We start from the raw sequence: 130,672 nt of genomic DNA on the forward strand, positions 1-130,672 counted from the left end.
GCACCACTGATGCAGGATAGGCATGCCCCAAAATTGGAGCTTAGCCCAGGAGAGTTGTTGGCTTTACCTAGGAAAGAATTCAATAGGAGCCAATGGTGGTAAATAGCAACTTTTATTGAAGTAGCAGTGTACAGCAGCAGCAGAGGTATGGCTCCTTGTATGGCAGGGCAGTGCCCAGAGTAGCAGCTCAGAATATGTTCTTCAGTCATATTTTTAACCCACTTTTAATTATATGCAAATTAAGGGGTGGTTTATGCAGAAATTTCTAGGATGAGCATGGTAACTTCTGAGTCGTCAGGTCATTGCCATGGAAAGGGGTGGTAATGTTCAGGTGTTGCCATGACAACGGTAAACTGACATGGTACACCGGTGGGCTTGTCTTATGGAAAGCTGCTTCCATACAGGGACCTGTGTTAACAAGTCCTCAGTTTGGTCTGGTGTCCAAGCCCCGCCTCTGGAGTCAAGTTTGCCTCCTACCTTACCACCACACCCAGCTATAATTTTTTAAATTTTTTTATTTTGTAGAGACAGGGTCTCACTACATTGCCCAGGCTGCCCAGTGATTCCCAACCTAGGCCTCCCAAAGTGCTGGGATTATTGGTGTGAACCACTGCGCCTGACCACTCCATCACTTTTGAAGGACAGTTTCACAGGGTACAGGATTCTAGGTTAGTAGGTTTTCTTTTTGTCTCAACACTACACATTTTCCTACACTTGCTTCTTGCCTGCATGGTTTCTAAGGAGTTGAGTGTAATTCTTATCTTTACTCCTCTATAGGTAAGGTGTTTTTTTCTGTCTGACTTCTCTTAAGATTTTTTCTTTATTTTTGATTTCCTGAAGTTTGAATATGTCTAGGTATAGTCTGAATATGTCTAGGTGTCATTTTGTGGGGGTTTTGGCATTTATCCTGTTTGGCGTTCTCTGAGTTTCCTGGCTCTGTGGTTTGGTGTCTGACATTAATTTGGGGAAATTCGACTGAGCATGGTGGCTCATACCTGTAATCCTAGCACTTTGGGAGGCCAAGGCAGGCAAATTGCTTGAGCTCAGGAGTTCAAGACTACCCTGGACAACATGGCAAAACCCCATCTCTACAAAAAATACAAAAATGAGCAGGCGCCTGTAGTCCCAGCTACTAGGGAGGCTGAGGCAGGAGGGTGGCTTGAGCCCAGGAGGCAGAGGTTGCAGTTAGCCGAGATTGCACCATTGCACTACAGTCTGGGTGACAGAACCAGATCCTGTCTCAAAAAAAAAAAAAAAAAAAAAAAATTGGGGGAGATTCTCAGTCATTATTACCTCAACTATTGCTTCTGTTCCTTTCTCTTTTTTCTCCCTGTGATAGTCCCATTACATGTAGGTTATACCTTTTATAGTTGGCCGACAATTATTTGATATTCTGTTCTTTAAAAAAATTTTTTTAAGACTTTTTCTCTTTGCTTTTCAGTTTTGGAAGTTTGTCTTGTCATATGTTCAAGCTCAGAAATTCTTTCCTCAGCCATGTCCAGTCTACTAATGAGCCCATCAAAAGCATCTTCATGTCTATTATGGAGTTATTCATCTCTAGCATCTTTTTGATCCTTAGAATTTCCATCTCTCTGCTTACGTTATCCATCTGTTTGTGCGCATTGTTTACTTTTTCCATTGAAGTCCTTAGCATATTAATCACAATTAAAAAAAAAAAAATCCCTGGCCCGATAGTTCCAGGATTCTTGCCATATCTGACTCAGATTCTGATGATTGTTCAGACTTTTCAGATTGTGATTTTTGCTTTTTAGTATGCCTTGTACTTTTTTGTGAAAGGTGGACGTAATGTACTGGCTAAAAGGAACTGCCATAGATAGGCTTTTAGTAACGCAGTAACCTGTAGGAATGGCGGGTGTTCTATAATCCTATGATTTGGTCGTGGGCTTTTCATAGGTGAGCCTGTGCCCTTGGACTGTGAACTTCACCAGTGCTTCTCTTGGTGAAGTTCCCTTAGGTGGTCAGAATGGCTAGAGGGGGCTGGAATTGGGTATTTCCCTTCCCTCAGATAGGTTAGCCTCTGCTGATAAAACCACAACACTAGTGTGTGTTGGGGGGGAGGGGAGCCCTTGTGATTGGTCCCCCTGGACTTTTTAACTCTCAGAGTTGTCCACACTGAGCAATTCATCAATTACAGTTTAGGTTTTCCTACCCCTGCACCTTTTCCACACTAGTAAATTGTGATATTCTGTATCCACCAGTGCATCTCTCCAATTATGGGGGCAGCAGTTTGCCCTGTGACCTCACTGCTCTGACATATCTAAGAAGAATTGTTGATTTTTCCATGTGTTCAGCTTTTTAATTGTTGTTAGGATGGAGTGGTGACTTCTAAGCTCCTTTTGTGCCAAACCAGAAATGGGAAGTGCTAATTTTTTTTTTTTTTTTTCTTTTTGAGTTGGGGTTTTGCTTTGTCATCCAGGCTGGAGTGCAGTGGTGCGATCTCGGCTCACTGCAGTCTCTAACTCCTGGGCTCAAGTGCTCCTCCCGCCTCAGCCTCCTGAGTAGCTGGGACTACAGGCATGTGCCACCACACCAGAACCCCCAGCTAATTTTTTTTTCCCCAGTAAAATGAGGTCTCACTATGTTGCCCAGGTTGGTCTTGAACTTCTAGGCTTAAGCAATCCTCTTGCCTTGGCCTCCCGAAGTGCTAGGATCACAGGCACGAGCCACTGCACCTGGCCCCTTTCTAATATTTTTAATTGGCTGGCAGACATTTTGAATTTTATATTGTTGAGAAGTGGAATTTTTGGACTCAAGTATTTTTGAGCTTTGTTCTAGCACATCATGTTACTTAGAAAAAAATGTATTTTGTTAAATAAAATGTATAGGAGACCATTATTTTGGACTAGCCTCGTACACTAGGCACTAGCAGACCAGGCCAAATCGGAATGGAGTCACTCATGCTGGGTGCCACATAATTAAACTGAACTCTGAAACAGGCCAGTCTACCCCCGACCCCGCTACCAAAAAAAATACCCCCAGGAGATTCATAGCAACCAATCAAAAGGGGCCCAGTTTATCTGAGCTGGCATGAAAATGAAGTTCCCTCTGTTTTTGTTGTTGTTGTTGGTTTTTTTAATTTTTAAATTTTAATCTTTTTATGTATTTAGAGACTGGTTAATTTTTGTTAAATTGCTTGTCTTTCTGAGTTTCATGGCAGAGTTTTTGGTTTGTTTAAATTCATTCTAAATAGACATTTAGGATGTCAGCTTCTGACTTCATGGACTCTGAGCTTATGACTCCCCTGGTCTATCACAGGCCATGCGTATGAGGAATGAAAAAATAAAAACATTTAAAATAAGTAATTTTGTTATAAAGAAATATAGTTATGCACCCCAAACACAGAAACAATTTCATTAAAAATTGGTCTTAGTTCTGGTGGGTGTGCCAGTGATTCTTTTAGGTTTGGACCTTGACTGAGAGAATTTCCAGTAGCTCTCTCCTCTCTGAACAGAAGTTCCAGATGATGTGATGGGCAGGGACTTAGGCGGTGTCCCCTGGGGGCTCTGGTCAACTAGTTGTTGGGACTGTCTGGGAGGGCGCAGCAACCTACTATGCCTGTGCCTGTTTTAACCCTATGAGGAAAGTAACTTTGAAACAACCAAACAATTTTTTGTTCTCTATTTCTGCTTTTCTCAGCCCTTTTCTGTCTATAAAACCAAACTCTTCCACTTGGCTTATCAGAACACTCACTGTATTTTATAGAATAAGGTGTTGCCTTTTTCTAGAATCACAAAGAAAAGCCAATATAGATCTTTAAATCAAATTTGCTGTAATTTTGTCTGAGTACCTTTCAAAACTTACTTTTAAGCTTTGATAGACAGGTCCAGAATAGCTGTTAGCCTTGGCCTCACTACTGAGACGATACTCTTCTGTGATGCTCTGTGTATTGGAAGATCTTTCTGTTCTGGCTGGTAGAAATATCAGTTATTCTTGGTCCTGTGTGAGCTCCAGGATTGTTCTGCCTAATCCTTTCAGGTGATCTTTCCTGCATTCAGGTCCGATAGTTTCTTCATAAGCATGACTGATTAGTACTTAGCTGATACCGTGTGTGTGTGTGTGAATGTGTGAATGTGTGTGTGTGTGAATATGTATGTGTGTGTGTGTGTTTTCTTTAAGGCAGGTCTTGCTCTGATGCCCAGGGTGGAGTGCAGTGGGGCAATCGCAGCTCACTGCAGCCTTGACTTTCCCGGGCTCAGGTGATTCTCCCACCTCAGCCTCCGAGTAGCTGGGACTATAGGCATACACCACCCCATCTGGCTAACTGTATTTTTTTTGTAGAGATGGGGTTTCACCATGTTGCCCAGGCTGGTCTCCAACTCCTGGGCTCAAGTCATCCTCCTGGCTTGGCTTCTTAAAGTACTGGGATTACAGGTGTGAGCCACCTGGCCCTGCCCCAGCTGATGTCTTGAAGAAAACTTTCTGCAAAGGTCTGGAACTCTCACTGACAAATAAAAAACAAAACAAAAAAGAAAAGAAAAAAATAAACAAGGTCTAGAATTCTTTGTTTCTCTCTCTCTCTGTTTCTCTCTCTCTCTCTTTCTCTCTCATACTCCCATGAATCCTAGCTGGCTTGTGCTGCCTGAACCCTGAACTCTGTCTCCTCAACTCAGGGAGACTGTTGAACTCTGTTTAGGTACTTATTCCCTGTACAGCAGTCTAAAGATTCCCTCCAAGTTGGGGCAACCACAGGGCTCACCCCATTTGATCGTTTTCTCCCGGGAATCGCTGTCCTGCACTGTTAGTTTCCCAGTGTCTGACATTTGAGTTGTTTATGGCAGGAATAGAACCCTGTTACTCCATAATGGCCAGAAGCAGAAGTCATCAGGATTTTTGCTTGCTTTTGCCCTCCTCAGGTTAAAATTATAACATGCAGCCAGAGTTGAGAACCATTGAGTCTACTGTAATTCCAACTTCCAAGTTCTAGACATCGCTGCCCTGCTCAACGCCCCTCTCGCAGCTGTGCTTCTACTGTTGCTTCTCAAATCACATCGGTAAACGCTCCCTGCCTTCTACCTAAAGTCAGGAGAAATGGCATGTCATTCTAGTATTTGGTACTTATTACTGCTTTCCTAATTTCCACGCGTGGTAGTCTATCTGAAAGAGACAGTAAACATTCTGTATTACTATCAATCATGTTATCAGCAGGTAGAAGGAGGAAAGAAAACTGGACTAAGGGGATTTTTATTGAACTATCCTTGTTCTTAAATACGGCTGCAGGGCAAAGAGACACGCGGGACATTATCATAACTGAATGTATTTCTCTAATAATTGTGGTAAGAATGTAAGCTAAACAAACCAATCAACGTGCTCCCTATCAGCAGTACAAATTAGCAGTAAAGGTAGCTCAGAGTCATTTCCTATGAGTCCTTATGGGTGAACGGGAAGCACTGACATTTCCTGAGCATGCCACACATTTCTACATGCATCGGCTCCTTTTATCTTCATAGTGCTCTGAGTCAGGTACTGTCTCTGCTTAAACATGTGGGAAACTGAATTTGAGGGGCTAGAGAACTCATGAAAGTCATACAGCTAGTAACGGAAAGGTAAAGAGTCTATTTTCAAAGTCTGTGTCCTTTCCTTCTGCCTGACAACAGCTGTCACCAGTAGCCCTAATGCACATTTTTTAAAAATAAAATTTTTCTTGAAGTATAACATACCTAGAGAAAAATGTAAACATTTTAAGTGCAGCTTGATGAATTTTCTTTTCTTTTCTTTTTTTCTTTTTTTGAGACGGAGTTTCGCTCATTGCCCAGGCTGGAGTGCAATGGCATGATCTCGGCTCACTGCAACCCTCGGCTTCCTGGGTTCAAACGATTCTCCTGCCTCAGCCTCCCAAGTAGCTGGGATTACAGGCACCTGCCACCACACCCAGCTAATTTTTGTATTTTTAAAAATATAGATGGGGTTTCACCATGTTGGCCAGGCTGGTTGCGAACTCCTGACCTCAGGTGATCCACCCACCTCGGCCTCCCAGAGTGCTGGGATTACAGGCTACCATGCAACATCTGCTACTCTAAAGCCTGGGCTTTTTCTGCTAGACCAGGATGCCTTTGGTAATACCAAGTTGCCCAACTTCTGCTCAGAACAAGCTGAGCTTGAAATACCGGGCTGAACAGGAAATAAAAGAGTAAAGTCAAAAGCCCAGGCTTTTTTTTTTCTTCTTCTTCTCAATTTCCTTCTAACCAATGAAAAATGATTTCAAAGGTGAAAGTACTGCCTTTAAAGACGCACTTGGCCTTCAAGAGGTGTGGCAGCCTTGTAGGTTTTCTCAAGTGGGAGTTATTATCTAACCACAAACCAACCGTCTGTCATTACACTGCACTTTAGAGGATGTCTATGATTGGTTGGCAAAGAGAGCAACATTTGAATTTAAAGAAAAAACCAAAACAACTAAGTGTCATTACTTCAGTGAGAAAGATAAAGTTTCCTTGTCAGAGAAAACTCCAACTGGAGTCAGAGATTAGGCACTAAAACCCTGCCTTAAGGTAAAACCTTTTGTCATCATCTCAGTAACTGGTGTTATTACTGTTAATTTCGTCAGGAAATCAGCCCCTATTTTAAGTAAAACTCAGTGAAAAAGATACGTAAAAACCATGTGAAGGTGCTTTGTAAACTGCAAATGATTACAAAATGCTAGTAAATACCAATATTTAAAGCTTCAATTAAAAACAATCTCTAGAAAGCAAAATTTGTCTGTCTATAAAGGGAAAGCAGAAGAGTCAGAAGCTACAAGTCTTTTTTTTCCCCCATTTTTTGGGTTTTATTTTTGAAGCCACAATTCTTGATGCCTGCTTTCACTAGGTCACATATAGAGTTGTTTTGTGTCTTCCATATTTCCCTCTGCTGTTCCACTAGACCACTAAATAGACTGTATCTTCAGGCATAAATGATAAACATAAAAAAGTAGGCCCGACTTCTTAATAGAAAATTAAACCATGGTCTCAAGTTATAGATTGAAAAATTGCATCCCCTCATTTATTTAATATATACTATGCTTAGTCTGAGCTGCATTTAATATATACTATGCTTCGTCTCAGCTTAATGAAACAGAAGGATAAATGAATAAAAAATTTCATCTCTGGCAATACGAGTTCTTCTTGTACGCAAAGCAAATACAGCAAGACAGTATTAAAATTTTAGAGAACTTGAAATGCTGAAACTCCTATAATTCAATGATCTTTTCCTTGGCAATCAATTCTATTTCAGAAAGAATCATTTAATAGGTTAAGTCTGAAAAATACATTGCTTCAGATTTTATACCTTCTATTTTGTGCTCATGAAGTAAAGTACTACAGAACTACTCACAGAGCCACTAAAGCAGCAATGTAGAATTTTCATGTTTTTTTTTTGTTGAAACTCACTTTATTTAAAAAAAAAAGTCATGAACAATAAATTACAATCATTTCCCCCTTTTATAAATTCTTCATAAAATATATTTGACAATTTTAACAGAAAATTTCAAAAGTTGCTTTCATTTCTTAAGTGCTGATGACTTATTTTTTGACCATTTTGTCATGCTGGTGAATTATTTTGTAGCTGCTACAATAGTTTGATTGATAACAATTTACAATTAAAAACAACAACAACGAAGAGAAAAAACAGACCAGCAGAAATAACTATTTTGTGTGCTATTTATGTGACACTTAACACTTACTTCATCATAATGACAAAGTATCCCTTAGCACCAAAAAATCTACAGGAACCCCATCTTTCTAAGTGACAACTAGTGCAAAATAACATTCTAGGAACTAACTGTACAACCCCATATTTTAACTGGCCACAGTTGCCTATAAGCTCATTTGAAATATTTGGTCTTTTTTCAATTAAGACAAATTTCAAAAAACACCATAAACCATGGCAAGAGACTCTATGAGGAACAATTGCTTATTGAGTACCTATTATGGGCAAGGCACTGTGCACAAAGTTTTGCTTTCATTTTTCCTCTAGCAAATATCCAGGTATTTCCAAATATCACTAATCATCTTTTCTTACTCCTGGCTCGAAAAGGCCTTTGGCTAAATGCCATTTTTTAATTGTCATTTTATCAACAAACCTTTAGTGCTGAGCACACAGTAGGTACTTAATAAATACCTCTGACTGAAAGAACAAAGACAAAGAATTTACTATCATTTTGCTTGGCTATTTTAGAATACAAGGACTTGAGAAAATTCCAGAAGAAACTTCCTGATTACCTCATACCCTTACCCCCAATCAAAGAATTACACTTCACAGGTAAAATCTTTCCAAGTAAATGATAATCATTAACTATTTTACATGAGGCAGGACCAAAAACTATGCGCTTAGGAAACTGTGGCTCCAAGCACATAGATATTTGAAAAGCAAATGATGCATGGGCATACCATAATCTATGAATCTCTGCTGAAGTGCCATGTTATTGATGAGACATTATCATGATGCTTTTTCTTACTGTCTATAGCTCAACTTCCTTGGACATATCTGTTAAATTAAACTAATCTGGTGATCCAGAGGGTCAATTATCATGAGGTTCCAGGGTGTTTCCACTTCTAATTTCCAAAAGAATTCTTATACTTATTAGCTTGAAAGTGATGTTAAAAGTATATGACTTTTCATTTTAAGAGGCTTTATTTCAATAAAACCTTTTAGTCCAAATTTTAAACTTCCAGATCAAGTAACACATAGTCCAGAAATTTTATGTACTGCAATTTTTTGGTGGTGTTTTATATTGTTTCCTCTGAACACATTTGAAACAGGGAAAAATTATGACATATTCTAAAAGTTGTGGAAGTTCAAAAAAGCTGAGATTATGCAAGCTATCAATAATTTCAGTATTCTAGGCCGGGCGCGGTGGCTCACGCCTGTAATCCCAGCACTTTGGGAGACCGAGGCGGGTGAATCATGAGGTCAGGAGATTGAGACCATTCTGGCTAACACGGTGAAACCCCCGTCTCTACTAGAAATAAAAAAAAAATTAGCCGGGCACGGTGGCGGCCGCCTGTAGTCCCAGCTACTCGGGAGGCTGAGGCAGGAGAATGGCATGAACCTGGGAGGTGGAGCTTGCAGTGAGCCGAGATCGTGCCACTGCACTGCAGCCTGGGCAACAGAGTGAGACTCCGTCTCATTAAAAAAATAATAATAATAATTTCAATATTCTAATACTATTTTGTTCGACTTTTGACCAAAAATTCTAGTGCTTTATAAAGATTAACTTAGATACAATGTAAAGTCTATTTAACCTTAAAGGCTAATGTTCTGTTTTAGGGAAGCATTCTATCCTTTAGATTTTAACTATCTGCATTTACAGGAAAACAAATCGTAGACAATCATACAAAGTTAAAATCAAACTAACTTCAAGAGGAATAATGGTCTGTTGGTTTTTGACATAGACTATATCAGTGATTGTATAAAATGGATAGCTTTTCTACTTTAAAAGTAGTGGTTGCCACAATATTTTATCCATTTGCCATACTGTATACGTATCTTCTCCTATGTTAGATAAAGGTGATCAACATTTTCAACAACCATATTACTATCATTACTGTCTCAAATCAGACAAGAGAAAACAGCATCAGTGCCAAAATGAAAGAACTCCAGTGACTCAACAAGTGACCATATCAGGGCAGGCAAAGTGAGGGTAGAGCTCATTTGGTTTCTTCAACTTCAGTATAATGAGGCTTAGACAAAGTCTTCAAACCAAAAATATATCAAGTATTACAGTTCATACATAGCAAAGTTTTCAGAAACAGAATCCTGTATTCAGATTTATATCAGATTGTAGAAGCTCAAGTGCAGACGTCCCAATGCAGTGGTTTAGTTGGTTAAATAAATGCTCGGTTACCTAAAGAAGGTCGGACTGAATCACCAACCTGCTACCATATGACTGCGTGACTAATTCAACTCTTGCAGCTACAGGGCACTGGAGAGTTCAAACATACTTCAGCAGCTTTGGATCACTTAATTTCATTTATGTTTTACCAGATAATTTTAGACCCTCCAAAATGATGCCTTTAAAAAAAAAAGCTGTATATTACAAAAATAAAAAAAACCCTAATATGATTTCATTAGGGGAAGGGGCAGAGTAGGAAGATAAGGGAAGGTTTGTTTATTTTTCATCACTGATTTCACCAGCAAATCTCAAAAACCCAAACCTACATCAAATAATTTAAACAGACATGGCATTTTTTTCATATGGAATGCAAAATGCGTACATTCACATACTTACATATACATAAATATATACATATATGTTTCCTTTACAAAGTTTCAAAGGTTGCATTACCAGCATGCAAACCTCTTCTCCCATGGAAATTCCTAATACTGACAAGGAATGTCTAAAATACTTAGAGACATATTTCCAGAAAACTGGACGCTCTTCTCTTCTTAGCTCTTAGAGAATTTTCCTGCCAAACTTCTATCAATAATCATTTTTTAAAAATTTACACCCACATTGGTAATACACATTTGAAACATACTAATATAATAAAATGGCCAACTTGGATTTAAGAAAAATGAGGAAAAAAAAATCCCACAAAAAATCTAAACCCTTAGAGGGTGGAGTCTAGCTTTTTATATTCTTTTTCAGCCACATAATGTTGCATCACTGTTAAACAGAAGCAGCATATCATCCATGGTATTTGCAAATAATATGTGTCACGTTTCCCAGCTGCTATCTTTAAATGCAATTTGTACTAATCTGAGTTCTAGTTCAAAAGCATCTGGGCGATCCTGAGGGTTTGCAGCCAGCATTTCCTTAATCAGTTGTTTCATTCGCCCATTCATAGATTTTTTCTTCACAGGAATGAGAAGTTCCATTTTGGGATTTTCCAGAAGTGCCTCCCCAACAGGCACAATCTCAGTTCCTTGTTTTACGTAACTCCCCAAGAGTTCCTTCTTTGTCTCTGTGTCTATGAATGTGATCCTTTCCAGCATTGCCCAGATGATAATCCCCAGAGCAAAGATGTCAGCTTTTGCTGTGTAATGTCCTTCCCAAACTTCAGGAGCCATGTAAAAATCTGTTCCACATGCTGTGGAAAGGAAACACTTGTTTACACTGACAGGTTCTTCTGGGTTCTGCCCAGAGGCTGAACAAACTTTACTTAGACCAAAATCAGCCACCTTGAGTGTAGGTTCCAAGTCACTGGTATCCAACCTGGTTTGAGAAATCAGGATGTTATCAGGCTTAAGATCTCGGTGGATGATCTGGTTTTTATGCAAGAAAGCCAGGGCACTGCTCAGCTGAAGCATGAAGCTGGTGTTAGTTTTACGATTGGGTTTCCTGGACAACAGATACTCATTCATATCTCCTCCGTCACAAAAATCCATCACAAACCACAAATAATAGGCGCTTCTGGGATCAAAGGCAATTTCTCCTTTTAATGAAGTTTCTACAAGCTACAAGAAGGAAAAAAAAAGGTTACAATCATTTGCATAGGTTATACATTCAGTTATAGGAAAAGAATAATTTAAAGGTTAAGTCAGTCTCCATCTTTAAGTGGAAACTCTATTAATATTTAATCAGTGCTTTAAAATATACATTTTATTTTAAACTTTAAAAAATGCTTCAAACTGTCATTTTGTCCCTGATAAATATACACCAAAGCTCTAAACCAAGGGGTAAAAATTTTAAAATAGTTTTATTTTGAAAAGCGTCCAAGTGGCCACACATTTTCTCCATGTGTCAGTGGAGCTGAATTCTACCCACCTAGCTCATAGCTTCATGAAAAGACCAAAGTTTCAGCAGATAGACCTAGGAAGTTGCCAGCTGGGGTATAAACCTCAATTAGGAAACTCTATTCAATGAAATCGCCTGAAATACACTTCTTACTCATTGCACATACACTGTCAACATAACCTGTGAAATCGAGAGAAAAATGATCAAGGAACAACCAGTTGTTGCAGAAATAGCTGTTCCTGTAGTCACTAATAAAGACTGACATCGTTACTTCATAAACTTCTATAGGCAGAATGCAAATATGTTGGCTCTTTCACTGGATGACTTTTAAAAACCAATTTATAAAAATCAAATATGCATTTTAAAAATTTTTAAATATTTTATTATTTTTTCAAATATGCATTTTGATATAAAAAATCAACTCAATTTGTATATTTCTTCTTTCATACAAGCTGAAAACCTAGACTAAATCACAGTTTGATTTGTTATTATTATCTAGTTACAACTCTCCTTTACTTGAAATTCAATAGAATTACTTCACTGGACATGAACTATCACTCTAAAACACAGTATATAGTCTTTTTTTTTGAGACAGAGTCTTGCTCTGTCACCAGGCTGGAGTGCAACAGCGCAATCTCAGCTCACTGCAACCTCCGCCTCCTGGGTTCAAGAGATTCTCCTGCCTCGGCCTCCCAAGTAGCTAGGACTACAGGTGTGTGCCACCATGCCCAGCTAACTTTTGTATTTTTAGTAGAGACAGGGTTTCACCATGTTGGCCAGGATTGTCTCAATCTCTTGACCTCATGATCCACCCACTTCGGCCTCCCCAAGTGCTGGGATTATAGGTGCGAGCCATGGTGCCCGGCCCCGTATATTGTCTTTTAAAAGCATTTGTTGTATGGTGTCCTTTTCAGACCCATGAGTTGAACAGAAAAGACCAAAGAGTTGCTGAAGAGTGAATGAATTGTTAATTTCACATTTAAATCTACTGGTACTTCCTCTACCATTTGGCCAAGCATAAGCAAAGAACATCCCTTCACGCCATCTCTCCACACAGCAGACAATAGTAATTGCAATGATCTGCAGTTATCTCTTTGGCATGAGTTTTCCTTGTTGCATGTGTTTGCCAGTGAGACAGAAAATAAAAGAATAGAAAGGTACAGATCACATAATTATTTACCAGGTGCACTGATACTAAACATGCTTTTCTTCTTCTATCTTTACTCTCAAAAGCAAACCTCCTCAATAGCTTTGAGCAATGCCGAGTCCCAGCGTTCAAAGAATGTTTTAGAGTAAGGCCAGATAGTAAATATTTCAGGCCTGACAGCCACATAAGGTCTCTGTACCATATACTTTTTCCTTTCCTTTTTTCCCCCACAAGTCTTAAAAAAAAATCTAAAAACTATTTTTAGCATCGAAAACCATATGAAAACAGGCCACAGGGCCTCTGGTTGAGAGCTATGGAAATGCAGCACCCAATCTGCTTATTTTAACATGTAGAGGATGTTAGCCATTGGTTTCTCTTGACTAAGGCCCTTCAATGGCTTCCCTGTTCTCTTAGGATATAGTCTAAGCTCTTTAACATGGGTTATGAGACCTTGTGCGCTCTGACTCCTGCTGTCCCCTTCTAACCCCATCTAAAACAACTCTATCTTCTTTCAATTTTTTTTTTTTTTTTTTTTTTAAGACAGAGTCTCACTCTGTCACCAGGCTGGAGTGCAGTGGCATGATCTCAGCTCACCACAACCTCTGCTTCCCAGGTTCAAGAGACTCTCCTGCCTCAGCCTCCCAAGAAGCTGGGACTACAGGCATGCACCACTATGCCCAACTAATTTTTGAATTTTTTGTAGAGATGGGGTTTCACCATTGTGGCCAGGATGGTCTCGATCTCTTGACCTTGTGATCTGCCCCTAGGCTTCCCAAAGTGCTGGGATTACAGGTGTGAGCCACTGTGCCCAGCCTCTTCTTTCAATTTTTAAACACTTCATGCGTTTTGCTTCAAGACCTTTGTATGTACGGTTTTTTTCTGCCTAGGAAATTTTTCTCACTTATCTAGCTGACTCCTCTTCACACTACAAGTTTTAGACAATTATATATATATATTTTGTGTGTGTGCGTGCAAGACAAGGTCTTGTTCTATTACACAGGTTGGAGTGCAGTGTCACAATCATGGCTCACTGCAGCCTCTGTCTCCCTGGCTCAAGTGATCCTCCTGCCTGAACCTCCCAAGTAGCTGACACTACAGGCACGCACCACCACACCCAGCTAATTTTTAAACTTTTTGTAGAGATAGGGTTTCACCATGTTGCCCAGGCTAATCTTGAACTTCTGGGCTCAAGTGATTCACCCGCCTCAGCCTCTTAAAAGTGCTGGGATTACAGGCGTAAGCCACTGCGCCCATCCAGCGATTCATAACTTTTGAGCCACAGGATTATGTAGGTTTCCCTATTGTATGCATCCTGTACTTGTCATTCATGATATTTATCACAAGTACACAGACTGGCCACTAGGTTCGCATGAGATTGTAACCTCTGTTAATTGTTTTACATTTTCTTCTAGGTGAGGCTTTTGGCTATCAGGAACTGATTTAATGATTCTAACTGAGAACAAGGAAGAAGACATCTGGAAAAACATGGAGAAAAATGAAAATCTGTATGGAGAATACCATACATAGGGACTCTGTAGTCACAGTACAGATTTGTTTGTCTTTACTAAATGTAAATATTGGTTGTCTTTACTAGATGTAAATTTAGAGAAGGCACTTGCTAAATGTGTTGATGAATGTCTGGACAACTAAATAAATCCATAGAAAAGACAATTTTAATAGAGGTACCAATTACTGAGTACTTATATGTACCAAGTATTGTTTTTGCAACATCTCTAATTTTGACAACTCCTATACAAAGTAGATATTATTACCCCTTATCTTAAATATGAAGAAATAGATGCTAGGAAGAGTTGGGTTATTTATCCAAGGTCATTCAGCTAGGAAAATGTACCATAAGTGAAACACAAGTCTATTAGGCTTTAAAAGATGAATGAGATTTACTAAGCAAAAAGGTGCTTTAGATATAAAAATCACTGAATCAAGTCTGGTAGGCCTTTACATCTTAAAACTTTATGAGCTAATGCCTAGCTACTATAACAATTGCTGGATCTGGACTCAGCACTAAATAATATGTTTGTTTGTTTGTTTATTTATTTATTGAGACAGGGTCCCACTCTGTGACAACAGCTAGAGTGCAGTGGTGCAATCATGGCTCGCTGCAGTCTTGAACTTCTGGACTCTAGCAATCCTCCTGCCTCAGCTTCCTGAGTAGCTGGGACTAAAGGTGCGTGCCACCACGCTCAGCTAATAAATCTTTTGTTTAAATATCTTTGCTTTTCTGGTTCAAAATAGATCATGCCTCTCAGTCTCTAAAACTCAATGTAAAGTTCAGCAAGGTTCTATCCACCTTTTTTTTTTCTTTTTTTTTGAGACAGGGTGTCTGGCTGTCGCTGAGGCTAGAGTGCAGTGGCCCAATCTTGGCTCACTGTAACCTCTGCCTCCAAGGCTCAAGTGATCCGCCCACCTCAGCCTCCCAAGGAGATAGGACCACAGGCGTGTGCTACCACACCCGGCTAACTTTTTGTATTTTTCGTAGAAATGGGGTTTTACCATGTTGCCCAGGCTGGTCTTGAACTCCTGGCCTCAAGTGATCTGCCTGCCTCAGCCTCCCAAAATGCTGGGATTACAGGTGTGAGCCACCATGTTTGGCTTTCTATCCACTTTTTTTTTGTTTTTGTTTTGGAGATGGAGTCTCGCTCTGTCACACAGGCTGAAGTGCAGTGGCATGATCTTGGCTCACTGCAGTCTCCGCCTCCCGGGTTCAAGCAATTCTCCTGCCTCAGTCTCCTGAATAGCTGGGACTACAGGCACACGCTGCCACGCCCCGGCTAATTTTTTGCATTTTAGTTTCACCGTATTGCCGAGGCTGGTCTCAGACTCCTGAGCTCAGGCAATCTGCCCGCCTCAGCCTCCCAAAGTGCTAGGATTATAAGTGTGAGCCACTATGCCTGGCCTCTATCCACTTTTCAGAGAATATAGTAAGAATGTTTCCAATATTTTCTATCAATTCAACTTACATAATAAGCACTTTTAGAAAAGCAATAAAATGAACAGAGGCTAAATAGTTATTTTTACTGTCATAAAACGGAAAACTGCAGGGCATTGGCTGGGCGAGGTGGCTCACACCTGTAATCCCACCACTTTGGGAGGCTGAATCGGATGGATCACTTGAGGTCTGGAGTTCAAGACCAGCCTAGCCAACATGGTGAAACCTCGTCTATACTAAACACACAAAAATTAGCCGGACATGGTGACAGGCGCCTGGAGTCCCAACTAGTCAGGAGGTTGAGGCAGGAGAATCACTTGAACCTGGGAGGCGGAGGTTGCAATGAGCCGAGATCGCACCACTGCAATCCAGCTTGAGCGACAGAGCAAGACTCTGTCTAAAAAAAAAAAAGAAAACTTCAGGGCACAGAGTGCTAAACTGCAATATAAATTCTCAAGACTAATATTGCTCATCATACAAGGAAACTTGCAAGTTTCTTAATACATGCATTCATGTATTTGTTTTCTTTGTTGTTCCTAGTCCAAAACTTTTGTTTTAAAAACAGAGGTTTTGTTTTGTTTTGAGACAGAATCTCGCTCTGTCACCCAGGCTGCAGTGCAGTGGCATGATGTCAGCTCACTGCAACCTCTGCCTCCTGGGTTCAAGTGATCCTCCCACCTCAGCCTCCCAAGTAGCTGGGACTATAAGGTGCATGCCACCATGCCTGGTTAATTTTTGTACTCTTATTTTGTACAGATGGGGTTTTGCTATGTTATCCAGGCTGGTCTTGAACTCCTGGGTTGAAGATATCCTCCCCCTTCACCCTCCTAAAATGTTGGAATTAGAGGCGTAAGCCACCACACCTGGCCAAAAACAGACTTTTTCTTTTTTTTTTTTTTTTTTTGAGATGGAGTCTTGCTCTGTTGCCCAGGCTGGAGTGCAATGGTGAGATCTTGGTCCACTGCAACCTCTGCCTCCTGGATTCAAGAGATTCTCCTGCCTCAGCCTGCTGAGTAGTTAGGACTACAGTTGCATGTTATCATGCCAGGCTAATTTTTGTTGTTTTTTAGTAGAGACAGACTTTTAAGTGGTAAAAGTCTGATGGTAAATTCTGAATTTAGACACACTCAAAGAAAGTTGTTTTCCAATAATGACTAGCTTTTTTTTTTTTTTTTTTTTTTTGAGACAGTCTCACTCTGTCGCCCAGGCTGGAGTACAGTGGCATGATCTCGGCTCACTGCAAGCTCTGCCTCCTGGGTTCACGCCATTCTCCTGCCTCAGCCTCCAGAGTAGCTGGGACTACAGGCACCCACCACCATGCCCGGCTAATTTTTTGTAATTTTTTTTTTTAGTAGAGACGGGGTTTCACTGTGTTAGCCAGGATGGTCTCGATCTGCTGACCTCATGATCCACCTGCCTCGGCCTCCCAAAGTGCTGGGATTACAGGTGTGAGTCACCACGCCCGGCCAAGAATGACTAGCTTTAAGAAATTCTGCCGGCCGGGCACGGTGGCTCACGCCTGTAATCCCAGCACTTTGGGAGGCCGAGGCGGGCGGATCACAAGGTCAGGAGATCGAGACCACGGTGAAACCCCGTCTCTACTAAAAATACAAAAAATTAGCCGGGCGCGGTTGTGGGCGCCTGTAGTCCCAGCTACTCGGGAGGCTGAGGCAGGAGAATGGCGTGAACCCGGGAGGCGGAGCTTGCAGTGAGCCGAGATCGCGCCACTGCCCTCCAGCCTGGGCGACAGAGCGAGACTCCGTCTCAAAAAAAATAAATAAAATAAAATAAATAAATAAATAAATAAATAAAGAAGCTATGTCTTAATATATTTTCTATTCTTTGAGTATAGAGCTACTAGAGATTTCAATTGCTGGCAGAAGCCAACAAAAGAAAAACACAAAAGCTTTTCCATTTCCTCAGGTTTACAGAAGAGTAATTTGGGAGTTAAGAAAGCATAAGTTTTAGCTGTCAGTCTTAGCTCCTGCTCCCAGTTCTACCACTTACTATGTATGTGACTTTGGATAAATTCATTATCTATACTAAGCCTCAGTTTCTTCATTTGTAATGAAGATAATAATAGTCCTTTCCTCACAGGATTTTTTTTTTTTTGAGGCAGAGTCTCGCTGTGTCGCCCAGGCTGGAGTGCGGTGGCGCAATCTTGGCTCACTGCAAGCTCCGCCTCCCAGGTTCACACCATTCTCCTGCCTCAGCCTCCCAAGAAGCTGGGACAACAGGAGCCTGCCACCATGCCCTAATTTTTTGTATTTTTAGTAGAGACGGGGTTTCACCGTGTTAGCCACAATGGTCTCGATCTCCTGACCTCGTGATCCGGCCACCTCGGCCTCCCAAAGTGTTGGGATTACAGGCATAAGCCACCACGTCCGGTCCTCATTGGATTGTTTTGAGCAGTTGCTTTTAAAGCACTCAGCACAGAGCATGGAACTGAGGGCAAATTCAAATGTTAGCTGTGAGCACTGTTAATAACATTCAGGTGTTAAACCATGTACTTCACGAAAATTAACCGGAATTGCATGGTGAAGAAACCAAATATCCCTCTAAAACAGCAGAGGCTTACATTCAAACCAGTGATTTATAAAAGAGATGCCCAATTACCTAGGGGTGTTGCTACTGGTTGTGGAATTTTTCCTTTTCTTCTGTCCTCAAGTCCAAAATTATTGATTTCAAAGAAATGAAGTTATTAGACTGTAGTCTCAAGCACTTCTCTAGCTCCTATCTTGCCCCATTCCTATGCAGACTGGCAAGTACCATTGCATAACAGGTGGCTTATGTTATTTTTAGGTATGTGCATCACAGGTTTAAATAAAACCTTGTTTTAAGCAAACATCTACTCAATTCTTGGCAGACACTTATCTATTTCTAACTACAAAACACCTGCATTTAAAGGGAAAAGTTCTTCTGACCCTTTCATTCCTCTTCTTGCTGACCAATGCCATGTTCAAATCATTTCTATTTCCCAATCAACAACACATACCTGTAAATAAAGGGAAGAATTAGAGCCGTGGGACATCTTTTGCACCATCCCATCCTTTTGTAGGATGCATTCCTCCAAGTGAATCACATTTGGATGTTGGCTCTTGATACTGCTTAGTGCCCAGAACTCACGAAGGGCTAGTTCAACATTTTCAGGTGCGTGACATCGAATTTTCTTCACTGCCACCCGTGCAGAGGTCTTTCTGATGACTGCTTCATACACAACACCGTAACTACCTCGGCCTACCTCCCGTATTAGATCGTACTTTGGCTGGCTACTCACCATCTTCAAGGTCGAGGTTTCTGGAAAAATCAACAAAGTGCTCTGTTGAAATTATGTGTACCTACTGGCTTGTATTTCTTCTTATGTATGATTTACTTGTCATCTGTCTGTCTGCAGTGCTTGAAGGATATTTGCTATACCTAGGGGAAATCTAATTTTAGGAATAGTAACCATAAAGCTAACAGGTAGTATTTACCATATATCAGGAACTGTTTTAAGTTCTTTAGAATATTAAATTCAGTTAATCCTCATAATAATCTTATGAGGTGGATACTATTATGGTCTTTTTATAGATGAAACTATATAATGGAAAGGTTAAATGAAATGCCTAAGGTCAATAGCTAGTAACTGGTGGACCTGGGATTTGAAACCCGGCCATCTGCCTCAGACGACCAAGATATGAAGCACTACAGTATACTGTCTCTTATATGAACTGCTTGAAAATGTCACTGTTAAAAATACATCCCCAAAATTCAGCATTCTTATTTACCGATCAGGAAAAAACAGGCAAGCAAGCAAAATCCCAGCTTCTCCTTCAGGCTACCACACACATAATGGTCATAAAACAGCAAAAACAAAACCCCCTCACAGTTAGAAATACAAACACCTGGCTTATGCTTAAGGCCTGAAAGTGAACCAAATCATTTATAGAACTGAAAATGTTTGTTTTCATTCGTAAAAGTGGCCAAACTCTATTTATATTTTAATTTTGTCTTTTATGTCATCTCTTTATTTCTTACAAAATAAATGAAAATAAAGTTTGTGGAAAAGAAACGTTTCTTTAAATTTTTTTTTTATTATACTTTAAGTTCTAGGGTACATGTGCACAACGTGCAGGTTTGTTACATATGTATACATGTGCCATGTTAGTGTGCTGCACCCATTAACTCGTCATTTACATTAGGTATATCTCCTAACGCTATCCCTCCCCCTCCCCCTCTTTTTTTTTTTTTTTTTTTTTTTTTTGAGATGAGTCTCGCTCTGTCGCCCAGGCTGGAGTGCGTGGTCCAATGTGGGCTCACTCCAAGCCCCACCTACCGGGTTCACGCCATTCTCCTGCCTCAGCCTCCCGGGTAGCTGGGACCACAAGCACCCGCCACCACGCTCGGCTACTTTTTTTGTATTTTTTAGTAGAAACGGGGTTTCACGGTGTTAGCCAGGATGGTCTCGATCTCCTGACCTCGTGATCTACCGGCCTCGGCCTCCCAAAGTGCTGGGATTACAGGCATGAGCCACCACACCCGGCCATTAACGTTTATTTAAAAATAAAATAAGCTACTTAGAATACAGTTACCTTTTTGTAGTCATTTAACAAGAGCTATTTTAAAATTTTTATGTTTCCTTTTTACTAATCATAAGAGAGCTGGAGTAAACAATATCTATTTAGTTCTAGGTCATTTTTGCCAACAAAGATCCTGGATATCAAGGGGCTCTCTGACAGAGTTCTCGGGAATTCAACTTAATGAACGGTTTAAAGGCGAGAGCAAAGGCCCTGCACAGAAACGCTGTGTTGAATGCAGAAAGTCTAAAGTGTGCTTCCTCACTCCCCAAACAATGTCTAGATTCTAACGAACTTCACGAACGAATTCTCGTTTGTAGATTGTGACCACGGGCAAGAAAAGTAACCTGAGATTGTACAATATTTATTCTGTACAGCTGGGGAAGCAAAAGGCTACTACTGACCCTAGAGCCTGAGAAGTTGGGATCCACTACTTTAAGTCCGTAGGATAGATTTAATAAAAAGAAATGACTTCTGAGATTGCTTTCAGTCCCACTTCCTCTAATTGGACACCCACCCTTCAAATCGCTACTGAATTTCCTAGTGTCTAATTTCCTGCCACAGAATCCTCTGCCCCGGCTGCACAGCAGACGAGCTTTCCTGCTCTACGGGGATCGCCAATCACATCCACTCAAGGTGGCTCGTGTCTCTGAAGCAGTCCCATGTCCTCTCCAGCCTGGTACGGTCCCCATGGGGAAGAGCACCCTCCTGAATAGGGAGGAGAGGGGTGTTTATGAAACCCGTGGGATCCCGGATCAAATGATGCATTCGGTGCGAACCTAAGTGACTTTCGACCGAAAGTGGCGGGCCCTCGCTCCCACTGCTCTAACCAGGCGCTGGGACGCGGGCCGGCCAGGCCAGACACCTGCTGGCACCCGGGAAGGGCTAGTCCCGGCCAGAGGTGTTGCCCGACGCGGCCACTCAGGCCGCGCTCATTGGCCAAGTGTCAGACCCTCCCCCTCCTCGGCCGTGCTCAGATGAAGCCCGGAGGGGAGCCTCCCGAGCCCCTTTGCTCACAGGAGCCAGCCCAACAGTTGCCTCAACTCCTCGGGGCTGGGGGCTGAGGGCTGGGGGGAGGTGGCCCCAGTGTGAGAGGAGGCCGCGGCTGGGGCCGGTGGCCTGAGGAGCGCGGGGCCTTCCCCGGGATGACTCCGCTGACAGGTCTGTGACAGGCGTCCCAGGGAGGGAGACACATGCAGGGCCGTCGGCTCTGCAGCAGGGCCTCTCCGCCACGCCGAAGGGCCAGATTTACCTCAGGGTAGACGCCGCCGCTTCTCCCTCTCATGGGCTCTGCAGGCCGCCATTATCGGGCAGCTCGCGCCTCCGCTGCCGCCGCCTCCAGTCAGCAGCCGGCGCGCGCCCCCGTGGTGCGCGCGGACACACCCCCTTACGCCGACGGCCCCGCCCCCCTCCGGCTTTCCGTAGCGCGAGCCGGGACGTTCCGCGCCACCGACGAAGCGCGCGGCCGGCGGTCCGCTAGCCTCCTCCCTCTCCAGAGGATTTGCAGAGCCCGGAGTCGTCGGAGGTGTGCGCGCTCCGGAGCGCACCACTGCTGCTGCTCCCCACAGGGGTGGCCGGGCCCTGGAACCGCGAGGCCACGCCACGCCGGGGCTCGGCCACCCTCCAGCTGCAGCGGGCGCTCAGGGCCCGCGGCCCCAGGGACGGTCTGCAGCGGCAGGTCCCGGCCTGGGGCTGCGCGCGCCCGGCCGCGGCCTCCCCTCCCCCTACCCGCCCCTCTTCCGACCTACCGAGCTGCGGGCTGGGGTGCGGGGCTCGCTGGGGTGGAACGCCCGGTGCATCTTCCGCGCGGGTCTCGGGTGCTTGCGGGGCGCTGTGCTCTTTGGCGGGCCCGCCGGGAGGTGCGGCCCGACCAAAGAGGCCTGGCGTCCGCCCCGCCGGGAGGGAGACTGCAGCTTTTGTTCGAGTCACTGAGCCATGTTTGCGGGCAGTGCAGTTACCGAGACGGCGGCGGCGGCGGCAACGCGGGGCTGGGTGCGATCATCTGGGAGGACGCCGTCCCCTGCCCCGCCGGCGCGGTGGTATCTCCCTTAAAGAAGCCGGCGCCTCATTGTTCCCCGGCCGCGGCCGCAGGGAGCCAGGGCCACCTCGGCGTGGGGAGTGAGGGGACGGCGGCGCCTGCACCTGGCTGCGGTGCTCGTGGCGCCCCCCGGAGGCTCCTGGTGGAGGGTTGGCCTGCAGTCGGCGCGCAGGAGAAGCCTCGGTATGAGCCAGGATCCACCGCGCTCCGGCCGCTCTCGGGGCGGGACAGTCAATGGGGGCCCCGCCGCTGCCGCAGTCGCTCGGCTGCCACACGCTGTCAGTCAGATCCCTCACGCTGTCGGCCCCACAGCCAGCCCGGGGTCACTCAGGCCCGCATCTCTCAGTCATCCAGTTGTTAGATCAGTAAGCATCTGCCAGAAACGTCCATTCCTTCTTCCCCGATTTTTTCTGCACCCATTACTTCTCAGCAGGGTGATGATTCCTCCTCCTTATATAGCGCTCGCTCTATAAGGCACGATGTACAAAGAATCCCTGTCGCTGTGCTCAAAGATCAACCCATTTTATTTTCTGCCCTCCATTTATTCCCCTTCTCCCGAGAGTCTGGCACTGGGTTAGGTCTTTATATAAATGATCTTGCTTAATCCTAACCAGACCCCACAAGGCGAGGTTTTATTATCCTGTTTTTACAGGTGAGGAAACACCTGCCTCTTTTCACTGAAGTGTCTATTTTGGGATGTGTCTACCTTGAATACCCACTCCTAGTGTAACACCCCCTCCCCTTAAAAAAAAAACAAACTAAAAAACCCATAACGATTCTGTAATCTGTTAAGATTTTTGTCCTGAGTGCCATCCAAGTGTCAAGTCTTCAGCTGTTTGCTGGAAACACTGGTGTCAGCCAAGACTTATTTCGTGCCCTCAAAAGTAGAGGGAATATATAGAAGGCTCTGCGAAGACAGCTAACTACCTATGTGGGTTATTGATCCGAATCAGGGGAGGGACCTCTCTTTCTCAATCAAAGTAGCGTTTTCATTTTGTCTCAATCATTAAGTATCATAGGAACCCTTGCTCTCAAGTTGGCTGCAGATGAGATTTGAAATCCACTCTCACCCCCAATTTAGGCTCACAGTTAAGTCTGTGAGGTGGGTTTAGATCTTGTGGGGCCTGAAGCTTAAATAATTTGGGGTGTCCTCCTGAGAAGAAAGGTTATAAAATGGCCCTGGGAACACATACCTGGAACATTGGAAAGGGTCCCTATAAGTAAAGGACTCTGAAGCTTAAGATTCATTAGCTTCAGGGTAAATGCTCCCTGTGCTTATTATGTTATGTAATTTTTTTTTTTTTTTTTTTGCCTGTAGGCCTCCTGGAGGACTGAGAATTCCTGGGGGTAGGAACCTTGTCTGTGATTGATCTCTGCAGCCTCCTCAATCTGATACGGTATCAAAATACACCTAAGGCTAGCATTCTCATGGCTGGTGGGAAGGCAAAGTGATACTGTTAACAAGGAAATTTGGCAATATATAGCCATATTATTTGATCCAGTAGCCCTAGATCAAATACTAGATTTCGAGGAATCTAACCTAGTAATATACTGGCAAACACACACACAAAAAACCAACAAACCTGTATGTACAGGACTATTCATTATGGCATTAATGAATAGCAAAAGATTGGAAACTGCTCACATGTCTAATGATAAAGAACTGGTTGAATAAATTATAGTACATACACAGGATGAAGTACTATGCAGCCATGAAAAAGTATGTGGAAGAGGCCTGGCGTGGCTCGCACCTGTAATCCTAGCACTTTGGGAGGCCGAGGTGGGCAGATCACTTGAGGTCAGGAGTTCGAGACCAGCCTGGCCAACATGGTGAAACCCTGTCTCTACTCAAAATACAAAAATTAGGCGGGCATGGTGGCACTGGCCTATAGTCCCAGCTACTTGGGAGGCTGAAGCAGGAGAATCTCTTGAACCTGGGAGGTGGAGGTTGCAGGGAGCCAAGGTCACGCCACTGCACTCCAGCTTGGGTGACAGAGCAAGACTGTCTCAAAAAAAAAAAAAAAAAAACAGAGCAAGACTCTGTCTCAAAAAAAAAACAAAAAACAAAAGATGTGGAAGATTTCTTATATATACTAATAAACATATACTAATATCAAGTGATCTCTATTAAGTGAAATAAGCAAAGTGCATACAGTGTTTATAGTATGCTATTACATGTGAGTAATGGAGAGATAAATACGCATTAAGTACTTATATTTAAAAGGTAGACAATGGAAGAATAAATCCCAAACTTCTACAAAAATAGTTGCTTATATGGGATGGAGGGCATAGGGATGGGAATGAGACTTCTATGAATATACCTTTTATATAGTACAATTTTGGAACCTTATAAACATTTCACATGTTTATAAGACAGTTCAATAAAATAAAGCACTCCATAAAAATTAAAAACAAATGGAAACAAATGAACTATCTAATGTCAGATTGGTGGTGTAACACAGAGAAAATAATTTCAAACGGCTTCTTAAGTATTTTGATTTTTTTTTTTTTAAGAGTTGAGTTCAGGCTGGGTGAGGTGGCTCACGCCTGTAATCCCAGCACTTTGGGAGGACTAGGCGGGCAGATCATGAGGTCAGGAGATTGAGACCATCCTGGCTAACATGGTGAAACCCGTCTCTACTAAAAATACAAAAAATTAGCCGGGCGTGGCGGCGGGCGCCTGTAGTTCCAGCTGCTGGGGAGGCTGAGGCAGGAGAATGGTGTGAACCCAGGAGGCGGTGCTTGCAGTGAAGCTGAGATCCCGCCACTGCACTCCAGCCTGGGCCACAGAGCGACACTCTCCATCTCAAAAAAATAAAGAGATGAGTTCTCATTCTGGCACCCAGGCTTGAGTGCAGTGGTGATTATAGTTCACTAACTTCCAACTCCTGGGCTCAAGGGATCTTCCCACCTTATCCTCCTGAGAAGCTGGGACTATAGGTATAGCTAATTTTAAAAATTTTCTTGTAGAGACAGGGTCTCACTGTGTTGCCCAGGCTGCTTGTAAACTCCTGACCTCAAGTGATCTTCCTTTGTCTCTCAAGGTGTTGGGATTACAGTCATGAGCCATCACACCCGTCCTTGATTGTACCTTTCTAATGGGGTATAGTCTAAGGACAAATAAAACTGCATAGAAATACGATTGCATTCATTCGTCTTATTGCTAGTAGTAATATTGATGTTGCTATTTTGAAACTGATATAAGAACAGACAAATAAGTAATTATGTCAATAGCATTAGGAACCAAGATTTTTCAGTGTATGAGAAAGTGTTTTAAGGAGAAAAGAAGCTTAGGATAAACTTAGATCTGAATTAGATAGCAGTATGTATTTTTTCTTTTCAAAAATGTATTTTCAGCCTGGCGTGGTGGCTCACGCCTGTAATCCCAGCACTTTAGGGAGGCTGAGGCTGGTGGATCACCTGAAGTCATGAGTTCCAGACCAGCCTGACCAACGTGGCAAAACCCCGTCTCTACCAAAAATAGAAAGATTAGCCAGGCATGGTGGCGGGCACCTGTAGTCTCAGCTACTCAGGAGGCTGAGGCAGGAGAATTGCTTGAACCCAGGAGGTGGAGATTGCAGTGAGCTGAGATTGCGCCACTGCACTCCAGCATGGGCAACAGAGCAAGACTCCATCTCAAAAAAAAAAAAAAAAAAAAGTATTTTTTAGCTCTGTCTGCCGAAAAGGCCTAGAAGCAATGACCAACTCAGTGCACAGATTTCGTCTCTAAATACCATTTAGAGGAACCATGTTGGCCAGGCTGGTCACCCAGCCCTGGAACACCCCTAGTGCACAGATTTAGTCTCTAAATACCATTTAATTTAAAAAAATTAAAAATAATTTAAAAGTCATTGACCAACCTTAAAATCACTAAAATGTTTTAAGGTTAGTGTCTATTTCTCAAACAACAGTCTTGGAATTGAGTCTTGTTGGACTTGACTGGCTAAGGGATAGAGGATTGGAGATAGGGTCCTTGGGCCCTTCCTCGACAAGCTCTCTGTGTCTTGAAGGATGGGACTTACTAATGGCCTTAAATCCAGAGGCTGTGGGGGCCACTAACAAATGTCTTGACATATACCTTCCCTAAAGAGTCAACTAGTGCCTGGCATGTGGTGGCACTTTGTTCATTAAGTCAACAGTGCTCTCCACGAAATATTCTTGCTGTTAAAAAAAAAAAAAATGTCTGGGTTTAGTGGCTCACACCTGTAATCCCAAAAGTTTGGGAGGCCGAGGCAGTCAGATTACCTGAGGTCAGGAGTTCGAGACCAGCCTGGCCAACATGGTGAAACCCCATCTCTAATTAAAAAAAAAAAAAATTAGCCAGGTGTGGTGGTGCACGCCTGTAGCCCAGCTACTAGGGAGGCTGAGGCAGGAGGATTGCTTGAACCTGGGAGGTAGAGCTTGCAGCGAGCCGAGATCTTGCCTCTGCACTCCAGCCTGGGTGACAGAGTGAGACCCTGTCTCAAAAAAAAGAAAAACAACAACAAAAGAAAGAAAAAGAGCATAAGCCTTATGAAGCCAAAATCTAATTACCAGTTTACCAGAAATATGAGGGATATACAAAGACCATAATCAGTCAAACTCCAAATGTGGAGCATTCTACAGGACAAGTGTCCTGGATTCTCCAGTAGATTCATGATACAGAAGTAAAACTGGACAGTAGAATGTGAAAGTGACTTACCAAATGCAGTAACCTCATTTGGATCGAGATTCAAATGAGTTAGCTGTCAAAAGACGTCTTCAGAAATTTAAATGTAGGTTAGGCACTGTGGCTCACACCTGAAATCCCAACACTTTGGGAGGCTGAGGCGGGCAGATCACTTGAGGCCAGGGGTTTGAGACCAGCCTGGCCGACACAGTGAACGACACAGTCTCCACCAAAAAATGCAAAAATTAGCCAGGCGTGGTGGCACACACCTGTAGTCCCAGCTACTTGGGAGGCTGAGGCAGGAGAATCACTTGAACCCAGGAGGCAGAGGTTGCAGTGAGTGGAGATTAGGCCACTGCACTCCAGCCTGGGCTAGAGACAGTGAGACCCTCAAAAAAAAAAGAAAAAGAAAGAAAAGAAAAAATAAATGTAAATATGAACTTAGATCAAATTAAGGAATTATTGTTCTTTTTTGTTAAGTGACACAGTGCTTGTGAAAGTAAGTCTTTTTCTTTCTTCTTTTTTTTGGAGATGGAGTTTCACTCTTGTTGCCCAGGCTGGAGTGCAATAGCGCGATCTTGGTTCACCACAACCTCTGCCTCCTGGTTTCAAGTGATTCTCCTGCCTCAGCCTCCCAAGTGGCACGGATTATAGGCATGTGCCATCGCACTTGACTAAGTTTGTATTTTCAGTAGAGACAGGGTTTCTCCACGGTTGTCAGGCTGGTCTCGAATTCCTGACCTCAGGTGATTCGCCCACCTCAGCCTCCCAAAGTGCTCGGATTACAGGTGTGAGCCACCATGCCCGGCAGAAAATAAATCTTTTTCAATTGGAGCAGCACATGTGCATTAGGGATAAAACAAAATGAGGTCTGGAATATGCTTTAAAATACTCCACTAGCAGCAGAGCAAACAAAAAGAGAGGAGAAGATTGGCAAAATGTTGATAGTTGTTGAAACTTAGTGCTGGGTACATGAGGCTTATTATACCATTCTACTTTTGTGTATGTTGGACTCTTTCCATATTAAAAAAGTTAGACAATCACGCTCAAAAAAGGAAATGAGTATTTTGGTCAAATGGGAACTTGGATGTAGCAAGCCTGCCCCCTGGTGGCAGATTCCATTGGTGAAGCTGATGCTCCAGTCTGACTAAAGCAGGTCTGAATTCCCAGACCTGTCGAGATCCAAGTCCTTTATCCCACAAGAACCCTACGAAGTGGAGAATATGAGCCTAGTCTTTTACATCTGGAGAAACTGAGACTCAAAGGGACTCAGTAACTTAAGTTCCTAATAAGTCACTGGTGGAGCCAAGACTCCTGGAGTCTTTGGACTCCAGGTCCCCAGCCCCATAAATCAATATGAATCTGAGCCTTACGTTTCCTATCTGAACAGAGGTCACATGGGAAGAGGCAAATGGGCTGTCCCTACTTAGAATGGGTCCACCAGAAGCAGATTATCATGGAGCAATTTTACCTATAAACTATAGATAAATACAAATCGGTAGTATAAATAAATAATAGGTAATATTCATACTACCGTCTGTGCGAGGCACTGTGCAAAGTACTGTTTATAGAGTGATCTCATCTAATCTGCACAGCGACCCTGTAAAGCACGTACTATTATTGTCCTCCCTTTTACAACTGAGGAAACAGAGGTTCTAAGAGGTGAAAGTCACACTGGCACTTCAATTGGGGTCTAACTACAATGTGTGTGTGTGTGTTTGAGATACAGTCTCGCTCTGTCCCCCAGGCTGGAGTGCAGTGGCACAATCTTGGCTTACGGCAACCTCCGCCTCCTGGGTTCAAGCGATTCTCTCACCTCGGCCCCACTAATAGCTGGAATTACAGGTGCCCGAGTAGCTGGAATACAGGCGCATGCCACCCCACCTGGCTCATTTTTGCGTTTTTTTTTTTTTTTTTTTTTTTTGAGACGGGAGTCTCGCTCTGTAGCCCAGGCTGGAGTGCAGTGGCCGGATCTCAGCTCACTGCAAGCTCCGCCTCCCGGGTTCACGCCATTCTCCGGCCTCAGCCTCCCGAGTAGCTGGGACTACAGGCGCCCGCCACCTCGCCCGGCTAGTTTTTTGTATTTCTTAGTAGAGACGGGGTTTCACCGTGTTATCCAGGATGGTCTCGATCTCCTGACCTCGTGATCCACTCGTCTCGGCCTCCCAAAGTGCTGGGATTACAGGCTTGAGCCACCGCGCCCGGCCCATTTTTGCGTTTTTTAGTAGAGATGGGGTTTCACCATGTTGGCCAGGCTAGTCTTGAACCCCTGGCTTCAAGTGATCTGCCCGCCTTGGCTTCCCAAAATGCTGGGATTACAGGCATGAGACACCATTCCCGGTTGTGTGTGTGTGTTTGAAAAGACTTTATTTTTAGAGAAATTTTAGGTTCACAGTGAAGTTGAGTGGAAATTACAGAGTTCCCATATATACCCTGTCCCCAAGGCACATCTAGGAGTCTTCCTTCCTACCAGATTGCTGACCCTGAATTTCTCTTCTGGAGAAATTATAAGAGGCCTCATTGATGCATTGTTAGAGACCTAGTACCCACTGAGCCAACCACAAGTTGTTATCAAAATGCCACAATAAGGTCATTAAGGGCAACTGGCTAGGCCTGTCAGTGAATGTTTTGGGAGCAGCTCCTAACTGCTGTAGCAGGGAGAATCCCCGTCAGTGTCCCCTCCCTTCTCCTTCCCAAGCTTAGGGAGCTCCAGCCCCATTTCTTTCTTTCTCTCTCTTTTTTTTTTTCTGAGATGGAGTCTTGCTCTCTTGCCCAGGCTGTAGTGCAGTGGCGCAATCTTGGCCCACTGCTACCTCCACCACCTGTGTTCAAGCAAATCTTCTGCCTCAGCCTTCTGTGTAGCTGGGATTACAGGCATGCGCCACCACGCCCCCACACCCGGCTAATTTTTGTATTTTTTTTTCCTTTTAGTTTTCACATTTAGTTTTTTTCCTTTTAGTTTTCACATTTAGTTTTATTGTAACAAAGCAACTTGTACACTTTTAACATTTGAAACTGAGCATCATCTTTCCAGTGAAACAAAAAGAAAATTTAAAAATTAACAGGAACAAAATTTACAATAGAGAATGTCAATTCCAAATAAGATCCTACAAGTTCTGCTGATTCTCCCATTGAGTGGCAGGGCTCAAGTCATCATTAGGAGAGAATTTATTTTTAAAAGTGTCATCTTAAACTGCAAGGATGTCTGTCAAATATCACAATTAAACATGCCAAAGGAGAAGCCATGTTGTCAAAATGCCCACTTAACCCACCCAAACATCTCAAACCCACCCTTTGCTGACCTTCTATAACCCCATTTTTTAAATTTTTTTTTTCTTTTTTTAAACAAGAGAAAGTAGACACATACATGTTGGTAAATGCTAACTGTCCATATTCACATAGAGACACAGTGTACTCTGAGCCCAACATACAGAGAAAGGAGGAAACAAGCTAGAATTCTACGCACTGCTACACAGGGGCCCAGCACCCTCCAGCTTCCAGCAGAGCGAAGGGAGCAGGGCTTTCTTTCTTCCCACAGAGCTCGGTGGTGTTGATTCCATACAGTTTTTGTTGAGACAGGAAGGGATAAAAATGAACTTTGAACAGAAAGAGGTAGAGACTCTTTTCCCATTGTATTCTGCTCAAGGTATTTCCCCCCAGATAAGTTGAGAACCATGGAGTAGAGAAAAGAGACCTCAAGAACAGGGCGACTGAGCACAAGAGGAAAAAAAAAAAAGACTGCAACTTGCTCCCAGGGACTGGAAAAAATTTTAAAAAACGAAGGTTGGAATCCATCAGTGTTCTATTAGTCATCTTCTCCTTCATCCTCCTCTCCTTCCTCCCCTTCATCATCTTCACCTTCATCCTCATCCCCTTCATCAGTATCTTCTAATCCTTCCTCCTCTTCATCATCATCATCATCATCTTCTCCTTCTTCATCATCCATATCAGGAACCAAGTAGTTCTGTAATGGGTTTGGCCAAATATCATCTTTGATGACCTCTCCTAACTCATTAGCACCTGCATCAGAATGGTCAGTAAACCAGGTAAAGAAGCTCTCTGGTTCCTCATGCTGCGTCTTCCTGCTGGCTTTATTCTGCGTTTGACTTGAACGTTTCGTCAAATCCTTTCCAGATTTCCATTTGATTTTGGTGGACTTTGAAGATGGATCACCACTCTCCTTCAGATGAAATTCTTTGGAGAGAACTTTATTTTCAAAGTAAGGATTTCCATCAAAATAAAAATCTGTTCTGTAACCTGATTTAATATCTTCAAATTCTGTCACTTCAACTCTGGTCAAATAATGCAGTGCCTCTTCGTCTTCCTCCCCAAGCAGTGCAGACACTTGTGGATGGTTGACAAATGTTGTTACCCAAAAATTTGGGATTTTGGTGATCAATTCTGACCTCTTCTGAAAAAATGGTTGGTGGTGTTTGGTATATTTCTGTTCTACTTTCAAAATCTCCTCACTAGCTCATTCATTAAGTCTGTCTATTTCATTTTGTACTTCCTTAATGTGTTCAATTGCTTCTTGCTGTTCTTTTTCTCCCTTCTTCAGCAAGCCTGCAGAGGCCAATGTCTCCTCCGGTCCCAGAGCAGGCGGTGGTCTTGGTTTCTTCTTTTGAGGCAGGAGTGGAGACTGGCATTTAGGGGCCATGCTGTTAGGGAAGTCCAAGAACCAGACCACGAGTCTCTTGCCCATCTGGAAGCAGATTGAACACTCTAATTTTTGTATTTTTGTTAGCGATGGGGTTTCCCATGTTGGCCAGGCAGGTCTCGAACTCCTGACCTCAGGTGATCCACCCGCCTCGGCCTCCCAAAGTGCTGGGATTATAGGCATGAGCCACTGCGCCCAGTCTCCTTAGCCCCATTTCTGCAGGGGGAGGCTGAGGGAGAAACTCCTTTAGGGAGGGTACTAGCTTTGGCACTAACACGCTGTGTGATCTTGAGCAAGAAAGACTCCTCCCTGCTGTGGGCCTCAGTCTCCCCATCTGCAAAATGAGGGGGTCTGACCAGCTCATCTCTAAGGATCCTTCCAGCTCCAACACTCTGATTCTTCAATCCTACACCTCCACTATGCTTATAATAAGAAAACCAAAATGTTTATTTCTGATCCAGCCTCCGAGAAAAGTGATCTGGGGGCCCACAAAGGTCTTGTGCCAGGTATAACTTTGGCTGTTTTTGTCTTTGGATGGGTCCTAGTTGTCTTCTTGGTGAGGACTGAGAACAGCTAGAGCAGGTGATGGTTAAGACCCAGGTTCACATCTCCTTCTCCTGTGTCCAAGAGCTGCTGGGGTGCCACCATCTGAAAACCATGCTGGATGTGAGAGTTGAGAGTGTCCTAAACTGAGGATTCACCCATCTCCTCAGCAGGTCCTGAGGTGTTAAAGCTTGGGTTTCGTGTGATTCTCTGGCCTCTTCTGGACGCTTCATGTTGCAAGAGCAGAAACAAAGTGACTGAAAGGAATGATTGGTACATTACCTAAGAGAAATGGAGACGGGAGGGCTAGCTTCGGGAAGGAAGTTTGATTCAGCAGCTCACATGTCACCAAAGACACCAGTTTCCTCTGTTCTGCCTCCCATGATGCTGCATTCGTCTTAAGGCTGGCTTCCCTTGTGGGCCTGGGGGTCACCAGTGGGAATGCAGCCTTATGAGTTCACATCCTGCAGGAATGAGAAAGTCAGCTTCTCTATTCCTCAAACAAGATTCCTAAAATTTAAGTCTTGTTGGACCTGATTGGCTAGGGGCTAGGGAGTAGGGAGTAGGGGATAGGGTTGTGGGCCCCTTCTTGACCAAGCTCTGTGTCCTGAAGGATGGGGCTTACTGGCAGGCTTAAATTCAGAGGCTGGTGGGTGGCTAACAAATGTCTTGACATATACCCCTTCTCAGAAGTCAACTAGTGCCTGGCACATGGTGGCACTTTGTTCATTAAGTCGACAGGTATTTGGTGAATATCTACCACATGCAAGAAATTGTGCTTGATGCTAAGAAAAAGCAGTGAACGAAAAGATAAAGTCCCTGCCCTCATGGACTTCCTCTGGGAGGAGAGACAGACATATAAATATGCAGACAGTACAGTTCAACTAGTGCCAGCTGAGGTTACACAGCCCAGGGGAGGAAATCCAAACTGTGCTTCTGTGGAGGGGAATGGCGGGTAGGAAAGCTTTAGAGAGGAGGTAGCATTTACACTGGGCCTTAAATTTAGCCATTCCACAATGTATTCATATTTCAAAGTATTATGTTGTACACATGTGTAATATATACAATTTTTGTCAATTTAAAAATAAATTGAGATTTGAGGGTCAGAGCGAGACACTCCTTTAAGCTGACATTCTTCAAATATTTGCTCTATGGTTATTTAGAGCAGCGGCTGGGAAGGAGGCACAGATAACCAACCACACTTAGCTTCTCGATGGTGCTGACATCTTGGGCCCTGGACAAACTGTAGACCCCACAAGGCCCGCTAATCCATGTACCTGCGAATGTTACTTAGGCTGGCCCCTGACCTCCCGGCCCCAAGCCTTATCCACATTTGTCGTCCAAGAGTATACAGACCTCTCCTGGAGAGGAGTGCTAGTGAATGGAATATTCTCCAATGTGTATGGGAGCCAAAGTGCCAGGCACCATGCTAGGCACTGGGGATGTGGCCATGAAGGAAACATACAGCATACACAGTGCGTCTTCATCTGTTCATGCTGCTATAACAAAATACCTTAGACTGAGTAATTTATAAACAACAGAAATTTACTTCTCCCAATCCTAGAGACTGCAAAGACCAAGATCAAGGTACCAGCAGATTCCGTCTGTGGTGAGAGCTGCTCTCTCTGCTTCCAAGATGGTGGCTTGGTGCTGCATCCTTACAAGGCAGAAGTGGGAGGGCAAAAAGGGATGAATAGCTCCTTTGCACCCCTTTTACCTTTTTTTTTTTTTTTTTGAGACGGATTTGCGCTCTGTTGCCAAGCTGGAATGCGGTGGCATGATCTCGGCTCACTGCAACCTCCGCCTCCTGGGTTCAAGTGATTCTCCTGCCTCTGCCTCCTGAGTATCTGGGACTACAGGCACATGCCATCACACCTGGCTAATTTTTTTTTTTTTTTTTTTTTTTTTTTTTTTTTTTTTTTTTTTTTTGAGACGGAGTCTCACGCTGTCGCCCAGGCTGGAGTGCAGTGGCGCGATCTCGGCTCACTGCAAGCTCCGCCTCCTGGGTTCACGCCATTCTCCTGCCTCAGCCTCCTGAGTAGCTGGGACTACAGGCGCCCGCCACCGCGCCCGGCTAATTTTTTTTTTTGTATTTTTAGTAGAGACGGGGTTTCACTGTGGTCTCGATCTCCTGACCTTGTGATCCGCCCGCCTCGGCCTCCCAAAGTGCTGGGATTACAGGCTTGAGCCACCGCGCCCGGCCTTTTTTTTTTTTTTTTTTTTTAGTAGAGACAGAGTTTCACTATGTTGACCAGGATAGTCTCCATCTCTTGACCTCGTGATCCGCCTGCCTCGGCCTCCCAAAGTGCTGGGATTACAGGCGTGAGCCACCGCGCCCGGCCTCTTGCACCCCTTTTATAAGGTCACTAATCCTACCCATGACGGCTCCACCCTCATGACTTAATCACATCCTAAAGGCCATACCTCTTAATACTATCACACTAGCAGTTCAGTTTTAACATGAATTTTAGGGGGACACATGGAGACCATAGCGCAGTGCCTGTTCTCATGAAACTTGCCTTCTTATTTACACCCACAATGATCATGGAAAGAGACACAGACACAGTTCTGGAAAGTGCTATGCAGGAGAAGCTCTAGGGGGCATGAGACTTATTAGGAGGCAGGGAGGAGGTAGTATGGGCCACGGAAGGCCTCTGAGCATATGAGCATATGACAGAGACCTTTTTTTTTTTTTTTGAGACAGTCCCACTGTGTTGCTCAGGCTGGGGCGCAATGGTGTGATCTCAGTTCACTGTAACCTCTGCCTCCCGGGTCAAGCGATTCTCCTTCCTCAGCCTCACAGACAGCTTGGGACTACAGGCACACACCACCACACCTGGCTAGATTTTTGTATTTTTAGTAGAGACGGGGTTTCGCCATGTTGGACAGGCTGGTCTTGAACTCCTGGCCTCAAGTGATCTGCCCACCTCAGCCTCCCAAAGTGCTGGGATAACAGGTGTGAGCCACCATGCCCAGCCACATGTGACACTTATGCTAAGAAATGACCGAGAGGCAGAAATGAGCTAAGTGAGCAGCAGAGGGAGGAGCATGCTTGGCATTCAGGACGACCTGTCCAGCTGCTCTATGCAGGCCTTAGCTGGAAGTTTAAATCAAGAGCTGGGGGGAGATGATGGGGAGAGGAAGACACTAGGAACCTCCATTGTGGCTATAAATACAAGCGTTTGCTTCCAAAGCCCAACTTTATCAGTAATAAGTCCCATATTTTTATCTCTCCATTGCCTTGATAGCCATTTGGATTTCCTAATAGGTCTAGATCCCAACTGGAGGGGGAAGAAGTTATAAAGTTTAGCCTTAAAACCCCTACACAAGCAGGGGTGAGATCCTATCGGGTCTCGTAGATCATGTTATGGATTTGGGGATAAAAGCAACAGGTCAGCAAGGGTCTTTTTTTTTTTTTTTTTTAATTGTGGTAAAATAGAGATAACAAAATTTGCTGATTTAATCATTTTAACTGTATAGTTCAACAGCATTAAGTAATTTATATTGTTGTGCAACCATTACCACCATCCAGAACTATTATTATTATTATTATTATTTGAGATGAAGTCTTGTTCTGTCTCCCAGGCTGGAGGGCAGTGGTGTGATCTTGGCTCACTGCAACCCCCACCTCCTGGTTCAAGCAATCCTCCCGCCTCAGCCTCCCAAGTGGCTGGGACTATGTGCTACTATGTCCGGCTAATTTTTGTATTTTCAGTAGAGACAGGGTCTCATCATGTTGGCCAGGCTGGTCTCGAACTCCTGACCTCAAGTGATCCACCTGCCTCGGCCTCCCAGAATACTGGGATTACAGGTGTGAGCCACCCAGCGAGGACATTCAGGGTTTTTTTTAATCATCCCGAACTGCAACTCTGTATCCATTAAACAATAGTTCCCCATTCCCTCTCTCCCTGGCCCCTGGTAATGTGATAACCACTATTTTACTTGTTTTTTTAAAGACAGAGTTTCACTCTTTTCTCCTAGGCTGGAGTGAAATGGTGCAATCTCAGCTCACTGCAACCTCCACCTCCCAGGTTCAAGTGACTCTCCTGCTTCAGCCTCCCAAGTAGCTGGGATTATATGTGCCTGCCACCATGCCTGGCTAATTTTTTGTATTTTTAGTAGAGACAGGGTTTTACCATGTTGGCCAGACTGGTCTCAAACTCCTGGTCTCAAACCCCAGGTGATCTGCCCGCCTCAGCCTCCCAAAGTGCTGGAATTACAGGCGTGAGCCACTGTGCGCGGCCTCTACTTTCTGTATCTATGATTTGACTATTCTAGGTACCTCACATGAATGGAATAATTCAGTACTTTTTTTGTGTGTCTGGCTTATTTCACTTAGTGTAAGGTCTCCAAGGTTCACCCATGTTGTAGCATGTGTCAGAATTTCCTTCCTCTTTAAGACTGAATAACATTCCGTTTTATGTATATACTGTGTTTTGTTCATCTGTTAACCTGTCAATCACCAGAGAGTTTTAAGTAGAGATTTTATTTATTTTATTTTTATTGTTTTTGAGGTAGGGTCTTGCTCTTTGCCCAGGCTATAGTACAGTGACATGATCGTGGTTCACTGCAGCCTTGACTTCCTGGGCTCAAGCAATCCTCCCATCTCAGCCTTCCAAGTAGCTGAGACCACAGGTGCGTGCAACCACACCCAGCTAATTATTTGTTTGTTTATTTATGTGGAGACATAGTCTTGCTATGTTGCCCAGGCTGGTCTTGAACTCCTGGCCTCAAGTGATCCTCCTGCCTCGGCCTCCCAAAGTGTTGGGATTATAGTTGTGAGCCAACACATTCAACTAGGTAGAGACTTTAAACACACTCATATGTCCAGTTTAAAAGATCACTCGACCAGCTGAGGTGGCTCACACCTGTAATTCCAGCACTTTAGGAGGCCAAGGTGGGCAGATCATTTGAAGTCAAGAGTTTGAGACCAGCCTGGTCAACATGGTGAAACTTTGTCTCTACTAAAAATACAAAAATTAGTCAGGTGTGGTGGCACCTGCCTGTAATCCCAGCTACTTGGGAGGCTGAGGCATGAGAATTGCTTGAACCCAGGAGCCAGAGATTGCAGTGAGCCAAGATTGTGCCACTGCACTTCAGCCTGGGCAATAGAGTGAAACTCAGTCTCAAAAACCAAAAGATCACTCTGGCTGGCAGATGGAGACTGGATCAAGAGTGAGCAAGAGGGCAAGGAGAGATGAGTTGCAAAAGTTTAGGCAAGAGATGATAGTGGTCTGGACCAGGCTGTGAATGAGGCGATGGAAAGAAGTCGATTTAAGGGCAGGTGGGAGATTGCACAGGATCTGGTGTTTGAAGTTTGGGATGGGAAGGAGGAATAGCCAAGGAACTGCTGGACGTAGGGAAAACTCACTGCTCCTTATCGGCTCAGAGCTGAGGGGGTCTTTTGAGCTGAAGATAAGGGTGCCTCTCTACACATCTCAGGGCTTCCTTCTCTGCTTTCTGACTCAGACTGAGACACCAAGATATTTTCTGTTGATCATTTGGCTTCCCCTGTGGCTTTCTAACAAGGGAGGACACGCCAGTCTTTTGATATACACACATTCTTGCATACTTGACTGATAAATTTATCTTTGTAAACTCACAGATTGTTATCTGCTTTATGATTGAGTCAGAGTCTGTTGCTTCATTGTTGTTAGCCCAAGGGTGAATCCTCTCTTAATGTAAGCAAAAAGTTAGAGTTTTGACATTGTAAAGTTGAGGCCCAAGCTCCCTATTATGGCAACTTCACCAAGAGAGTCTTGTGGATCTTTCTCATGGTGTTCAGACTTCTCGTGGAGACACCCTTCCGGACCACTGTATTATATGCTGAGTATTCAAGCTCAAACAGGGATAGGGAAGTAGACAATTGAGTTGAGGTGGACACTGTAGTGAAGCTATGCACCCATAGCTTGCCCCTCCAGTTACATTCACTGTTGGTGCCACACACTCTTTCAGGAAAGCAGTCTGTCAGTATTTACCAAGATGTTTTCAATATCAGTCCTGCTTCTGAGAGTCTGTAGCTTAAGGAAATGATTTAAAATGTGACATTCAATGTAGCATTATTATTATTATTATTATTATTATCGAGACGGAGTCCTGCTTTGTCGCCCAAGCTGGAGCACAGCGGCGTGATCTCAGCTCGCTGCAACCTCCGCCTCCCAGATTTAAGCAATTCTCCTGCCTTAGCCTCCTGAATAGCTAGAATTACAGGTGCGCACTACCATGCCCAGCTCATTTTTTTTTTCTTTGTATTTTTAGTAGAAACGGGGTTTCACCATGTGAGCGAGGCTGGTCTCGAACTCCCGACCTCAGGTGATTCACCTGCCTTGGCCTCCCAAAGTGCTGGGATTACAGGTGTGAGCCATTGCACCTGGTCCAAGGTAACATTATTGATAATGGTGAGAAACTAAAAGCAAAACGTGTCCAAAAACATATCCATAGGATAGAATATTCTGCAGCCGTTAGAAAGTGGACATTCTCAAAAGAGTGGATCTTGTTCTTAAACAGGTGAAACTAATCTATGTCGATAGAAGCCAGAAGGTTATGTGAGGGGAAGAAAGGTAGTTATTGACTGGGAAGGTGAGGGAATCTTCTGGAGCACTGGAAATGTTCTGTTTCTTGAGATGGGTGGTGGTTACATGGGTGACTACACACATGAACATTCACTGAACTTCACATTTTATATGTGTGCACTCTACTGTGTGAAATTAGACCTCAATTTAAAAGAATGAGCTCTAAGACAATGTAGCAATCAATGCCCAGTGGGAAATGTCACCAAGTCCTTGAGAGACGGGCTTTGTCTGTTCCGTTCCTGGAGAAGAAGGGCTTTGTTCTGTTGGCTGCTGTATACTCAGAGTTTAGAACAATGCTTGGTGCGTAGTAGACCCTCAACAAAAACCTACTGAATTATTATAGTAAATGCTTAGAATAAAATGTTAAATGAAAAAAAAAGTCCCAAAGTTACACAACTCTTTTTATTTATTTACTTTTTTCTTTGGATGCAGAATCTCACTCTGTCACCCAGACTGGAGTGCAGTGGTATGATCTCGGCTCAATGCAACCTCCGCCTCATGGGTTCAAGCGATTCTCCTGCCTCAGCCTCCCGAGTAGCTGGGATTACAGGCGTGTACCGCCACACCCAGCTAACTTTTGTAGTGGAGAGGGGGTTTTGTCATGTTAGCCAGGCTGTTCTCAAACTCCTGGTTTCAAGTAATCCGCCCACCTCAGCCTCCCAAAGTGCTGGGATTACAGGCGTAGCCACTATGCCCAGCCAAAGTTTTACAACTTTTAAGCACATGATGGTTACGATGTTATAAAAATGATGAACAGGAAAAAATCTAAAGAAAATAGAGTGAAATGGGGTTGGTGGTTGTGCTGAGTGGTGTGGTTATAGGAGACTGTATTTTATTTTATTTATTTATTTATTTATTTATTTTATTTTATTTATTTTATTTTATTTTTTGAGACGGACTGTTGCTCTGTCGTCCAGGCTGGAGTGCAGTGACGCGATCTTGGCTCAATGCAACCTCCGCCTCCGGGGTTCAAGCGATTCTCCTGCCTCAGCCTCCCGAGTAGCTGGGATTACAGGCATGTGCCACTGCTCCCAGCTATTTTTTTTTTGTATTTTTAGTAGAGACGGGGTTTCACTGTGTTAGCCAGGATGGTCTCAATCTCCTGACTTCGTGATCCACCTGCCTCGGCCTCCCATGCTGGGATTACAGGCATGAACCACCGCGTCCGGCCAGGGGACTGTTTTTGAAAATTTCCTTGATGGATGCCTTCTCTCCATTCTATTCATGATTCTGTATGTAACTTCATTTGGAAACAGCAACTAACGCTGAGAGAGTGCTTATTCTGTGCCAGGCTTCACACTTATAGAAATGTCTACTTTACATTTATCAACTCACTGCATTTTTGCAAAAATCTTATGAAGTATTTATCCCTATCTTACAGACAGAGAAACTGAGGCACAGAGAGGTTAAGGAACCTGCCTGAGGTTAGGCCGCATTAAGGGGCAGCCCTGGGAGGGTGGCCCAGCAGGAATCTGGCTCCAGGGGCTGCAGGCTTAAGCAGTATGCCTCACTGCCACTCAGAAGCCAAGATCAAAAGGCTAAATTTGCAGCCTCTGTGACTGAGAGGCTCGAACAAATGGGCTGCTCTGCTCTCCTCCCCCTGTGATTTTCCCTTTTTCCTGGGAGACTCCAAATATGAAGCACCTGAAAGGGGTGAAGGGAGGAGCGATGGATGGAGAACCAGGGACCAGAGGAGAAGAGGTGGGCAGATGCGGAAAGGCCCCGCCTGCTCCAAGCACAACCTCACCTTCCCTGGGCAGGAACAGATGTTCCTGTTACCCGATTCCTCACTCTAGAAGCCTGGGGAGGGCCCCTCTCCCAGGCTGGCCCTGCCCCTGGCCCCTGGCCCCTGGGGCCATCACGAGGCCTGGGCCAACAGCCCTGATCCTGCTGTTCATCCACTGGAAAGGTGGCTTCCTGGAAGCTCGTCCCCTCCCTCTGTGTCCCATCCTAGTTCACTCTGTTCCTGGAAGTTGAAGAAACCAGGCACAGAGCTTCCGTTGCACACCAGCCAGCCAGAGCAGCGTGCCTCCCTCTGGCTCTCACCACCCACTAGAGGGGAGAAGACGAGGGCTTGGTGCTGCTGGAGGATAGGATTTGAGTTTCTCTCTGCAGCTCACTTGCTGTGTGGCCTAGGGCAAGTTCTTGACCTCTCACAAGCCTCAGTTGTTTCATATCTGAAATGGAGATACTAAAAGTACCTGAAGGGGTGGCTGTAGGATTGAATGCAACAATGTGGGTGACGCATTTGGCACAGTGGCCTGGCACTGTGCAGCACTCAAAACAGGGTAACTATGGTTACTATTATTATCCTGCCACCCTCATTCTCTTCAGGGTCACGGAGGGGTTGGAGAGATGGCTGAGAAGTTGCCTTGGCTCCAGTAGGAAACGCCTTTCTTATCAGTGTAGATGTCAGAGTCTGTCAGAGTCGAGTTACTAATACCCAGCCAGCCCACCAGCTTTGCATTTAGCATTCCAAGATGGAGAGGTGGGAAGGGGAGGGCTGGGAAACAGGTGGCCAGGGCAGGAGAAGGAGCCGCTGGCCTCGCTCGCCATGGGAGCAGTCCTTCCCAGCCTCAGCAGGCAGTACTTGGCGCCTTCTCTGCCAGACACTCTCCACCTGCACTCTAAGGTCTGGGAAGGTGTGAAATTCCTGCATGAAGTCAAACGCCAGGCTGTCATCTCCTCAGTCCCCTATGGGCACAGCACTGTCCTTCCAGGGATCCAAAGCCCAAGAGAGCAGCGCTTCCAGAAGGAGGAGATCCAGGCATGGAACAGAGGACTCTCAAAGCTGGAAGGGGGCTTAAAGGACCCCCATCTGCCTTAGGGGTTTAGACACAACCCCTGCCTTGGACTCAGGCAGACCTGTGTGATCGGGAAAATCTACATCCTTCAGCCTCAGTTTCCTCAGCGGTTAACTGGGAATAATACTAAGTTTGAGCCCTTTGTTTGAAATGTTTGTTCCTCGGTGTTAAATAGTACTTGGACATAAATTTAATTTATTTACTAAGGCCATTTTTACTTCCTGCCAGAAAGGGTACACTCACCAGCAGTTTTGCCGCAAGAGGACACCGAACAAAGGAGACAGGGTCGTTTATAACCTGACGCGTCCACCCCACTGCTGTGTCTGGTTTCCGTTGGCTGGAACGGGACCTCACATTCTGTATCTGTCCCGATTGGCTAGCGACTTAGAACTTTTTAAAAGAGGCAAAGGTAGAGGGGAACAAAGGAAGGAGGAAGTAATTTGTAGAATGCTGAAAAAGGTAAAAACACTTTTAAATAAGGAAGAAGAACAGGCTATGGCCTAATGCTTGCTTGGACCAGTATAAGCATGCCAGGACAAATATTGGAAGCTAAGAACATAAAGTATATTGATTTCTTTATTACAGCTCGCAGATATTTAAGAATGTTAGCACAGGTCTTTGAATAAATTTTGCTTCTAAGAGAAGTTACTATTTATTCCTAATTAGACGGGGAGGAAAGTCTTTGAAGAGGAACCTCTACTTTACTTTTTACACCTTCCATGTATGAAAGGAAAATAAAATCTTGGGACCCCCAACTCACTGTGCCAAAAGGGAACGTTAAGTTTGGAAACTGAGTCACACATAAACAATTGCCTTTCCTTCTCTTCTTAAACAGGTATCTCCCCAGCTGGCCTCCCTCACCCTGAAAATGTAAGTGAGCAGCTTATCTTGACGGGTATGGGACAAGAGGAGACTAGAAATAGTCCCACCGCCCACCCCAGAGGAATGCGTATTTGACTTCTCCCTCTGCTGTGTGTTTGTCTTATGTAAGGTGTAGATTTACTGAGCACATTGAGCATGAGAGGAATATATAATTTTTTGTTTGTTTGTTTTTGAGATGGAGTCTCACTCTGTTGCCCAGACTGGAGTGCAGTGGTGCGATCTCGGCTCACTGCAACCTCCACCTCCCAGATTCAAGTGATTCTCCTGCCTCAGCCTTCCGAGTAGCTGGGATTACAGGCATGCGCCACCATGTCCCGCTAATTTTTGTATTTTCAGTAGAGACAGGGTTTCACCATATTGGCCAGGCTGATCCTGAACCCCTGATCTCAGGTGATCCGCCCATCTTGCCTTTCCAAAGTGCTAGGATTACAGGCATGAGCCACTGCAACAGCCAGAATACAGACTGTTCCTCTACCCCCTCCTTTCCATGTGCAACGTGTGGATTCAGTGAGGGCTCAGCAAAGCCTCAAAACAATGTAACCACTTGTCTCAGTTTTTCTGTCCTCCTTTTTTTTTTTTCTTTCCTCCTTCCTCTCCAGCTCAGCCTTGGCAAAATATACCTCTAAACTGACCAAGACCTGTCTTAGACACTCTTCTTGGTTGACACATGCAATAGAAACATTTTCATTTGGCTGTTGAAAGGACAAATGAAATAATTCCTAAAAGCACGGGGATTAGTGTACAGCAAGTGTCTGGTAATAGTGGGTGTTGTTGGTAGCCCAACTCCTCATTTTTACACACAACTTCCCATTTTGTTCTTCCCCAGGGGAGCCGTGGCAGATCTTAAGAAACAAAGATCTTCCAGGAATTTTTCATTCCTCCACTTGAGCTAACAAATTATACCAGACAATGCTTCTTTGTTTTCTTAAAACAAAAAAAAAATTTTTTAATTGATTTAAAAAAGGTAATACCCTTTATTTTTTACAGCAGTTTTTAGGTTCACAGCAAAATTGAGAGGAAGGTACAGACATACCCCATAGAGCCCTGGCCCCTACACATGCACAGCCTCCCCGACTATCAACATCTCCCACCAGAGCGGTACCTTGGTTTTTTTGTTTTTCTGTTTTTTTGAGACAGTCTCACTCTGTTGCCCAGGCTGGAGTGCAGTGGCCCAATCTCAGCTCACTGCCACCTCCGCCTCCTGGGTTCAAGCGATTCTCCTGTCTCAGCCTCCCAAGTAGCTGGGATTACAGACGCCCATCACCATGCCCAGCTAAATGTTATATTTTTAATAGAGACAAGGTTTTGCCACGGTGGCCAGGGTGGTCTCAAACTTCTGACCTTAGGTGATCAGAGCAGTACCTTTATTACAATTGATAAACCTATGTGGACACACTGTCACCCCAACCCGGAGTTTACATTAGTGTTCACTCGGTGTTGTACATTCTAGGAGTTTGGACAAATGTATGGTGACATGTATTTACCACTGTAGTACCATATAGAATAATTTCACTCATGTAAAAATCCTCTGTGCTCTGCCAATTCATCCCTTCCTCCCTGCTTACCGCTGACAACCACTAATTTTGTTTTTTTTCTTTTTTTGAGATAGAGTCTCACTCACTCTGTCACCCAGGCTGGAGTGCAGTGGCATGATTTTGGCTCACTGCAACCTCTGCCTCCTGGGTTCAAACAACTCTCCTGCATCAGCCTCCTGAGTAGCTGGGATTACAGGCGTGCACCATCATGCCCGGCTAATTTTTGTAAGTTTTAGTAGAGATGGGGTTTCACATGTTGGCCAAGCTGGTCTTAAACTCCTGAGCTCAAGTGATCCACCTGCCTCAGCCTCCCGAAGTGCTGGGATTACAGGTGTGAGCTACTGCGCCTGGCCAATCACTAATTTTTTGATTGTCTCCATAGTTTTACCTTTTCCAGAATGTCATATAGTTGGAATCATATAGCATGTCAGCCTTTTCAGATCATCTTCTTTCACTTAATTATATGCATTTAAGGTTCCTCTATGTCTTTCCATCACTTGTTAGCTCATTTCTTTCTTTTTAGTGCAGAATACTATTCCACTGTCTCGATGTACTACAGTTTATTTATCCATTCACCTGCTGAAGAACACCTTGGTTGCTTCCAAGTTTTGGCAGTTATGAATAAAGCTGCTATAAACATTCATGTGTAAGTTTTTGTGTGAACATAAGTTTTCAACTCTTTTGAGTAAATACCAAGCAGTGTGATCGCTGGCTAGTATGGTAAGAGTATGTTTAGTTTTGTAAGAAACTGTCAAACTGTCTTCCAAGTGGCTGTACCATTTTGCATTCCCACCAGCAATGAATGAGAGTTCCTGTTGCTCCACAGCCTTGCTAGCATTTGGTGTTGTCAGTGTTCTGGATTCTGGCCAATCTAGTAGGTGTTTCATTCTAGTAGTGGCATTTCGTTGTTGTGTTAATTTGCAATTCCCTAATGACACATGATGTTGAGCATATTTTCATGTGTTTATTTGCCATTTGTTTATCTTCTTTGGTGAAGTGTCTGTTCAGATCTTTTGTCTATTTTTTTTTTTTTTGTCTTGTTTTGTTGAGACGGAGTCTTTTTCTGTTGCCCAGGTTGGGGTACAATGGCGTGATGTCGGCTCACTGCAAACTCCGCCTCCCAGATTCAAACGATTCTACTGTCTCAGCCTCCTGAGTAGCTGGGATTATGGGCGCCCACCATCACACCCAGCTAATTCTTTTATTTTTAGTAGAGATGGAGGAGTTTCACTATGTTGGCCAGGCTGGTCTCAAACTCCTGACCTTGTGATCAGTCCACCTTGGCCTCCCAGAGTGCTGGGATTACAGGCGTGAGCCACCAAGTCCAGCCTTGTCCATGTTTTAATTAAGTCATTTGTTTTCTTTTTTTTTTTTTTTGAGACAGAGTCTCGCTCTGTCGCCCAGGCAAGAGTGCAGTGGTGCAATCTCGGTTCACTGCAAGTGCTACCTCCCGGGTTCATGCCGTTCTCCTGCCTCAGCCTCCCAAGTAGCTGGGACTACAGGCGCCTGCCACCACGCCCAGCTAATTTTTTGTATTTTTGGTAGAGACGGGGTTTCACCATGTTAGCCAGGATGGTCTCGATCTCCTGACCTCATGATCTGCCCGCCTCGGCCTCCTAAAGTGCTGGGATCACAGGCCTGAGCCACTGTGCCCGGCCCATTTGTTTTCTTCTTGTTGAGTTTCAAGGGTTCTTGGTATATGTTGAATAATAGTCCTTGTCTTTTGCAAATATTTTCTCCCAGTCTGTTGACTTGGCTTGTCATTATACTGACTGATTTTTATTAATGACTCAGGATTTCTTTTCCTCTGTTACTAAAAAATAAGTGTTCTGACCAGGCACAGTGGCTCACACCTGTAGTCCCAGCACTTTGGGAGGCCGAGGCGGGTGGATCACTTGAGGTCAGGAGTTAGAGACCAGCCTGGGCAACATGGTGAGACCCCTGTCTCTACTAAAAATAAAAAAATTAGCTGTGTGTGGTGTTGTGTGCCTGTCATTCCAGCTACTTGGGAGGCTGAGGCACGTGAATCCCTTGAATTTGGGAGGTGGATGTTGCAGTGAGCCAAGATTGCACCACTGCACTGCAGGCTGGGCAACAGAGTGAGACTCCCTCTCAAAAATAAATAAATAAATAAAAATTTAAAAATAGGTGTTCTTAAAAGTTTGTATCATATGAAGAGCAGAAAGGCTTGACTTTGCCAGTGCTCTTGCCTATGGAGGACCCCACATTTGGCAGGTATAGCAGGTGACATCCCGCATGTTCAGGATTGTGGCCCAGAGAGGGAGTGTGACTCACTTGAGATTGCACAGCATGTTCACTAAGCTAATATATTCTTCTCACACACATAGCCTTCATAGTAATCACAGAACTCTTATTTGGTTTGAATGAGACTCCTGGAATGTGTCTTCTTTCTTCTGTACTTTAAAAAAGTTGCAAAAAGAAAAATGTAACAACAGCAGATTTTTTTTGAAAAGGACAAAACCAAAACACCCATAATCGTAGCACCTCAATAACTGACTGTTTCACTTTTCTGAGGATGTTATCTATCTGGCAAAGGTTGGGATGAGGTGAGCCCACATATTGTAATAGTTATCATCTTAGTGTATCTTACGCTTTTTTGTTTTACTTTTTTTTTTTTTTTGAGATGAAGTTTTGCTCTTGTTGCTCAGGCTGGAGTGCAATGGTGCATCTCGGCTCACTGCAACCTCCACCTCCCACATTCAAGTGATTCTCCTGCCTCAGCCTCCTGAGTAGCTGGGATTACAGCCATCCGCCACCACACCCGGCTAATTTTGTATTTTTAGTAGAGACGGGGTTTCTCCCTGTTGTTCAGGCTGGTCTCAAACTCCCGACCTCAGGTGATCCGCCCACCTCGGTCTCCCAAAGTGCTGGGGTTATAGGCATGAGACATCACCCCCAGCCTTGTTTTACTTTTTTCCAGGTTTCAATACAATGTATTAGAATGGCTGCATAACCCTTGGGGCTGTCTCTGGAGTGTCCTTCCCCAAAGTTGTCACTCAGTCAGCTCTTCCACATCATCCAAGTCTCAGATCAACTGTCTGCTCCTCAGGGGTCCTTCCTTGAACATCGTATCTAAAGCATCCAAGGCAATCTCTCTGATTGAAAGTCTCTCTCCATATTACTCTCTATATTTATATTTATATACACACACACACACATAATATATATATATTTTTTTTGGGGGGGGGTTTGGTACAGTTGGGGCCTTGCTATGTTGCCAAGCTGGTCTTGAATTCATGGACTCAAGCGATACCCCCATCTCAGCCTCCCAAAGCCCGTCCTTCCTTCCTTCCTTCCTTCTTTCCTTCCTTCTTTCCTTCTTTCCTTCCCTCCTCTCTCTCTTTCTTTCTTTCTTACTCTCTCTCTCTCTCTTTCTTTTTTTAGAATACTTTATTATTGTTATTTTTTATAGAGACAGGATCTGGCTATGTCGCACAGGCTGGAGTGCTGCAGAACCATCATAGCTCACTTTAGCCTCGAACTCCTGAACTCCTCCTCCCTCAGCTTCCTGAGTAGCTGGGACTACAAGTGTGTGCCACCATGCCCAGCTAAGTTTTAAAATTTTTGTAGAGACAGGATGTCTCTATGTTGTCCAAGCTGGTCTCTAACTCCTGGGCCCAAGTGATCCTCCCACCTCGGCCTCCTACAGTGCTGGGATTGCAGGCATGAGCCATTGCTCCCAGTCAATTCTGGTTTCTTTTGTCTTTTTTTTTTTTTGGAGAGAGAGAGTCTCACTCTGTTACCCAGGTTGGAGTGCAGTGGCGTGATCTCGACTCACTGCAACCTCTGCCCCCTGGGTTCAAGGGATTCTCCTGAATCAGTCTCCTAAGTACTACAGGCACACACCACCACACCCAGCTAATTTTTTGTATTTTTAGTAGAGACAGGATTTTGCCATGTTGCCCGGGCTGGTCACGAACTCCTGACCTCAGGCAATCCGCCCACCTCGGCCTCCCAAAGTGATGGGATTACAGGCATGAGCCACTGTGCCCGGCCTGGTTTATTTTCTTGATAGCATTTGTTACATCAGAAATCATCTTTATTTTTAAAAATCTGTCTTCTCCTGCCAGAATATAAGCTCCCTGGGGAGAAAAGGGAACTTTTCTCTCTTGCTTTCTCTGTATCTCCAGTGCCTAGAACAGTGCCTGGCATGTAGTAGGTGCTCAACAGATATTTATTTTATCAACTCGAGAATTCAGCTGACTGACCGGGCTCAGTGGCTCACACCTGTAATCCCAGCACTTTGGGAGGCCAAGGCAGGCGGATCATCTGAGGTCAGGAGTTTGAGACCAGCCTGGCCAACATGGTGAAACCCCATCTCTACTAAAGATACAAAAATTAGCCGGATGTAGTGGTGGGTGCCTGTAATCCCAGCTACTTGGGAGGCTAAGGCAGGAGAATTGCTTGAACCTGGGAGGTGGAGGCTGCAGTGAGCCGAGATCGAGCCATTGCACTCCAGCCTGGGTGACAGAGTGAGACTCCGTCTCAAAAAAAAAAAAAAAAGAACAGAATTCAGCAGACCACAGTTTACCTAGTTGGTCATTGAATATCCTTTTTAAAAATAGCTTCTTAACTGATGCTGCAATAGATGTCTTGGGGAGCCAGTATATCAAGGAGTTTTGGAAGAAGGTTTTGGCAAAAGACATGGGTTCCTCTGTCACCTCTGTCATTTACTAACTTTGTGATGTTGGGCAGTATATTTAACTTCTCTGAATCTCAGTTTCCTTATTTGAAATGAGGGTAATATTAGTGCCTATCTCATAGGGTTATTGTGAGGTAAATAAAAGGAAAAAAATTAAATAAAAATAATGCATGTAAAGAGAGTGCTTAGCAAAATGCCCATGAAACAGGAGCAACCCATTCCAGCATGTTCTCTGTGCTGGGCACTGCTCTAAGTATTTCCCAGGTGTTGTCTCATGTAATCATCAGAATCATCTTTTTTTGTTGGTTACACAACAATGGTTATTTTGTGAACATTTATTCAGCTACACACTTAGTCATGTACTTTTTGGTATTTGGATTACAGTCAGTAAAAGGTTTACTTAACAACAATAACAACAACAATAAAAGCTCTATGAGGAAGGAAACTTTATCATTCCCATTTTATAGATGAGGAAACTGAATCTCAAAGAAGTTAAATCATTGGCTCAAGATACAGCACAGCCAGGTGCAGTGGCTCATGCCTGTACTCCCAACTACCCAGAAGGCTAAGGTGGGAGAATTGCTTGAGCCCAGGAGGCAGAGGTTTGCATGAGTTGAGATCGTGCCATTTCACTCCAGTTTGGGTGACAGAGCAAGGGAAAAAAAAAAAAAAGATCAGGGCTAGGCGTGGTGGCTCACGCCTGTAATCCCAGCACTTTGGGAGGCTGAGGCAGGTGGATCACCTGAGGTCAGAGGTTCAAGACCAGCCTGGCCAACATGGTGAAACCCTGTCTCTACTAAAAATACAAAATTAGCTGGGTGTGGTGGTACAGGCCTATAAATAATCCCAGCTACTTGGGAGGCTGAAGCAACAGAGTCATTTGAACCTGGGAGGTGGAGGTTGCAGTGAACTGAGATTGTGCCATTGCACTCCACCCTGGGCAACAGAGTGAGACTCCGTCTCAAGCAAACAAACAAAAAGATCATACAGTAAGTGGGTGGGGCTGTGGGTCCACAGCTGCTCACTGCCAGACCCATTTAAGCACTCATTAAACAGTAGCCTTTTATTATTATTAACATTTAACATTTTTGTTGTTTTAAAAACTTTTTTCTATTTTAAATAATACTTCAGGGTGTATCTTTGGCCATTTCTGGCTTTTCTCTGGTTTTGAATGACTTCCTTTGGATACAATCCCGAAGATAGAATTAACTGGGGAAAATAGGGTCCAGAGAGTTGATGTGACTTACTCAAGGTAAGTAGTGGTGCTTGGAGCAGGGCCACCACGTACAGTTGTATAGATTATTCACTTCACTTGATCTGGGGGTGAGTGGGCTTCCCAGGGGAGTTCAGCCTTGGGCAGGGTTTGAATAGGCAGAGGAGGGGGTGTTCCAAGTAGGGGCCCTTAGAAGGGGAGAACGAGGAGGGTGTGATGGAGAAATAGTGGGAAATCAGTTCCAACGGAGCAGACAGTCGGAGACAGGATTTTAGGAGACAGGTGGGACTGGATCATTCATTCATTCCATAAATATGCTAAGCTGCATTGTATGCCAGGCGCTATTCCAGGAGCTGTAGATAGCAGTGAACAAGCTCATCCAATCCCTGCACTCATGGAACAGATACTGTCTTAGGCGGAGGGTGGGGACAAACAACTGACACAGACATTGAGTAAAATATAGATTGTGATAAATATTGAGAAAGAACCAAGCAGGTGCTCGGTCCAGGAGTAGTAGGACGGGGCCTGTTTAAATAGAGTGGTTAAAGAAGGCTTCTGTGAAGAGGTGACATCTTAGCTGAGGAGGAAAAGACTATTCTAGGCAGATCACATAGCAGGTGCAAAGGCCCGGAGGCAGGATGCTGCAGAGATGGCGTTCAAAGTCATGCAGAAGAGAGTCTTGAGGGGTTGTAAGTTTAGAAGTCATTTCAGACAGCCTTGAGCAAAGGATTCTTTTTCCCCAACCCCATTCCAGCTTTTTCTTTCTCTCTCTTTCTTTTGGAGACTGGGTCTCACTCTGTTGCCCAGGCTGGAGTGCAGTGGCGTGATCTCAGATCACTGCAATCCCCACCTCCTGGGCTCAACCAATCCTCTCACCTCAGCCCCTGCAAAGTAGCTGGGACCACAGGTGTGCACCACCATGCCCGGCTACTTTTTGCATTTTTCTGTAGAGACGAGGTTTCTCCATGTTGCCCAGGCTGGTCTCAAACTCCTGAACTCAAATGATCCTCCTGCCTCAGCCTCCCAAAGGGCTGAGATTACAGATGTGAACCACTGCACCCAGCCCCTAGTCTGATCTTTGTTCTGAGTTCAGCTGTACTTTTCCATCTGCCTGCTGGTTGACCCACAGAGCAGTCACCTCAAAGTCATGTGTTCTTCCCAAACAGCTCCCCACCTCCCATCTCCTTCTAAATCTCTACACTCTCCCTTGACTATTGCTGAGCATCTTGAGTCTTCCTTCCTCATTCTCTCACTTCTGTCTCTTCCTTGGCCACTTTTCTAGACCAGGGAGTCAACCAAGTACCATAGTGTGATAGGACCACACACAAGCACTGTGAAAGTACTCAGACCTGGGCTCAAATCGCAGCTCTGCCATTCAGTTCATTTCACAGGGTCTCGGTTCGTTGGTTGGTGTAGGGAAGTTGTACCTTGGTGGCTGGAGAGTAAATGAGATGATGTTGGAGGTGACAGCAGCTGGCACACAGTAGGTATCTGATGAGTGACAGTGCCTTGCCCTTTCCCTACCAACCTTGGGGAACTGTCTTGTTTTCTTCATAGCTTGGCTTTTTCTATTTAGGAAGCAGAGAGGTGGTTGAAGTTCTTGGGTAATCATTGACTCTCAAAATATCTCTCTGGGGAACCAAGATCTCCAATATTTCTTTTCAAAGTATTTAAAACAGTTAGCTTAATTTGCAGTCATAATACTATCATTAACTGAGTGTTTATTACCTGTCAGTTACTGTGCTAAGTACCTTATATATTTTCTCTTCTTTCATCCTTATGACAACTCTATGAAGAAAGTTCCATTATTGTCACCATTTTATAGTTCAGGAAACTGAGGCTCAGAAAAATGAATTGACTGGCTTAAAGTCACATAGCTAGTTAAGGGATGAAATTGGGACTTGAACCTACATTTATCTGGCAACAAAAACCTGAGTGCCTGATCACTAGACCATCCTGCCTCACAGCCTATCTGGCCAAAGTAGAGAGAGAGTCAACGTTTCATTTCCTGCATGGCTGGAAGCTCAGAGAAGTGAGAGGCTTGTTCAGAGTCCCATAACGGACTGGACACTAAGCCAGCGTATGGTGGGTCTGGCCCCAGGTCCCAAACCTGCCCCAGCAGAGAAAACTGGGAGGTGTGAGACTTCAGGGCATCCTGGACCTTCCTCCTAGAGCTGGACTGCCTCTCCAGAGCAACCGAGCCATAAACACAAGCGGCTCTTTCAACACGACACTGAGCCTGAGTCACTGCGTATTTATAGATGGGCCTCTTCTCCTTGCCTCAGCTTTGCCAGGATTTATCAGGTTCACTTAGGGTTCAGAGGGTGACAACCTGTTTATCATCCAAGGTGCCCAAGCTGGATGTTGGGACATTCTCCGAGAACAAGATCTGGAGTTCTGCCTGTGTTTAGACCTTGCCTGACCCCCAACACCCAGACTGATGCAATTCTCCCTATCCAAGTTGTGCCCCCTTCTACCAGATACTCCCCATGCTTACCCCATCACAACCTTATATACCTAGAGAATTCATGGTCTCGGGTTAAAATGGGACAGAAATGCTGCTTCTTTCAGGAAGACATCCTGGATTGATCTAGGAAGGTTAAAAACTTTCCCTAACCCCACTGCTCTGAGGGAGTAAACTCTCTCATTGGTCAGATAATTAAATTAATCATAATAACATTTGCTAAGACTTTGGGAGGACAAAGTGGGAGGATTGCTTGAGGGCAAGAGTTCGAGACCAGCCTGGCTACATAGCAAGACCCTGTTTCTACAAAAAAAAAAAAAAAAAAATTACCCAGGTGTCGTGGCGCATGCCTGTAGCCCCAGCTACTTGGAGGCTGAGGCAGGAGGATCACGTGAGCCCAGGAGGTTGAGGCTGCAGTGAGCTGTGATTGTATCACTACACTCCAGCCTGGACAACAGAGAGAGAGAGAGAGAGATACCTTGTTTCAAAAAAAAAGTAAAACAAACATTTTCTAAGGACCTTCTGTGTACCAGATACCATGCTAAGAGTTTTAACATTACCTTTTTTTTTTTTAAGATGGGGTTGCCCAGGCTGGAGTGCAGTGGTGCAATGACAGCTCACTGCAGCCTTGAACTCCTGGGCTCAAGTGATCCTCCCGCTTCAACCTCCTGAGCAGCTCGAATTACAGGTGTGTGCCACAGCACTCAGATTAACATTACCTTTTTGAATCTTCACAATTTTGTAAGTTAAATATTAATTTATATCATCTTTATAGATGAGGAAACTGAGGCTTACAGAGGTAAAGTAACTTGCCCAAGCCACACGACTTTCCTCCTAGTAAGTAGCAGGACTGTGCTCGAAATCTACATTTTCCTTGGTTCAGTGGTCCAAGCTGTAGGTGACCTTGGACAAGTTACTTCACTTCTGAGCCTCAGTTTCTTTATCTGTAAAATGGAGACACTAATACCAACAGTTATACAGACTGAATAAACCTGGTATACAGTAGACTCCCAACTGCTGACTCCTGTCCCACACCTGCTAAATTTGTTCATTCTAAGTTGCTTAGGATAATCAACCAGGCCACATCTGGCTCAGACTCTGGGGACTTGAACCTGGGACCCAGGCTCTTCCAGCCACCCCTGCTCCTCTGCCCCTACTCTTTCTATCTCCTTAATAGTAATCATGTCCTGAGTGACTCAGAACACAGGGGCGGGGTGGGTGAAGCGGGCAGGGGAGAGTAGGATGGCGAGTGAGTAGGGGCATTGGGGGTGGTTGTGTACAGAGGCACAGTAGACAGACCTGGCTCTCGCTCCTGGGGTCTATTTTGGATGGGGCCAGCCTCCAGGCTGCTGGAAGCTGGAGCTGGAGGTATCAGTGCTGAGTTAACGGAGCGGTCCTTGGGGCCAGATTTAGCAGTTGAGTTCTGACCCCAGAGGGTGGCTTAGCTGCAGGCCCTGGGCCAAAGCCACTTCTGTGATTCCTGCCATGGGGTTCTGGTCTCTGTACAGGGCACCCTGCTCCTTTCTGCTGTCTTCACCACGCCCTCCCCAGCCCAGTGCAGAGCCTTTAACTTGAGATTCACACAGATTTGGGATCAAGGCCTGGCTGTTCCACCTACTAACGGTATGACCTTGGTGTCCTAAGGGTTGTGATGATTAATTGGTGTGTCCAGATAGGGTTGTCTTCCTCCCACCTCCCCTAACACCACTGGGCCCATGAGGTCAGGGCTAGTTCTCCTGTCTTCATCCTACGTCTCAGGGTCCATTCCCCCAGGCCTTGACCTGGCTGTTCCAGGGCCCCCAGGGCTCGCCTTGCATGGTGCTTCCAGAAACTCTGATCCGAAGTGGCCCCTGGCCTACCCAGGGTTGTGCCAGGGCCCAGCTCTGACAGAGGTGAGGGCCCAGTTCTGATGAGCTGTAGTTCAAGTTTCCTGCTGGGCCTCGTTAAATGGGCTTATTAAGGAGCCTTTAGAGGGCCTCATTAAGGAACCCTGGCTCCTAGTTTTTAACAGTTTGGAGATTTCTTTCCATCTGTTTCTATGCCTGTACCACATATCTGATATATAACATTTATTTACATACCCATGTATAATTTTTTTAAAAGAATAGGATCAGATTATATGTAATAGGCATGTGTTTTTCTGTTTGTGCCTAACAATATATTGCTGACATCTTTTGATATTGGTATTCAATATGGAAAGCTCAATGTCCATTTTTTTGAATTGGAGGAATATTTATGTATATATGTAAGTATTTATTTTTCTGCATGGACATTTGGAATGCTTATTGGGGTATGCTTTTTGTTGTTATTGTTGTTTAGTAAACTTTTTCTTCAAGTATAACATATATTCAGAAAAGTACACAATTCCAGTCCCAGCACTTTGGGAGGCTGAGGTGGGTGGATCACTTGAGGTCAGGAGTTTGATACCAGCCTGGCCAACATGGTGAAACCCCATCTCTACCAAGAAATACAAAAATTAGCCTGTAGTTCCAGCTACTCGGGAGGCTGAGGCAGGAGGCTGCTTGAACCTGGGAGGTGGAGGTTGCAGTGAGCCGAGATCGTGTCACTGCATTCCAGCCTGGGTGACAAGAGTTAAACTCTGTCTCAAAAAAACAAAAAAAAGTACACAGTTCCTAAGTGTACAATACAAGGCATTTTCACAGAGTGAGTATATCTGCATCACCTGCACCCAGGTCAAGAAACAGGCCATCACCAGCAGTCGCAGAGGCCCCATGCTTCCTTCTGGCCTCCTCAAGGATAACCACCATCCTGAATGCTGACAGCTCAGATTCGTTCTGCCTTTTTCGAAGTTTACATAAACGGAATTATACAGGATGTCCTCTTTTGCTTGACATTCTATTTATGAGCTTCCTCCATGTTGTTACATGTGGCAAGATTTGTTTATTCTAATTCTGTATAGCATTCCACTAGGTGACCACACGGCAATTTATTTTTTTGTCCCACTGATGGACATTTGGGCTGTTTCCAAGGTTTTGCTATGGAAAACAAAATTGCAAAAATGTCCTGGTGTGTAAATAGAGCTATATATCTGCATATCTGTATCTACCTATCTAATTATATCTTTCTGTTATCTTTCTAGTTTTTTGATAATATAGAGTCCTCAGAATATAATTGCTGAGTCACATGTATGCATAGTTAACATTTTTCTTTGTCAAATTGCACTCTCCTGCTCCCCCAGAGCCAAGAGCAGTGCCAGTCCCCATGTCCCTACCCCTCACCAAGCTTGAATATTATTTATCTTTAATACTTTTGTCTATTGGATCCAAGAAAAATCAGATTTTATTGTGGTTTTAATGTGATATGTTTAAATTATTGAGGATAAGCACTTTTTTGTTTTGGTTTTTGGGGACATTGACATTTATTCTCATGTGAATTGCCTTTTTATATCTTTTGCTTATTCTTAAAATTTGAACGTATTGTGGATTTTGACATTTGGTCTTTTCATGTTTCTAGTGTTTTCCCCCCCACCAGCTTTGTTTGTGAAGCAACTGCCGGTTTAAATATAGTTTGTTTTCCTCCTGCTCACTGTTTATAATCTGGATAGTCCCTGAGGGTGTGTATGGCAAACCCCAGGTTCAAGCTGTGGGGGTGGGGAGCGGAAGGCCAGGTGGGGTGGGCAGCTGAGCCCCCAAGACTGTCTCCCAGGGGTATAAACAAAGGAACATCTGGGTCAGCACTGAACCCTTGGACTTGCAGTTTGCCCCAGAGGCTTCCCCCAATCCTGTTTCCAAGTCTTCCCAGTGGCACGTCGGGCCTCACTGTCAGTGAAGGGAGCCTCTCACCCAGCCAAGGGGCCAGGTGGGAATCAGGGGGCGCCAGGGCCTGTGTTAGTCCTGGAAAAAGAGGGAAAGGTTAAGAACAAGGGCTAAACAGTCAGCGCTCTGAAGTCGAATCCTGAACCCTCTGAGTGCAATGTCAGATGAGTCTGCTAAAATCCCACAGCTTGGGTGGCTTAAACAACAGAAATTTACTTCTCACAGTTCTGGAGGCTGGCAAGTCCAAGATCAAGGTGATTTTATTCTGAGTTATCTTCTCTTGACTTGTAGGTAGCTACCCTCTTGCTATGTGCTCACATGGTCTTACCTTGGCGTGCATGCATAGAGAAAGGGAGAGAGATGCAACTGCCCAACAGGTTCACCTTGCCTGCTGCCTAGACAGAGCCGATTTATCAAGACAGGGGAATTGCAATGGAGAAAGAATAATTCACGCAGTCGGCTGTGTGGGAGACTGGAGTTTGATTATTACTCATATCAGTCTGCCCAAGCATTCGGGGATCGGAGTTTTTTTTTTTTTTTTTTTTTTTTTTTTTTTTTTTTTTGAGACGGAGTCTCGCTCTACCGCCCAGGCTGGAGTGCAGTGGCCGGATCTCAGCTCACTGCAAGCTCCGCCTCCCGGGTTTACGCCATTCTCCTGCCTCAGCCTCCCGAGCAGTTGGGACTACAGGCGCCTGCCACCGCGCCCGGCTAGTTTTTTGTATTTTTTTAGTAGAGACGGGGTTTCACCGTGTTAGCCAGGATGGTCTCGATCTCCTGACCTCGTGATCCGCCCGTCTCGGCCTCCCAAAGTGCTGGGACTACAGGCTTGAGCCACCGCGCCCGGCCTCGGAGTTTTTAAAGATAATTTGGTGGGTAGGGGCTCAGTGGGGAGTACTGATTGGTCAGGTTGGAGATGGAATCATAGAGGGGATCAAAGTTAAGTTTTCTTGCAGTCTTCTGTTCCTGGATGAGATGGCAGAACTGGTTGAGTCAGATTACTGGTCTGGGTGGTGTCAGCTGATCCATCAAGTACAGGATCTGCAAAATATCTTAAGCACTGATCTCAGGTTTTACAATAGTGATGTCCCCAGGAGCAATTTGGGGGAGGTTCAGACTCTTGGAGTCAGAGGCTGCATAATATCTAATCTTGTAGCTAATTTGTTAGTCCTACAAAAGCAAACTGGTCCCAACAGAAGAAGGGGGTCTTTTCAGGAAAGGGCTATTATCAATTTTGTTTCAAACTAAATGCCTCCCTAGATTAGTTTGACTTAAGCCCAAGAATGAACAAGGACTGCTTAAAGGTTAGAAGCAAGACGGAGTTGGTTAAATCTGAAATCTGTCACTGTCATAGTTTCCTCAGTTATAATTTTTGCAAAGGCGGTTTCAGAGAGACATAGAGACAGCAAGAGAAACAGAGAGGAAAGGAGAGCAAGCTTTCTTGTGTCTCTCTTGTTCTTTTTTTTAAAGACGGGTCTCTCTCTGTGGCCCAGGCTGGAGAGCAGTGGCGTAATCATAGCTCACTGCAGCAGCCTCCAGCTCCTGGGCTCAAGAAATTCTCCCACCTCTGCCTCCCAAGTAGCTGGGACTACAGTATGTGGCATTACACCCAGCTAATTTTTTTTTTTTTTTTTTTTTTTTTTTTTTTTTTTGGTAGAGACAAGGTCTGTTCTATTGCCCAGGCTGGTCTCGAACTCCTGGGCTCAAGTGATCCTTCCACCTTGACCTCCCAAAGTGCTGGAATTATAGGCGTGAGCCACCATGCCCATTCTGCCCAGCTGCCCAGCCTTGTGTCTCTTCTTATAAGGGCACGAATGCCATTGGACCTACTTTCATGAACTCATCTAACCCTAATTACCTCCCAAAGGCCCCATCTTCAAATACCTTCACATTTGGGGTTAGGGCTTCCATATGTGAATTTTGGGGGAACACAAGCATTCAGTCCACGACAACACCCCAGTCCATTTCCTAGAAGTGCAACCTTAAGCAAGTTACTTAATCTCTGTGTGACTCAGTTTTCTCATCTGTAAAATGGGGATTATACTGGTATCAGTGTCATGAATTAACAAATGAATTAATACCTATTAAACACTTAGAACAGACTGTGATAGCCTCCAAGATAGAGCTCAATAATTCTTGCCTCCTGGTAATCAGGTCCTTGTGCAGTTGCCTCCCGTACTGTATCAGGGTTGGTCTGTGTGTCCAATAGAATACAGTGGAAATGATAGTGTGTGACTTCTGGGGCTAGGTCATAAAATATAGTACCACTTTTGTCTTGCTCTTTTGGATCACTGGCCCTGGGGGAAGCCAGTGCCATGTTATAAGGATGCTCAAGCAGCCCTATGGAGAGGTATTATGTACTGAGGAACTGAGGCCTCTCACCAAGTTGCCAACTATGAGTGTGCCATCTTGTTAGTGGATCCTTCAGCTCCAGTCAAGCATTCTGCTAAACTCAACTGCAGCCCCAGCCTATATATATATATATATATTTTTTTTTTTAGACTCAGTGAGACTCAAAAAAAAAAAAAAAATACAGTGAGAGTCTCACTGTGCTGCCCGGCCTGGAGTACAGTGGCACTATCACAGCTCGCTGCAGTCTTGACCTCCTGGGCTCAAGTGATCCTCCTACCTTAGCCTCCTGAGTAGCTAGGACTGCAGGCACGCATCACCATGCCCAGCTAAAATTTTTTTTTTTTGTAGAGACAAGGTCTTCCTTTGTTGCCCACACTAGTCTCAAACTCCTGGATCAAGCTTCCTGCCTCAGTCTCCCAAAGTGTTGGGGTTACAGGCATGCGCCACCGTGCCCAGCCCAAGCCAACTTCTTGACTACAACCTCCTTAGAGACCAGATCCAGAACCACCCAACTTAGCTGCTCTTGAATTCCTGACCCATAGAAACTGTGTGAGATAATAAATGTTTATTATTGTCTTAAGCTGCTACATTTTGGGATAATTTGTTATGCAACAACAGATGGTATGCAAGCCATGGGGTTACCCATACTCACTGCTCAGTAAATGCTAACTCGTGTTACTCCTAGCTGTGATAATGTTAACAACGTTTGTTAAGTGTCTACCATGTGTCAGACGTGTGCTATGTGCCTGTGCAAATGGACTCCCACTTCTGTGCCATTAGTTTTCAGCAAGGGATAGAATGCTAGGGGAGGATAGTCACCAGGAACCCTTGACTCTCAGGACTAGAAATGCCCACAGACATCATTACTCTACCCATTTGTCGTTTCATAGATGAGGAAACTCACACACACAGGTCACGTAACCTGCCCAAGATAAAAGAGCTGATATGTGGAGAAGTCAAAACTTGAACTCAGATCCATTTGTCCTGGGGCAGCCTCTTTGTTGCTCTACACTCTTAGGGTCTTATAGTAAGGATGTATTGCATTTCACAGTTTATATGTTGCACAGTTTATAAAGCACTTTCAATACTTCATTTCAGGATAATTAATGCAGAGCCCCCTCCTGACCCTACTTGCCTCCATTCGCCCTGGGACAGTCCCTTTCTCTAAAGACCACCCACTCCCCAGAGCCCTTGTAGCTGTCCACAAGCATTATCTGGCCCTGGGGACAGTAGGAGGAGGCCTGTGTGGCTCCCAGCCCGGGCCATGAGTGAGGAGGTCCTGGGACACTCTGCTCCCCTTCTGTGGCATGCAGGCCAGGCCCAGTGGACTTTGCCCTGGCACTGAGGGCACTGCTTCATGTCCCAGACCCCATGGACCTGCCTCTGCCAACTGCTCCAGCTTTAGCCACTAGATCAAATGACCCATCGGTTTGATCCTGTGATTTGAGATGATTCTTCAATGAGGATGACATCAAAGCATGTGATGAGGATCTTAAACCATAAGAAAAAAACAGTGCCTGTGCCACACCTGCTCCACTTCCCGAGGGTGCTCCAAGCAGAGGCTTGAGGGGAAATCCAGAGCAAGGCGGGGCAGACCTCACGCTCCTAGGGAGGACATGAGGGAGAACAGGTACACACACGAGAAAAAGATCTGCTCTATGATGTACAGGGAAGCATTTCCACAAGCCTGAACTATGGGGACATGAAAGGGGAGACGGACGGTGGTTTCCTCTCCAGCATCACCACCCCTTGGGCCTGTGTCATCACTGGAGCACTCCTCTGAGAATCTGGCCACTGGGGATGTGGAAGGACCGTCCAGGATCATCTGTGGATGCTCCATTTGGCAGATGAAGAAACTGAGGGTGGGTGTGGTTTGCTGGGCATCACATTTCAGTTCTCCAACGGAGATGGAGATGGAGCCCAGGTGTCTGGGCCCTAGGCCGGGGTTTTCTCCTCTGAATCAAGAGGCGTTAAAAAACTCTCAGATTTCTCGCCAGGCGCGGTGGCTCATGCCTGTAATCCCAGCACTTTGGGAGGCCAAGGTGGGTGGATCACGAGGTCAGGAGATCGAGACCATCCTGGCTAACATGGTGAAACCCCATCTCTACTAAAAATACAAAATATTAGCTGGGCGTGATGGCGGGCGCCCATAGTCCCAGCTACTCGGGAGGCTGAGGCAGGAGAATGGCGTGAACCCAGGAGGCAGAGCTTGCAGTGAGCAGAGATTTCAGATCTCTGAAAAGTCCCCTTTCTAGAGACAATTAAAAAAAAAAAAAAAAGCATAGGCTGGGAACGATGGCTCATGCCTGTAATCCTAGCACTTTGGGAGGCTGAGGCAGGCAGATCACCTGAGGTCAGGAGTTTGAGACCAGCCTGGCCAACATGGTGAAAACCCATCTCTACTAAAAATACAACAGATTAGCCAGGCATGGTGGCAGGCACCTGTAATCTCATCTACTTGGGAGGCTGAGGCATGAGAATCGCTTGAACCCAGGAGGTGGAGGGTGCAGTGAGCTGAGATAGCACCACTACACTCTAGCCTGGGTGACAGAGAGCAAGACTTTGTCTAAAAAAAAGAAAAAGAAAAAGCTAGACCTTGAGAGTTAAACAGGCCTGTTGCAGCTTTGCCTGCATGAGCTGTGGGTCCTGGGGCAACTCCATACCTTGATCTGTGCCTCATCTGTAAAACAAGGACAGTAAGTATGACCTGTATACTTGAAAATTGCTAAGAGAGTAGATTTTAAGTGTTCCCACCACGAAACAGTAAGTATGTGAGGTCATGCATGTTAAATAGCTTGATTTAGCCATTCCACAATATAGACATATATCAAAACATCATGTTGTACACCATAAATATGTGCAATTTTTACCTGTCGATTAAAATTTAAGTATAACCTATTTATGATTGTTGTGAGGACTAAATAAAATAGTGCCTCGAAACTCTTTGTAGATGTCCAGCCACTTGCAAGCATTGAATCAATAAAAAATAGGATTATAATTGCTATTACCCTCTACCTCCCTTTTTCCTTGCCAGGCCTAGACCATTCTCCCTGATGCCTTGCCTGTCTTCTACCCAGCTGGGAAGAAGACACTACAGCTTCCTATACTCGTGACACAGAATTTTGGGAGCAATTCTAAATGACAGGTCTGTTGCTTAGCTGGGTGACTTTCTACAAATCACTTAAGCTTCAGTGCATGATATGCAAAAATGAGAACCATAATACCCAGAATAATTCTCTGACAAATCAATGGCACAGAAGAAAGAGAGGGATGACGGTTGTTACAGTTTAAAAGAGATCCATGAGACAAAAACAACAGAGGTCTCAGCCTGAGTGACGGAGTGAGACCCTGTCTCAAAAAAAAAAAAAAAAAATTATTGTTTGTTAACATAATGGCATGGTGATTATGTAACAAAAATCCTTATCTATTAGAAATGCATATTGGAGTATTTATGGGTGAAATGACTTGATGTCCAACATTTTCTTTAAAATATTTTAGAAAAGGCCCGGCATGGGAGGCTGAGGCAGAGAATTGCTTGAACCCAGGAGGGGAGGTTGCAGTGAGCCAAGATTACACCACTGCACTCCAGCCAGCCTGGGCAACAGAGTGAGACTCCTTCTCAAAAAGAAAAGAAAAGGCTGGGTGTGGTTGTTCACGCCTGTAATCCCAGCACTTTGGGAGGCCGAGGTGGGCGGATCACCTGAGGTCAAGAGTCAAGACAAGCCTGGCTAACATGGTGAAACCTCATCTCTACTAAAAGTAAAAGCCGGGCGTGGTGGTGAGTGCCTGTAATCTCAGCTACTCAGGAGGCTGAGGCAGGAGAATCACCTGAACCTGGGAGGCAGAGGTTACAGTGAGCCAAGATCACGCCACTGCACTCCAGGCTGGACAACAGAGTGAGACTCTGTCTCAAAAAAAAAAGAAAGAAAAATGTAGAAAAAAGAAGTGTGGGCCAGGCTCACTAGCTCACGCCTGTAATCCTAGTACTTTGGGAGGCTGAGGTGGGCTGATCACTTGAGGTCACGAATTCGAGACCAGCCTGGCCAACATGGTGAAACCCCGTCTCTACTAAAAATACAAAAATTAGCCGGGTATTGTGGCATGTGCCTGTAATCCCTGCTACTCGGGAAGCTGAGGCAGGAGAATTGCTTGAACCCGGGAGGCGGAGGTTGCAGTGAGCCGAGATCGCACCATTGCACTCCAGCTTGGGCAACAAGAGTGAAACTCTGTCTCAAGAAATAAAGAAAAGATAAAAGAAGTGTGTGGGAATATTGGGGCAATGATGAACAAGTTAAGCCGGTTTGATTACATGAGCTCAATATATTGTTCTCTCTAGTTTGTGTGTTTGAAACTGTCATTCATAAGGAGTAAAAAAAAGAAACGAAGTGACTTGCAGAGAGGGAGACAGTAAATGTAGTGGTTAAGAGCTCTAGGTCTGGACACACCACTAATGTTCCATAATTGTCTCTTCATCTGCCGGTACTATAGTCTTATGGTATGTTCTCATAACTGTAATGATGCTGGTTTATAACTTCCTGATTCTGATGCTGACTCTGCTACTCACTGGTGGGGGACTTTGGCTGTGTGACTTATCCTCACTGAGCCTCTGAAGCTCACCTGCAAAACAGGGAAAATTATGATCCCTGCTGTACCAAGTCATTTGGAGGACTGAACAGGAGGATGGAAAGGACTTAGCACAATGCCTGAACATAATAAGCACTCAGTAAATCCTCCAGTGAGGGGAGCACAGGTTGAAGAATCAGGCTACCGTGGATATGAACCCCAGCTCGGCTCTGCCACTTGTGGCTGTGTGACTCCGGCCAAGCCAATTAACTCTCTGAGCCTCATTTCCTCCTGGGAAAAAACCCGAAGATCATAAAACCTCCCCTGCAGGACTGTGGTAAGGATTAAATGACATGTTTTGATGCCCAGCACAGCCCACGTGGGAATTTCCCTTCCTCACCCCTTGACTTTCAGCAGCACTGGCCTTGCCAGCGCCCCGGCTGGAGTTGATCCCACTGTCCATTTGTTTGGCATCTGCACCTGGACTGCCAAGTGCGGCTGGGGAAAGTCAACAGGGCCATGTGAATGGCTCCTTGCAAATGACACGTCAGTACTGGAAAACATCAGCGAGGCTCTTCTGCTCTTAGACAGTCCTTCCATCTCTCTCCAGGGCACTTCCTCTCGTGTTCCACACTGGCTGGTCCACATCTTTTCCACCACTGATGCCTTAGCCTCAGAAGTTGACCTCAATGCTCTCTTGATCAAGGTCATCAAATATAAACACCTTTCTCTCCAACTCCCAACACCTCCTTCCATTCTGCTCTTTCCATCCTTCCAGCTTAAAGGTTGGAGCGTCCCTCTCCTTCCCAAGGCTTTAGAATTTACTCCATCTCCCCAAAACCCCATTTCCAGTACTTTTTTTCCATTGGCTGCACCATCTCAGCCAAAAAAAAAATTGCTGGGCTCAGTGGCTCACACCTGTAATCCCAGCACTTTGGGAGGCCAAGGGGGGCGGATCACAAGGTCAGGAGATCGAGACCATCCTGGCCAACATGGTGAAACCCCATCTCTACCAAAAATACAAAAATTAGCTGGGCGTGGTGGTAGGCGCCTGTAATCCCAGCTACTGGGGAAGCTGAGGCAGGAGAATGGCTTGAACCTGGGAGGTGGAGGTTGCAGTGAGCCAAGATTGTGCCACTGAGCTCCAGCCTGGTGACAGAGTTAAGACTCTGTCTCAAAAAAACAAAACAAAACAAAAAAAACTTGCTCGAATATCTGAACCTTCTCCAAGTCTGACAGTGATGCAGCTGCTTCTTTATATTTAACCTACTCATTCACTTGTCCACTCATTTAATAAACTTTTTTTTTTTTGAGACAGGGTCTCACTCTGTCACCCAGGCTGGAGTGGAGTGGTGTGATCACAGCTTGCTGCAGCCTCAACCACCCAGTCTCAAGAAATCCTCCCATCTCAGTCTCCTGAGTAGTTGGGACTACAGATGGGCAACACTACGCCTAGCTAATTTTTTTATTTATTGTAGAGATAGGATCTCACTATGTTGCCCAAGCTGGTCTCACACTAACTCCTGGGCTCAAATGATCCTTCCACCTTGGCCTCCCAAAGTGCTGGGATTATAGGTGTGAGCTACCGCACCCAGTCAAACATTTGTTGAGTGCCTACTATGTGCTAGGCATTGGGGGTACAGAGATGAATAGAGACCATCTTTGCCCTCAACGTCTTCAAAGTCCAGAGGGAGAATCAGACCCACAAGCAGATGATGGTAATATGGCAAATGAGATGCAAAGATGGACCATGCCTGACACAGAGATTAACTAGGCATGTGATGAGAAGAAGAGGGAACCCCAAGGTGACTCTCAACTTCCTGGTTGGTGCAAATGGGTGGATGGTAATGCTGTTCACTAAGACGTGAGACAAGAAAAATGGAAGGAGGAGCTAGGTATTGGGGAAGATGGTGTGTTCTGGCTGGAGTATGATGAATTTGAGATACTATTAGAACATCCCAGTAGAAATCTCCAACAAATCTTTAGCTTAGGGGAGAGAGAAGTCTGAACTGGAATTAGAGAGTAGAGAATCATCAGCATATGGGAGCTGGAATCATGCATGTTTATGAGGTGCTTACTGCTTCAAGTAACAGAGTAATTACACAATAATGGCATTTGATATCTCACGTCTTAAGAAGTCAAGAGACGGGCAGCTCTAGGGTTGGATAAATTGGCAACGCAATGATGGCATCTCTAACCCGGGTACCTCCTGTGGTTCCTCTATGCCATCCTCAGGGTGTTGACATCATGCTCAGCCTTGTCCCCTTGTGGTTGCAAGATAGCTGCTCTACCCTCTCACAACCCCATTCAAAGGTAAAGATGAAACTTTGTTCTTGCACATTCGTTTTTATCATGGAGGAGATCCTTTATCTTTAGCCAACAGACATATCCTTGGGTCTCATTGGCCATAACTGCATCATTAGGCAAAAGAGAATGGGGTTGTATGATAGGCTTAAACCGTTTGTAACTCATCTCCTGTGGCCGTGGAGAGGTCCATCTTCCTAGAGCACAATGCTACCCAATGCCTTAACTAAAGTGAGGTCCCATGAGCAGGGAAGAAGAGATGGCCTTTTTTCAGTCCTCATCCTCTTCCAAACCTTGGCTGACCTGACAGTGTTGACTTGACCCAAACACAGTTCAGTAGAGTCTACATTAGGAGCTTGGGTTCCTAAGTCAAGCATATCTGGGTTCATGTCCTAGAGCCACCTCGTGCTCTCTGTGTGACCTCATACAAGTATTTTACCTGTGTGCCTGAGTTTCCTCACTTGTGGAGTGGGGATATTATGGGTCTTTTGTTATTGGCTGTTGAGATGGTGAAATGAAATAAAGCATACAAAGCATTTAGCACAATGCATAGCACATAGTAAGTGCTCAGCAAAACCTAAGTGCTCAGCAAAATTTTGGGGGGCAACTCTCTCCTCAAAATCCTCCAGCCCTTTGTTTTTTGTTTTTTTTTTTTTGAGACGGAGTCTCGCTCTGTCGCCCAGGCTTGGAGTGCACTGGCCGGATCTCAGCTCACTGCAAGCTCCGCCTCCCAGGTTCACGCCATTCTCCTGCCTCAGCCTCCCAAGTAGCTGGGACTACAGGCGCCCGCCACCTCGCCTGGCTAGTTTTTTGTATTTTTTTAGTAGAGACGGGGTTTCACAGTGTTAGCCAGGATAGTCTCGATCTCCTGACCTCGTGATCCGCCTGTCTCGGCCTCCCAAAGTGCTGGGATTACAGGCTTGAGCCACCGTGCCCGGCCAGCCCTTTGTTTTTAAGGCCTCTTCCTTTTTCTGTAACTTGTTCCTCTTCTTCTTCTCCCATTTCCTCTCTTCCAAGGTTTGCTTCTCCGCTCTATGTCTTGTCTCATTTTTCCCGTCATTCCTCTTTCTTGAAATCCTTCATACCTCTCCTGAGTATTCCATGGCCTCTTAGACTTATTTTGGGACCTGATACCATTGCTCCATATCTCTGCCTCATCACCTTGGACCGGATGACCCCAGGGTCCTTTCATTAGATGCTACCTTAAAAACAGCTACTGGAGGCCAGGCACAGTGGCTCACACCTGTAATCCCAGCACTTTGGGAGGTCGAGGCAGTCAGATTGCCTGAGGTCAGGAGTTGGAGACCGGCCTGGCTAACATGGTAAAAACCCATCTCTATTAAAAATACAAAAATTAGTCGGGTGTGGTGACATACGCCTGTAGTCCCAGCTACTTAGGAGGCTGAGTCAGGAGACTCGCTTCAACCTGGGAAGCGGAGGTTGCAGTGAGCTGAGATGGCACGACTGCACTCCAGCATGGGCAACAGAGTGAAACTCCGTCTCGAAAAAACAAAACAAAACAAAACAAAACAGCCACTGGAACTGCTCTAATGACTTCTACCTGCCAATGTGGAAGATGTCCTAAGAAATACGGAGAAAAGTTAAAATGTGTGCAGAGAGCTGAGGGAAGCCTTCTAAGTGTCCAGGCAGGGCTTTGTGGCACCGCATGAGGGGTTTTCCTTTCTTTTCTTTTTTTTGAGACAGAGTCTCACTCTGTCACCAGGCTGGAGTGCAGTGGCACGATCTCCGCTCACTGTAACCTCCACTTCCTGGGTTCAAACAATTCTCCTGCCTCAGCCTCCCGAGTAGCTGGGATGACAGGTGTGTGCCATCACACCCAGCTAATTTTTGTATTTTTAGTAGAGACAGGGTTTCGCCATGTTGGCCAGGCTGGTCTCAAACTCCTGACCTCAGGCAATCCGACTGCCCACTTCAGCCTCCCAAAGTGCTGGGATTATAGGCGTGAGCCACCGCACCCGGCAGGTTTTTCCTTTCTATCTGCCTTCCTCGGCTGTGAGTTTCTTGCGGCAGGGAAACAGATCACTCATCCATTTGTCATGTTGTGATGTATACTAGTTGCCTGATGTATACTAGTACTCAGAAACATGTCTGATGAATGAATAAAATGTCTGGCTTTGCCACTTACTTTCTTCTTCTTTTTTTTTTTTTTTTTTGTTTTGTTTTGTTTTGAGATAGAGTTTCTCTCTTGTCGCCCAGGCTGGAGTGCAGTGGCGCCATCTCAGCTCACTGCAATCTCTGCCTCTCGGGTTCAAGTGATTCTCCTGCTTCAGCCTCCCGAGTAGCTGAAATTACAGGCTCGCACCACCACACCCAGCTAAGTTTTGTATTTTTAGTAGAGATGGGGTTTCACCATGTTGGCCAGGCTAGTCTTGAACTGCTGACCTCGTGATCCACCTGCCTCAGCCTCCCAAAGTGCTGGGATTACAGGTGTGAGACGCCACACCCGGCTGTCACTTACTTTCTAACTGACTTTGAATATAATCCTTTTCTTCTCTAGTCCCATTTCAAAATCTATAAGATGAGGGGACTGGACTGCGTTTCAAGGGAGGCCTTTCAGCACTGAGTGAAATAAGTGGCCAAGGGATGGAGGATGGGCTGGCTGGGGTGGGGGTCTCCACTGTCTCCAGCAAAATGCTGTGCTGAGGTCTGAGGCAGAGGGATGAGCTCAGAGAGAGGGCTGCCTGACCCTTCCATCTAGGAGCTGCTCAGGACTCCAGAAGAGGGGATGGAATTGATTTAGGTCAGTGAGGGGTTGAGCGGGGCTGGGAGGGGGTTGGGGTCGGGAGGCTTCAACCTGGGAGGCAGAGGTTGTAGTGAGCAGAGATCGCACCACTGCACGATCCTTTCTATCTCCCTTCCTGGGCTGTGAGTTTCTCAGGGCAGGGAAACAAATCACTCATCCATCTGTCACATTGTGATGTATATTAGTTACCTGATGTACACCAGTACTCAGAAAAATGTTCGACATTTTCATCATAGCATTGGCTATTAACCCTTTGAATCCCAGTGGCTCACTTGCTGGGTCCTATCCCTGACCCGCTAGCCTGGTGCCGGGGGGAGACCAATTTCTGGAGGAAGCTCTGGGTACCCAGTCTTCCCCTAAGCCTGCCTCTGAACAGGCTGTTCTTGTTTATGACCCCCGTCCCAGAAGAACAGCGATTGCTCATCCCTGCATGTGATTCGAGAGGGCCAGTCTTTCAGGCCTGGAGGAAACTCAAGCCCCACCAGCCGCTTGGCATCGGAATGCTCAGCTGGTCCCCTCCTGGAGCTCATGTGACCAAGATCTAGCTATAAATATCAGAGGGGCCTCAGACCAAGACAGAATTCGGGCACCAGGAGAAGGAAGCCAACAGGATCCGACCTGGTGTTTCGTGACAAAGGCAAGACTCCCCAGGTCTACTTAGAGCAAAGTCAGTAGAGGAGGCAGCTAGGCGCGGCTCTCACTCCTGCCCACAGAATGGATTATAAGTCGAGCCTGATCCAGGATGGGAACCCCATGGAGAACCTGGAGAAGCAGCTGATCTGCCCTATTTGCCTGGAGATGTTTACCAAGCCAGTGGTCATCTTGCCGTGCCAGCACAACCTGTGCCGGAAGTGTGCCAATGACATCTTCCAGGTCAGTGCCGGGTGCAGCCTCATCCGGGGGTCCCAGGTGGCTACTCGGCTTTCCGAATGAAGCCCTTCTTCTCCCTTAGCCTTCTAACTCTTTTCCCTTGGAAGTGAACCCCTGCAGAGGCCTCTAGACAGGGCTGAGAGGGGATGGGAGGCAGCTCTAGCTGTTGCAGTTCTTCTCCATGACGCGTTTCCCCTCCCCACCCTGCCCACAGCTCCCCCACCCCTGCCCTGAGCACTGCTGTTGACTCTCCAATCAAGAGTCAAATGCCTCAAGTGATAAGCGGGGAAGGCAGGGACAGGAGAGAGAAACCAGACCCCTGGGGCTGGAGCCAGGTCCTGGTGGCAAGAGGCCCAGAGCTTTGGGAGGAGGGTGTCAGGGAGGCAGTGGGCAGTAGAGGCGTCTTCCCTTTCGAGGCTGTTCCCTACAATATGGGGACAGAAGCGGCTCCAAATCCCCAAGAAAGGAAGGGGGTAGGTGTCCTGGCTGGGAGGCAGGATGCGAGGTTCCCCAGGGACACTTTACAAAATGTTCTTTCACGATATTATCTTTAAAGTAGCAGCCTTAGGAGCTTGCTCTCATTGTAATACCCATTTCATAAGTGGGCAAACTGAGGCTTAGAGAGATAAGGTTGCTTGCCCAAAATCACTCAGAGAATTAACATGACTTGAACCCAGGTCTCCTGCCTCCCCATCCTGACGATTGCTTAGCTGCATCTCAGGTGCTCTGTATGTGAGGACTGGTTCTCATCACAGCCTGCGGAGCTCCAGGTCATTAGGTTTGACTGGGGTGGTTGGGGCAGGCAGAGGAAAGGATAAGAGGAGATTAGAAAGGGGAAGGGCTGAGGAGGGAGCCCAGGCCTCACCTTGACCTTTGCCACCTGCAGGCTGCAAATCCCTACTGGACCGGCCGGGGCAGCTCGGTATCCATGTCTGGAGGCCGTTTCCGCTGCCCCACCTGCCGCCACGAGGTGATCATGGATCGTCACGGAGTGTACGGCCTGCAGAGGAACCTGCTGGTGGAGAACATCATTGACATCTACAAACAGGAGTGCTCCAGGTCGGTTCTCATGCCTGCTGGGGGCCCATCCTCCTTCTCAGCCATGCTGTGCCCAGCTCCCCCAAGCTCCTTCCCCTTCCTTCATCTGCTCAGGATCCAGGCCTCTAGCTGGACTAGCTACACGAGCCAGTTCAGAGACAGGATTGGAGACCCATACACCCCAACTCGGCGCTCAGGATCACTCAGCAGATGGGAAGGGGTCCAGACATTAGGCTGCCCTTCCAGGCGATACCAAGACAGAGACTGGGGGAAAGATGAGATGTGAGAGGGAGAGAAAGGCCCTGGGGCCAGCTAAGTGGCTCCAGTCAGCAGAGAAAATGCCCAGTGAGAAACAGCCAGGTTGTCTATAAGGATAGCAACAGCTACTTTCCTGTGTGCCACGAGGAACTGTCAGGCACGGGGAATGCTTCATCTTAGTACCTTCCGATAACTCTATGAATCAGGCATGACTTTATTATCCTCATTTCACAGGTGAGGAAACTGCCCAAGAGGTGAAGTCAATTAGCTAAGGTTTTCCAGCTGGAAAGTGAAAGAGCTGGGAGCTGGCCCAGTTGATCTAGCTCTGAGTCTCCCTGCTAATAAAATAGCAGCTCATTCAGAGGCAGAATGTGTAACTGGTGGAGGTTGTGCAGGGTTAGCCTTAAACTGGGGAGAGAGGGCCAGGTGTGGTGGCTCACGCTCGTAATCCCAACACTCTGGGAGGCCAAGGTGGGATGATTGTTTGAGGCCAGGAGTTCAAGACCAGTCAGGGCAACATAGAGAGACCCTGTTTCTACAAAGGTTAAAAACTAGCTGGGCGTGGTGGGGCATGCCTGCAGTCCCAGCTCTTCAGGAGAATTGTTGAGCCAGGGAGGTCAAGGTTGCACAGCCATGATCGTGCTACTGCACTCCAGCCTGGGTGACAGAGTGAGACTATGCCTCAAACAAACAGACAAAAAAACTGGGAGGCCAGGCGCAGTGGCTCATGCCTGTAGCCCCAGCACTTTGGGAGGCCAAGGTGGGTGGATCACTTGAGGTCAGGAGTTGGAGACCAGCCTGGCCAACATGGTGAAATCCCATCTCTACTAAAAATACAAAAATTAGCCGGTCGTGGTGGCGCATGCCTGTCATCCCAGCTACTTAGGAGGCTGAGGCAGGAGAATTGCTTGAACCAGGGAGACAGAGGTTGCAGTGAGCAGAGATCGTGCCACTACACTCCAGCCTGGGTGACAGAGTGAGACTCCATTTAAACACACACACACACACACACACACACACACACACACCACAAAAATTTGGGAGAGACACAGCTACAGGAAAGATTTTTACAAACCAGGACATCCTGGTAAGACTCCAGGAGTGCTGACTCACAGCCTTTAAGGTCTAAAACCTTCACCAAGCATCTGCCTGCAAGCACTGCCCAGTCCAAGGGAAGGTGACAGACCAGATCTCAGGTAAAAAAACCCTGGCCTGGGGAACTGTGCTTGCTAGTCAGCCTCTGTGACTGATGTACTGTACCATCTTGGGTAAGCCTTTAGAGTTTCATTTCCTCTGTCTGCAAACAGAAACAGTAAGATCTGTTATTGTGGCTGTCAAATAAGATATTAATGGAAAATGATTAATGTATCAACTATTTATTGGGTACCTACTGTGTGCAGGCGCTGTATGAAGTACTTTCAGGCATTTTCCCTATCTATTTCTTTTTTTTTTTTTTTTTTTGAGACGGAGTCTCGCTCTGTCGCCCAGGTTGGAGTGCAGTGGCGCGATCTCGGCTCACTGCAAGCTCCGCCTCCCGGGTTCACGCCATTCTCCTGCCTCAGCCTCCTGAGTAGCTGGGACTACAGGCGCCCGCCACCGCGCCCGGCTAATTTTTTGTATTTTTAGTAGAGACGGGGTTTCACCGTGGTCTCAATCTCCTGACCTTGTGATCCGCCCGCCTCGGCCTCCCAAAGTGCTGGGATTACAGGCGTGAGCCACCGCGCCCGGCCTCCCTATCTATTTCTTATAGTAACCCAGGAAGGCATTCCCGTCTCCATTTTACCATGAGGAAATTGAAGCTCAGAGAGGACAAGGGATTTTTCCAAGACCACACAGCTAGCAAGTGGTAGAGCTAAGAAAGAGAGGGTGTGGGAATTTTCTTTTTTTTTTTTTTGAGGCAGAGTCTTGCTCTGTCGCCTAGGCTAGAGAGCAGTGGTGCGATCTTGGCTCACTGCAATCTCTGCCTCCTGGGGTCAAGCGATTCCCCTGCCTCAGCTTCCTGTGTAGCAGGGACTACAGGCATGTGACAACGTGCCCAGCTAAGTTTTGTTTTTTAGTAGAGACAGGGTTTCACCACGTTGGCCAGGCTGGTCTCAAACTCCTGACCTCAGGTGATCTGCCCGCCTTGGCCTCCCAAAATACTGGGATTACAGACATGTACCACCATACCCAGCTAATTTTTGTATTTTTTGTAGAGACAGGATTTCACCACGTTGGCCAGGCTGGTCCTGAACTTCTGACCTCAGGTGATCCACCCGCCTTGGCCTCCCAAAGTGCTGGCATTACAGGCGTGGGCCACCATGCCCGGCTGGCCAGTGAATATTCTTAATTACTGTGCTAGATTGCTTCTCATGTTGCTAGAGCGCAACACTACAAAATGCAAACATATTGTTGATCATAAGGAATAATAAAATCAATTCCACACCAATGTTAGCCCACCCAGTGCCAACCTATGAAGAGCGCGTTGTGTGTGAACCTTTGAGGCCTTTCCGCATAGTTGAATGGCAACGACAGCTGCCCTCTATTGAGAGTCTGCTCTGTGCCGGGCACTCCACATTCATTACAGACAATTTCTACCATGATTGCAATAGCTCTGGGAGGAATCCCAGGCAAGAGAGTGAAATCACTTGTCCAGAATCACAAAAATGAATGTGGAAGAACAATCTGGATATGAACCCCGACGCCAAAGTCGAAACTCGAGAGGGTGGGCATCTGGGAGGAACCAGACCCTCAGGCTCTTGCCTCACCTCTGCATTCCCTGCCATCCCTTTATAAGGGGATGGAGGCAGGTGGCAATGGCAGACCCCTGCCAGCATAAGGACCCTGGGGTAAAAGATGCAAAAAGACAAGCCTGGAAAGGGGTTTATTTAAGAACTTAAGAGGACAGTAGAGCCCAGTGTGCGATCAGTCATGTAAGGCTGTTTGGAGGTGAGGCATTGACACTGATGGGGACAGTCACCATTTGACATTTGCAAGATGCCTGTTCTGTTCGGGGCTGGGAATCGAAGGTAGTGTTGGCTCTCAATGAGTATATAGTCTAGATGGCGACAGAAGCTAAAAAAATCGAATCTACACCAGGCATGGTGGTATGCACCAGTTGCAGCTACTGGGGAGGCTGAGGCAGGAGGATTGCTCAGCCCAGGAGTTCAAGGCTGCAGTGTGTCTGTGAATTGCTGCTGCACTCCAGCCTGGACAATACGGTGAGACACTGTCTCCAAAAAAAAAAGAAAAGAAAAGAAAAGAAAAGGAGAAAAAAAAAAAAACTGGGTGCAGGGGATCATGCCTGTAATCCCAGCACTTTGGGAGGCTAAGGTGGAAGGATCATGTGAGGCCAGGAGTTCGAGACTAGCCTGGCCAACATGGTAAAACCCCATCTTTACTAAAAATACAAAAATTAGCTGGGCATGGTGGTGCACGTCTGTAATCTCAGCTATTCAGAAGGCTGAGGTGTGAGAATTGCTTGAATCCGGGAGGCGGAGGTTTCAGTGAGCTGAGATCATACCACTGCACTCCAGCCTGGGCAAAAAATCAAAAGAAAACAACAACAAAAAAATCCCCCCCAAACCCCAATGAATCTAGGTTAGGAAATGACTGATGTCCCAAGAGAAGCACAAATAACAGGTTGGAAGGTCTCAAGAAAGAAAGGTAGTTCTAAGCATATATGTTACAGGAGAAAGTAAAGGAAGACACTTGGGCCCTTGGAAGAATCTCTGGACTAGAAGTCAGGCTTGTGCTGGGCTGTTGGACAGCCCTGGGCTACCCACTCACCAGTCACCATGACATGGGGCATACACACTGCTCCTTCTCTGAGCCTCAGGGGCAACCTCATGACTCAGAGAGTGTCGGAGGTTTATCCAAGGCCACACAGCTAGAAAGTGATGAAGCTAAGAGAAAGAGAGGGTATGACTGACTCTGTGGTGAATATTCTTTTTTAAAAAAAATTTTCTTTACGGAGAATCTTAAGAAATCCAAGATGGTGAATATTATTGACTCCTATGCTAGTTATTTATTTATTCTTTCTTTTCTTTTCTTTGAGACGGAGTTTTGCTCTTGTTGCCCAGGCTGGAGTGCAATGGTGTGATCTCGGCTCACCGCAACTTCTGCCTCCTGGGTTCAAGTGATTCTCCTGCCTCAGCCTCCCGAGCAGCTGGTATTACAGGTGCACGCCACCATGCCCAGTTAATTTTTTGTATTTTTAGTAGAGACACGGTTTCATCATATTGGTCAGGCTGGTCTCAAACTCCTGACTTCAGGTGATCCTCCCACCTCGGCCTCCCAAAGTGCTGGGATTACAGACGTGAGCCACTGCGCCCAGCCTTATTGATTTATTCTTTCTACCTTTGTTTAATTACCACCTCCTCTATGCCAGGCACTGTACAGTGTAGGCTCAGGGGTGAAGAAAACAAGCAAGTTTCCCTACCTTGATGGAGGTTACAGTCTGGTGGATTAAATATAGAATTAAATGAGGCCATCAGTATAAATTTCTTAGCTCAGAGCCCAGTCTGCAGTAACCAAAGCTAAGGTGACTATAATTAGAGCAACCGAACTCTAGCCTCCTCTGCCCTTACTTGCTGTATGACCTTGCACAAGTCAATTCACTTTTCTGGAGACCAGTTTCCTCTTCTCTAAAACATCTCCAGGTCTGACTCTCTGGAATTCTATGGCCCTTTCTGTGTCCTTTGCAGTGGCAGAGCCTCAGGCTAACTCCATCTTAGGATGTGGGGACAGATTTGGTGTCATTGGCTTCCCAAGTCCTTGATCCCCAGAGGATGAAAAGATTTTAGGGCAACCAAACACTGAGAGCCCAGGGCATAAATCTGGAGATTCACAGACACACTGCAGCCTTGAACTCCTGGGCTGAGCAATCCGCCCGCCTCAACCTCCCCAGTAACTGCGACTGGTGCATTGGAGCTGGGGAGGGGGATGCAGGACACAGGACCCCCATGACTTGTGACTGTTCTCCACTGCAGTCGGCCGCTGCAGAAGGGCAGTCACCCCATGTGCAAGGAGCACGAAGATGAGAAAATCAACATCTACTGTCTCACGTGTGAGGTGCCCACCTGCTCCATGTGCAAGGTGTTTGGGGTCCACAAGGCCTGCGAGGTGGCCCCATTGCAGAGTGTCTTCCAGGGACAAAAGGTACTGGCTCCAGCCACTTTTACCCCCAGCCTGGGCCTGCTGGGCAGGATGATTCAGAAGGCAGATTTGATCCCTGTAGATCTGCTGATCCGGCCTTTCAGGAATAGTCCCTCTGGAGGGACTTCCCAGGCCACAGGGACAGCAGCCCTGGCCCTCCTTGGGGGAGGAAGCTGAGCTCATGGTTATACTTAGAGCCACTCGAGAGCACCTGGCTGTGGCCAGAGGGGAGCGGTCAGACGCCCCAGCCAGGCCACTGGGGTCCTCTCGGGCCACGGCTTCTCCATCCCCCAGATACCACTTCCTGTGCCTCTCACCTCTTCTCCTAGACTTCGCATTCCCCAGCAGCAGGAGGCAGCTTAGAGCCTTTTCGCTGGGGCCTTGGGCCTGTGGGGGCCTGCCACCCTGTCCGTGCAGTCAGCAGTAGCCACCCCCTTTCCATACTCTCTCTTCCCCACTCCGCACTCTTCTCCAGGTCTCTGTCTTCTAGACGTCTCCAACTCTATTTCTTTTTTTTTCCCCTTCTTTCTTAGAAGCAAGCCCCTCCTCTGCCAGTTCCTTGCTGTGTGTTTTGGGCAGCCCACTTGCCTGCTGTTGGCCTCATCTGTTAAATAAGGGATACAGTATCTTTCTAATATCCTCTGCTCTGAAGCTGAGCAGTACCTGAAAGAGGGGCCAGATCCCTGCTGGAGGCTCTTTCTAGCACAGAGGGGAGGGAGGGAGCCAGGTTGCTGCCATGCCCCGGTGGGTAGGCCTTGAGGCTATTTGTATCTCTCCTCTCCTGACCCCCACACCCCCATCTAGATTGAACTGAATAACTGTATCTCCATGCTGGTGGCGGGGAATGACCGTGTGCAGACCATCATCACTCAGCTGGAGGACTCCTGTCGAGTGACCAAGGTGAGGGGACAGAATAGTTCTGCCTGGGGGTTTGGAGCTTTCCAGGGCAGCCTGGTCTCTGGGGAAGGCTCACCCATGGGTTGTGGCTAAAGGTTGGGGCCTGGAGCCTGGGGGTCAAGCAGGAATGGCAGGGGAGGGACTAATCCATTCACCCACTCTCTCAACAAATGCTTCTTAAGCACAGCTGTGTGTCCGGCCCCACCCGAGATGTGGGGGATGGAGGAATGAACCAGACAGACATGGTCCCTGAACTCAGGGAGTGTCCCATCAATAGTTCTCAGTGTTTATTCAGCACAAATTGTTTTCAGAGCACCGTTCTTTCCTATAGACCAACACTTCCCAAACTTTAAAGTGCATGAAAATCACCCTGGGATCATGTTGAAATTCAGGTTCTGATTCAGTCAGTTTGGAATGAGGCATAAGAGCTGCATTTCTAGCCAGTTCCCAGGATTTGCCCAAGCTGCTGGGTCCACGGACCACACTTTGAGTAGTGAGACTGTTGAGGGCAGAATGGAACTTTTCTATCCCTGAAAAAAGCTTCCATGATTTTCCATGTTCACCTGGGGTAGGGACCTGGAGATGAGATGAGGGGAAGGGGTCGTCATAATTGCTAGTGGACCAAGAGTCGGGCGAAGGGTAGGAAGGAGGGGAACATTCTGATCACCCATGAACCCATGAGAGGCTCCTGGGTCTGATGAGATGCTATTGTCACACCCATTTTACAGAAAAGAACATAGAAGGGAGCGTCAGTTGAGGAGGGTGCTAGGAAACGAGCTGTTTTTCCACCTCTCCTAGGACCAAATGATGCAGAGCTTCCTGAATCCAGTCTTGGTCTTGAAAGGGAGGGAAGAGTGTGATCTGAGACAAACGGGAGGCCCAGGAAACTGAATGGAAGCAAATACATTCATTTGCTGAAAGTCACAAAGCTAAAAGGGAAACACAGCTAAAAGGCAACGGAGAGCTGGGCGCAGTGCTCATGCCTGTAATCCCAGCACTTTGGGAGGCCAAGGTGGGGGGACCATGAGGTCAGGAGATCGAGACCATCCTGGCCAACATGGTGAAACCCCATCTCTACTAAAAAATACAAAAATTAGCCAGGCGTGGTGGCGCACCTGTAATCCCAACTACTCAGAAGGCTGAGGCAGGAGAATCACTTGAACCTGGGAGGTGGAGGTTGCAGTGAGCCAAGATCGCACCACTGCACTCCAGCCTGGGTGACAGAGCAAGACTCCATCTCAAAAAAAAAAAAGAGAAAGAGAGGGCAGATCCCACGTTGGTGACTGTTGCATTGGTCTGAGAAGTGATGCTCCAGTGACCAGCTGAGGTTGGGGGACAGGGGGAGGGTGCAGGAACAAGGAAGAATATGTAATGTCATGTGACCCTAGAGCCTCTATTTTGGAAGAAGGGGCTAGCTGTTTTTCAAGGCATCAGCCTCCAAATATCACTGGTGTACTAAGTAGCTGTGAGGCCAGATGAGTGTTTTCTTCTTGTTAAGCCTTTGTTTCATCTTCTGTAGTGTGGGGATGTATGTAGTGAGATCTCTTCTAGCTTTAGATTCCTTGCTACTGTACCAGGAAGGGAGTGTAGCGGACAGGGAGTAAGGACCCTACAGAATGTGACTGCAAGACTTCCGTCCTCAGGAGAACAGTCACCAGGTAAAGGAAGAGCTGAGCCAGAAATTTGACACGCTGTATGCCATCCTGGATGAGAAGAAAAGTGAGTTGCTGCAGCGGATCACGCAGGAGCAGGAGGAAAAGCTCAGCTTCATCGAGGCCCTCATCCAGCAGTACCAGGAACAGCTGGACAAGTCCACAAAGCTGGTGGAGACGGCCATCCAGTCCCTGGACGAGCCTGGGGGAGCCACCTTCCTCTTGGTGAGCAGGACTAGAAGGGTCTGGGTGGGGTCAGTTCAACTCGACAGCTCTAAGGTTCCAGTTATGCTTCTCCACTGACCACCCATGGACCCTTGGAAAAGTCATTTAAACCTCTGTGAGCCTCAGTTTCCTCATCTGTCAAATGGGCATGTAACACCCCCCACCTTCCTCTTACTGATTTTATGATGATCAAATAAGAGGATATTTATGAAATGACTTTGTAAGCTGCAAAATACAGTGTCCCATCTACGGACTATTAATTGAGCCCCTACTGTAGGCCAGGCACTGAGGTGGAATACAAGGAGATAAACCAGACACAGCCCTGCCCTCAAAGAGCTTGTTGGGGAGGACAGAAAAGCCTCAGTTATAAGACTTCATAGTTCAGTTCAATAAAAATGTTCTAGGCTTCTCCTGTGGGCCAGGCTTTGTGCTAGACATTAGGTATGAAAAGGTGGTTAGGATTGGGGAGTTCAGGGTTTAGGAGTTTTTGGATTGATACCCCTAGAATCCAAGCTTCCTGCCAAGACAATGGGTCCTAGGGTGATGACCAAGACCTGTACAGACCACAGACAGAGGGAAAAGTTCCAAATTCTGCTCAGTTTGGGGTGGGGAGCAGGTCACAACTGTGCTAGGGAATGGCACCAAATGTCCAGTCACTGGTTTTGCTGATTTCCTTGGGTTACCTCTTCTGCGGTCCTAATCCTTTGTTCTGTCTCCCCCTGCAGACTGCCAAGCAACTCATCAAAAGGTCAGTGTCTCCCCAGAGGCTATGATCCAGGCCCCTAGTTCCCACCAGGACCTCTGTCCAGGAAGCCTCGTCCTGGGCATTAGGTCTGCTGGGAGGGTCTAACTCTAGGCTGGCTTCCCTGACCCTTTGCATCCGTGACTTTTTGGACCACTCACTGTGCTTAAGATTGGAGAGGAAATACCCCATCCCTCCAGGGGAGCCTCTGGGTAGAAGCCCTGGGCATGTGCAAGGCATGTGCCCTCTCCTTCCTGCACTGAGCCCCAGAGATCTCATCCTGCCTCTCTTTCTGTCTCCCCCACAGCATTGTGGAAGCTTCCAAGGGCTGCCAGCTGGGGAAGACAGAGCAGGGCTTTGAGAACATGGACTTCTTTACTTTGAATTTAGAGCACATAGCAGATGCCCTGAGAGCCATCGACTTTGGAACAGGTAAAGGTGGTGGTGGTGCCACTTGTCTATTCGCCTGCCTGATTCCTGGAAACCAGCATCCCTCCCACTGAGCCCCATGGAGAGGCAGATACACTAATAAAGATGCCCAGGTATCAATCAAATTCATATAGCCACCTTCTGGCCGGTTGTGGTGGCTCATTCCTGTAATCCCAGCACTTTGGGAGGCCAAGGTGGGCGGATCACTTGAGGTCAGGAGTTTGAGACTAGCCTGACCAACACAGTGAAACCTCGTCTCTACTAAAAATACAAAAATTAGCCGGACGTGGTGGCACATGCCTGTAATTCCAGCTACTTGGGAAGCTGAGGAAGGAGAATCGGTTGAATCCAGGAAGCAGTGGTTGCAGTGAGCCAAGATCATGCCACTGCACTCCAGCCTGGGCAACAGAGCCAGCCAGACTCTGTCTCAAAAAAAAAAAAAAATCATATAGTCACTTTCTTAATGAGCCCAGAGCCTAGCACAGTGCCTGGTACAGAATTCCTGCTTCATAAATTACCAATGGATCCATGGCAGGGAAGCCTCTTGGGGCAGTAGAAATAATATGGCCTCTGGAATCAGACAGTCCTGAGTTTAAATCCTGGTCCTGCCATTTGTTTATTATCTGTGTGACCTTTGGCAAGCCCCCCTTCTGCCTGAGTTTTATTTTCTAATTTAAAAAATCAGGTTAAAAGTGAGCCCTCTAATAATGACCAATTCATGGTGCTATTGCAAAAAATCAGATATTGATGCAGAAAGGTCCTGTAGAGGCCGGGCGCGGTGGCTCAAGCCTGTAATCCCAGCACTTTGGGAGGCCGAGACGGGCGGATCACGAGGTCAGGAGATCGAGACCATCCTGGCTAACACGGTGAAACCCCGTCTCTACTAAAAAAAAAAATACAAAAAATTAGCCAGGCGAGGTGGCGGGCGCCTGTGGTCCCAGCTACTCGGGAGGCTGAGGCGGGAGAATGGCCTGAACCCAGGAGGCGGAGCTTGCAGTGAGCTGAGATCCGGCCACTGCACTCCAGCCTGGGCGACAGAGCGAGACTCTGTCTCAAAAAAAAAAAAAAAAAAAAAAAAAGAAAGGTCCTGTAGAGTCCTAAAGATGTACTAGTTATTGCCTAAAGGTTGTCTTAGCTTCGGCTTCTTCTTCTTTTTTTTTTTTTTTTTTTTTTTTGACAGAGTCTTGCTCTGTCACCCAGGCTGGAGTACAGTGGCACAATCTCGGCTCACTGCAAGCTCCGCCTCCTGAGTTTACACCATTCTCCCGCCTCAGCCTCCCAAATAGTTGAGACTACAGGCACCCGCCACCACACCCGGCTAATTTTTTTGTATTTTTAGTAGAGACAGGGTTTTACCGTAGCCAGGGTGGTCTTGATTTCCTGACCTCATGGTTCACCAGCCTCGGCCTCTGAAAGTGCTGGGATTACAGGCTTGAGCCACCGCGCCCGGCCCAGCTTCAGCTTCTTAATGCTATCACCTGTGATACTCAGGCACCTTAATTTATCAACATCGTCTTCATTTCTGTTTGTAATTACTCTTCCATAGAGTGCCTATAATAATTGTAACAATGCAATCATAACAATAATAGGGGTGAAAATAATAAGGGAAATGAAGAAACTGAATGGAAGCAAAAATGTTAATTTGCTGAAGGTCGCACAGCTAAAAGAGAAACAACTAAAACACAACAGAGAAACAGAGGGCAGATCCTACACTGCCGACTGTTGCCTTGGTCTGAGAGATGGTGCTCCAATGACCAGCTGAGGTTGGGGGACAGGGGGAGGGTGAAGGAACAAGGAAGAACTATAAATGGACTGGCATGGGAAAGAGAAGAGCTTCTTGGCACCTCCTGTGTCGCTCTCTTGCAAACCTTCAGTATCTGGTGCTAAGTCTGTTTTCAGAGCTCCAGATATACCCCATAGGTGAGGACAAAATACATCCCAAAGCAGAGATACCAGTGGACTTGGGGACATCCACTGCTGTAGATGAGCTGCTTGCTCCACTGTCAGCTTCCCTAAGCTAAGACATTCAAGAGTGGGTCCACCGGGCACAGTGGCTCACACCTGTAATCCCAGCACTTTGGAGCCCGAGGCAGGTGGATCACCTGAGGTTGGGAGTTCCAGACCAGCCTGACCAACACGGAGAAACCTCGTCTCTGCTAAAAGTACAAAATTATCTGGGCGTGGTGGCGCATACCTGTAATACCAGCTACTCGGGAGGCTGAGGCAGGAGAATCGCTTGAATCCGGGAGTCAGGTTGTGGTGAGCCAAGATCACACCATTGCACTCCAGCCTGGGCAGCACGAGTGAAACTCTGTCTCCATCTCCCTGAGCCTCAGTTTCTCCATAAGTAAAATGAAGAGAGTACCAACAGTCACCAGTTACTGAATATTCTGTATGTCCTAGGCACTAAGCTCTTAACATAAGTTTTATCATTTAACACAACTTTATGGGATAGATTCTGTTACTGTTTCTATTTTGTAGTTGAGGTAACTTAAAGCTCAGAGAGGGTAAGCCACTTGTTCAAGGCCACACAGCTAGCAAGTAGCCCATGCAGATTCTACTGAGGGCCATTTGGCTTGAGAAACTCTTGTGAAGATTTTATAAGATGGTGCAGATTCAACACTTAGCACATTACTTGGCACATAGTAAGTACTCAGCAACTGCTATTAAGAGTAGTCATTGTGATAATGATTAAACAACAGAACTCCCTGGGTTATATTCTGATCCCAGTTACTTGGCTGGAATTTTGGTTGTCATTTTGGAGATTTTTTCTTTTTTTTTTTTTGAGATGGAGTCTCGCTCTGTCGCCCAGGCTGGAGTGCAGTGGTATGATCTCGGCTCACTGCAAGCTCCGCCTCCCGGGTTCACGCCATTCTCCTGCCTCAACCTCCCTAGTAGCTGGGACTACAGGCGCCCGCCACCACACCTGGCTGATTTTCTATATTTTTAGTAGAGACGGAGTTTCTCCATGTTAGCCAGGATGGTCTTGATCTCCTGACCTCGTGATCCGCCCGCCTCGGCCTCCCAAAGTGCTGGGATTACAGGCGTGAGCTACTGTGCCTGGCCCCCTTTTTTTTTTTTTTTTTTTTTTTTTTTTTTTTTGAGAGGGAGTTTTGCTCTTGTAGCCCAGGCTGGAGTGCAATGGCATGATCTTGGCTCACTGCAACCTCCGCCTGCTGGGTTCAAGCGATTCTCCTGCCTCAGTCTCCCAAGTAGCTAGGATTACAGGTGCACACCATCACGCCCGGCTAACTTTTCGTATTTTTAGTAGAGATAGGGTTTTACCATGTTGGCCAGGCTGGTCTTGAACTCCTGACCTCAGGTGATCCTACTGCCTCAGCCTCCCAAAGTGCTAGGATTATAAGCACGAGCGACCTAGCCTGGCCTGGAGATACACTTGACAAATGTTCTGACTCTGTGGTGGCCCCTTCAGGGCCCCAAAAGATTAAGGAGGTGGCTTGGGAGAGGAGCGGGGAAGGGAGATGTTCCCTGTTAAAGCTTGACGGTGACATCTCAGGATGAAAGAGTGGGGACATGAGTTGCAGCTGAGTCACTGTCGCTCTGGTGCTCAGCTTCAGAGAGCAGAGGTGGCTCCAGAAGTGCTTCCCCGTCATGTCCACCCCTCCCCTCCACAGGCTAAGGAATGAGGAAAATGGGACAGAGGCTGCTGAACAAGCAGATCTCATAGGCTGAGTAGCTACCTTCAAGACAAGGACTCTGATCCCTGATGATCGAGGAGGAGTTTTTCTCCCCAGGCGATGTTTATCTGCCTACCCAAGAGATGTGCAGAAGCACAGAGCGTGCTTCCTCAGCGCCCCCTCTCTGGTCACAGGCAGGGCGGGTGAGAGAAGCTGCTGTTGCTGGAGCAAGGAAGTGTCTTGAGCCCGGCTCCCTGGGACGGAGTGCGGGGCACTGCAGGAGCAGGGCCTCTGTGCAGCGTGGGGCTGGCAAGCCCATCACCTCCCAGACCACTGCCATCTGTGTGTGGCCGTTTGACCCAACTGGGCACAGGAAGGGGTTTAGACCGTGCTTTCTCTTGCCTGGTTCTTCTTCAAGTAACTCCTCAAGGAACTGGCCCCATCCTAACACAAGTGTTTTTTGTCACAGATGAGGAAGAGGAAGAATTCATTGAAGAAGAAGATCAGGAAGAGGAAGGCTCCACAGAAGGGAAGGAGGAAGGTAAGAAATTAATCTACCTCCATTCCTTCATTCCTTCACTCATTCCACAACAACCCGAGGTACCTACTATATGCAAAGCACTGTGTTAGACATTGGGAATGACGCTGAGACCTGTTCCCAGCATATGCTTTAAACCTATTGAGGGTAAAGTCCTGTTCTCTTTACCCTTAGAGAAGAAAAAAATCCCCAAACTATTCATAATAAAATGCTCCCATTTTACATCTAAATGATCTTCTTAAATGGAAAGCAATATGGCACAGCAGAGGGAAAAGATGGGGGCTCATGAGCTAGGCTGGGCCCATTGAGGTGCTTTGTTTGGCCAGCACTGTGTTTAAATTAAAAAAAAAAAAAAATTACTTGTTTGCCAGGCACGGTGGCTCACGCCTGTAATCCCAGCACTTTGGGAGGCCAAGGCCAGCCTGGCCAACATGGTGAAACCCTGTCTCTACTAAAAATACAAAAAATTAGCCGAATTTGGTGGCAGGAGCCTGTAGTCCCAGCTACTCAGGAGGCTGAGGCAGGAGAATCGCTTGAACCTGGGAGGTGGAAGTGGTAGTGAGCCGAGATCGTGTTACTGCACTCTAGCCTGAGTGACAAGAATGAGACTCCATCTCAAAAAAAAAAAAAAAAAATTACTGGCTGGATGTGGTGGCACATGCCTATAATCCCAGCACTTTGGGAGGCTGAGGCGGGAGGATCGCTTGAGACCTGGAGTTTGGGACCAGCCTGGTCAACACAGCAAGTCCTCATCTTTGCAAAAAAAAAATAAAAATTAGCTAGGCATGGTGGTACATATCTGTAGTCCTAGCTACTCAGAAGGCTGAGACTGGAGGATCACTTGAGCCCAGGAGGTAGAGGCTGCAGTGAGCTATGATTGCGCCACTGCACTCCCCCCTGGGCACCAGAGAAGGACACTACACTGTCTCTTAAAAAGAAAAAATTAATTGCTAACATTTTTAAAATTAGGTTTCTTTTTTAAGGGTTAAGAAAAAGGAGATTTCAACTAAGAATCTGCATTTTCACCTTCTTGTGAAAGTTTAGAAAAAGCAAACAATGCTGGACTTGAACTTCCCTGTAGTTCCGGAGTGCTGGCTCTGGGCAGTGGCTCTCCCCTTTAAAGGGGACGTGCTGGCGCGGTGGCTCACGCCTGTAATCCTAGCACTTTGGGAGGCCTAGCCGGGCGGATCACCTGAGGTCAGGAGTTTGACACCAGCCTGGCCAACATGGTGAAACCCCGTCACTACTAAAAATACAAAAATTAGCCAGGCATGGTGATGGGCACCTGTAATCCCAGCTACTTGGGAGCCTGAGGCAGGAGAATCACTTGAACCCCAGCGGGGCGGAGCTTGCAGTGAGCCGAGATCACACCACTTCACTCCAGCCTGGGTGAAACAGTGAAACTCCGTCTCAAAAAAAAAAAAAAAAGAAAAGAAAAGAAAAGAAAATGGGACATGCCCTTGCCAGTTTGCCCAGCCCCACCACCATCAATCCCGCTTGCTTCACTCATTCATGTTTTCTGCTAGCCCCTTGTAGGCATCTGAGTTTGCCAGCCTGGCAGAGTTTGATTAGGAGCCTGGGTTCTGAATTGCAGCAGTTCACAATTTCTCTGAGTCTTGGGCTACTCATCTGTGTATGGGGGCATAACAGTACTGACATCAAAAGGTTGTAGTTGGGAGTAAATAAGATAATCATTTAGCACAGTATCTGGTGCATAGGAAGGATGTTTGCTAATAAGCACATGCTTGCAAATGTTATTTTTCAAACCACAGGTACTGAAACTAAATTCCAATCCAGTTGAAAACTATAGGGTAGACTTTTGGAGTTTTGTACTGATGTAAAATCCATAATGTTTGGGCAGCTAAATTCTATTTTAGTTTTAAAAGGAAGAGACCAGGAGGAATTGGAATTTGATGTTTTATTCAAATTCCTGTTTGAATAAACAATAGCTTGGTAAGCCTTGGATCCTCCTGAGTCCCTGTCTCACCACGTGCCTCTGTGTCTTTTTCTTCATTTCAGGACACCAGTAAGGAGCTGGATGAATGAGAGACCCCCCAGATGCAGACAGACTGGAGAGGGTGGGGAGGGGCCCAGCGATCTTGGTGACAGGCCCAGGTGGGAGGGGTCGGGGCCCCTGGAGGGGCAATGGGGAGGTAATGTCTTCTCTCTGCTCAGAGAGCAGGGACTAGGGTAGGACCCTCACTGCTGCGTCCAGCAGACACTGAACCAGAATTGAAAATGTGCTTGAAACAATCACACAGGACACTTTTCTACATTGGTGCAAAATGAAATATTTTGTACATTTTTAAAATGTGATTTTTGTATATACTTGTATATGTATGCCAATTTGGTGCTTTTTGTAAAGGAACTTTTGTATAATAATGCCTGGTCGTTGGGTGACCTGCGATTGTCAGAAAGAGGGGAAGGAAGCCAGGGTGATACAGCTGCCCACTTCCTTTCCTGAGCAGGAGGACGGGGTAGCACTCACAGGGACGATGTGCTGTATTTCAGTGCCTAGCCCAGACATATGGGGTGGTAACTGAGTTTGTGTTATATGTTGTTTTAATAAATGCACAATGCTCTCTTCCTGTTCTTCAAAGGAGCTGGGGTTTCATTCAGCTTTTTTTCCTGGAGATGAGGGTTGGGTGTGAATGAAAAGGACCCCCGGTAGGAGGCAATGTCAGGGCTAGGCTTAGGTCCCAGTAAAGGAGTTCTTGACACCACCATTTCCCAATGTGGACTCCATGGAAAGCCAGCCCTGAGCTGGTCCTTCAAGAACAGGTTCAACGTGTTGTTGCTCTGGTTCTCCAGAAAACAGAGCCTGAGGCAAATTTTAAATGCTTTAGTTGCAGGTTATAGGGACTTCCCCGTGCCCACTGAAGGTTCACTGAAAATCATCAACAAGAGGCAGAATAAGGCTGGGCAGGTGCAGTGGCTCATGCCTGTAATCCCAGCACTTTGGGCGGCCGAGCGGGGTGGATCACCTGAGGTCAGGAGTTCCAGACCAGCCTGACCAACATGGTGAAGCCCCATCTCTATTAAAAATACAAAATTAGTTGGGCATGGTGGCGCATGCCTGTAATCCCAGCTACTTGGGAGGCTGAGGCATGAGAATCGCTTGAACTCAGGAGGCAGAGGTTGCAGTGAGCCAAGATTGCACCACTGCACTCCAGCCTGGGCAACAAGAGTGAAACTCCGTCTCAAAAAATAAAAATAAATAAATTTTAAAAAGAGGCAGATTAATAGGAGAAAAGGCACACAAATACACAAATTTATTTGACCGTGGTTTTATTAGATACAGGAGCCTTCAGAATGAAGACCCAAAGATACAGGAGAAACTGTCCATTTTTAGGCTTCAGTTCAACAAAGTATGGATGGCCATGTAAAAATACGATTGGATAAAAGAGTAATGCTGATAGACTGAGTGGCGAACCCAGCGAGGCCTGTCTGTCGAGATTCTTTTTGGTCTCTCTGCAGCATTCCTTCCTTCCTCATATGGGGCAGGATTCTCTCTGGATGGGGGTCTTCTGACCTGCAATCAGACAAAGGTCAAATAATTTCCTATGGCCAGTTTTACACAGAAAGAAAGGGGAAAATCAGAATAATATTTTTAGGTTTTACAGCAAGTTTTTGGGGAAGAGGGATTGTAGTTTTTACGGCTAGCCTTGGGGAAGAATAAGGAACCAGAGACAGGAGGGCAGGAGAAGGTCAGAGAGAAACGTTTGCTTCCGAGGGAGGCCTTCATTTTGGGGTATTGTTTTCTGAGACCCTATGAGGTACACTCCCAAGGCCAACAGAAGGAAGGAAAATGGAAGCGAGGCAGGCAAGGAGCGAAGCAAGTACAAGGCGTTGCGTGACTGAGCTGGCCACAGCTTCACCAAAGACTGGGCTGGCTGCTTAGTCATGTGAGATGTTTCCAGCAGGCCATAAAGAACAGAACATGATTCAAAGTCCTTCATCTGAGAGAAGAAAAGAAAGAAATGTGTCTGCTGGCTCCTTCCTGTCTCCCGCCTCCCATACTGTTCATTCCACCTTGACTTCAGGTGGCGCAGCTGCAGGGGGAGCAAGGTCACCTGCCACACTCGGTGGTACTTCAGTTGAGTCTGGAAGTGGTGGGAGGTGCCAGGGCCTTCATGGTCCAGTTGGGTTGGACAAGGGTGGGGGAGCTGCTGCTGTCTTCACCTCAGTGAACACAATGGGGGCCAGGCTGGTGCCCAGACTCATGCCAGGAAAGGCCAAGTCAGTCACCGGCAGTAGAGGATGAATTCATGACCATGGCCCAGTAGCATCCAGGATCTCCATGAGCAAGAAGCCAAGGGCCTGGAGAGAGGCAATGCTGAGCAAATCCGAGGCAGCGCATTCACTGGGGCTGATATACCAGGGACTTATAACTCTGAGGAGCATTGCAGAGCCTGTTCTCCCTTTTAGACATTCAGATCACAGTAGCAAGTTAGGGGGTCTGAGTCGTCCCACCGTAAAGAAAACGAATTAACTTTAGACAAGGACCATCAGGTTCATGGTGATTGGAATGCTGCCTGACCCTAAGTCTCTCATTTTGTGTGTGTGGACTGAATTTCCCAACTTATTCATATGACATCCTCCGGAACTAGAGTTATGTGGAACTTGCTTTAGGACAGTGCTCAAAAACCCTCACAACCTCTGCCCATTTTCACTTCTGAGAGTTTTTCTAAGGCTAACTTGGTTCCTAACTTTGAATTTCAAGGAATCAGATTTTGCTCTCATTTCCAGTCCTTTCTCAAGTTCTGAAGCATTTTGTTTTAGTTTTCAAAACACAGCATAATACACACATATACCCTTACAAGTACACCAAACTAGTTGTAGAGTTTAATAACCGATTGTAAAACGAAACCCTGTGTTACTACAACTCAGGTTAAAAAAAAAAAAAAAAGAAAAAAAAAAAAGAAAAAAAAAAAAGAACATTGCCAGCCCTCAGAAGCCCTCCATGTGCCCCTCTACCACATCACAGCCCCTCTTTCTGATTGGGGTAGCAGAAAGAGGAGCAGTCAAATTTTTTTTTTTTTTTTGACAATCACATACTTGTTTTTCTTTATGGTTTGGTCTCCTAAAGTATCTTCCCATAGAAAACTGAAGGGATTTGAGTCCAGAAGGAGAAATTTGAGGCCAGAAAGACAGAAGCTTTCATCACCTTGAAATCACAATAATCAGTATTATAATGTGTGAACGTTCTGCGACTTCTCCAGGCTACTGACCATGTAAGCAATAAGCATTTCAGTCCCATATCTTGTCACTTATGGAAAAGAAGAGAGAGCAGTTGAGACTTTGGGTAATCAGTTAAAGATTAAATTCCAGGAAGCTACCTGTTAATTGCAACTAAGGGGACCTTTCCTTTGCCATAGGAAGGGCTCTTCCTGTACTTGCAAACTAGAATGCTTAAGATGGTATGAAGGGTTCTTGATCAACATGCTTCCTTTAAAATCATGCTGCAGGACAGGAAAGCTGGCTTCAAGGGGGTTCTTCCAATGAATCTTGAATACAGTTCCATGGGCTGCTACATCAGAATCGCCAGGAAAGGTTTATTTTTCCCCAAGTCTTTAATTCTGAAACTTTTTTTTTTTTTTTTTTTTAGACAGAGTTTCACTCTCGGTTGCCCAGGCTGGAGTGCAACAGCATGATCTCAGCTCACTGCAACCTCTGCCTTCCGGGTTCAAGTGATTCTTCTGCCCCAGGCTTCTGAGTAGCTGGGATTACAGGTGCCTGCCACCATGCCCAGCTAATTTTTTTATTTTTAGTAGAGAGGAGGTTTTGCCATGTTGACCAGGCTTGTCTCGAACTCTTGACCTCAGGTGATCCACCCGCCTCAGCCTCCCAAAGTGCTGGGATGATAGGCATGAGCCGCTGCACCCAGCCAACATTTTTTAAATACTGAAAAGTAGAGGGAATAGTTATTGTGTACCCCCATTTACTCATCACTCAGTTTCAACAGCTGGTGACATATTTGTTTCTTCTCTACCAGTACCCGTACTCTCCCCGCTGGGATATTTTAAGGCAAATCCCAGAGACATTTTATCCCTAAATACTTTAGATAAAGGTTTTCCTTTTAAAAAATCGTAACCTCAGGACCAGCCTGGCCAACATAGTGAAACCCTGTCTGTACTAAAAATACAAAAATTAGCTGGGCATGGTGGTGGGCACCTGTAATCCCAGCTACTCAGGAAGCTGAGGCAGGAGAATCACTCGAACCGGGGAAGCAGAGATTGCAGTGAGCTGAGATTGCAGTCGAGCCTGGGCCACAGAAACGAAACTCTGTCTCAAAAAAAAAATAATAATAATAAACACTATACATAAAAATGAACAATAATGCCATAATAGCACCAAATGAGAATTTTAAAAATACAGATTCCCAGGCCCTGCCCCAGACCTACTGAATTCTTGGAAATATTGAGGCTCCACACCCAGAGATTCTGGTTCGGTTGGTCTGATGCAGGGACCTGTAACCTGCATTGTAACACCTTCTCCAGGTAATGCTGAGCCTGCAGGTGCTCAGAGTAAACCTGAAGAAAACCAGGGTGTCTGAGGCTTTCCAGAAGAAAACCAGCGTCCGGAGAAGGCAGAGAGGCACTCAGTGCAGACCCGAGCAGAACAGGTGCACCTCCCTCCTGGCACCCTATCTCCTACAAGAGGAGAGACTGAAAGAGCGCCTTCCTGTCCCCAGCGGTGTGGGCAAGAGGCTTGCGCCTCTGACTTGTCTCTGTGAAAGACCATACCCACCAAGCCTATGGTCCTGGCGACAAGGGTGCCGGAGATGACGAACAGACAGGGAGGTCTCCAGCAGCTTCTTTCTACACAGAGGGCACCTGTCAGAGGCCAGTGTGGGGGCCACAGGCTCCCCAATCCCCAAGAACCGCCAGGGAAGGAGGCTGCTTCAAGTGGGTAGGGCACCAAGCTGGCCAGGAAGGACAGGGCTTCTCCCAGCGGTACCAACACGGTGGCACCTTCTGCCTGCATCTCCCAGGCTTGCTTGTCGGGCTTCCTGGGGCTCCCAGGAGCCGCTGCGGGGAAGGGGTGGCAGCAGTGGCGGTGGTCGGCTCTGCCCGGATGGTGACTGCCGATGACACTGTTCTCTGTGCGGGTGGAGACAAAGCCGGCCACTCCAGATTCTCCTGCGTGCAGGAGAGGAGGAGCTGGTGCTGCTTCAGTGGCGAGGATGGGTTCATCAGTTCCAGCCGGTCCCAGGGAGAGACACTGCCCCAGCCTGAGGCCCGCACAGCCCACCCCAGGACCCTCCTAGCAGGAGGGCAGGAACGCAAGCCGACCTCACGGGGCGAGGGGAGTCTCCAGCCTGAGACGGAACATGATCAAGCCCAGGACAGCCGCCAGTCAGAGGGGGCAGGCGCGGCCCCAGTAGCCTCTGGAGACCCTCTTCCGAAGCAAGGAGCCACATTCCTGCCGTCGGGGCCACCAAAGCGGATTTCTACAAACCAAAGACGAGAACTTTTCGGTGGGGACGCGGCCCACCCCGCGCGGGAGAGGGGGCGCAGCTGTCACCCCGTCCTCACTCAGCAACACCGGGCGCCGCGCCGGGCTAAGGCTGGCAGGTTTCTCACGGCGGCAGGTGGGCTCTGCAGGCCCCACGGGCGCAGGCACAGGTTCGCGGGGCCACAGCCGGGCGCCCTTTGCAGCCAGCCACCGCCCCCTCTTCCCCGCGGGCTTTTGCACACGACGCGCCGAGAGCCGCTTCACACGGGTTGGCGAGGGCCGGATAAAGCCGGCGGCCGCGGGGCACAGCGGCAGACCCGAGACACTGGAGCGCTTGGCGCGCGGAGCCAGAGCCGGAGCTGCAACAGCAGCTGGAGCAGGGGGACCTCAGGGGCCGCAGGAGCCGGGCTGGAGTGAGCGCAGCTCGCGGGGCCCTCCAGACAGGTGGGTGAGAGCCACCTGGAGTCCCGCGAGCAACTTCCAGAGCGCACTCGGCTGTGCGGCCGCGCGGCTGCCGGGACCCGGCGCGGGCCTGCATGGACGCCACGGAGAAGCAGCACCTGTTGGACGCCAGGCCCGCAGTCCGGTAAGGCGAGAGCCTGGGGAGAGGCGGGAATTTGGGCGGCAGCCGACGCGCCTCCGCGTTTGCCATCCTAGCAGTGGTTGGTTTTGGTGGCGGCTTGAGCTGGTACCACGCAGGAGCGGGGGAGTGAGGTGAGGGAAAGAAGATAATGAGCTGTGGCCCAAGGACCGTCTCTCCCTCGGTCCCCGCACAGATCTTGACCCCTGCCTGCGGGGGGCCTGGGGTCGGGGGAGTGGTGGTTCCCGCCTGGAGTCCTGCCCTGCCCAGTACTTTGCCCCAGGCAGCCCCGCCCTAGGGAGGCCCTGTGTCCCAAGTGCGCTGAAGGGGGCCTGCTCTTCTCCTCAAGCCAGCGTTCTGTTCCTTCCCCTCGCTCCACTGGACACTCGGAGAGTCCTTAGCTATTTTTCCCAGTGGACACAAGGCCTCACAAAGAAATGGGACTAGAGTCGGCCCTCCTTACCCCATCTTAGAGCTGAGCGTTCCCTCTCTTTCTCTCTGGTCAGGTCATACATGGGATCTCTGTGGCAGGACGGGGCTGGCTGGATCCCTCTGCCCCGACCTGGCCTGGACTTGCAGGCCATTGAGCTGGCTGCCCAGAGCAACCATTACTGCCATGCTCAGAAGGGTCCCGACAGTCACTGTGACCCCAAGAAGGGGCAGGCCCGGCGCCAGCTCTATGTAGCCTCTGCCATCTGCCTGTTTTTCATGATTGGAGAAGTCGTTGGTAAGCACTTTTGAGCTAATTAAATGAAGTTAGCGCATGGATAGACTATTCCCAGCAATACTGACACTTAAAGCCCCACTTACCGAACACACATTGCGCTAAGCCTTTATATACACATTATCTGATTCAGGTTTAACAACAACCTGTGTTATCACATAGGTGACGTTATTCTTGTTTTACAGATGACGAAACTGAGGCATGTTCAGGTTAAGTAACTTGCCAAAGATCACGCACAACTAGTAGCTAAGGGAAAGCCTGAATTCCTAGAAGGAAAGAGCATTTACTGAGTATCTACCATGCTTTCCAGTCCCTATTTGAACTTGATGTGCACATTCACCCTCTAAGTAGATATTGGTGGCCCATTTCACAGAGAGTGGAAGTTGAGGCTCAGAGAGAGTAGGTCACTCGTCACGGTTGTACAGCTCATGGGTGGAGAGATCTTGAGGCCAGAATGTCTTCTTCCAGAGCCTGTGGTCTCCCTGCTGCACACAGTCTTGGGAGCCAGCTCTCTGGGGAGCTGATAAAGACCCTGTACCCTTCAGGTGGGTACCTGGCACACAGCTTGGCTGTCATGACCGACGCAGCGCACCTGCTCACTGACTTTGCCAGCATGCTCATCAGCCTCTTCTCCCTCTGGATGTCCTCCCGGCCAGCCACCAAGACCATGAACTTCGGCTGGCAGAGAGCTGGTGAGGGTCGCGGCTCGGCTGGAGATGGGGTTGAGAAAGAGGGTGGGTTAGAACAAGGGTTCTTAGGTGGCTGTAATGGGTGGATCCCCCATTCCTCCCCTGAGTGAGGTCAGGAGGGTGATCTGGATGGGGCAAGAGGATGTCAACCATGGCCTCTGTCCTCTGGGAAATCCTAGTCTGATGGGGAAGCCCTGGTCCCAGTCATCCAGGAGCTCTCAGTCTGCGGGGAAGCAACGTTCACCTTCCTAAGAAGTGCAGTAGCCAAGCTTCAAGAACAAATGACAATGGCATTAACACTGCACATAACTCTGTGGATCAGCTCTGGGGGAAGGGGAAGGCTGGCAAAGGCTGCTGGAAGGTATAGGCTTTAACCTCTCTTCCATTCACCCCGGGCTGCATCATCACCTTCCTCTTTGTGGGAGATGGCCCAGCCTCTCTTCCCCAGAAGCCTCAGTTTACTAGCTGAACAAAAGGCATACATTTTAATAAGTCAGCTTCTTTACATGTACAACAAAAAAGGTGGACCCAGATAATGACTTATTAGTTCCTTCTAGCTCTGACATTCCCAGATATATGAGGGGTGGGGTAAGGGGCAGCCATGCTGGCCATAGCTTCAGCAGAGCCCAGTGGGACCCAGGCCCTGACTTTGTGTGGGGGGTGGGTGGGGAGGATCCTGAAGGAAGGGGGAAGCCTCCTTAGCCTCAGGCCCATGCCAAGGTGGGTGTTGGGGTTGGGTTCTTCCTCAGAGATCTTGGGAGCCCTGGTCTCTGTACTGTCCATCTGGGTCGTGACTGGGGTACTGGTGTACCTGGCTGTGGAGCGGCTGATCTCTGGGGACTATGAGATCGAAGGGGGGACCATGCTGATCACATCGGGCTGTGCTGTGGCTGTGAACGTCATGTGAGTGGGGCCCCGGTTCCCCTCGTCTCCCCTCCTCCTCCCGCCTCTCACACCCACACCTATGTCTGCTTTGCAGAAGGACACCATGCCACTTTCCAGCATCGGCCACAGGGACAGAACTTCCCTAATGGTCTGAGCTCTAGCACCTGGAACACCTGGGTCCTACCTTAGGCCTAGGCCAGGAACACTGAGAACTGTAAATCTGAGTCTTCATCCACTCTACCCACTCCCTAATACATGTCAGGGACTAACCTTGGTGGCTTCATACCTCAAGTGGGGCGGGAAGAGGCCAGTTGTTGCAGGAGTAGCTGTCCCTAGGGGCAGAACCCACATCTGAAATTGGTCTCAGAGACAATGGATGTCTCTTTCGGGCTGTTTCTCTCCTTTGTTCAGAAGCCTCAGTTTCCCCATCCGTGACATGATGGAGTGAACTTACAGTGACCTCCATAATGCCCTCCTGCTCTAAGATGTGGCATCGTGGCATTGTTGTGCCCAGACTCAGCCTGGTATTGGCACTGAGCCCTATCTCCCATGGCTCTCTGAACCAAGGCCACGTGGGTTGGACTTCTCACATGGCCAAAGAGATCACAAGGTTTGGGGGCTTGAGATTTTTGCCCTATGAATTGGCTAGTCCTAATAGGTGACTTCCATCTGCGACCTCAGTGAGCCCTTGGCATTGTCTCCACTTCACAGAATGGGGTTGACGCTTCACCAGTCTGGCCATGGACATAGCCATGGCACCACCAACCAGCAGGAGGAGAACCCCAGCGTCCGAGCTGCCTTCATCCATGTGATCGGGGACTTTCTGCAGAGCATGGGCGTCCTAGTGGCAGCCTATATTTTATACTTCAAGGTCAGAGCTGGGACACAGAGTGGTGGGGGTGTCAGGGGAGTGTAGACCACCTGAATATCCTCTCTTCAGGGGGTCCTTTTCAGGACTCCCTCCCAGTTCTGGGGAAAAGGGTGGGGAAAGGAAAGGAACATTTATCCAATACTTACCAAGTGTCAGCACTTCTGATCCTCACACCAACCTGAAGGGAGAGGTGGTAGTGTTTTCTGTAGCTCAGAAAGGTTCAGTGACTTGCACAGTGTCACACAGCTGGTAAGGTGTAGAGGCAGATTCAAACCTACGACTGTGTGTTGTCAAACCCTGGGCAATGCCCATCACATAGAGGCAGGGAGCTGTAGTGGAAAGAGGCAGGCATTTGCTCTGAAGCTTGGCTCTCCTCCTTGCTAGCCATGTCATGTTGGGTGAGGTGCTTGCTCTAATGGAGCCTCAGTTTCCCCATCTGTCAAATGGGGATGGATGGCAGATCAGATGGTATCTAAGATGCCTTTTTGCTCTGTCCATGTCTCAGCTTCTTGAGAAGGAGGGGTGGGAAGGGACTGCCTTATCCTGAACTGTGGTCTGTCCTGTCTGCTCTTGCAGATGTGAAATAAAGAGCAGAAAATTGGGAGGCAGGGCCAGGGTGAGGCTCATGCCCACCCAGCAGAGAGAGCCCCTCTCCCCAACAGTGCTGGGTGGGAGGGGAGAAGGGAAGCTGAGGTGTTAGATGGTGAACCGAGGTCTGTCTTCCTCTCTTCCTGCAGCCGGAATACAAGTATGTAGACCCCATCTGCACCTTCTTCTTCTCCATCCTGGTCCTGGGGACAACCTTGACCATCCTGAGAGATGTGATCCTGGTTTTGATGGAAGGTAACCTGGGCTTTGTGGCTCCCTTTTTGCTCTTGGCTTTCAAGCTCTAGATCCGCTCAGATAAGGTATGTGTGTGTCTGCGGCATCCCAGCACATGGCAGGGAGCCGGGATCTGGAGCCCCGGCATTGGCTGGAAAACCTCCTGGGGCCCCCAGGCTGATCTTCACGTAGAGCCTGGGCTTTTAGGTGTGGCAGCTCCTGGAACCGTACCCCAGCCCCGGTCTTCCCTTCTCCCTACCCCCAGGGGTGCCTCCTCTGCCTAGTCAGGTGGCTTCTGGGGGACATCTGTAGCATCTGGAGCTCTCCAGCTCTCCCCTATACATTTCCCAGGCTCTGGCTGCCTTCTGTCAGGGAGAGGAAGTGAGGATTATGCTTCCCATTGCACAGAGGGGCAGACTGAGGCTCAGAGAAGGACGGTCAGCCTTGGACAAAGTTACTTAATCCACTGCAGCTCAGGCCTTTCCCACATCTCAGGGACCAAACAATGCATACCCTGGGGGGGACATGGCTGTATTTTGTGGGGCTGGAGAACGGTCAGTGGTGGAGAATGATCTGGTCTGCCCTGAATTACCTTTTTTTTTTGAAACAGGATCTTGCTCTGTCATCCAAGCTAGAGTGCAGCGGCGTCACCATGGCTCACTGCAGCCTCGACCTCCCAGCTCAAGTAATCCTCCTGCCTCAGCCTCCCAAGTAGCTGGGACCACAGGCACATGCCACCATGTCTGGCTAACTTTTAAATGTTTTGTAGAGATGGGGGTCTCACCATGTTTCCCTGGCTGGTCTCAAACTTTTGGGCTCAAGCAGTCATCTCACTTTGGTCTCCCAAAGTGCTGGGGTTACAGATGTGAGCCACCACACCTGGCCCTGCACCTTGGCTTTCTTATGCTCTAGGCCTGGGGTCTTGGGCCAGGGTCATAGGCCTCTGCGTGGTCAGGGTCAGTCTGGAATGGAGTAGGATGCTGGCCTGGGCTTAGCAGTATTTGGCTGCAGGTCAGAGCTTTTTCTCCAAGAATATGCTAACCCAGATAAAAGCGATAATGATGAAGATGTTGATTGTGCCCTGGGTGGGTCCAAGGATTCTCAGGATCTGTTCTTTCCTTCTTTCCATTCAAAAATATATTCATTGGCCAGGCGCGATGGCTCACACCTGTAATCCCAGCACTTTGGGAGGCCGAGGCAGGCAGATTACCTGAGGTCAGGAGTTCGAGACAAGCCTGGTTAACACAGTGAAACCCTGTTTCTACTAAAAATACAAAAATTAGCCGGGCATGGCAGCATGCGCCTGTAGTTTCAGCTACTCAGGAAGCTGAGGCAGGAGAATTGCTTGAACCTGGGAGAAGGAGGTTGCAGTGAGGCAAGATGGAGATACAGCACTCCAGCCTGAGTGACACAGCAAGACTCTGTCTAAAAACAAACCAAAAAATATATTTATTGAGCACCTACTATCGAGAGGCGCTGTTTTAGGCACCAAGGATGCTGTGGTAAACAAAAGAGACTGTCCTGCCCTCATAGAGTGTCCATTTTAGAGGGAGAGACTGACAATAAGTAAATTCATAAATAATTTCAGTGGTAAGAGTGGAGAGGAAATATAACAGAGTGATAGGGCGGAGAGCTTGGGAGGTGAAAGCAGCCTCAGACCTGCAGGCCAAGGAGGTCTTCTTTGAGGGGATGACGCCTGAGGACTAGGAGCTAGCCCTGCACCAATGGGCAGGCGTGGGAGGGGCAGTTTCCTTTAGCCCCTGTGCTTGCCATCCTCAGGGACCCCCAAGGGCGTGGACTTCACAGCTGTGCGGGATCTGCTGCTGTCGGTGGAGGGGGTGGAAGCACTGCACAGCCTGCATATCTGGGCACTGACCGTGGCCCAGCCTGTTCTGTCTGTCCACATTGCCATTGGTGAGTGCTCGGGACACTCAGGGTGGGGTGGGAGACAGGCAGCCAAAGGCCTGGTGCCATCTCCACAGGGTCCAGGTGACCCAGATGCTCACAGTGCCCATGCATCAAGCTCAGCCTCATGCTGAGTACGTGATATGCATTATTCCATCTGATCATCACAATCTCATTTATCCATGAAGACACTGAGGCTGGCGTTGGGTGGTAAAGTTACTGGCCCAGGCTTTTACAGCCAGTATATGGCAGTAGGTGGCAGATTCCTGGCCTTAAGGCCAATGCTTTACCAGCTCTTTCAGGCATGAGCCAGGTCTGGTCTGGGAGGCTACCTGGCAGAGGAGTAGAATGTGGGGGCTTCTCCATGTTCATGGTCCCCCATCCTGTTCTGCTGGGGATGGGGTATGAGATTCAGGCTCCTGATGGTTCCAAAGGGCCAGAGTAAATGGTTTCCCCTGCTGTGTCCTCTCGGTCCCCAGCTCAGAATACAGACGCCCAGGCTGTGCTGAAGACAGCCAGCAGCCGCCTCCAAGGGAAGTTCCACTTCCACACCGTGACCATCCAGATCGAGGACTACTCGGAGGACATGAAGGACTGTCAGGCATGCCAGGGCCCCTCGGACTGACTGCCCAGCCAGGCACCAACTGGGGCATGGACAGGAACTGCAGGTGGCTGGACTGAGCGTTCCCCAGGCCCAGCCAGGACTTTGCCTGCCCCAGCTGTGTTATAAACCGGGTCCCCCTCCTGACCTCTGCTCCATGTTCAGTGCAGAGCCTTGTCCCACTCCAGGAATGGAGCTCTTCCCGGCCTCCCCATCTGACTACAGCCAGCGCCAGGGTGGGGACGCAGCAGGTATAAAGCTAGTGTGACCCTGCTCTTCCAGCTCCTGGGCCAGCTCTGGAAGGGCTGTATTTGGGCCTAATCCTAAGCAAATGTGGTTCTACCACTCGCAGGGGCAAAGGCGGTGAGCCATGGGATGTCCAAAGGGAGGCTGGCCCCAGCGCACCCGTACTGCCTGCCTCATCCCCCATTCTCAGCCTGGCTGGCCTTTGCCTTTATGAATCTGAGCCCCTCCCTCTGCCTATAGCAATAGGCACAGGGATGAGGACCCTCACACTCTCATTTGAGCCTCCCTGAGGCAGGGAGCCAGGAGGCACCTGAGGCCTGTCTGTGCCTCAGTCACTTCAGCTGTGAGCCAAATGTTCCCTTTCCTGGAGGGGAGAGGCCTCTTACTAGGTAAGGGACAGGTTTCCTCTTTCTTATTCCCTCAGCTGTGCCAACACAAAACACAACCTTGGCACAGGTGGTGGGTGGAGGGTAGAGTGATTTCAGTTTGGGTTCTGCGCTAACAGCCTCCAAGCCCCTTGGCACTTCTGTTGCCCTGAGAGTGTCCCAGGGGATTCAGAGTCTCCAGCAAGATATGGCTGGGCCAGCTCTGCTGCCTACCTGGCCTGACCCAGTCGGAGCCTGGCATGGTGGAGGGAGAGGGAGAGAAGCGGGGCTGCATTGGCCCAGAGGCCAGCTAGGAGGGAGACCGTGGCTTCCTGGGGCTTGTGTGTGAAGATTCCTGACTTACGGGTGGCTTGTGTTTACAAGATGCAAGAGGGGAGATCTGTCCCCGACTCATGGAGACAACATGCCCAGTTATCAGAGTCCTGTGTCACCAGGTCTGTCTCTGCCATTGTAAGCAAGTGCCTTGGGCGAGTTGGCCTCTGCCCCAGTCTCATCTGTAGACCGACAGGGTTGATGCCTCCCTCACGGGGTTGACACCAAGAGCCAGTTGGCCAAGTACCTGTGGTTGTTGAAGACTGGTTACTTTTATCATCCTTGAGACAGGAAACTCTGCGGCCCGAGGCTGCCTCACTGAGGAGCTAGGTGGGCTTCCCGGCCTCCTCTGGGGCAGCGCTGAGTTTGTCTTGACTGTTCTGGCCCAAGGTGGGAGGAGGTGGGTTTGGTCACTTGCCTCCCACTTTAAATCTCTATCTTTCTATCTGTGAAACGACCTCTTTGTGCCTTCCCAGCACTGTCATCCTGATTGCCTGTGTTCTAGGTAGGTGGGTCCTTCAGCCCCTCCAGGTCTGTGAAGTCTGTGGAAAGCACCGGCCTGGAGCAGGGTGGGGGGTTGCTGGCGGGTGCTCCATTCCACTACAATCTCAGGGGACTCAACCCCCCCTACCCCACTCCTACCCCCCTACCCAAGCCATGGCAGGCCCCAGGAACTTGATCATGGGCTTTGCTGTGTACCAAGTCCTTACACCCCTCTCAAGAGACAGTCATTGGCTGGGCACGGTGGCTCACGCCTGCAATCCCAGCACCTTGGGAGGCCAAGGCAGGTGGATGACTTGAGGCCAGGAGTTCGAGACCAACCTGGCCAACATGGTGATACCTCATTTCTACTAAAAATACAAAAACTAGCCAGGCGTGGTGGCTTGTGCCTGTAATCCCAGCTACTCAGGAGGCTGAGGCAGGAGAATCGCTTGAACCGGGGAGGCAGAGGCAGAGGTTGCAGTGAGCTGAGATCACACCACTGTACTCCAGCCTGGGCGACAGAGCGAGACTCCAGCTTAAAAAAAAAAAAAAAAAAAAAAAAAAAAAGACGATCATTGCTGTGCCACATTCTTATGGATGAAAAAACAGGCTCAGAGGTGGAGTCGTTTTCCGGAAGTCACACAGCCAGTGCAGGCAGGTCTGGGATTTCTGCCTCATTCCCATAGACCTTTTTCTACAGCAGGGTCTGGGGACCTGGTCTGGGCTGCCTGTTGGTACAATACGAACCGCTGGGACCAGCAGTGCCTGGCCCATGGGCAAGGCCATGCCAAGGCAGTTCAGTGTCCTGGGTGTCACAGCTGTGACTGGAAGGGTGCCTCTTTTCCCTGGCTGGGCCTGGCACCCAGTGCCCTCCCCACCCTGGGAAGGCTGCCTGGGCCACAGCTGTATGCTTTCCCACTCACCCTCAGTTCTTGACTGCAGGCCAGACTGCCTCTCCCCCACCTCTTTAATTTCCACTCGCCCTGTACCTCCAGCATCTCACGGCACCACGCCTCCCGAGGGTAACCCACTCTGCCACTCAGCTGTGACTGGCTCTAGGGAGGACCTGAGTCATCCAGGGGCCCGCCGAGGTCAAGCTGGGGGGTGGGGGTGGAAGGCCTTGAAGAGGCCTAAGGGGACAGCATGTTCCTGCCAGTGAGACAGTCACGGGAGTTTCCAGAGCTGCGAGGCCATCAAAGCAGGAAAACACCTGACACCCTGGACCTGGGCTGGACCCACCACCCTCACCGTCTGGAGTCGCACGCGCTCCCAGGCGAGCCCTGGGCCCTGAGCCCCTCCCTCGAGCAGCTGCTGTAAGGGTATTTATAGCCTGGAGCGTGAGGGGGCAAGGACACGCACTTTATTTCGGAAGTGATAATTCCAGTTCCAGTTGGGTGAACCCTGGAGGACCTAGTGTCCCCTCCCTCACTCCATCCTCACCTATACCTCTGGGGACAGTACCCGCTCGCGCCCAGTCCACCTAGAAACAGTCCCTTCTTACTGAGTTCCAAGTGTGCAGGCCAAAGAGATGGGGCTGTTCTTCAGATTCCTCTTCCCAGCTTTCAGCCCCCGAGCTGCCCACAGCGCTCACCCTCCACATCCCGGCCGCCCTATGGCCATGGGAGTGACGAGTGCGGTGCAGCGCTGACCTCTAGTGGTCGGCGTCGGTAGTGCAAGGCAGGCGGCCAAGGCTGCGCCGCCGGCGCGCGCCGTACAGGGGCCGGCCACTTGTTCCCGTCCTGTTTCCTCGCCCACTCCTCGTTTACCCGCACCCCTCTGCGCCTTGGCTGAGGCTCACGGATTGAACCTGACAACCTAGGCGTCTTTGGGTAGCTACCTTCCCGGGACTAGGAACCCTAGGAATGGGGTGGGGAGGCCGTTCCGTTTCTCCGCTCACCCTATCCCGCTGTCGCCCGCATAGGGCCAGGCACGCAGTTAATGTCTGCCATCCATCTATTCGTCAAATATTTGCGGCACATCTGCCTAGCCAGAGAGAAAAGGACATGAAAAGACCAGACCCCCGGGGCTCGCAAGCCAGTCCTGGGGCCTGACCATGCGGGAACCGCGGCAAACACTGGGCTGCGAAAGCGCTAAGGAGACCGAACCCATCGGGGGCGGGGAGGAGAGCCAGGCAATGTCCCTGGAGGAGGCAATGCTCTGAAAGACAAGCAGAAGTTAGCTGGGTGGAGAAGCGGAGAGCGGCACTCCGGGCCCGGGGCTGAGCCTGCACTGAGGCTCCGCGGCCGAGGGCGGGCGGGCGGGAGAAAGTAAGGCCACGCCCCCCGGTTGTGACTGGCCAACCGGGATCCGACGTGTGGGCCCGCTGGCTGCCATGATAGGTTCTGTGTCCCAAGGGCGGAGCCCGCAGGCAGGTGTCGCTTCCCCTGGGAGCTGGGCTAGGACCTCCGTGGGGTCTCCGCGGGTCGCCCCCTAGGGCTTCTCCAGGCTGCGGTACTTCTTGCGCTGCACGGACACCGGGTCCTTAAACAGCACCGGGTCCAGACGCAGACGAGAGGACAGCAAGGGCATGTGGCCGAACGCTGCCGCTATCTGGTTGACGCAGTTGGGGGCTGGGGCCTGCGGCTTTGGCCTGGGCCCCGGGCCCCCAGAGGCCTAAGAGGGAAAGAAGCAATGGGTTAACAGGCTTCTCTACCCTTCCGAACTCCCCACGCCCGTGCAGCAAGAAAGACTGGAATTAGACAGTGAGAGGAAATCCTCCCCGCAACCCCTGCCCAATCCCCGCCATTTCCGACCAGTCCGCCTCAGCCCTCACCAGTGGAGCAGCCTCCTGGCGCTGCTTGCCATAGGGCACCTTGATAGGGGGCAGCTTGGTGACTGCCGCTACTAGGAAATTCATCAGGACGTCCACACAGGTGGGTGCCTCATCTGCCAGGGTCCTCAGAGCCTTGGGCAGGGAGTGGGTGAAGAGAGTGTGGTAATACCTGGGCAAAGGGAAAAGACAGGGAGAGGCTGCAGCCAAATTCATCCCCAGGCCCCATTCTCCTCCCTCCTGACCTCACCTCTCCCTTTGACCCCCATCCCCAAGCCTCTGAGCCTGGCTGCCTCAGAAAGCTCCCATCCCTGGCATGAACAGCTCTCCACTGTGCTGTGTGCCCCGTGGCTCATCTGCAGTCAGTGGTGTGTTCCCTGCCCTCTCCCTCACAGCTCCTTGGGGCACCCATCCTTGGGCTCTGAGCGCTGAACCCAGAGCCAGAATTAGATGGGTTCGGATCAGCTGGTTTCAAAGCCATCAAACATGGAAGCCCAAAGAACAGTTGTGGATGAACCAGGCTGGTACTGCTTCGGGTAAGTCTCACTTCACACGGCCCTCAGACAGGCCAGCCTCACCTCGCAGACATTAGGTTATTCACTAGTCTACTGAGAATTCCCTGCAGAACTCCTGAGTAATCTACAAGAGGTTCCAGGTTATGCATTTTTGATTTAAACATGTTTAAGGAACACCTCTAAAGAGGTCTTACAGAATTCAGTCCCTGCCCCAAGACCGGAGCACTTTGGGCAGCTTCTGGAAGGCCTGGGATGTTACCCAACTCATCACATCCACATTTATAAAGCATCAGTACTATTCTCTTTTTTTTTTTTTTTTTTTGAGACGGAGTCTCGTGCTGTCCCCCAGGCTGGAGTGCAGTGGCCGGATCTCAGCTCACTGCAAGCTCGCCTCCCGGGTTTGCGCCATTCTCCCACCTCAGCCTCCCCAGTAGCTGGGACTACAGGCGCCCTCCACCACGCCTGGCTATTTTTTTGTATTTTTTAGTAGAGACGGGGTTTCACTGTGTTAGCCAGGATAGTCTCGATCTCCTGACCTCGTGATCCGCCCATCTCGGCCTCCCAAAGTGCTGGGATTACAGGCTTGAGCCACCGCGCCCGGCCAGTACTATTCTCTTGTCACCCCACCACCAGCAAACCCACACACTGCCCTTACTCACTGCATGGCTCTACTTAAAATAACAATAGCTACCATTTGTGGAACCTCTGTGCCAGGGACTTCATTTAATGTTCACACCAGCCCTGGGAGGTGAATCCATCCCATTTTACAGATGAGAAAACAAACTCGAGAGAAGTGAGGAGATTTGCCCAGGATCCCACAGCTGGGAAGTGGCAGATCTGGGCCTTGAACCTGGATCCCTGGGGTCTAGGCTACCCTGCTCCGTTCGGGGTGGGGGTCTCTGGTCTTCTGATCCTCTGATCCCTGGGCAGGGTGGGGGTCTGTACCTATGGTAGAAGGCGGCTGTGGTGAGAACCATGGAGAATTCGTTGGTCCTCTCAGCAGTGTAGCCCCAGCCACCATGGGCCTCATCCCAGAAATGGCTTGACGTCAGGAAGCCCACCATCCGCTCTGGGAAGCTCTGCCACACCACAAAGGCAAAGTCCACCTGGAGAGGGACTCAAGTGAGCTGTGAGGAGGGACCTCCTAAATGCCTAGAACATCCAGAGAGATGGAGGCAGGGCCAGCCTGGCTGAGGGGCCAGGGCAGGACTCAGGGGAGAGGAGGTGGGAGCCATGGCTTAGAATTGGCTGGAAGTGTGGCATGAAAGCTTCTAAGGGCCACAAAAACAACTTCTCAAAAGAGTCCGTGGAAAGCCTCAACGAGTCTCCTAAAGAGGAGGCTGCCTGGCTTGCTGGGGTGGTTTCAAATGCAAGAGGTTGGACCTCATGACCTGGGGTCCCCCCAACCCTGGGAACCTGAGGGCTGCCGGGGCCCTCTGGCTGTGTCCACCCACACTGGGCTTCTCTTGGGCCCAGCCCTCACCTCACTTGTGGAAAGACTGCTGCGGGCATCAAGGCTGAGGATGGCATCTGTTCTGATGGTGCTGTATGGGAAGAAGCGATCACTAACCTGCAGGGAGAAGGGGGAGGAGGACTCAGTCACTGGAACCTTCCCCCTACCCCCATCCGATAAGTAGGAGCCAATCAGGCACAGTGTAGATGCCTGGGCCATGCATAAAGCCTCCCTTCAGGCACAGTGCAGATGCCTGGGCCTCGAATATGGCAAGCCAGTGCAGAGCTCGTTTTGGAACCTGGGCAACTCATTTGACCTCTCTGGGTTTCAGTTTCCCCTTTGGTAAAATGGGGCAGTTGGTCTCTAGGGGCCCTTCCAATTTTGACATCTGGGGATTCCTCCATTGTCATACTGTCGCATCAACTGTGGGAGGAGTGTCAAACATCCCTCATTTGAAAGAAACAGATCTAGAGAGATGAAGGGACTTGCCCACAACCATGTGGCAGGCAGGTGGTTCACACCAACCACGGTTCCCAGAAGCCTCCCCTTCCTGGCCCAGTGTGCTGCCCTTGGTCCATATTTTCTTAAGATCCCAGGTTTCTCCTCTGTTCCTCATCTCAGATATCAGCACACTCCTCTGTCTTCCTGCATCACATAAGCCCCAGTGCTCTGGAAGCACAATTCACAGGGACCAGGGAGGGAAGAGAATCATTACTATTAGCCCTGCAGCTGAAACCTACTGTGTCATTCTTCAACTTCAACTGTGGCTCAGGCCCAAGTATTCATAAAACACCCATGGGTGCCCTCTCCCAGCCTCCAGCATAGGCCCACCCCTTTCATGGCCCTCCTCAGCCCTTACCTTCCTGTGCCCATCAATGACTGTCAAGGGCATGGCTGTCTCCGGCCAACTGGATGGGAGTGGCCTCTCATTACTCCAGAGAACCAAGATCTAGAGGATAGGGGGTTGTTCCTGAAGTCTGGGGTCTAGGGCAGAAGGCGGGTTGCAGGGGGCAGGAGTGATCTTTCTCAAGGTGGAAGAAGTTTGAGAAGTCAATTTTATAAGCTGCACATGGGAGAAGGGTTTAGTTGGATCCATGTTCCATTCATCACTGCTCTCTCCTTGCTTCTGGGCTTGTAGAAGGCAGGAATTCTGGTGACATGAGGGTAGTGACCTATGGCTTTAGAACTCAAGAGAGTTGTCTGTGGTAGTCCCTAGCCTGGGCCCTGACTCCATGCTCCATCCCCATCTTTTCTCGAAGCCTTCATTCTCTTCCTCAGGCTCTTTTATGACTCCCAGCCCAGCTCAATGGCCTGTTTCGAGCCGTCTCTTGTGCACCCTGGCTGAGCTAACTGCTTCACTTCCTCTGCAGGGACTCGTATGAGTCTATCTGTCTTCTCTAGAAGTAAGATTTGACAGTCTGTGTGCCAGAAAATGCTAACCCAGTCTGAATCTCTGGGCAGAATCCTTCCCTGCTTTTTCTCTGCTCAGCATGAAGCCCAGGACCAGACCTAGTGCTCAGAAAATGACTGCTGAGTAAAGGAATGAATGTTTCCTTCTCCAGCCTCCCCAAGAGACACCTGCTTTTCACATGGCTGCATCGATTTCCATGGGGAAAAGGCAACAGAATCTTGGGACTTACAGAAGAAGGCAGCAAGAACACTTGGAAATCGTCCCCATTCCTCCCCTCAAAATGAGTGGTCATCCTTGGGGTCTGGAAGTCTTCAGGGCCCTGCCCTGTCCTTGCCCCCACCCTGGATCCCAGGACTCCAGCTGGGAAGGGGGCAGACCTGGGCACAGTGCTGGGAGCCTGCCACCGCCTGGATGAGCTTCAGAGGGGGCTGACCTGGGGGCCCCACCCAGATCAGGGCGCTGAATCTGCCCTCAGGGCGGGAGCCTGGGGGAATGAGACACAGGCTATTAGGGTGGGAGGGAACAGAACCCCATGAAGAGCGACCTGAGTAGAGAATCCCGGGGGCCAGGAGAAATGTCAGGGCTTGGGAAGGGTCTTGGTGGGGCTCTCCAGATGAGGCTGGGGCAGCCCTAGGTAGAGCTGAGGGGACTTCAGGTTGTCCCATCCCAGGGCATACCCTGTTGCAGGTGGTAGAAGGGGAAGTCCTGGGGGCTTGTGGAAAAAGTAGACAGGGCCAGGAGTGCCCCCGGGGGGCTGTTCCACAGCAGTGAGGGGTGAGCTGATGTTCCAAAGATCCGGTCCTGAATAACCTGAAATGAGAGAGGAGCTGAGCAGAGCGAGTGGCCTGTGTGTCCATGGCCACACCTCCCCTTCCAGGCTCTGGGGAGGGTGGCAACTGCATCACCAGTCCTCTGGGGTCAGAAGCTGAGGTCTAGAGTACGGGGCACTCCATGATGTTGCTCCAGAGGTGGGAGATGGTGGCAGGGTCACTGCTTCCCCTCCCTTCCTCACTCATGACAGATGTCACTAACGGGTCATGACACTTTTCAGGACTCAGAATCCCTCCAAACATAGCACCCCAGGCAGCCGTCAGTGGTCAATTGGCATTGGCACGTGCTTTGAAATCTATTTGCTACAGCGGTCTTCTCTACAGATGGGGAAACTGAGGCCAAGATTGGAGAAGAAACTTGCCCCAAATCTCACAGCCAAGTCTCAGATTCATCCCAGGACCATCTTCAAGGAGTGGGGGTGTCCCCGAACACTGGGACAGAGAAGTATGGAGAGGTGACAGGGATGGAGCAGGAGTCAAGGGCCAGGACCCCCATCAGGTGAGCCCCCTCACCTCCAGAGTGGTATGGATAACCTTCTCCACCGAGGAGAAGTAGGCATCCCATAGAAACTGGGTCTGCTGACGCAGGGCGAGGACCCGTGCAGGGGACATCTCCTGGAGGGCAGCCAGGACCTGGGGCAGAGAGAGATAAAAGTGCCAGATAATAGAGCAATTTTGAGCCCAGGAAGTTGAGGCTGCAGTGAGCCATATTTATGCCACTGCACTCCAGCCCGAGCAACAGAGCAAGACCCTATCTCAAAAAAAAAAAAAAAAAGAAGAAGCAGCGTTCAGGGGTCACACAGAGTTGGGCCTGAATGCCATTTGGTAACCATGTGACTGTGGTCGAGCTGTTTAACCTCTCTGAGTATTTGCTCATTAATTGCTTAGTACATTGTAGAGGCTCAATAAATAAATGGTAATTACTATTAACCCCCTCTACCATTCTCAGGGGATTCAAGGCAGGTCACACATGTATTTTTCAGAGCTGGACAGAATTCGTTTCATCAGATGGAAAAGTCTCCATGCGTTTTGCTTTCCCACTCCAGTCCCCATGGAGGCGCTCTGAGTCTGAATTGTTTTGTAGCCTTCCCCTAAATTGGTATTTAAGCAGTCACAGGCCATTGGAGCTGGGCCCATGGGGATTGTCTGGTCTAGCTCATCCTGTTGTGGAGATGGGAAAACTGAGGCTGCAAGAGGATCAGGACTTGCTCTCAGAGCCCTTAGGAATCTCTAGCTCCATCGGATCCTCTGGGAGCCCCAGAGGGGAGACTTGGTGCTGGGAGAAATTCATCAGTATCCATACAAGGCAGATAGGAATGAGGACTGAGGCCAGCCTCGATTCAGGATTCTGGGTCCCTCCCCTGTCCTGGGTCCAGTTCCCACCCTGTGGGCAGGGCTCTGAGCTACCTGAAGCGGGAGCCTCTCATCAGCTACGATGGCTGCCTTGGTCCAGTCGATGACCTCGGAGAAGGGCAGCTCCCAGCGGGGGCTGAGAAGCACTGGGATGCAGCCGGCCTGGGGGGCGGGGAGGTCACTGGGGAGCCCAGCCCCACCCTGCACATACTCACCCCCCACCCAGTTCCAAGTCAGTAACTGCTGCTATTGGGGGGAAGGGGCAAAGAGGACAGGAACATGGGGTGTCTCAGGGAAGAGAGGTTATGGTTGTTCTGCAGAGTGTGCAGTGAATGGGGACACAGGCACACCTGAGTCCAGGAGTAAAGGAGCAGGCAGCTCACTGCCCCTTCTCATTGGCCTGGACCCAGCCAGCTCGTGAGTGCTGGGGGACAGAGGACAGGTGATGCTCAAATTGGGGTCGTACCTGCAGGGCTTGGAGGAAGCGCGAGGCAGCTTCTGGACGGTGGCCAGAGATGAGGCAGAAGGTGGCATTGGGCAGAGTCTCCCCGCGCTGGGTCCTAAAGAGGCACACAGGAAGGTCCCGGTACACATGAGCTTAGACAGTGCCCTTCGCCCCACCGGGCTCCCTCAATGGGAGCACCCCACACCCCTGCACCCCACACCCACACTCCCAAATGTGCAAACCCACTCATGCATATGCACAGTCGCACACTGACACACTAACACAAACACAAGCCTCACACCGGCCACGCGTCTGTGGTTGGAATAGGAGGCAGGAGCCCTGCATTCTAGCTCTGCCTCTTCCCTCAGTGGCTTTAGAAACCTCCCTTGCCTTTCTCTGACCTCAGTTTCCTCATCTGTAAAATGGGAGGCAGAGGGCGCTGATGTTTCCAAGGCCCTGCCTGACTTAGACATGCACGTCTGCCCTCCCCAACTCGGCCACAGGCAGACTTTCAGCACCCCTTGCCTGCGTGGCCTCTGAGCCCAGCCCTCCCCAACGCTGAAAGCCAGGCCCAAGAAAGGCTCCTCTGTCATGAGGTGGGCTGGGCCCCCAGCCTGGAACCACACAGGAAGCTGCTGCCCAGAGGCCCCCTGGCCCAGAGGACAGGCTTCCTCTGTTCCTCCCACCTACCCCCCCACCGCCACAGCCCAGGGCCACACTCAGGCTGTGTGTGCCTGTGGGGGAGGGCAGGAGTCCCAGCCTCCTCAGAGCCACCCCCAGCAATTGTGCACCGAGGGGACCATCGCCTGTGACCCAGTCAGGGGAGGGATAAAGGGAGGGACCAAGACACAGGCCTGCTCAGTGTGGGACTCATGACTATGGCTCTCAGGGTCCTAGGACCCTCCTCAGTTACAGCCTGCTTGACTCTGAGCCTGAACCTCCAAGAAGCAGACCTAGGAGTACTTAGGCAGCCTCGGGGCCATGCCCCATTGAACAGATGGGGAAACTGAGGCCCAGAGAGACCCAAGGACCGGCTCAGGGTCACAGATAGGGTTGGGGTGGAGCTGGGACTAGAGCAGAGATGTGCCAGCTCCTGACTCCAAGTTACCTGAACCACCCCAGAGCTGCTGCTTTAGGGGTCTCCCAGGGGACCCCAGCCTTCTTTCTCCTCCCTCCATGCTTAAGTGTCCAGTAGGCCCTCCCTGGAAGAAGCCACAAGTAACCACCAGGACACCCTTCACCTCATTAAAAGCCACAGCAGAAGCCAACCAGGTACAGCCCCCTTCACCCCCAAGTCAACCTCTAAGGAACTGAAAACCTCTAGGTTAAGGCTGAATAAACTGCACCACTGAGCCTTAACCTCCCTTGATCCTCTGTGCCTTTAAGATCTCTTCTCCCTCACACTGGAGGGCCCCTCCCTGCCTTGTCAGCCTGAGGAAGTCCTCCTACTCATCTTTTTCTTCTCAGACAAGCTCTTGTTCTGTCACCCAGCCTGGAGTACAGTGGTGCCATGACAGCTCACTGCAGCTTCGACTTCCCGGGATCCAGCAATTCTCCTGCCTCAGCCTCTTGAGTAGCTGGGACTACAGGCATGTGCTACAGTGTGTGTTTTTCTTTCTTTCTTTTTTTTTTTTTTTTTGTAGAGATGGGGTCTCTCTGTGTTGCCCAGGCTGTCTCATACTCCTGGCCTCAAGTGATCCTCCTACCTTAGTCTCCCAAAGTGTTGAGATTACAGATATAAGCCACCACACCTGGCCTTTTCCTATACTGTCTTAATGTCTAAGCTGAAACATCACCTTCTCTGGGAAACCCTCCTTGATGTCTCCAGAGATGGTTCTCTCTGCTCCCGCCTCCCGGTGGACTGCAGTAGTAATGATCCAAGCTAACCTATATTGAGTATGTACTTTGCTCCAGGCACTGTTTTAAGTGCTTTACATGTATTAACTCAGTTCATTCTCACAGCACCTCTATGAGATAGGAGGGGAGGTATGCACTGTTATTATCTCATTTTACAGATGAGAAAACTGAAACCCAAAGAGGTCACACAGCTCTTGAGTAGAGGAGCCAGGTAGGCAGCCAGTGCAGCCTCTCTCTGCTTAACAATGTCAAACAATCGACTTGCCTGTCTCTCCTACAAGGCTGAGCTCCTTGAGGATGGGGCTGTACCTCCCTCATCTCAGCATGCCCAGGGCCTAGCAGAGTGCCTGGTGGAGAATGGCAGCTCAGTGGGTGCTGCCGAATGCTCAGTGTGACACTAGGGAATAGATCTGGGACCAAGAGACCAGGCATCTGGGGGGTCAATTTCAGCAGAAATTCTAGTGATGGAGCTGGCTGAGAGTGCAGCCAGTGGGTGGTCTTTGGAGGTGGTGAGTTCCCCATCAGTAAAGGTAAATAAGTAGAGTCTGGATGAGCACCTTTGGCGGGGAACAGGGAGTGTGTTACAGAGGAAACTTGTGCATCTATGTGGTGACCACTGAAGAAGTCTTAGGCTTCTGTGACCACGTAAGGTACCCGTCATAGACTCAGGGCCTCAGTACCCAAGGGTGGTCAGTGTGGCTGTGCCCATGGCCTCAGTGCTCTACTAGGGCCTGGCCATAGGCAAGGCCACATTGTGACTTCCATGTGCCCTAGGCACGTTGGCCTTCACAGTCCCTCCTGCCATAAAAAAAATATAGTTGATAACCGTGTTGGTATAAAAACAAGCAATATTGTATATTAAAACATTTTCTGCTGGGCACCGTGGCTCACGCCTGTAATCTCAGCACTTTGGGAAGCTGAGGCAGGCGGATCATTTGAAGTCAGGAGTTTGAGACCAGCCTGACCAACATGGTGAAACCCTATCTCTACTAAAAATACAAAAATTAGCTGGGCGTAGTGGCGTGTGCCTGTAATCCCAGCTACTCCGGAGGCCGAGGCAGGAGAATTGCTTGAACCCAGGAAGTGGAGGTTGCAGTGAGCCAAGATTGTGCCATTGCACTCCAGCCTGGGTGATAGAGCAAGACTTCATCTCAAAAAAAAAAAAAGTTTTTTTCTTCTACCTGAAAGTTCTTTTTTTTTTTTTTTTTTTTTTTGAGACAGGGTCTCTCTCACTCTGCTGCCCAGGCTGGAGTGCAGTGGCATGATCTCACTGCAGCCTTGACCCCCTGGGCTCAAGCGCTTCTCTCACCTCAGCCTCCCAAGTAGTGGGACTACAGGCTTGCACTACCACACTCAGCTAATGTTTATAATTTTCGTAGAGACAGGGTCTCACTATGTTGCCTAAGCTCAGGCGATCCACCCGCCTCAGCCTCCCAAAGTGCTGGGATCACAGGCGTGAGCCACTGTACCCAGCCCTGATTTTCAAAAAATGAAAATGTTTTCATGAGCCTATAAAAGTATAATGGGCCCTAGGTACTGACTGCGCCCCTTGCTCCCAATGGATACAGCCTGGGGGACTTTAAAGCATGCATCAAATTTATGTTAAAAAATGGGGGAGAATATACATATTGCTTGTACACATGCAGAGTTTCTCAGAAAAGACACATAAGAAACTGGAAGCGGTGTTTGGCTCCAGGCAGGAAAACTGGGTGGCCGGGAGACAGGGATAGAAGGGAGGCTTTTCACTCTATGCCCTTTTGTGCCTTTGGAATTTTGTACCATGTGAATGAATTACCTATTCATAAAAATGAATAAATAACAATTTGAATGGGTGGAGATTTATTCCAAAGCAACAAGAGACCGTTCAACCAAGGTGGAAAAACATGGGCTTTGGAGCCAGAAGTACAGGGCTGAATCCCAACTCCACTGTTTCCAAGCGCCTGATTAGAAAAGTGAGGGGCCCATGGAGAACAGGGAACCTTGTCACCCTGGGCTACTCCACTCTCTGGGCCTCAGTTTTCCGTTCCCTGAAATGGAGATAATAATACCTCCCTTGAAGGGTGCATGACAGGATCAGCAGTGACTTAGGTAAAGTGCCTGGCACAGCACCTGGCCCAAGCCAGGCACTCCTCAAACGTAGCCTCCTCCCCTCCCGAGCTCGCCCGGCTGAGTGAATGTGGGGCGGTGGCAGGAACTGTGAATGGCCTCTTTCTCTGGCGGGCACTTGTTTATTCAAGCTATCTCTCTCACTGTGTCCCTACACTGTCTGGCCCAGGCAGCTGCTGGCACTTCGGAGAAAGTGAGGCTCAAGCCACTCCAGAGATGACAAGTCCTATCACCTTCAGGGAGGCTGAGGCCAAAGACCACACTTGAAGGTCAGAGGACAAGGCTGCCAAGCTTCGCCCCTGGGAAATAAAACTTATCAAAAATGCTACTCAGAGGGTGACCCACGCTAATTAGAAAACTGTGGGTGGCTCTGGCCAATTTCAGATCTATTAGTAAACAGTTAATGAGCGCCTACCTGCTGCACGCAGTTCTCTAACTTCCAGTTTCTCAAAGAAGTTCAGACTGAAATCACTTTCAGGTTCATCAACAATGAACTGTGCTTAGCGGTAACTAAAGTCAGCTGAAAAAAGAACTGCCTGCAAGCAAGAGTACCTGAGTGCCTCATCAGAAAAGTGAGGGAGGGCATGGCAAAGGGAGAGCCTTGTTGCCCAAAATGAGCTTCTGCCTGAGCTCTGAGCTGCAGGGGCTTGAGTGAGATCCCTGACTTTTCAGGCTCCCACCCTGGAGACCATTAGGGATGCGTCCCGGCAGAAGGACCCTGGGGCTGACCGGGACAAGTCCATTCTGACTCCTGGCTGTGAGGGCTGCCTGTACCTTCAGGAGGTGGAAGGATCCCATTCCCACAAGAGCCCTTTGGCTGAGAGAAGTCCCGGGAGCCCCAAGCAGAGGCAAGAATTCCTGGGAGGGAGTGGAGCTCAAAATAGCTGATGTTGTTCCCCAGAGAACAGAGAGACCTGAGGGAGGAGCAAAGGGAGGATACCAGAGTGACAGTTCCCTACTCAGGTCTGACCCAGGAGGGGCGGGATTCAGAAGGAATCCTCTGCCACCGGGGCCCTGGACAGCCTCGGAAGGACTCTCATTCTTGCCTGTCCAGCTAGCCTTTGGAGGCTGCTGGCCTGCTGGGGACACAGAGGGGTTAGAGTACTTAGGGGCTAACCATCACCTGAGGCGCATCACCCCAACTAGCCCAGGTGGAAAAGAGTTTCCGCACAAGCTCACCACGTCCCACAGGCCCCCAGCCCCTTATATGTCAAGGGCCTCTCACTGGCAGGAAATTCTTCTTTAGACCTGACCTACGTCATATTTGCTATAACCAAAGGCTGTTTCCTTGAGAGGTTAATCCCCAAAATTAGACACAGGAGCAGCTTCCAGCTGTGACTGTGAGGCCCCTCTAAAGCATTTGATGAGGTTGATCATAAACTTCTGCTTAAAACTCAGAATTCTCATACTGAAGGCTTTGGAGATAGGCAATTCTGGATCAAAATACTGGCTCTTTCTGGCTGGGTGGCCTCAGAAAAATTGCTTAACCTGTCTGAGCTTTCGTGTCTGGTACACAAACACTTAAATGCTAACAACTAGCGTATTTTATTATAATCATTATTTATAAAAGTGCTTAGCACAGAGTAAAGCACTATACAAGTGTATGTGGGGAAAAAAATATTAGGGCAGGAGGTTTGGAATGAGTCGTGTTTTATGTTTTGAAAGACCCCCAGGGGAAAATTCCAAAACCTCCCTTAGACACCCCTTGTGTCAAGTCCCCATCTTAATGGAAGTGCTCTCTGCCATCTAACTTGGCTCCCACCTGCTGCAGCTGAGGCCTAAGTCTGCCAGGACTACCTGGTTCTCCCATCTCAGTTCTGTCTTCTACCCTGGTCTCTGGGCTTGTGTCTATTCCAGCCCCCTCCCATCCAGCCCCCAAGGCAAAAGGTTCACTTACTGCCCAGGTCCAGGGTCTTGCTCACAGCGTGCATCCCAGGGGCAGGCAGAGGAGCCGGTGTCTGCTGTGCGCCACCCACCCCTCTCCTCTTCCAGGGCTAGCAGGGCTATCCCGGGCTGGGGGCTGTGTTGCTGCAGCTGGCCAGGAGCCCCACCTCGCAACGGGTGGGCTTCAGGGAGAAAAGGGAGGGCCACATCAAAGCCAGGCCGGAAGGAGTCCACCGTGGGGCTGGCCTCAGCTACCATAGCCTGTCCCAGCTGGAAGGTCTTGGGGCAGGGAGCTGGGTGGAGACGGAGGACCAGATGGTTCCTGCCCCTGTTCCATTGCAGAGGCATTGAGCTGCACTCTCCAGTCTGGGCATCCAGGCTGAGGAGGAGAAGGAGGCAGGCCCCAGCAGGGCTGAATGTGTGGAAGCGAGAGCCCTCAATGGAAGCCAGGATCCTGTGATGAGTCTCAGAGATCGGTCCAGAAGCTGGGTACACGAATACCTTAAGGCCATCGCCCCTGCACTTCGAGGTGTCAAAGCAGGCTCCCCAGTTGCAGCTGCCACCATGAGGGGCTTGAGGTGAAGCGGCATCTTCTGGGAGCTCTCCAGCCTGGGAGAAGCTCTGCAGGAGCTCTGCGTCCAGCCAGCGCGGCCAGCCTTGGGGAGCCCCAGGCCGAGGTCTGGGAGGCAATGCCAGGCGGAGAAGGGAGAAGCCTCCCAGCAGGACAAGCAGGAGCCAGGAGGCTGACAGTGCCAGCCAGAGGGACTTTCTTCTCCTCCACGACTGCATGTGGCCACCCACAGTCAGGGCTGGGGAAGCTGGGAGGCCTCTGCCAGCAAGCAGGAAGAGCAGGGCCTGGGGCGGGCGACTAGAGCTGGGACCCACCTGCTAGTCCTGCCCTCTCATTGTACAGATGGGAAGACTGAGGCCCATTGAGACCAGGCTGCCTGTCTAAGGTCAGACAGTGAGTCACCAGCCAGGCAGGAGGAGGCCAGGTGGGACCCAGCTTGCTGGCCTGGCCCCCCTGCCCTCAGGACACTGCCTTCTTGGTTTAGACAACCAAGCCAGCCTTTGCCCTCCCAGCAGGGGCCCCTGCCCCTGGGCACTGCTCTGGCTGACACAACCCCTGTCCAGAATGCAGGGCCGTGTCCCCCTGACCTCCTGGCTGCACCCCTTGACCTTGCCCTCAACTGAGAGGAAGGCTGTCTGCCAGGCCATGGGGACCAGTCAGAGCTCCCACAAGGGGCGGCTTGGCCAGGGACGGGCTGGAGGGAGCTGGGCTGGTCTTCCCGCTCCTCCCCTTGCCTGAGCAGCCCTGGCTGCCCCTGTGCCCGCTGGCAGACACTCCTGGACTGTGGCCCCTGTGGCTGGAGCTAAAATTAGACCCTGCATCCCATGTGGATCATCGGAGTCAGCTGAGGTCACAGCCTGGGTCCAGCCGGTATCCCCCGCCTTGGATGGCCAGGCGGGTTCAGGGTCCTGGTCCCCATCAACTCTGCCGCTGCACCAGCTCAGGAAGTGCAGCCCCTCTTCCCCGCAGCCCAGCAGCTGCCCTGCACCATCTGGCTTGGAGCTATCACAGTGCAGGAGCCAGGGCCGCTGTGCCAAGCCCCCCAAACCCTACGGTGTCTTCTCCGTCCCTCTCCAGTCGGCATCTGGCCCATCTAGATCTCTTTCCTTAGCAGCAGCCTGGCTCCTCCCCTGCCAGCCCTGATTCGCTCCTGGCTGGGAGGCAGGGTCTCCATTTAACCCCTTTCAAACCAGTTTCCTCAACTGCTTATCAAACCATCAAGTACCACAACTCACAGCTGGCCATGAGCTAGCACAGCCTCTGTCTCTCAGTCCTCCAGCCACCCTCCAAGGCAGAGATTTACCTGTCATTTCTTACAGATAAGGAAAGCTCAGAGAGGGGGCGAACTCTTCCTAAGGTGACTCAGCTAAGAAGTGGCAGGGTGGGGATTTGAATCCTGAGCTCCTGATCGTCGGCCACCCCAGCTGTGGGCCCCGTGGCTAGAGCAAAAACTAGACTCTGCACCTGCTGTGGGCCATCAGAGTCAGTGGAGGCCAGAACCTGGGTGTAAGGAATCTCCGAATCAGCAGATGAGAAGGTCAACAGATGAGATGAGTGAGGAATTAAGGGGTGGGGGTGGTGGAATTGGGTAAGGTGTCCCCAACTGTCCCCAGGATCGGTCTCTTTTCCTTCAGCAGCCCCAGCCCCGATCTCCTCCAATTCCCAGCCTTTTACTCCAGTCCTTATGGAAAGTTCTTCCTGCACTTGACTCTCCATTAGTCCAGACCCCATGCAGGGATTTCCCTGGTTAGTGCCCTGTGAGGGGAGTCAGGAGTGGGTGATGTCAGCCACTGAGGAATCTCTGGGGTGATGGGGGAGACACACTCTGGCCACGAGGAGTCCTGGGCTGATGAGGGAAGGCACAGGGAGTCGGCAGACTTGAGTGGGCTCTGCCTCTTCTCCTGACTGCCTCGGGAGTGTGGGGCCTCTGTCCCCTTATCTCTGGGATGGGCATAATCTCAGCCAGGAATGGGTTGCCAGGTTGACCCAGGCCTGTCCCCTGGGGTCCCTCAACAAGGGGTGGCCTCCTTTCCCCTGCGTGCCTCCCCTTGATCTTGGAGGGCTGCTGATCAGATGAGGGAGCCGCCATGGGACTTTTTACCCTCGATGAGCGGCCAGCCTGAGACTGTTCTAAAAATGGCCCACAAAGGGGACACTGAGCTCTTGGCACTAACCGCTCAGCCACTCAGTAATGAACTGTGGCTCCTGCACACCTCAGTTTTCCCATGCTGAGAGGCACCCACACAGGCCACTGGCTGCTCCTGCTTCACATGCCCCCCTCTCACTGTGCCCAGCCAACGCCTCATCCTGCAGGAGTCAGCTGAAAGCTTCCTTCCCACAGGAAGCTTCTCCAATGCTCCCCAGGCTGGGTTAGAGCCCCCCTCTAGGTCCTCATGCCATTCCTTCATCCCTCTATCCCCATACACAGTCATCCATTCATCTAACAAACACTATGAGTGTTGAATATGGGCCAGGTTCTGAGCTAGGCCAGGGGACACGGCCCTGAGTAAGAGTAATCATAGCTGACACTCATTGCACTTACCCTGTGCCAAGCATCTCTCGTTTGTATTAGCTCATTTCATCCTTGCCCCAACCCTAGGAGGGAGAAACTGTGATGATCCACATTTTACAGTTGAGAAAGCTTGAGGCCCAAGGAGCTTAAGTAATTTGCCTAAATTCCCGTGACTTAGCCAGGACTTGGACCCAGGTAGTACACTCCTGTAACCACTGTACCATTCCAGCTCCCAACAGGGAGGGAGACAGACGCGTCCCCACCCTCCAGAGCTCACTGTCCTGGAGAAGACAATTACAGAACTAGGCAATTGCAGGCAATTACAGAATGAGGGGAGGGTACCCTGAGAGTACACAGAGGGGCTGCCCAGCCCAGGGGGCCAGAGAAGGCTTCTGAGGAAGTGATACCTACCCTAAGACCTGAAAGAGAGCAATCTGGTTTGTAGAAAAATCCTGTGGCTGGCTGTCTGGGGACAGACAGGAAATGGCAGGATTGGATGCAGGGACAGCTTTTTGACTGGTCTGTCACCCCACAAGTCTCTCATTCATTCAACGGCTATTTAATGAACCCCTACTGTGGGGCCAGGCAGGTCTTAAGGGCAGTGAGCAAAGCAGAAAAAATCTTGCCCTCCTGGCACTTACCCTCCAGGGAGGGGAAATAGGCAAGAAACAAAATGAATAAATATCTTATGCTATTTGACAATAACTGCTGGGGAGATGGGATGGGTTGCAACGTTAGACAGAAACACAGGAGGCCTCATCAAAAAGCTGGTATTTGTGGCCTGGTACGGTAGCTCATATTTGTAATCTCAGCACTTTGGGAGGCTGAGGTGTGCAGATCACTTGAGGCCAAGAGTTCGAGACCAGCCTAGCCAACAAAGCAAGACCCCATCTCTACTAAAAATACAAAAATTAGCCCAGCGTGGTGGCGCATGCCTATAATCCCAGCTACTTGGGAGGCTGAGACATGAGAATTGCTTGAACCCGGGAGGCGGAGGTCACAGTGAGCCGAGATCACGCCACTATACTCCAGCCTGGGCGACAGAGCGAGTCTGCCTCAAAAAACAAAACAAAACAAAACAAAACAAAACTGGCATTTGTGTAAATTTCTGAGAAGGTGAGGGAGTGAGTGAAGAAGTATATTTCTAGTGGAAAATAGCTCCAGGCAAGAGGAACAGCCGGGCCACAGGTTCTGAGCCAGGAGTGTGCCTGCCACGTGATGGGTACGCTCTGACCTTGTTTTCACAGCACGACTCAGGCTCCAGGGAAGAGGCTGGCTGTAGGATCAGGGACACCAGCTGTGAGCCCTGCTGGGCCAGTCTGTAGTGCAAGTGAGCCACGGCGGTGACTGGGACCAGGATGGCGGGGTGGGATGAATGAGAAGTAGTTGGATTCTGGGTATATTTTAAGCCAGGACAAATTGCTGATAGATTAGATGTGAGGTCCGGCCTGCACCACAGACAGGGTGGAGTTGTCATTAACTGAGATGGGGAAAACTGAGGGGAACAGTTTTGGGGAAGAAGCTCAGGAGTCTGTTCTCATACATCCTTCTCATCCCCAGCAATAATAAAATAAATGTCCAGGCTGGGCACAGTGGTTCACACCTGTGATCCTAGCATTTTGGGAGGCTTAGGCAGGAGGATCCTTTGAGCCCAGGAGTTTGAAACCAGCTTGGGCAACATAGAAAGTCTTCGTCTCCACAAAAAAAAAAAAACATTTAATTGGAACTGGTGGCTCATGCCTGTAATCCCAGCTACTTGGGAGGTTGAGGTAGGAGGATTGCTTGACCCCAGGAATTTTAGGCTGCAATGAACTATGGGCGCCACTGCATTCCAGCCTGGGCACAAGAGGAAGACCCCATCTTTAAATATATAAAACAAATATAAATAAATAAATAAGCCAGGCATGGTGGCATGCACCTGTAGTCCCAGCTACTCAGGAGGCTGAGGTTGGAACGTCAGCGGGAGAATCTCTTGAGCCCAGGAGTTTGAGATCAGCCTAGGCAACATACAAGACTGTCTTTATTTTTTTAAGGATATATATATATATCTCCAACAAATACCTGTTGAATGAGTGAAGGAATGGAGGGATGGACAAAGCTGAGATGGCTAGAAAGCCAAGCCCAGCTGGTTTGGGGTTTGGAAGAATACCTAATCCCGTTCTATTAATAGCTCTATGCGTCCCCCACCCCAGCCCTGGGCTCCCTGGCTGGCTCCTGCCCATGCCCATATTTGTGCACATACTTAAGCCTTCTCCTACCTTCATCCCTGTGGAGGAAGCTTTCAGGCCAGCTGGAACCTGGACTTGTCTAGCCTGCGATTCACATGGTTGCCCTGGGGCTTGGATGGAGGAAGAGAAGGCAGGGGCACCCTGACAGGCAGGACTGAGGTCAGGGATCTGCCAGGGGCCTCCATCGGGCTTTTCAGTGCTCAAAAAAGCCACCAGGAGCCCCCATCCTATTCCTGAGCTCTGATCAATGGGACAGAAACGAACACTTTGGGCGATGGGAATGAGCCAGAGCAGGAAGGAGAGGATAGCACTGAAGGGGAGGAGAGGGCCTGGCCTCGGGTGCAATGGAAGAGGCTTCCTGGAGGAGGCAGAGGACTTGTCTCTTATAGCACAGGGTCGAAGCAGGCATTTGTGTGAATTTGAGGACACAGATGCCTCTGGAGGCATCTTGGAGCTCTGAGCACTGCAGCTTGTGTCACAGCTGTGGTGGTGTCACAGCTGCCTGGAGGCTGCCTGGACATAGGGGTGCTTCCTGCCTGAAGCACCAGGTGTCATATTGGCTAGGACGCCCAGGCAGAAAATGGGAGCTAACAGTACCATGTTTCACCCGAAGCGTTTCCTCTCTGCACCCTCCTTGGCCTTCCTTCCTTCCCTCCCTCCCGCTTCAGGCTGGGCCTGAAATCTCCGGAAGGAATGGCTTTGGTCCTCAGAGGAAGGGACTCAGCACTGTGAGTGCTGTGGTTAAGAGCACAGCTCAAGTGCTCTCAACAAGCCGTGTGTTCCTGTGGAGTTGCTTCACCTCTCTGTGCTTCTGTTTCCTATCGGCAAAATGGGGATGCTAATAATAGCTCCTTCCCTGAAGGCTTGCTGGGAAGGAGATTAAAGAAATGAGGTAGTGAGTGTGTAGCATTCAGCACACCATGCCTGGTGTGGAGCAGGCGCCTAGCAAATGGCATCCTTTTGTCCCTCCTCAGACCTAGGGAGGTGAGGTGACTTGCCCAAGGGGTGCCGAGGTATCCATCTGGGTGGATCCAGACCAAGACTTGGGCTTCCCCCTCCCTGTTTCTCTTGCTGCACCTCCACCTCCATTCAGGAAGAAAGAAGATACTTGGACTCCAGGAAATGATCACCGTGGAAACCCATCTGCTGCTTCTTGTCTACGGCTGTTTGTTCCTGCAGCTCTGGGCTGCCTGAGTGTCTCACTGCAGAATTAGCAAGTGCGGAGGCTGGAGGTTTCCAGAGGCACTGAGGTCACAGCTCTCACTTGCTTGAGTCAGATAACCATAAGCCATGATGAATCCCAAGACTCTGCAATATCAGTCAACTCCAGCAGATGCTTCAGTCCGCCCCTGTAGACCCCCCACCCCCACCAGGATGCAGAGCAGTTCCTGGACCCCACAGGGTGCAGGGCCAGGGAAGCCATCTGGGGGACCTGGGGATGGGGGTTGGGGAAAGCAGGTTCTAGCCTCTGCTCCTCTTTTAGGCATGGCTGTGTGACTTTGGACAAGTCACACCCTTTTCCTGGGCCTTCATTTTCTTTTTCATTTTTTAAAAATTTATTTTTTATTTTAAAATTTGTTTTCGAAACAGGGTCTTACTCTGTCACCCAGGCTGGAGCGTACAGGTGCAATCACAGCTCACGGCAGCCTCAAACTCCTGGGCTCAAGTGATTCTCTCACCTCGGCCTCTTAACACACCGGGACTACGATGTGAGCCACCAGAACTGGTCCCGGGTTTTTCTTTTCTTTTTTAAGACAAAGTCTCTCTGTGTCGCCCAGGCTGGGGCGCAGTGGCACGATCTCCAGTCACTGCAAACCTCCGCCTCCCAGATTCCAACGATTCTCCCACCTCAGCCTCCCGAGTAGCTGGGATTACAGGCACCCACCACCAGGCCCGGCTAATTTTTGTATTTTTGGAAGAGACGGGGTTTTGCCATGTTGGCCAGGCTGGTCTTGAACACCTGACCTCAGGTGATCTGCCCGCCTCAGCCTCCCAAAGTGCTGGGATTAGAGGCGTGAGCCACTGCGCGCAGCCTCGGGCTTTCGTTTTCTTATCATCAACCTAAAGTGGTAGCAGAACTAGGCTTTTCAGAGCAAAAAGATCTGAAATTCTTACTCAGAAGTAATCCTGACACAGCTTGGTAGGTCAATCCTTCCATTTCCCATCCTGTCAACATGACTTTGTTAAGGAAAATTTTGTAAAGCTTAGAAGTGAAGCAATGAGGAGCCTGTGTAGCCTTAATCCTCCCACTGGGGCATTGCATAACAAGCCCTCAAGTGTCGTAGGACTCCCTAAAGGGGAGTAACTTTGACTTTTTTTTTTTTTTTGGAGACAGGGTCTCGTTCTGTTGCCCAGGCTGGAGTGTGCAGTTGTGCGATCATGGCTCACTGCAGCCTTGACCTCCCAGGCTCAAGTGATCCTCCCACCTCAATCTCCTGAGTAGACAGGACTACAAGCCCACACCACCACACCTGGCTAATTTTATTTTATTTTATTTTACTTTTGTAGTGACGAGGTCTTTCTCTATTGCCCAGGCTGGTCTCCAACTCCTAGGCCAAAGCCTCATCCTCCCAAAGTGTTGAGATTATAGGCATGAGCCACTGTGCCTGGCCTTGTTTGAGTTTTTACTCCCTATGTATTGGGGTCCAAACTTTTTTTGTTTTGTTTTGTTTTTGTTTTAGACGGAGTTTTGCTCTTGTCGCCCAGGCTGGAGTGCAATGGCGTGATCTCAGCTCACTGCAACTTCTGCCTCCCAGATTCAAGCAATTCTCCTGCCTCAGCCTCCCAAGTAGCTGAGATTACAGGCGCCCGCCATTATGCCTGGCTAATTTTTGTATTTTTAGTAGAGGTGGGGTTTCACCACATTGGCCAGGCTGGTCTCGAACTCCTGACCTCAAGTGATCCACCCACCTCGGCCTCCCAAAGTGCTGGGATTTCAGGCATGAGCCACCGTGCCCAGCCTGGCCCAAACATTTAATAAGTCTGAGAACTATGGTGCTAATGTATAGAAAACAGATAAGTTATAAATGATTTTTGTCCAACAGTGATACAAATGACTTCTGACCAATAGAGATCACCCCTAAAGGTTCTAGTTCAAGCACTATAGAGCATTTCCCAATTTGGAATCTAGCAATCTTGTTCTGGCATTCCCTGTGCCTCCTCGACTCCTATCACTGGGTTCTCTGAACCAGCTCTGTCATTCTGAGATCTGGCTCATGAATTAGTGAAATTAACAACAGAGACTTGTGCTTACTGTGTATTTGTATGATTTTTTTTTTTTTTTTTTTTTACATTTAGAGGATTATAATTTGGGAGCTCACCGAGCCTCATTTTCCTCTTTTGTAAAATAGGGAATTCAAGGGAGAGGTTGAATATGTGCCAGGCACTACTGAGCTCTTTAGATCCAGAATTTCATTTAAGCCTCACAACAACACTGCCAGGGCAGATGGCTATTCCCCCGATTTTACAGATGAGGTTCAGAGAGGTGAAGTGATTGCCCCAAGGCCACACAGCCAGTGAGTAACAGCCTGGATCTGAGCTACTGCATCACAGGGGGCTGATTCCCTCCTCACAGGCTTACCGTGGGACTCGCTGGATGAGATAAAGGTGGAAAAGTGCTTGGCAAACTGTACAGGTAGATACACAAGTGATCATTGTAGTCAACCCGAGCCTACCTTGCCTTACCTTTCCCCTCATGCCACCTTGCCTAAGACCAAGTCTAACTCTAATTAATGTTGTCCCAGACCCAAATGGACCTCCACTGGGATAACACCAGCTTCAAGAGGCTACAGAAGAGAACTGAAGCCAGAAAATGAGACATAGGATTTATTTGAGGAGACTTACATACAGGGTGGTCCCATGGTGGCAAGCTGGACGGGAGAACCACAACTGCTTGCAAAAATAAATGCAGTTTATATAGCATCCTCGGCCAGGCATGGTGGCTCATGCCTGTAATCCCAGCATTTTGGGAGGCTAAGGTGGGTGGATCACGAGGTCAGGAGTTCGAGACCAGCCTGGCCAATATGGTGAAACCCCATCTCTACTAAAAACACAAAAATTTGCTGGGCGTGGTGGCAGGTGCCTGTAATCCCAGCTACTTTGGAAGCTGAGGCAGGAGAATTGTTTGAACCTGGGAGGCAGAGGTTGCAGTGAGCCAAGATTGCGCCATTGTACTCCAGCCTGGGTGGCAGGGCAAGACTCTGTCTCAAAACAAACACACACACACACACAAACAAACACACACACACACACATATATATGGTATCCTCACATAGCACCCTCCCTCAGCATTCTTCACGTGGCAGCTCTCGTTTCTTCAGTTATTGCTGTCAGGTGCATCAACCATACACCGGCCACCCCTAAACACCACCCAGGGTCTCTCCCTCTGGGAGGTGGGTCTCTGCTTCCTCTAGAGTGAGTTTCTGTTATCCAGAGAAAGCCAAGGGGGATTAAGGTGACCAGGTATCCCTGGTCCATCCCCTCACACACAGGACCTTGTTCATACCTCAAACTGCAGGTTGAGATTTTAGTCCTGGCCACTCCTTCGGGGGTTGTATTCCTGGGACAGCGGTCTGGGGAACATCCCATATTGCCGGGACAGGGGTCTGGGGACAAGTCAAGTGAAGTAAATTTCAAACCCTGATCCTGAAGTCATTCTATGCCATCCTCCTGAATGTCTCACCTGAATTGGACCCATTTGAAGGCTACAGAAGCCGTGCTCAGCCTCCCTCAAGTTAGTTTCTGGACCCTTCTAGAGCAGCCCACCTCCGAACACTTCAGCTCTGGGTAACAAGGGGTTAATGCAAGGAGCCAGCTTGGCAAATGTTTACCTAACAGGCAGGCTGCTGCCAACCCCAGGTAATTAACAGCCTGCTTTCCAAAGCTCAGACAGGAAGGTTTCTTTCTCCTCTCCTCCTTTTCCGGGGATGCCTCTTGGCAGAGTGAACGCAGCTTTCTGTTGGCTCTTTGAGAAGACGCCCAGCAGAGGTGGGAGCTGAGGGCAGGGATCAGGCCTGGAGGGAAGCAGGCCCAGAGCTGGGCACCAAGGAGGAGATGAAGGGGCCTTTGTCCCATTTCTCTCTGAGTCTTGGCCCCATCTTGGGAACCTGGCCCCAGACTGCCATTCTTGAGTATATGATAATTGCTGCTATAATTGATGGAGCCCCTGCAAAGGCTGGGACCCTTACATACTTTGCCTCACTTAACTTTCACAACTACTAGAAGAGCAAGGCCCTCTTATCTCTGCTTTCAGATTAAGGAAGGGAGATACAGGACGATTAAATCACTTGTCTAGGCTGGGCTCAGTGGCTCATGCCTGTAATCCCAGCACTTTCAGAGGCCAAGACAGGCAGATCATGAGGTCAGGAGTTCGAGACCAGCCTGGCCAACGTGGTGAAACCCCGTCTCTACTAAAAAAAAAAAAAATTAACCAGGCCTGATGGCGGGCGCCTGTAATCCCAGCTACTCGAGAAGCTGAGGCAGGAATCGCTTGAACTCAGGAGGCGGAGGTTGCAGTGAGCAAAGATCACGCCATTGCATTCCAGTCTGGGCAACAAGAGTGAGACTCCATCTCAAAAAAAAAAAAAAAAAAAAGAAATCACTTGTCTAGGGTCACCCAACCAGTGTGGGGTAAAGCCCATACTTGAACCACAGTCTTTCTGGCATGAGATCTGCTGGATTTTTTAACTTTCCCTTATGGAAGAAAAAGCAGTGGATTTGTTCAGTACCTACTATGTACTGGACACTATGTTGGACACTTTATGTTTACCTCTAATCCTGGAGGTGTCATTTCCTTAAATTGCTTTAATAAGCTATTAGCATCAGAAGAGTGAGATAGTCACTTGAGCCCAGGAGTTTAAGACCAACCTGGGCAACATAGTGAGACCCCCTATTTCTAAAAAAAAAAAAAAAAAAAAAAAAAAAGAACCAAAAAGAAAAACTGGCCTGGCATGGTGGCACGTACCTGTGGTCTCAGCTACTTGGAAGGCTGAGGTGGCAGAATCACTTGAGCCCGGGAAGTTGAGGCTGCAGCGAGCTGTGATTGTACCCTTGCACCCCAGCATGGGTGACAGAGCTAAACAAAAAAAAAGAAGAGTGAGATAGTGCAGTTCCTAACTAGGGGAGGAGGCATAAATGTGAATCTCAGAAATAAGAATAGAATGAGCCTCAAGTTGCTTCTTGTAATCTGAAAGGCTCCTTGTTGGATGGTCATCAGCCTCATCTCCAAACAAACCTTGAAACCAGCCTCGCTCCCACCTCCCCTGCCCTCACCCTAAGCTAAGCCACCCTTACTCACCGGGGATCATTGCATTGGTCTCTGGTCCCTGCTTTCCTCTCTTCTTACTAAAGTACTTTCTCCTTCCAGCAGCCAGAGGATCTTGGTAAAATATAAGCCCACTCCCTCCTTGGCTTTGACCCTGTATTAACCATGTCTTTTTATTGCCTGTATTTTAATGCTTTGTCACTGGGACCTTGCTGACCCTGGAAAGACCGCCCCTCCCAGAGCTAGCCAGTTCCTAGCGACAGCAAGCAAAGGGCCCTGGAGTATGCCTTTCAAGTGCAAACCAACCAGTCAAGAGCCCACACCCCATGCCACCTCCTCTATTGGGCTCTCACACTCAGGGCAACGATTCTCCTGCCCTCATCACCCCAGAGCCAGGTACCAGACTACTAGGGGTATCCCCTATCCCCTGAGCTGACAGTATTCAAACTAGAAAATGCTAAGCCTGCTTACCCTGCCTTGCCCGTTCCTTTCCAAGGAACCTAGACAGAGTGGGGAAGGGGTTTGGCTTCAGCTCACCCCCACTAAAGCATTCTTTCATACATTTGCTGATCATAAAACCTACACCGTTACCTCGCTGACACCATACCCACTAACCCTGAGGCTTTGTTTGGCCAAACAAAGAAAATCACCATTCTATATTGTTCTGTGCACTCATAATGTGTAACCATGCCTTTTACTTAAAGAAATCCAGGAACTGGCCTTAGGAGATCCAATGGTTGTGGAATATCTGATTTACAGGCTTGTTGCTGCTGGCCAGACCACCACCAGGTGGCCCATTACTCAAGAAAACCATCCAACCAGATGTGCTGACCTGCATCTCCTACCTCTCACACGTGTTGCCCAGCCCAGCCTGCATAACCTACCCACCATCGATTTCCATGCTTTGCCTAATAAAAAATCCCAGCCAGTTCTTTTCAGGGAGTCAGTCAGGGAATTCTCTCGGTCTCTTGTGCTGCCTCCCTTATGCCAAGGCATAAGCTCCAATGAAGCCTTGTCTGGTTAAACTCTTTTGGCCTCATGTCAATTTCTATTGCATTGGCAGCCCAAGAACCTGTGGTTGGTATCAAAACCACACTAAAGGCTCTTGCCCACCCGTTTTCCCCTCTGCCACCTGACAGACCCTGGTGTTTCCTCGTGTGTCTCCCATGGCATAGCATGGCCCCTTTGGGATCTGTGAGTGTAACAAACTTCCTCTTCTTCTTCTTTTTTTTTTTTGAGACACTCTTTTTCTTTCTTTCTTTCTTTCTTTTTCGTTTTTTTTTTTTTGTTGTTGTTGTTGAGACAGAGTCTCGCTCTGTCTCACCCAGGCTGGAGTGCAGTGGCGTGATCTCGACTCACTGCAACCTCCGCCTCCGGGGTTCAAGTGATTTTCCTTCCTCAGCCTCCCGAGTAGCTAGGATTACAGGCACCCACCACCATGCCCAGCTAATTTTTGTATTTTTAGTAGAGATGGAGTTTCATCATGTTGGCCAGGATGGTCTCTATCTCTTGACCTCATGATCCGCCCACCTCGGCCTCCCAAAGTGCTGGGATTATAGGCACGAGCCTATAATCTCTTCAATGGCAGTAATCTTGTGATATGCTGGCCTCACCATAAGCCAGTCCCTGATGGCTTCCATCATACTTAGAATAAAATCCAGACTTCTTTCCATGACCTAGAAGGCCCACCAAGCACTGGCCCCTCCCTGCCCTCCAGGCCCTTGCCTCTGCCTCTCTTCCTCGGGGCTCCAGCCTCACTGCCTTCTTGCTGCCCTCACACGCAGTGGAGCCTTGGGGGCCTTCCTCTGCTATTCCCTCTGCCTGGAACGTCTTCGCTCAGAGCTCAGCTGGGGTGGCTCCTTTCCCATGTCCAGGGCTCAGTTTACAGTCACCTTCTCAGCCAGGCCTTCCATGAACACTCACCGTCAAGCAACAATAACAGCCAACACTTCCTGGAGGTTTTCCATAGGCCAGGCACTATTTTATGTACTTTCTGTTTACTATTCACTCTTTGAATCCTCACAACCCTCTAAGGTAGATATTGTTACACTTTCTATTTTGCAGACGAGGAAACTGAGGCTCAGAGAGGTTAAACAACATGACCAAAGTGTCACAGCTAACAGGCAGGAAAGCCGGGACTCAAACCCGGCGGCCTGTTTCCAGAGTCCACGCTTGGAACCACGGAGCTGTATTTCTCAACACAGAGTAAGCACACAATAAATACTAGCACATTGTTGTTTTATCAGAGACCATGTTTTACCCACCAATTTTCTTTCTCTTCTTTAAAAAAATAATATCTTGGCCAGGCGCGATGGCTCATGCCTGTAATCCCAGCACTTTGGGAGGCCGAGGCGGGCAGATCACAAGGTCAGGAGATCGAGACCATCCTGGCTAACATGGTGAAACCTCGTCTCTACTAAGAATACAAAAATTAGCCGGGCGTGGTGGCGGGCGCCTGTAGTCTCAGCTGCTCGGGAGGCTGAGGCAGGAGAATAGTGTGAACCCGGGAGGCAGAGCTTGCAGTGAGCTGAGATCACACCACTGTACTCTAGCCTGGGTGACAGAGCAAGACTCCGTATTAAAAAATATATATATGTGTGTGTGTGTGTGTGTGTGTGTGTATATCTTGACTGTAGGACCCTAAGGGCAGTAGCCTGATGACTTTTTATTTATTTATTTATTTTGAGATGGAGTTTCACTCTTGTCGCCCAGGCTGGGGTGCAGTGGCATGATTTTGGCTCACTGCAACTTCTCCTTCCTGGGTTCAAGTGATTCTCCTGCCTCAGCCTCCCAAGTAGCTGGGATTACAGGTATGCACCACGACACTCATCTAATTTTGTATTTTTAGTAGAGACAGGGTTTCACCATGTTGGCCAGGCTGGTCTCGAACTCCTGACCTCAGGTGATCCACCCGCCTTGGCCTCCCAAACTGCTGGGATTACAGGTGTAAGTCACCACCTGTGGCCGACATTATTTTTTATTTTATTTTATTTTTATTATTATTATTTGGAGACAGAATCTCACTCTGTTGTCCAGGCTGGAGTGCAGTGGCACAATCTTGGCTCACTGCAACCTCTGCCTCCTAGGTTCAAGCAATTCTCGTACCTTAGCCTCCCGAGTAGCGGGGACTACAGGCGCTCGCCAACACGCCCAGCTAATTTTTGTATTTTTAGTAGAGATGGTGTTTTGCAATGTTGGTCAGGGTGGTCTTGAACTCCTGACCTCAGGTGATCCACTTGCCTTGGCCTCCCAAAGTGCTGGGATTACAGGCATGAGCCACCGCTCTCAGCTCCATTATTATTATTATTATTATTATTATTTTTGAGACGGAGTCTCGCTCTGTCGCCCAGCCCAGGCTGGAGTGCAGTGGCGCGATCTCGGCTCACTGCAAGCTCCGCCTCCCGGGTTCACGCCATTCTCCTGCCTCAGCCTCCCGAGTAGCTGGGACTACAGGCGCCCACAACCGCGCCCGGCTAATTTTTTGTAATTTTTAGTAGAGACGGGGTTTCACCGTGGTCTCGATCTCCTGACCTTGTGATCCGCCCGCCTCGGCATTATTTTTTAATGTAGAGGCTGGGTCTCACTCTGGTGCCCAGGCTGGGGTACCATAGCCATTCATAGTTGTGATCGTAGCTCACTCATCCTTGACCTCCTGGGCTGAAGCGATCCTCCCGCCTCAGCCTCCTGAATAGCCAGGATTAGAGGCACAGGCTGCCACCCTCTCCCCAGTGTTCTTTCATTGAGTTTGAATCCCTTCACACAAGTCATTCACTGTCCAGTTTGTCCCACCTGCTCCCTATTGTCTTAGGCCAATTTAACTGACTTGGTTGAACCTTGAGGGCATTTATGCCTCTTACTCAGCCCCTCATTCTTTTGTTGTTGTTGTTGTTGTTGTTGTTTTTGAGGCAGACTTTTGCTCTGTCACCATGGCTGGAGTACAATGGAGCAATCCTGGCTCACTGCAGCCTCTACCTCCTGGGCTCAAGCGATCCTCCCACCTCAGCTTCTCGAGTAGCTGGGACTACAGACACGCACCACCACACGTGGCTAATTTTTTTTTTTTTTTTTTTTTTTTTTTTCAGTTTTGTAGAGCCGGGCTTGGCGGCTCACGCCTATAATCCCAGCACTTGGGAGGCTGAGGTGGGCAGATCACTTGAGGTCAGAAGTTTGAGACCAGCTTGGCCAACATGGTGAAACCCTGTCTCCACTAAAAATACAAAAATTATCCAGCTGTGGTGTGGTGGTGCATGCCCGTAGTCCCAGTTACTCAAGAGACTGAGGCAGGAGAATCACTTGAACCCAGGAGGACATTGCACTCCAGCCTGAACAACAGAGTGAGACTCTGTTTAAAAAAATATATTTCTGTAGAGACATGGTGTCACCATGTTACCTGGGCTGGCCCCTCATCTTTTAACCAATACCCACCGTGCCAGGTGCTGTGCTAGGCCCACAGAAATGAATAAGAAGGTACCCTCGCCCTCCAGGAGCCCACGGTCACATGCGGAGGCAGACCTGCACCCTGGCCACTTCATTGCAGGGTTATGTGTGCTGTCCTGGGGATGCCAACAAGTGTTAGAGAAGCACCTGGGAGTACAGAGCAATCAGCCAAGGAGGACATCCCAGAGAAAGTGACATCTCTACTGGGTTTGAAGGACGAGACAGGAAGCAGACAGGAGAAGGGCAGCATAAACAAATGCACGAAAGGGGTTGAGCGCTCGGGTGTCTAGGGACTGGCTGATTACGTCGGGTGTGAAATGTGTCTAGGAACAAGCCAGTCACATTGGGTGTGAAATGCATGGAGGTGGCTGAGTGCATGCATGTCAAGGGACCAGCTGATCATGTTGGGTGTGAAATGCGTGGAGGTGGCTGAGCACACGTGTGTCGAGGGACCGGCTGGTCACGTTGGATGTGAAGGGGGTGTGAATCTGCCTGGCTGAGGGAAATTGATCCAGATCTTGAATGGCTTCTGTAAGGCCTGCAACGTCTGTTGTAGA

At 48.4% G+C, this 130,672-nt stretch overlaps 5 protein-coding genes, 3 long non-coding RNA genes and 1 pseudogene across 37 annotated transcripts; 5 read left to right on the forward strand and 4 right to left on the reverse strand.

Annotated features, from left to right (window-relative positions):
• Positions 1-7,360: 7,360 nt before the first annotated feature.
• PDIK1L (PDLIM1 interacting kinase 1 like) lies at positions 7,361-22,297 on the reverse strand. 2 transcript variants are annotated; one of them, XM_015131783.3, is made up of 3 exons: positions 22,070-22,297; positions 18,761-19,062; positions 7,361-11,391 (listed from the first exon to the last, which is right to left on the reverse strand). In XM_015131783.3, the coding sequence occupies exons 2-3, from the start codon at positions 19,043-19,045 to the stop codon at positions 10,651-10,653; spliced, it is 1,026 nt and encodes a 341-aa protein (XP_014987269.1). In that variant the 5' UTR covers positions 19,046-19,062; positions 22,070-22,297; the 3' UTR covers positions 7,361-10,650. The 2 variants fall into 2 exon arrangements, with proteins under 2 accessions (XP_014987269.1, XP_014987260.1); XM_015131774.3 differs by lacking the exon at positions 22,070-22,297 and adding an exon at positions 21,574-21,675.
• LOC106997042 (uncharacterized) lies at positions 20,871-68,969 on the forward strand. 24 transcript variants are annotated; one of them, XM_077968525.1, is made up of 5 exons: positions 21,589-22,542; positions 23,678-23,756; positions 27,539-27,661; positions 31,142-31,226; positions 52,917-53,028. In XM_077968525.1, the coding sequence occupies exons 1-2, from the start codon at positions 21,605-21,607 to the stop codon at positions 23,727-23,729; spliced, it is 990 nt and encodes a 329-aa protein (XP_077824651.1). In that variant the 5' UTR covers positions 21,589-21,604; the 3' UTR covers positions 23,730-23,756; positions 27,539-27,661; positions 31,142-31,226; positions 52,917-53,028. The 24 variants fall into 24 exon arrangements, 20 of the variants coding, with proteins under 20 accessions (XP_077824603.1, XP_077824594.1, XP_077824597.1 ...); XR_013405687.1 differs by lacking the exons at positions 21,589-22,542; positions 27,539-27,661; positions 31,142-31,226; positions 52,917-53,028 and adding exons at positions 21,323-21,482; positions 42,419-42,453; positions 42,641-43,100; XR_013405688.1 differs by lacking the exons at positions 21,589-22,542; positions 27,539-27,661; positions 31,142-31,226; positions 52,917-53,028 and adding exons at positions 20,871-21,000; positions 36,189-36,327.
• Positions 30,813-31,664, reverse strand: LOC713861 (protein SET pseudogene; annotated as a pseudogene).
• On the forward strand, positions 68,505-86,118 carry TRIM63 (tripartite motif containing 63). Of its 4 annotated transcripts, none has more exons than XM_077993469.1 (9): positions 68,505-68,969; positions 69,853-70,025; positions 75,233-75,401; positions 76,203-76,298; positions 77,939-78,172; positions 78,898-78,920; positions 79,222-79,352; positions 83,451-83,522; positions 85,539-86,118. In XM_077993469.1, the coding sequence occupies exons 1-9, from the start codon at positions 68,811-68,813 to the stop codon at positions 85,547-85,549; spliced, it is 1,068 nt and encodes a 355-aa protein (XP_077849595.1). In that variant the 5' UTR covers positions 68,505-68,810; the 3' UTR covers positions 85,550-86,118.
• Positions 71,825-73,496, forward strand: LOC144335175 (uncharacterized). Its single transcript, XR_013405699.1, has 2 exons — positions 71,825-72,373; positions 72,509-73,496. It is a non-coding gene; the product is annotated as an uncharacterized LOC144335175 (long non-coding RNA).
• A 4,927-nt stretch (positions 86,119-91,045) lies between the features above and the next one.
• On the forward strand, positions 91,046-99,873 carry SLC30A2 (solute carrier family 30 member 2). 2 transcript variants are annotated; one of them, XM_001108252.5, is made up of 8 exons: positions 91,046-91,563; positions 92,064-92,284; positions 92,827-92,973; positions 93,720-93,873; positions 94,567-94,726; positions 95,464-95,569; positions 97,328-97,462; positions 97,933-99,873. In XM_001108252.5, exons 1-8 carry the CDS (start codon positions 91,514-91,516, stop codon positions 98,076-98,078), a joined length of 1,119 nt encoding a protein of 372 aa, XP_001108252.1. In that variant the 5' UTR covers positions 91,046-91,513; the 3' UTR covers positions 98,079-99,873. The 2 variants fall into 2 exon arrangements, with proteins under 2 accessions (XP_001108252.1, XP_077824575.1); XM_077968449.1 differs by lacking the exon at positions 92,827-92,973.
• A 946-nt stretch (positions 99,874-100,819) lies between these two features.
• On the reverse strand, positions 100,820-115,762 carry EXTL1 (exostosin like glycosyltransferase 1). 2 transcript variants are annotated; one of them, XM_001108035.5, is made up of 11 exons: positions 114,119-115,762; positions 108,280-108,373; positions 107,868-107,975; positions 106,974-107,093; positions 106,308-106,440; positions 106,008-106,114; positions 105,079-105,168; positions 104,250-104,336; positions 103,712-103,872; positions 102,255-102,423; positions 100,820-102,094 (listed from the first exon to the last, which is right to left on the reverse strand). In XM_001108035.5, the coding sequence occupies exons 1-11, from the start codon at positions 114,892-114,894 to the stop codon at positions 101,912-101,914; spliced, it is 2,028 nt and encodes a 675-aa protein (XP_001108035.4). In that variant the 5' UTR covers positions 114,895-115,762; the 3' UTR covers positions 100,820-101,911. The 2 variants fall into 2 exon arrangements, with proteins under 2 accessions (XP_001108035.4, XP_014987250.3); XM_015131764.3 differs by lacking the exon at positions 107,868-107,975.
• LOC106997045 (uncharacterized) lies at positions 101,846-107,390 on the forward strand. Its single transcript, XR_013405698.1, has 3 exons — positions 101,846-102,354; positions 102,647-102,787; positions 105,782-107,390. It is a non-coding gene; the product is annotated as an uncharacterized LOC106997045 (long non-coding RNA).
• An 8,156-nt stretch (positions 115,763-123,918) lies between the features above and the next one.
• On the reverse strand, positions 123,919-125,936 carry LOC144335176 (uncharacterized). Its single transcript, XR_013405701.1, has 3 exons — positions 125,712-125,936; positions 125,379-125,489; positions 123,919-124,020 (listed from the first exon to the last, which is right to left on the reverse strand). It is a non-coding gene; the product is annotated as an uncharacterized LOC144335176 (long non-coding RNA).
• Positions 125,937-130,672: the final 4,736 nt, after the last annotated feature.

Source organism: Macaca mulatta, chromosome 1, assembly GCF_049350105.2.
Source record: "Macaca mulatta isolate MMU2019108-1 chromosome 1, T2T-MMU8v2.0, whole genome shotgun sequence".
Lineage (NCBI taxonomy): Eukaryota > Metazoa > Chordata > Mammalia > Primates > Cercopithecidae > Macaca > Macaca mulatta.

Bases quoted from the DNA above. Each gene is read 5' to 3' on its own strand.
- PDIK1L (XM_015131783.3), bottom strand. From the start codon at position 19,045: ATGGTGAGTAGCCAGCCAAAGTACGATCTAATACGGGAGGTAGGCCGA. The intron at 11,392-18,760 runs GTATGTGTTGTT...TCCTTCTTGTAG, and splicing joins ATTCTTCCCTTTATTTACAG to CTTGTAGAAACTTCATTAAA.
- LOC106997042 (XM_077968477.1), top strand. From the start codon at position 21,605: ATGGGCTCTGCAGGCCGCCATTATCGGGCAGCTCGCGCCTCCGCTGCC.
- TRIM63 (XM_077993469.1), top strand. From the start codon at position 68,811: ATGGATTATAAGTCGAGCCTGATCCAGGATGGGAACCCCATGGAGAAC. The intron at 76,299-77,938 runs GTGAGGGGACAG...TTCCGTCCTCAG, and splicing joins ACTCCTGTCGAGTGACCAAG to GAGAACAGTCACCAGGTAAA. The intron at 78,173-78,897 runs GTGAGCAGGACT...CTCCCCCTGCAG, and splicing joins GGGGAGCCACCTTCCTCTTG to ACTGCCAAGCAACTCATCAA.
- SLC30A2 (XM_001108252.5), top strand. From the start codon at position 91,514: ATGGACGCCACGGAGAAGCAGCACCTGTTGGACGCCAGGCCCGCAGTC. The intron at 95,570-97,327 runs GTAACCTGGGCT...TGCCATCCTCAG, and splicing joins GATCCTGGTTTTGATGGAAG to GGACCCCCAAGGGCGTGGAC. The intron at 97,463-97,932 runs GTGAGTGCTCGG...CTCGGTCCCCAG, and splicing joins GTCTGTCCACATTGCCATTG to CTCAGAATACAGACGCCCAG.
- EXTL1 (XM_001108035.5), bottom strand. From the start codon at position 114,894: ATGCAGTCGTGGAGGAGAAGAAAGTCCCTCTGGCTGGCACTGTCAGCC. The intron at 108,374-114,118 runs GTAAGTGAACCT...GTGCCTCTTTAG, and splicing joins CAAGACCCTGGACCTGGGCA to GACCCAGCGCGGGGAGACTC. The intron at 107,976-108,279 runs GTACGACCCCAA...CCCGCCCCCCAG, and splicing joins GCTTCCTCCAAGCCCTGCAG to GCCGGCTGCATCCCAGTGCT.